At 40.4% G+C, this 102,787-nt stretch overlaps 1 protein-coding gene across 2 annotated transcripts; it reads left to right on the top strand.

Annotated features, from left to right (window-relative positions):
- Positions 1–19,548: 19,548 nt before the first annotated feature.
- Positions 19,549–73,213, top strand: LOC121862265 (leucine-rich repeat protein 1-like). Of its 2 annotated transcripts, XM_042360376.1 has the most exons (7): positions 19,559–19,875; positions 22,989–23,121; positions 24,514–24,677; positions 26,720–26,950; positions 32,089–32,201; positions 71,693–71,872; positions 72,557–73,213. In XM_042360376.1, the coding sequence occupies exons 1-7, from the start codon at positions 19,693–19,695 to the stop codon at positions 72,786–72,788; spliced, it is 1,236 nt and encodes a 411-aa protein (XP_042216310.1). In that variant the 5' UTR covers positions 19,559–19,692; the 3' UTR covers positions 72,789–73,213. The 2 variants fall into 2 exon arrangements, with proteins under 2 accessions (XP_042216311.1, XP_042216310.1); XM_042360377.1 differs by lacking the exon at positions 26,720–26,950 and having other exon boundaries at positions 19,549–19,875.
- Positions 73,214–102,787: the final 29,574 nt, after the last annotated feature.

Below are 102,787 nucleotides of genomic sequence, written 5' to 3'. Positions count from 1 at the left end.
GCGTATACACCTCCTTTTAGAACGGAAGTAGGTATAAAGGTTGTACTATGGGGTATGCTATAACGAACGAATTGGTTCCAGAACCTCGTCTATAGCATTCGCTCTCAAGTAGGATTAATCCGCTTCCAGGCCCTCAAATACAACCACTTAACACTGGAAAATTCTGTGGAAAATGTAAAAAATACGGTACTTTATCTTACCCTAGTGTTATTCAGCATGCAGGTATCCCTAAACACTGGCACATCACTATCACTTCCACTGGGAGTCTTGGCTTAAGGTCCTCAAACAATTGTCTGGCCTTTCTCACAAATTATAGCTTCACTAATGTTACCACCTGCCATTTCTTTCTCCTTTATCCACACTAAGAGTAAATTTTCCATCTCTTCAAACACATTACACTTTGCTTTGCTAAGTCTAAAGATTCCTTAGCCACTTGCACAGTTTTTAACTCCTTTATTCTTCAAAATCGTCATATAGTTATTTAGCCATCCCATACTCATCACTAAGTTTCGCAATGCTTTTCCATTCTCACATTTCTTTATAATTTTTTCTTAGTTTCAAGGTTATTAGCCACCCTTGGATCACCACTTGTTACATTGGATACTTGTATAACAAAATAGTTATACAAATAACGTGAATTTCCACATCAAAAGACGAAATTTCAACAATAACAGTGGTGCAATTGCTAACAATGAGACAAAGATGCTGACGCCTTGTTGGGGTCGCGGTACAACAATATTCATGCGCCTAGGCGAATAGTCCCGGATTCATCCGCTGCCGCTAGGAGTTTGCTCGTTATAGCATTCGCAATTTTATAAGTAAAACCGTCTTGTGAATATTCGTAGTAGGATCCGCAGCATACCCCGCTGTAGTTAGAGACTTGAAAAGGTTTGGGTGAAGCTACTTTGGCTGGAAGTTCGGAGAGTAGTAAGAGATCGGGGAAGAGGTTAATAGATGGTGTTAAGCGAAGAAAAATTGGATTCCAAATCCGTTGAAAATGAAGTGTGAAAAAGCCATCCTCTAGCAACCGAGGTGGGCGTCAGTTGAGGCCCAGTAGCTTGATGATGATCAGGTCGCCCTGGGGTCCACAACCTTCTCCACTCAGTGGGGACCCATCCGAAGGCCCCGCTTGTAGCTAATATCAACTGACATAGGAGAATAAAAGAATGAATAAAAACAGATCAAGAATGAGTAAGGTTTTAGTTGTGGTGTTGTCAATAGTAAGAGACAGTTGAGACCCCTGCAATTGTGTGTAAATGAGGCAGAAAGACAGATCAGCAACCTGGGACTTGGTCACAATTTCGTGATGCCATATAGCAGCAGGGTCTACCATTAGACATCACATTATGCTTCCAATATCTTCCCAGGCGGTAGTACTCTCCTGGTTTGGTGAGGCTCATGAGAAATCCACCATATGCAGGAAGGAATTGAATAAGATAAAAATTTAGAATGTCGGGATATGCTGATGACCTTGATATAGTAAGCAACAACATCCAAGCAGTAGATACGATGGCCACAACCTTTAGGAAATACCAAATTCAACAGGACTCGAGATAAATGTGATAAGACCAAACAATGATCATGGAAAGAAACCAAAGGCAAAACCCACAACATATCGGGTATAAGTGAATGGGTCAATATTCAGAAATTCATACCAGGACCTGGAGTATTGAGTCATACAGTATATGGGGAGATAGAGAAAAATTAATAAATATAACTTATTCTATAACGCTTCCGCCGGAAATGTACAGTTTTCAATAAAGGCCCCCTCAAAAGTATATTATTTGGCCAATCAGCGGGAGTGTTGGATGGATTGACGAGGCGCCAATCAGCGGAGCGCTGATGACGTATTACTGCGGCGCTAATGAGCGCTTCGCGCCAGTTGGAAGATGGCGCCTGTGCAAGATGGATGTACATTGGCTGGCTGCCGGATTATTCAGCACATTTTGACAATGAAGCAGCAGCCGCTTCATTTTTAGGGCTCACGGTTTTGTTCATCTAAAGTGTCCGAGATGTAATTCAGAGTGTCAGTACCGTAGATTGTCATGCATGGTACAGTAAGTCCTCGCTAAAGGACAACATTGTTTGGGAATAAAGTGATACCTTTAGATGCCTGAGTGATTCCAAAAACATCCTGACCGATTCATTATAACGCTTTCACCAACAAGGACTACTTCAGATGACACATCACCCTCTCTCATCTTGGTGCCACGCTTTCTCACGGAGCGCCACATCGCCCCAAGTGTCCCCGGTCTTTGTTAGGGCTTCCAAGGTGTACGTGTGGCTATGCATACAGTGGTCCTCGGTTAACGAGCACAAGCGCTTCTAGAAGGTTGCTCGTTAACCGAAAACTGTTAACTGAAACCATTGTTTCAATGGGTTTTGGGGTAATTTGGTTCCAGCTCACCAAAAATTGCCTAAATTCAACAAAAAGGTAGAAAAGTCACTTACTTTGGAGGTGTGTATGTAGAAGGCTCCTGGATGATGATGATGATAATGATGATGAGTGATGATGATGATGGGAATTAGAATGGGGGTGGAGGAGAAGAGAAGGCATTGGGTGGGAAGAGAAGTCACTTCATGGTGCCATTTCACCCATAAAATTTTAGTTCTCTTGGGTAATTCAAGATTATGTTCTTTAAATCAACACTGCACTGCATTATATATTGTCAATATGTAAAATAAATTTCAAATGAATTTATCAATTTGCTTACAAACACAGAAAAAAGCATTTAGTTGAAGAGAGTCTCACAAGATGTTACCTCCACTGAAAAGACACTAAAGACTGATGCCTGTATGGTGTGTTGCAGGCTGGATGGCATGTCTAATAATTGTTAAAATTACTAAAAATTTATTATTAAACTTTTCAAATTATTGAATAGTATAAACTTTGATATTTACTAAAATGGTATGAATTTAAACCCTAGAACCGATATTGTACTGGCGGACTAATACTACAGCTGGTGGACTGCCAAATGCAAGCTTAAACTATGTTCAGTCAGCTCGTAGTGAACTCGCTAATGTAATGTGGATTGCTCGTTAACCGGTTAAGAATCTATGAAGGTAACTCGCTAATCAAATCTCGCTAACCAGGGACCACTGTATGCTATAAATACTGTACTGTAACTATTTGAAATGGGTTCCAAGCACCATCAAGTTTTAGTGAAGCTAGTGTTGCAAGAAGCAAGGTCAAGACCATTAGCCTTGCTACAAAAACGGAGGGGGAACCTCAGTCAGAGGGGAAGGGGAGCCCGGTCTCTCAGTGGGACTCACCACCTCCTCCTCTAATTACCCATCACATTGGAATTTCTGCCCGTCTGTTCGAGTACAATACAAATGATTTAGTTTATTATCTTTTGGATGTATAATATATTTATAAAATTCTATTGAATTTATGTGTGTGATATGTAATGTATTTATGGGCATAGAGGTTGGGGAACGAATCTAGCTTATTTTATCTATTTCTTTTTGGGGAAAATTGATTCCGGCTAAAGTTGTGTTTTTCAAGAACATAATCCACGACGTTAAGCGAGGACTTAATTGTATGTGGTAAGAGACGGACACTGACGGCCACTTCTTTCATTCAAGTCGAATACTTATCCTCCTGTATTCTTACTTACAAATTCTTATGCACTAGGGGTTTGTTAGGTAGGTTGTTATGTGTTTTAGCTTGTTTTTTTACTTTGTTTGATCTGCCAATTTTAACAATATTCACTATGCCCCATTCGACCCAAGTAATGGAGGTTATATTTGTATTTAACACAATGAGTTTCACACTAGAAACCCTATTTAGGTCCCTGGTGACACTATTTTAATACTGATCTGAATTGAATATTTAAAAATTGAGTCCTTTAAATACCTTGGATCACTTTATGACAAAAGAAAACAAGATTGAAGAAGAAACTGTGTAAAACCAATGTAAATTATAGCCAGGATTGGAGCCGGGTTAGTCTTCAAGACTAAATGAAGATCAGTATCAAGAACAACAAAGCTGAGAATTTACAACACAATAATACGCCCAGTTCTTACTTACAGTTGTTAATCATGGATACATTTCTGTAAATTTGTGAGCCTTATTTGATGTCATCATTAACCATTTGGCAGCATTCTATCACTACTATGAACCGACTGTGTATATTCATATATACAACCTTTCTAGCTGCAGCCCTCATTATATATTACATTCTGGGAGAAGTGTTGTCAGCAACATGCCGCTGGTGGTTGAATTGTGGTTACTGAGTATTCTTCAGTACAGTACTACATAAAGTCTGGGCTGTTCCATCTAAAAAATCGAAGAGTTTGGTGTGGTTATCTTAGGTACGAGTGGCGGGTAAGGTTAACTATTTTGAGTACGATTTATCTGAGTATGAGTTGTCTTTGGGTTGAGATGATCCTAGCCCAGTTATGTTAGGGTGGTTTCGCCTTGTTGTTTTCATTTCTTTTTCTTACCATCATCCAATCACATTGAAAAATTTGGTAATTCAAACTCTTTTTGGTGCTAATTGTCTGCTCCATCAGTACCACCCCAGTGCATTGAGGCTCAGATACACCTTCCACTGATCACTGTGGACTGTCGTGCAGGCAAGAATGTAGCTACTTTCGCACAGTGGTTTTAATGTGTTGCATCTCTAGTCAACCCAGAGCCCTCCAAGTGACTATTCCCAAGGTATTTTTGTTGGTAAAATTTTAGGTAATATTTTGTAGGTAGTAGGCAGCTCCAAACAGGGAGGGGTATCACTGCCTGGGAAGATATTGGAAGCATAATGTTGTTTATCGGTAGATCCTGTGCTATGGGATTTGTAAATTTGACCAAGTCCCAGGTTGCTGGATCTGACTTTTCTGTCATTTTGACACAATTGCAGGGTCTCAATTGTTTAATTTACTATTGTTAACACAACATACATATATTGTTTCTAATTTTATATTTTTTCACCTTTTGTATTTCTTTATGGTTCTTCATTATTATTATTATATTTTAGCGCCGAGGTCCTGATGGGTCAGTGACTCAGTCTGGTGTTAATCCCCATTAAAAAAACCTCATATACTTTTTGAAAATGGGTTTATACTGTAAATCATCATGTTAAATATATCTTGGACACTTAACAGATGAAACAACATGAGTCTAAGTGTCGATGGTTGCTGCTTCATTGTTCAAAACATGGTGACTAAAACACCATTGCCAATGTTCACCCTCACACAGACGATCTTCCAAATTGACTGCTAATCGATTTGCAGTGATTGATGCTCATATTAAATCAATCGCAATCACGCTGATTAGCCAAATATTATAAAAATAAAGTTAAATTTGAAACTATACCTTCCGACGGAAATGTTATGGAATAATTTTTAAATTTGTTCTTATCCCCGCCTATATATTCCAATAGGTTTTTAAATTAGACAGTTAGATTTAGGGTATGAAATAGGTATTTAGTTTGGAAATAGAGAAGTGGGATGAATGGAACAAGTTAAAAACAGCATCATTAACTGAACCTCTATAGATAGCTTCTAAATATGGATATATATATGGCGATAGGGGTTGGGGTGTAAATGGGACTGCCAGTATGGGTCAATAGGCCGCTGCAGTTTCCCTCCATTCTTATGTTCAGTTAGGTGGTGACAACTAGTAAATATTAACCAATTTTGGTCTAGTCATCCTGTATTTAGATATCAGCTAACCTATACCTTCAAAACACACTTCACCAGCAAAATGTTTCCAGTATGTAATTGTTCGACGAGCTGAGCAAGGTAAATATTGAGTATTATTTCACTTGTTGCTACTTCGTGAAGCTCAGGAATTTATAGTTGCAATCAGTAGTTTTACCAATCTGGACACCCCTTTTCAATGGCATTTGGCGTAAATTACATATAAGCGAAATATTCAACATTTTACTAAGTATGTTGAGATGCGGGCAGTACCGAAACACCTGATCGACTGTGGAACCCTTCGTTAGGCTAGGCTAGGAAGATTACTAGACACCAAATACCAGTCGAAAGTGATTGGCAGTCCGATTTATTCATGCAGGACCATTATTTGACTTCATTGCGGCTACATTTGGGTAATTAGTCGGACCCTAGTGACGTGTAACCATCATCACAATACCTGTGTATAACTGAACGACTTTCTTTGTCCATATCAACGGCAACAACTTACCCTTAGTATACCTGTAGTGCCTATATAGTTCTTGGAGTAATGTGAGCTTGTGTGAGGGCATAGAATCCTCGGTTTTACTGAAGAACTGTGTCTGTCTGTAGCTGTGGTCTCCTCACCTGCGGGCTGTGTATGTATGACGTCATTCCTGGCTTATCTACAGTAATAAGTCAACAGAACATAAGATCTTTTATATACTTCTACCTTTAATAGCAATAAAAGTGGTGGCCTTTACTATACTGCTTCACGGTAAACCTGTTAAATATCTGTTCTTATTCAAATAATTGTAAAATACTGTTAAGAATTTCTTGGTCTTATTTCTGTTTTAAATATGTTACAGGTTGTGAACTGTATACTGTATAAATAATGAATTTATTAGTTTACGGAATAAAGTTTATGATATTTGACCATGATTAAGAAAGACATGATGTATTGAAGATAATTAAGTTTACATTTACTGTAGTTTTTAAATACTGTTCCATTATAACATTAGTCCGAGAAAGAATACGGTTTATTTTTAAGATAAAATTACTACCATATTTGAAAATATAAAGTAAATATTCAATTTTTAAAGAAGTATTTGAGAGATATTAAATATAATGTTATAATATTTTATTTTATGATAGATGTATTTCATTAATTCTTGATAAAATGAAAATTATAATTGAATTGCAACACGTATTTAATACTGTGTGTTTCAGCTGTTGGCGAGACTCAGGTAACACAACACAACATAATTAATTTTTACTCATTTTATTCGGAATAATTTATCTTTATAATAAAATTCATTATAGATATGAACAAAATTGCATATTTATCATACAGTACATTTAATACTAATGCGAGGATAAGACAAAGAATCATACTGACTGATGGAATAAAATTTTTCAATATATCGTCATACAAGTTTATCATGTGTATAGATAATGTAGGTATAGTTTAGCATATGTATAGGTAGTGCAGGTATACAGCTTAGCATGTATATAGACAATGTAGGGTCCATCGCCACTCGGCCCATCACTAACTCTGACCATCACATACCAACTCGACCTATTTCAGATAACCAACTTGGCCCATCTCGGATAACCAACTCGACCACTTAGGTTAGCGAACTTGGACTGGAAATTTAAAGTTTACACATTTTTGCATGAATGATAAAAGTACAATGATAAAAAGCAGGGTGAAATTTCAACCGGTCTTTTCTCTGTTATTAATATTTTTTTGTAATGTTTGGATAATTCTAAGACCTTTTCTTCTGTGATATTCCCTCCGTAAATTAAGGATAACCGAGATATTAATTTTTCAATATTATTAGATTTGGTCAGTCACAAGTGTCGCTATTTGTTGCTTACGTCTTACAGAGAAAGTCTGACCAGCCATCACGCAGTGCCCCTTTACCTCCGTGCAGGGGTTGTGTGGGAGTTTTTATTGGCTATAGCGATAGGAGACATAATTGGTTAAGAGTGTTTTGTCTTAGCCAAGGAACAATATGGGCGTGGGGATGGAGAGATTTGATTTCAGTACCAGAATAACCAGATATGGCTGAACAGGTGGAAAGAGCTGCTGACATTGTGGATCGAGATTATTTTACGTCAATTGCAGTTTCATCAGAAAAAAGTGTTAGGTCAGGTTAGGCTTTGGTTTGTTGGTTTCTTGGTTTTATATTTGTGATTTACTCGAGAAAAAAAATCGTTAAGGTTGATGGGTGGGGGAGTGGATCTCAAAAACTATTGCTTCCTGCTGAAATGAATATCAGATTCGTTCAAACTCATCAAATAACATTGGAAAATATATTTTTAATATCCAAACAAAGACCAGTGCATTCGTGAAAATTGACCAAAAGGAGCATAGACTGTATGGGGACGGGTTGATTGGTGAATTAAAAATTTTATACCGTCTTTCTTTTTCACTGTTATTAATACTGTATGTATTTCATAATATTTTGACAAATCTAAGACATTTTTCTTCTATGATATTTCCACGATATTAAGGGTAACCGAGATACAGTCTCTTCCGACTTACGACGGGTTCTGCCTCGATTTCCACCAAGTCGTAAGTCAAATTGGTCGAAGTTGAAAAGTTAAAAATAATACATAGAAATTCTAAAATAGGTGTCTTTTTCTTCTCAGCCCCATGAGAACTCTCACTTTTACACTTGCCAGCCATTTTAAAGGAATTACAAACGAAAATTTTGTCAGTACACAGCGCTATCACTAACGCCTGGACTTGAAAACGAATGTAAAATTATTTTATACAACCATGGCTGTCGAATGTCAGGGTTGTCAAGTCGAGGAGAGATCATTAATTTTTCAAGATATTTACTTTCGCTCAGTCACAGGTGTCGTATATCTTGTTTACATCTGGTGGAGGAGGTCTGACACTGGCCACACATTGCTCCAGACTCCGTGTTCCGCTTTTGAGCTCTTCAGAGAGTATGCGGGGGTGAAGTGGGAGTTTTTATTGGCTATAGCGAGAGGATTATTTTTATTGGGCAAGTTTTTTTGTTTTAGCTCCAATGAACAATGAGTTGGTGGGTCGGGAGCGGAGATTTGAGTTGGAAGAGCTGTGCCGACATTGTGAGAATTATTATTTTGTGCCAATTGCAGAGTTACACCAGAAAAATAGTGAGGCAATATGTTTTTTAAGAAAACGTGTATTACTGAGTATAGTACTTTGTCCACAGTGTAATAACCAGTGTACACCGCGTGAAGAACAGCATATTTGGCGGTGTGACGATAGTTTTACAGATTAAGTTAAGATGTGGAGGCGAAGAATGGGGGTTAGGTTAGGTGTTGTTGGTTGGTTAGTATTTTATTTAATTGATTTACAGTGGTCCTCGGTTAACTAACACAATTGCTCCAGAAGGTCGTTTCGTTAACCGAAACCATTGTTTCAATGGATTTTGGTATTTGGTTCCAGCTCACCGAAAATTATATACAAACTAAAAAATAAATGCAGTAAAGTACACTTACTTTGAGGTGTGCATGTAGAAGGCTCCTGGTTGATGATGATGATGATGATGATGGGAAGTAGAATGGGGTGAGGAGAAGGGAGAAGAGAAGGCATTGGGGTGGAAGAGAAGTCACCCCATGCCGCCATTTCACCCACAAAATTTTTGTTCTCTTGGTGTATCCAGATTTTTTAAATCAACACTGCACTGTATTATATATTGTCAATATGTAAAATAAACTTCAGAATGACCAATAATTGTACTGTAAAAACGTAAAAATAGTTTATGTTCAAGAGAGTCTCGCAAGAAGCTTCTCCACTGAGCAGGGACACACTGGTGCCATTTTGGATGTGTTGAGTGGCTGTTTGGCGTGCTAAAACTAGTTCCCGTACGCCAATTGTTAAATAATTGTTAAAATGACTAAAAACTTTAATATAAGACTTGGAAAATTATTGAATAGTACAACCTTCTTGATATTTACTCAAATAGTAACGAATTTAGCCTCTAAAACCGATTAAGTAACCCTCGTTAATTCGGACTAATGGGGGGGGGTACTGCTTTTAGCTGATTGTCTGAATTAACCGATTTAGGTTAGGTTAGAAAATATAGCATCGTATATACAAAGTGCTGAACATGATACACAGAAACAAAAATACAGGAAATACTGGACTGTAAACATCATATTACTAGCTATATAAAACATTACAATATGTTAATTTCATTTACATTTGGTAGATGACATTCCATGGCGATTTCTAAATCGCCATAACCACCAATACTAGCTTCGAAATTTCGATGCCCATATGACTTGCTAGCTTAACAGCAGCAGCTTGTATTTCTACACCACGGACGACATTACTACAGGATCGTTGCTGCACAAACCACTTAGTCACTGCCTCCTCAAGATTTGTATCTTTTGCCACTCATATGCTTCCTTGCACCAACAGATGATGGTTTAGAAGTTGCATCAACATTATATTTCAAAGAGAATGCAATGAGTTTGTCCTTAGCCTTGTGTATGTCAAAACTGTTTGCTTTTTAACACCATACTCATCATAAACTCTAGACACTCAAGCACCAGCCTCTAACTTCCTTATAAGTTCCAGTTTCTGGTTCACAGAAAGGGTCACATATCTTCGCATTTTACTCCCCTTGAAGACATGATAAAATACAAGGCTGAAAGATGCCTAATCACTGAAATATCAACGAAAATTGCAGGGCATCACAACACTGATACTCGAATATGGCGCCTAGGTCAATGACTGGAGGTGACTCACGCCAGCAAAGGCTACCGCTGACTCATCTATCGGACAATCCCAGAACCATAAATTTGATATGGACTGCCTATAACTCTCCCTCGTTTATAGGTCGAATTCTGATTTTTTTACCCCAAAATCGTTAATTTATGATATTCCTTGTTTATAGGTCGCAAGTTTTTAAGGGTATTGGAACAACAAAACTTTCAGTAAAACACTCTACGCCTCTATAATCTGAGGCTCAGGCTCAAAACACGAAAAGTCAAGGCAAATTGTTTACCATTTATTATTACTAACACTTTACACTGAAACGCAGGTAGTATTTATTCAAGTCCATTAGGAGGAATATTATTGTATACAACAGTTTTTAACTGAAAACCATTCGAGCGATTACGGTAAAATCTTTTGAACAACGAAAAGAAAGCGTCATTGTTTTGCATATGATTTTATCCCACTTTCCACTGTAATACGACGTAATTTCAGCAAAAAATATTACATTTCCATGTTTATTTCTGAGAATATATTCATTCAGTCACTGTTAAGGTAAAATATACTTGTGATGTAATATTTTAATGAAAATACCTGGTACAGTATCTCTCGTTAACGAGCACAATCTGTAGAAGGTTGTTTCGTTAACCAAACCATTGTTTTATGGGTTTTGGGGTAATGGTGTTCCAGCTCCTGAAAATTGCCTAAATTCAACAAAAAAGGTAGAAAAGTACACTTACTTTGAGGTGTGTATGTGAAGGCTCCTGGATGATGATGGGAATTAGAATGGGGGTGGAGGAGAAGAGGAGGCATTGGGGTGAAGAGAAGTCACCCCATGGCTCATTTCACCCATAAAATTTTAGTTCTTGGTGTAATTCAAGATTATGTTCTTAAATCAACACTGCACTGCATTATATATTGTCAGTATGTAAAATAAATTTAAATGACCAATAATTTGCTTGCAAACACAAAAAAAAGCATTTAGTTGAAGAGAGTCTCAAGCAAGATGTTACCTCCACTGAAAAGACACAAAGACTGACGCCTGTATGGTGTGTTGGCAGGCTGGATGGCATGTTCAATAATTGTTAAAATTACTAAAAAATTTAATGTTAAACTTTTAAAATTATTGATTAGTATAAACTTCTTGATATTTACTAAAATTGCAAGAATTTAAACCTTGAACTGGCATTGTCCTGGCGGACTAATACTACAGCTGGTGGACCGCCAAAATGCAAGCGAAAACATGTTCAGGTCAGCTCGTAAGAAACTCATTAATTGAGGGATTGCTCGTTAACCAAGTTAAGAATCTTATGGAAGGTAACTCGTTAACCAAATCTCATTAACCGAGGCGCTGTTAATCGAGGACCACTGTATTTAGAAATACAGTATCGTAGTTTTCTTTTGTTTCAAATTTAATTAACAAAGATTGATGTTTCAAATGTATGTATCTATAAATAAAATTTAAAAATGAATACCCTGTACAGGTTGTACCTCTAGTCCGCAACCTCGACCTGACCGTGCTGGACCATGGAAATTCACCTTTTCCTGGATAGATAGTGACTTGTGCTTATGCCTGGAAGCACTAGCACCACTTTCTCTGTGTCATGGTCTCTTTGAAGACATATTGAAGGGTTAAATGTCGATAGTAGTTCTCAAATTTTGCAAGTTTTAATTCTAACGATTTTATTGAACACTTGAAAAAATAAATAAATAAAAATTTTGACGGCGAAACTTGAATTTCGACGGTTTGAACGGCCCGCCAACGCAGACGACGGCATATCGGGTAAACAGCGCTATTTCTCTTATGTACAAAAGATTCATTATTGTTTATTACTGAAGTCTATTGAATTAATGTTTATGTGTGCAAATGAGCAATACAATTCATTAATAATACGAGAATATTAAAACACACGAGGAAATGACACAGCATTGTTTTCATGATTACAAAACCACTGACTGACTGGTTCTACATATAAAACTGAAGAAAATAAGACCTTGGTTGTAGCTGTAGTAAAATTAATATGGTTGTTTTTAAATTATTTTAATGTTAATAAATGGAACAATAGAAGTAGCTAACGATAATGGTAAAGAAAAAGAGATCACGATATGTAAGTCAAGAGCATTACGTGAAAACATATCTTCATATTTACATAAGAATATAAAGCAACACTTATTTACTGTTCATATATTTTAATTAATGTTTCTGAATTTGTTATTGAATTAATGTAAGTGTGTGCAAAATTACAATACAATTTATTAATAATACGTGAATATTAGAGAGGAGACGGACGCCGCATTGTTTATGTTAAAGCTACTAAACCAGTGACTGATTGGTTCTACATATAAAACAGAAAATAAGACCCTGAGTTTAGCTGTAGTAAAATTAATGTAAAAATGAATATGGTGTTTGAAGACCTGTAATTAATGTAATAAATGGAACAATATAAGTAGTAACCATTAATGGTAAAAAAGTGAGACTTCGTATGTAAAGCACATGAAATATATACATACTTCATAAAGAATATGAAAGCAACACTTATTTACTGCTCATATATATTGAAGGGTTAAATGTTGTACTTGTATAGACAAGCAGAGAGAGAGAGCAGCCTAACTGCGGATGTAAACAAACCTTAACTCCCCGCGGCTTTTTTTTTTTTTTTTAAGGGTTGCCACCCGGCATAGGTCACTGACCCACATTGGGCCTGAGGGGCAAAAATTTATTACTCCTGTAATAATAATAATAATTCAGATAAAAACAAACTGCCTATCTACCAATTGGACAAACTAAAATCGTTCACCATAGATGTCGGTGAGGTACAACCTGTACTTTGTTTTACATCGTCCTGTGCTACCATACCATACATTTGGCTACTTTGGGCTTGCTATGATGACTTGAAGAGATCTGTCTCTGGAAACTGTACCGCCTCTCCAGCTGGTGGGCCGTTACATTGTTTACTGGTAGTTACTGGTAAATATTTTTCAACCTAGCGTAAACTATTACCCGTTGAGATCACCCAATTTTTGCCAAAATTTGGGGTCCTCATGTCATAATGTATGTATATGTTTATTTGAGTGCCCATGTCTCTCTTAATCTTAGTGCACGAGACTTTGTTTATCATTAGTGATGACACAGAATTTAATCAACCCCAATTACAACTGGGACAATCCCAGAACCAGAAATTTCATATGGACAGTTCGATTGATTTATCTAGATAGGTCTGAATTAACGAGGATCGACTTGTCGAACCTCGTAGACCACTTAATTCGGATTTCGATAATTCGAAAAATCTGATTTTTTTTTTAAGATTTAGAATATTACCTACGGGACCTTAAGCTAAAAGCTGGTCCACCCACTGCTGGGATAAAACATAGACATCACCACTAGTGTGTGGTGGGGGATGCAACTTTTAGCTTTAGACATGAAAAATATTTACCATTTACTGCCAGTAAACAATGGAAACGTAAATATGTACCAATTAGTAATGAAAAGCTAAAAGTCAATACACAATGTGTTCAGTCTATGTTGAAGTTCTTAGCACAGGCTAACTTATCATATCATATGGTATCACGTCTCATGATCTACAAAAATCAAAAACCTTTTCATTAATTTAATATAATGCCGGTACCTTCAACCTCCACATTGTTACACGATTTTTGCCCACCAGCTGTTGAGTATAAGCTAGACGGTACACGTGTTTTGAATCGTTTTCAATTAAAAACTGTTACATCACATGTATATTTTACCTTAACTGTGCCTGAATGAATATATTCTAAATAAATAGTAGTTTTTGTGTATTTTTTATGTAAAATGGATAAAATATATATCAAAAACAAAAGACTTTTCCTAACCTTCCATGTTCAAGAGAAGTTACTCGTTTTTAATAGTTTTTGCCTAAAATACTGTTATATTACAATGGTATTCTATTCAATGCTGATATAATGCACCACGGAAATGTAATATTTTTGCTGAAATGACATACTAGTGGAAAGTTGATAAAACCGTGGGAAAACAATGACTTCGCGATGTTACCGTAATCGCCGATTGGTTTTCAGTTTTGAATTACAATAATGTTCTATCTAAATTGACTTGAATAAATACTACGATACCATATTTCTGAATACCGGGTATTTTCATTAAATCCTCCAATCATTTTTCCTTGTCATCGTCTGCAGCACCAAACAGCTTCTCCCAGTCCTTTCCTAGACAGGCCTAGAGGTGCTTGTTTTTAATCGTTTTCAGTTAAAAACTGTTACATCACACGTATATTTTACCTAAACTGCGGCTTAATGAATATATTCTCGGAGATAAATAGCAGTTTGTAAGCGTGATGTATTTTAATGTAAAATGGATAAAATACATAGCGAAAACAAAAGATTTTACCTAACCTTCCGATGTTCAAGAACTTACTCGTTTTTTAATAGTTTTCTGTTAAAATACTGTTATATTACAATGATATTCTATTCATACTGTGCTTGATATAATACATTCACGGAAATGTAATATTTTTGCTCGGAAATTACGTACGTATTACAGTGGAAAGTGGGATGAAATCATTGGACGAAAACAATGACTTTGAAATATAATGCAATATTAACTATTAAATCGGTTAATTCGGACAATCGGCAACGGACACCTTCCCTATTAGTCGAATTAGCGAGGGTCAACTGTACTGTATTGGCGGACTAATACTACAGCTGGAGGAGCAGGCGAAACATGTTGGGAAAAATTAAAGGAATTCATTAACGAAGTGAAGAATCTTATGTAAGGTGATTCGTTAACTGAATTTCGATTAACGAGGATCACTGTATTCGAAAAGAAAAAATCAACGTTTTCCGTTATGATTGTTGGATGGGGATCTTTAAAAAAAAGAAGTGATTTCCAAAGACAATGCATATCAAATTTGTTCAAAAGCTCATTAAAAACCATAGGAAAAATCTATTTTTATTATAAAAATAAAGACGGTGTGATACTAAAATTGACCGATTGATTTGTAATTACAGTGGTCCCTAGGTTAACGAGCGCCTCGGTTAACGAGATTTCGGTTAACGATTTACCTTCCATAAGATTCTTAACTTCGGTTAACAAGCAATCCCTCGATTAACGAGTTTTTTACGAGCCGACTTCAACATGTTTTCGCTTGCATTTGGCTGTCCACCAGCTGTAGTATGTCCGCCAATACAGTAATCGGTTCTAGGGCTTAAATTCCTTACTATTTTAGTAATTATCAAGAAGTTTATACTATTCAATAATTTTAAAAGTTTAATATTAACTTTTTTAGTCATTTTAACAAATTATTGAACATAATTGAAGGTAAAGAAACTAGTTTCTGGCGTGCCATCCAGCCTCTTAACACAGCAAACAGGAGTTAGTCTCTCTCTGTTTTTAGTGGAGGTAACATCTTGCTTGAGACTCTCTTCAACTAAACTCTTTTTTTCTGTGTTCCAAGCAAATTATTGGTCATTTTGAAATATATTTTACATACAGGTGGCCTATCAAAAATCCGGCAACCTCGGGACCTGAGGAGTGCCAGATTTTCGAAAATGCCGGAAAACTGATGGTTATATTTGCTGTATAAGTTTAACAGAAAATGACAACCTGTACAGTCCTTTAAACAAAGAAAATTAAACACTTAAGTTAGGATAATATAATTGACATTGCTGGATTCCTTGTAAGACCAGGAATATTTTGAATATAAATGTCATATATGTTGCACAAAAGATAACATATTTATTCAGAGTGAACATTGTATCTAAAATTTGTATGTCTAATGCAAAATCTTGATGTTTGTATTCAAGATGATCATCATATTGTAAGAATTCCAGCAATGTAAATTATATTCTGGCCGGGTAATTTGTATGAATTTTATGAGCTAAAACAAATATTTTCAGTTAATAAAAAAAAAATATTCTTCACACAGTGCCAGATGGTCGGACGGTCCCTCCCTCCCCCCCACCCCCCACCAACCCTCCTTACCAAATAAATGTGTGGGAAAACCAGACTATTTACCTTTTAAGTAATAAATAATACCTCAGACTGAAGTTAGGATAATATAATTGACATTGCTAGATTCCTTGTAAGACCAGGAATATTTTGAATATAAATTTCATATATTTTGCACAAAAGATAACATATTTACTCAGAGTAAACATTATATCTAAAATTTGTATGTCTAATGCAAAATCAAAATTCAAAATGATCATCAAATTGATAAGAATTCCAGCAATGTAAATTATATTCTGGCCGGGTAATTTGTATGAATTTTATGAGCTTAAACATATATCTTCATTAAATAAACAAAGAAATATTTGAAAATGCGCTCTGAAATCCATGCGGAAAAGCTGAAGGTTCGGTTTTTATCGATTGCGGATTTTTGATGGTCAACCTGTATTGACAATATATAATGCAGTGCAGTGTTGATTTAAAAAGTAATCTTGAATTCCACCAAGAGAACTAAAATTTTATGGGTGAAATGGCGCCATGGGGTGACTTCTCTTCCACCCCAATGCCTTCTCTTCTCCCTTCTCCACCCCCATTCTAATTCCCATCATCATCATCCAGGAGCCTTCTACATACACACCTCAAAGTAAGTGTACTTTTCTACCTTTTTTGTTGAATTTAGGCAATTTTCGGTGAGCTGGAACCAATTACCCAAAAACCCATTGAAACAATGGTTTCGGTTAACGAGTTTTTCGGTTAACGAGCAACCTGCTGGAACGGATTGTGCTCGTTAACCGAGGGACCACTGTATTTATTTATTCATTCTATCTTATTTCTATATAAACGGTCATATGTGGTAGAGGTGATCTTTTTGCTTTTATATCTGATATTATATTTAGTTCACAATTAAGATCACTTGCATAGAAAAAATAATAATACAGTAATACTGTATACATACTGTACACAAACAAAATGGTGACTTTTTCTTTATGCACCGGTCTTTCTCTTGCTGTTATTAATGTGTTTCGTAATGTTTAGACAATTCTAAGACATTTTTCTATGATATTTCAGCCGGAAATTAAGGATAACTTGGATATTAATTTTTCATATTATTAAATTCTCTCAGTCACAAGTGCCGTCATGTCTTATTTACCTTGAGGAGATTTTATCTGCGCATAACGCATGAGCAGTAGTAACTGATGTCATCCAGTCGTGACCAATGATGTATCGATATCATCGCGCAATTTTTTTCGACCTATCACATTTGAGTTTTTTCCAAGTAAGCAGCCTGGGTAATTATATCGATCAGAAAAGTGTTAATTGCATATCAGTGTAATTTTTATTTTGTGCCGATCAGTTGTGAATAGGATAAAGGTAAAGTAAAAGTAAATACATTGATATTTAGAGATGGTGAGTGGGCAGTGAACGTCAGCCGTGTTAAGAGTGTTGGGGACAGTGGTTCACTTCTGAGTGTCACCATAATGTACCAAGGTTATGTAGTTTAATGTTTTATTTTGGACAATACCATTTATTTGAGTTATTTGTTGTGTGAATTCAATAGAAAACACTCAAGTTCTTACTTGATGCCAATTTTTTTACTATTTAATTTACTGATATAACACGAGTTGAGTGTTATATATTTTTTGTGTATGTACAGTAGTACCCCAATTTACGCGGTCAATTGAACCCACAGGTACCGCGTAAAGTGAACAACAGAACATATGGGATTAATTCCAACAGAGACTGGTCCGACCCCCAAACTCCACTTTTTCCGACACAATACCTATGTTGTAGTAAAAATAACATCTAAATTTTATGATGGTATGCTCACACAATTAATATTTAAGAGAAATACAGTCGCCAGGTTAATGTCCATTCAAATAATGGACTCAAATCCCCCCCCCCCCTCTTCCCAGCTCACTGGCCCCTACCTCTCTGAGAAATGATTGGGTGAAACACTAGATTTTAACGTTTAGTAATAAATAATACCTCAGACTAAAGTTAGGATAATATAATTGACATTTCTGGATTCCTTGCAGGTCAGGGAATATTTTGAATGTAAACTTCATATATTTTGCACAAAAGATAAAATACTTGCTTTGTGTAAACCAAATTATTACATTAGATCTAAAATTTGTATGTCTAATGCAAAATCCATGATGTTTATATTCAAAATGATCATCATATTGTAAGAATTCCAGCAATGTAAATTATATTCTGGTCCAGTAATTTGTATGAATTTTATGAGCTAAAACAAATATCTTCAGTTCATAAAAAAAAAAATATTCTTCACGACACTATCTGTCAATCAAAGTACCCCAACTTGCCTCCCCCCTCTTCCAACCGCGCCAGATGGTCGGTCGATCCCAACCCTCACCCCCACCCCCCACCTTCCCTCCCTACCAGAGAAATGTTGGGTGAAAAACTAGATTTTAACTTTTAGTAATAAATAATACCTCAGACTAAAGTTAGGATAATATAATTGACATTTCTGGATTCCTTGCAGGTCAGGGAATATTTTGAATGTAAACTTCATATATTTTGCACAAAAGATAAAATATTTGCTTTGTGTAAACCAAATTATTACATTAGATCTAAAATTTGTATGTCTAATGCAAAATCCATGATGTTTATATTCAAAATGATCATCATATTGTAAGAATTCCAGCAATGTAAATTATATTCTGGCCGGGTAATTTGTATGAATTTTATGAGCTAAAACATATATCTTCAGTAAATAAACAAAGAAATATTCTTCAAGGACACTATCTGTCAATCAAAATACTCGCCCTAGCTGGGTCGGTCCCTCCCTCCCTACCAGAGAAGCTTTGGGAGAAAATAGTATATTTACATTTTTAGTAATAAATAATAACTCAGACTAAAGTTAGGATAATATAATTGACATTTCTGGATTCCTTGCAGGTCAGGGAATATTTTGAATGTAAACTTCATATATTTTGCACAAAAGATAAAATACTTGCTTTGTGTAAACCAAATTATTACATTAGATCTAAAATTTGTATGTCTAATGCAAAATCCATGATGTTTATATTCAAAATGATCATCATATTGTAAGAATTCCAGCAATGTAAATTATATTCTGGCCGGGTAATTTGTATGAATTTTATGAGCTAAATAAAAAAAAAAATTATACTTCACCGCGTATATGAGTAGATGCACCGCGGAAAGTGAAAGTCCGGTTCTGGCAAGGTACCGCGTAAATGAGAAATCGCGGAAAGTGAAACCGTGTAAAGCGGGGTAATACTGTATATTATTATTTCTTTGCAAATGATTTTAATTGTGAACTATAGTGGTCCGAGATGGGCCGAGTTGGAGGTGCACCATATTTATGATGTGTTTCCACTCATTATGACAAGGATCAAATGTCTGCAGGTAATATTTCGGTACGAAAATGAGGATTAATTGTGAAGTTCAGGTAAACAATCGTAAGTTACCATCCCTGAACATCAGCAATAAGAGAGGTGGGACGCGATCTTCACTAGGCATTGGTCGCCACCCTGGGTCCAAGGCGGATGTGTCGAGTCTCTTCATTCATTTATGTACAGCACAACACAAGCTAGGCACAAAATATAAGGTAATCACAGTTCTAATTTCTTTTTCTCTATATTTTTATAAAAAAAATTTAATTATTGACGACTGACCCTCCGGCGATTTAGCATAGTAAACAATTATAAAAAGGCCGCAATTTAACTGTGTTCTATAGAGTACATTGTCGTAGTTTGTGCATTTTTTTTTTTTTTTTACAAACCCAACCTTAACCCTAACCTAACATTAACTTAAAACCTACCAAACCTAACTTTAACCTAACCTGACCTTAACATAAAACCGCATCAATTACCCCCAAGAAGACAAAGAAATGCGAACTTTAGGCGCCTAAATATCTACCAAACAAAGTATTTGCACAAGAGATGATTATCATGTCAGTTCTCACTGATGAAAATAGAGAAAGAAAATAGACGCCCAAACAAATAACTCGTTGGCAGGTCAGTCGTCAATATTAATCAAATTTTATCTCATTATTGTGACAGTTACCTGACTAAAGAATTCCATACTACCATAATGTCCCATCTATCATTACTTTGATGAATTGAGTACAGTAAAAGTCCAAAAATCTGGATGCCAGAAATCCGGACCACCCGAGAATCCGGACTTTTCGAAAACTTTCAAACTTTTTAAATTTAGCGGGCTTTTGTGGGTTATGTGAATGAATGGAGTAGCTTTAAAAAAATTAATTTACATTATTCTAATAATAAAAGTAATTGTAAACTATAGGTAGCTAATTTTGTTAGTTTTGTAATTAGCTTGTCCTGAAATGTAAAATTTGAGGCACTATAAATCTTTTGTGTGTATGTGTGCATGCGTGAACGCCACAGCTACACAGCGACAACAAGCTACCACGCGATCGCCACTTTAAAACAAGCAATCAAACTGTGACAATGTATGTAATTTTGAGTCCTACTCTTCCCATTTACAGAGTACAAGCCCATAATAATGGCTCCTAAAGTAGATAAACTTCGTTGTGTGAAGGGAAAGAAGAACACATTGAAATTGAGTGACAAACTTGAAATAATTAAGAAACTAGAACGTGGTATGAGCAATGCTGTTCTAATGGACCATACGACATTGGAAAGTCAACAATTTATGATATAAAAAAGGCAAAGAATAAAATTCTAGAATTCACAATAAAATTGCTGAAAGAAAAAGTTTACATCGGCTCAAATTAAAAAATCTTTATAAAGTGTTGCACGAATGGTTTTTGTTAAAACGATCAGAAGGTATGGCAATTTCTGGGCCGATGCTTATTGCCAAAGCAAAGTCTTTTAAGGAGCAAATGAACATTGAATCAGAGTGCGCATTTAGTGATGGATGGCTTAGGAATTTCAAGACTCGTCGTGGTATTAGACAGTTAGATATTGCTGGAGAAAGACAATCGGCTGATACACAAGCAGCAACAAAATACAGTGCTACATTTGAACAAATTGTAAATGACTATGATCTCACAGCCGATCAAGTTTATAATGCTGATGAAACAGGAGTTTACTGGAAGTGTTTGGACCACAAAAACTTTGGCTGGAAACCAAGAACGAAATGCAACAGAGTTTAAGCTTAATAAGGAAATATTAACCGTTTTTGTATGTGCTAATGCTTCAGGTCAGCATAAAATTAAGCTTTTGGTGATTGGCAAATTTAAGCGCCCACGGGCCTTTAAAGGAACTGTGCACTTGCCTGTGACCTATGCAGCCCAACAGAGTGCTTGATGGACAAAGACATATTTCGTGATTGGTTTGTTCACGATTTTGTTCCATCAGTTGGTCAGAACTTAAGGAAATTGGGGAAGCCTGCAAATACAAAGTGCCTGCTGCTTCTCGACAACTGTAGGGCCCACCCGCATGAATCAAAATTAGTGTCTGATTGCGGGAATATTTCTGCATGTTACTTGCCACCAAACGTAACATCATTGATTCAACCCATGGATCAAGGAGACATTAGGAACTTTAAATGTCACTATAAAAATGATTTTATGACGAAAATGATGAATAAGAATGTCAACCCTACAGAATTTCAAAGAAGTTTTACGATCAAGGATGCAATATTTTCACTCGTGAATGCATGGAATGCAGTCAAGCCTGAAACACTTTTAAGAGCGTGGCGAAAGTTGTGGCCGAAAGTGATGTTTGCAGATCTAGAGTGTGATCAAGACAAAGATTTTGAAGGATTCCACATAAAGCAGAGGGCATCTGAAGTGCAAGAACTGATGGAGACTGTTAAATTATCTCTGGAAGACAACCCTCTACGCAAGCTTAATGCTGCTGACATAGAAGAGTGGATACACATTGACGATGATATTGAAGTTGCAGCCACTTTCACTGATTAAGAAATCATTCAAAGCATTTCAACTTCTGAGAAGATAGAAGAGAATTGTTCAGAAGAATCTGGTGAAGAAGACGATAAAGTTGAATAAAAGATATCTTGGGCTACTGCAGAAAAGTGCATTGAAACGATTATTAAATTTGTGGAACAGAACCATAGCTTCAGTCTTCAAGACGTCATGCATGCACACATGGTGCAGAATAATCTTATCACAAAGAAATTACAAAGTCGTAAACAAGGTGATATCCGAAAGTGTTTAAAGAAAGCAGTGTCAAGCAGTGCAGCAGATGCAGCACGTGTTCCATCCACAAGCAGTGCAGCAGACGATACAGAAGTCGTGGAAATGAACGAATAAATATTTATTTGTTGTTTTGTACTTTGTATTTATAGGAAAATGCTTCGTTAATATACTACAAATAAATAATCAATTTGTATAAAATAAATTCTGCTTTCATTTGTTTACTGTATTTTTATTTTACAATGTTCATTTTTAAACATGATTTCAAGCATTACACGCCCCCTTTTTCGTAGTGAAAAATGTTTGTTTACATTTTTGTCAAGTGTTGACTTTATTTTTCTTTAAAACTGCTCGTTTTGATAAATGAAGCATGCTGTATTTGATAATGAATAAACTATCAAAATGTACCTGTTCATCTCTTCTTTATTCCTCCTTAAATTTGAATTTTAAAAGTACTGCCTGAGAATCCAGAAAATCCGAAAATCCGGACCGACCCAATCCCCCGAGCAGTCTGGATTTTTGGACTTCTACTGTATTTATTTAAATTGTTATATTTTGTATTGTGTTTCATATTTCAGGTTGGTGGGAATATTGAGGCTGTGTTTACAAAATTTGTCGCAGAAGGTAAATTTACAATTCGTTTCAAGGAACCATCGCATGACCTCTGTGTGAAAGCTGACCCAGTGTTGGCTAAAACATTCTTACAAACATGTGAGTTATATAGTTACCAGTACCTATGATGTGACTAAACTACTTGCTGGCAACATGTGCATTCATTTTACATCAGTTACATTATGCCCTAACCTATACTATCCTATAAACAGGCATTAATTTATTTGTGTTACACTTAGAGCAACAGACGAGATCTTTTAGCTTGTCTCACTGCTGCTGAGATACAAACTGTGTTGAACAGTGATCATGTAAGCTGTCTTTCTTAAAGTACTCTACTGAGGTGAGGTGTGTGTAGGTATGTAGAGATAAGCCCCTGACTGGTGGGAGGTGATTCGGGTATTATTTTAGTTTCGGTCATCTGGGGAATTGGTTAGGGTACATTAGGTTAGGTTATGTTGGTTTGTTTGGATATCTAAATACAGGGATGACTGAAACTAAAATTTTACTGTGATTAGAATTCTTCTCTTTTTGAAGAATATATTGTGTGTATGTGAGGATAATGAAGATGACCTCCGTCACTATACTGTACAGTACTATGCAGTACTTTTGTACTGTACTGTACAGGTGCTTCCATTTACTACTTTTGCACATTAATATGGGATGACTGATTAATGGCTTGTGGGGGAACTTTTTTGCTTAACTTTTGCTCACCTGTGATTTGTGGGGTAAACAAGTCTCATTTATCTAATAAAAAAATGATTGATATTACCACATTAGCACACTTGATTTTTATGAAAAGTAACGTATCTTGTGAAAAATGGTGTAAAGGCGGCAGTACACTGGGCTCTTTTCCTCCCAACATGTTTGGCAAACACGGTTCGGTCAGCAAAACAAAGAGATGTTTGCGTCAGACTGGGATGTTTTGTTGGCGCGCCTGCCCAATGCAATGAATACAACAAAAAAGCATCTAGACGCGGTTCGCCATAGGTCCTGTTACTACAGTTGAGGCTTTGCAGGATTGTGCTATAGTTCTTCTATTGCTGAAGCAAGTGAGGCATCTGCAAAAGCTAAAGAAAATACAATGGGTGTGTCGTGAATTTTCTTTAAAAGTGGGGTCGGCTGCCTGGTTAAAGAAGACCCTGAATAATGATTTATAAAACTAAAGAAGTTTGAAAGTGACGAATAAATAGAAACATGTCACCATTTTATGTGTTATATTTTAAATTATTATTGTTTCATGATTTATTTCAATTTTTACTTGAATATTCAACACCTAATATGAAGCTCATTTGTGCACTAACCCAGCAAGCAAAGCTCGCTGCCAAACCGCTGTCCATTTCTCGCAACAGCCAAAATCCTCCTGCTTGCTGGGCCATCAGGCCAGCGACCAGCAAAACGGGCAACATGCTTGGAGGAAAGTGCCCAGTGTGCCGCCTTAATTCAGATTTATGAATGATGGCTAAAGGAATATTGACACATTTTTCCTCTCAGTAAAGCAAGGAATCCAGAATAAAGATATTGAGAAGCTACGACTCTCCAACCTTAATCCGGTGAAGCAAAGCCAAGTTGAAAAACCGATGACAAAACTGATCATTAGAAGTAAACAAGAATATCCAATTACAACGGCTTTCCCCTACTCTCTGGAAATACTCAAGGTAAGATACTGCTCTCACTGACTCACCTTTATCTTATGAAGGCTAGATTATTATGGGACATTTCAAATACTGTAACTTCTTTTTCTTATATCTTGTCTCCATTGATACTCCTTCAGTGTTTTATCTGCCTCTTTAATGTATTATACTGTACCTGTACTGTATTATGAGGGTTGGGTGGACAGTACCAGTGGAGGAGAGTTATGTCACGTGAAATATTTTGGGTGTTTGTTTTGAACTATGTTGAAATGATTTTACGGTGTAGTGTGTGTGTGTGTGCAGTAGGAGAGAGACATGTAAGAAAGACAGTGCCTTCTTTTTGTCTTTCCTTTATTAGGTTAACATACAGTACAGTACAGTGTAGCTTTAGCGTGATGAGATCTCGCACTAAGGATGGAGGTGAGAAGGGAAACTCTCAATGGCCTTTTCTATAAAATATATTATATGTACAATGCAGTGCTAGGGAGTTGCTGTGTGGTGAGGAGCTTGTTGAGAGGAGGTCTTGTCTGTTTGAGAGCGTTGAGTAAAATCCTCTTCACGGCGAGGCTGGGGGTATTTATACGATTCTGTCGGAAGTGAGCGGCGCTGCTGGCCAATCACCGCGCAGTCCGAAAGCTAGGCTTGGGCTGAGAAATTTGCCGCTGGGTCGGCTGGTCAGCGACAAAACGGCAGTTGGCAGTTGTAGGGGAGAGTGTCCACAACAACAGTATATATATATATATATATATATATATATATATATATATATATATATATATATATATATATATATATATATATATATATATATATATATATATATATATATATATATATATATATATATATATATATATATATATATATATATATATATATATATATATATATATATATATATATATATATATATATATATATATATATATGACCTCGGTTAACGTAATTTCGATTAACGAACTGCCTTCCATAAGGATCTTCAATTCGGTTAACGAAAAAAAATTCGCTTAACGAACTTCTTACGAACCGACCTCAACATGTTTTCGCTTGCACTGACCGGGCAACCAGCTTTAGTATCAGTCCGCCAATACATTAATCGGTTCTAGGGCTTAAATTCCTTACTATTTTTGTAAATATCAAGAAGTTTATACTATTCAATAATTTTAAAAGTTTAATATTCAATTTTTTAGTCATTTTAACAATTATTGAACGAAATTGAAGGTAAAGTGACTAGTTTAATGCGCGGCATCCAGCCTCTTAACACAGCAAACAGGCGTCAGTCTCTCTCTGTTTTCACTGGAGGTAACATCTTGCTTGAGACTCTCTTCAACTAAATGCTTTTTTTCTGTGTTTCCAAGCAAATTATTGGTCATTTTGAAATATATTTTATATATTGACAATATATAATGCAGTGCAGCATTGATTTAAAGAAAATAATCTTGAATTAAACCAGAGAGCTAAAATTTTATGGGTGAAATGGCACCATGGGGTGACTTCTCTTCCACCCCAATGCCTTCTCTTCTTCCTTCTCCTCCACCCCCATTCCCATTCTATCCATCATCATCATCATCATCATCCAGGAGCCTTCTACATACACACCTCAAAGTAAGTGAACTTTTCTACCATTTTTGTTGAATTTTGGAAATTTTCGGTGAGCTGGAACCAATTTCCCAAAGACCCATTGATTCGGTTAACGAACTTTTCGGTTAACGAACGACCTTCTGGAACGGATTGAGTTCGTTAACCGAAACTACTATATATATAGATATATATATATAGATATATATATAGATATATATATAGATATATATATAGATATATATATAGATATATATATAGATATATATATATATATATATATATATAGATATATATATAGATATATATATATAGATATAGATATAGATATAGATATAGATATATATATATATATATATATATATATATATATATATATATATATATATATATATATATATATATATATATATATATATATATATAAGTGAAAGATGATTTTCTAGAGCTTATGTAATAAATTACTGTTTTATTTTCTGTTGTTTCAGGTAAATAATGTCGAGTTAAACAGAGTAGAGAAGCGCATCATTAAACTGAAGAAACTGAAGAGCCTCGATTTAAGTCATAACACTATTAAGGAGTTGCCAGCGACCATAAGTGTGATGTGTTGTCTGACTGAGCTTCACCTTTCCTTCAACCACATCCCTAACATCAGTCCCCAGGTGTTTACAGGCAGACTCTCCCACACCCTTCACCTGCTTGATTTATCTTACAATGGTGTAAGTTTTCTCAGTTTAATTATTTACACCTGTCTTGGTTACTGGGCTGTGTTGTTGTTTGCTCGTGAAGACCTTCCATTTCGTTGGTTACCTGCATGAAAGTCTCCTTATACTGTATCAGGGCCGCTTTCTCCACTGGGTAAAAGGGGCAGGTGTCTAGAGGCTCACTGTGGTGTCCATGTGGGGTATAATATGTCCTAAGCTTCCTAAAATAACAATGAACAGCAGTATTTAAACATAAAAATATCCATTTTCACTTCAGAATATTATTATTATTATTATTATTATTATTATTATTATTATTATAATTATATTATTATTTTTAATTATTATTATTATTATTGTTATTATTATTATATCATGTCCACAGAACAATGACTAAAAGAACATTTTCATGGAATAACAAAACCATGATTCAAAGTTTTGGCAGAGGACTGTGTCAGGTAGGTGCCCACCCGGGCACAGGTCATCGACCTGCAAGGAGGCCTAGGGGGTGAAAAAATACGAGAAAAAAAAGATTATATTAATCTATGCCACAAAGATGCCAGAAAACCAGCTTTTTGAAGTAAGACAGATTGTATGAGTAGGGAAACATGGAAGAAGGCAAAGCATTCCACAGTTTGGCTGTGTGAGGAAAGAAGGATGTACTATAACGGGCTATTCTAGTTGTGACCGACATCCACAGAGAAATGGTGGGCACCGCGGGCAAGACAAGTGTTACGAGCCCACGGCCTTGCCGGTGGTACACAGGATCCCAAATCCACCAAACATTGCCCGTTAAAGTACGTGTAAAAGAGAGAGGGTCAAGCAACATTGCAGCGAAGAGAAAGGGAAGGGAGATTATCAACTAAAGGAGGAGAGTCAATAAGACGAAATGTCTTTGATTCCACCCTATCTAACAGTTGGACAGAAGAAGAGCCATGTTAGGATGAATGAATCCCTTATAAACTTGAAGCAACTGTTCAAGAGTGAATTAGCTACGGCATTTGTACAGCATTCCCAGCTTTCGGGAGGCAGCTTTAACATTGTTATGGATGTGTTGCTTCCATGACATATTAGAGGAAATGGTGAGGCCTAGCCTATCTATTTTAGAATTTGACAGAATGATTGCATCCTGAAATGTGATTAGTGGGAGGTCATCTAATTTGGAAATTGTAATTGGTAAATACTGAGTTTTTTTTACTAATGAATTTAACCAAGTTTCTATCGGCTCTAGAGACAGATCTAGTTTGACAATTAGGGGAAAGGGAAAAATGTGAAGGAGAGTGAAGAGTTGAATCATCAGCGTGAGAGATCGATCCCTCGACAACAACTGCCATGGATCGGTTGTTAATGTAGCGGGAAATTAGAGAACAAAGTGGGGGAGAAACCATAAGAGGGAAATTTAGAAAACAAAGACTTGAGACTTACCCTGTCAAATGCTTTGGAGATGTCGAGAGCCACAACGAAATTTTTCCCATAATCCATAAGAGAGGATGACCAAAGATGGGTGCAGTAGGAGAGCAGATCACCAGTAGATCTCGGGTGAAAGCCATACTGGTGATCCAACAAAAGAGAAAGGCGTTCACGGTGACAGAAAATTATAGTTTAAGATAGTTTTAAAACTCTTAGAGAGGGATGAAGTTAGGGCAATGGGGCAATAGTTAGAGGGATTGGAATGGTCATCCTTCTCTGGGATGAGCTGAACCGAGGCATGCTTCCAAGAAGAAGGAAAAGTTTGGGTTTTGAGGTAAAGGCGAAAGAGGCTAGCAAGCACAGGGGCTAGAATTTGAGCAACCTCCCTAAGAACACAAGGGGGTATTCTGTCCAGTCCATGTGCCTTACTCACATCCAACCTGGATAGCACACAAGCAACCCTGCAAGTGGAGATTATAGGAAAGTGCATAGGTTCAGTAGGGGGAGCAGGGGTAGGAGGGATAGAGTTGAAAATTGTCTAAGGTGGAATTAGAGGAGAATAAGGTGCCAAAGAGATTGGCTTTGTCAGGGGGGGGAGTTGGCCATAGAGTTATCAGGTCAGAAGAGAGGAGGAAAAGAAGGAATGCAGACGTTATTACAGATGTTTTTGGTTCAGGACCAGAAGGATTTACTGGAAGAAGAGTTAATCAGGACAATGGTCTTTCTTTTTATTAAATTCCGCTTGGCCCTACGAAGAATAGCCTTACAACGATTCCTAGAAGTAATGAAAGAGGAATGGGTAATAGGAGAAAGAGATAGTTTCATAGCTCGATATGCTCTATCTCACCGTACAAGCAAAAGAACAGGAACGATCAAACCATGATTGTAAAGTGAAAGTTTTGGTAGAAGATGGGATAAATGCACTCATAACACCCTGTATAACCCCCCAATGCTGTCAGCACATGCCGAGGCATTCTGAGTGGAAAAGCAACATTCATCCCAAGGAAAGTCGGTGAAGAATTCTCGCAAGGATTGCCAGCTTGCCCTCCGATAGTGCCATAGTTGATGTTTAGTGGGGGGGGTGGGGGGGGTGGGGGAGGTGGTGGTGCCCAGATCCATTTAATAGATATAAGATTGTGATCAGAAGACCCTAAGGGGACAGAAATTGAGTATGAATAGTGTAAGGTAGATGCTGAACAGTACCAGGTAGATGCTGTACAGTATCAGGTAGATACTGTACAGTACCAGGTAGATACTCTACAGTACCAGGTAGATGCTGTACAGTACCAGGTAGATGCTGAACAGTACCAGGTAGATGCTGTACAGTATCAGGTAGATACTGTACAGTACCAGGTAGATACTGTACAGTACCAGGTAGATACTGTACAGTGCAGGGTAGATGCTGTGCAGTACCAGGTAGATACTGTACAGTACGAGGTACATACTGTACAGTACCAGGTACATACTGTACAGTACCAAGTAGATATTGTACAGTGCAGGTTAGATACTGTACAGTGCAGGGTAGATGCTGTACAGTACCAGGTAGATACTGTACAGTACCAGGTAGATACTGTACAGTGCAGGATAGATACTGTACAATAGGGGGCAGTGAAATTTTGCTCAAAGCTGCACTCTTCAGGCATTGTTCCTTATACATATCTAAGACTCCATGCCAAATTTGAAGCTGATATGTCGAGGTTTAGTCTGCCGCATTTTCTACTGAAATTTTTAAATTTACTTACAGTACTAGCCAAACAGCCGCTGTGGCGGTGCAATGTTCTGTTCAGTGTTTATCAACTTTTTTTTCATATCTCTGGCAATGAATATCTCACACATGTGACTCCCAAGACTGGACACGGAAAGCAGATTGCCAAAACTATTCACGAGTTTCTGGTGGAGAAAAATCTAACCCAGCAGCCCATGGTGTGTGTTGGTTGTGATGGAACCAATGTAAATGTAGGATCAGAAAATGGAGTCATTCATCATCTTGAAATGTTACTTGGTCACCCGCTCCATTATTTCATATGTCAGCTTCACGGAAATGAGCTGCCTTTCCGCGCAGTTTTTTATCACTATGATGGTAAACCAAGTGGTCCTGAGCATTGGCGTGGTCCCATTGGAAAGCAGATCAAGGAGTCTTTGTCTGAGCTTCCAGTTGTCGCCTTCCAGCCAGTCAGTTTCCCTGATTTCCCTGTGTTTAATGATGAAGTGGAGAAAGATCTGTCCTGGGATCAGAAATACCTGTATAGGATTTGTAAAGGAGTTATCACAGGTATTGTTGAAGATGACTTGGCTGCTATTGAGCCAGGTCCTCCCTGTGTGTCAAGGTGGAACACCTTATGGAGTAGAATCCTCAGGCTGTATGTAGCAACATCAAGACCCAGCCATGAGTTGAAAAGAATTGTCATTACAATAATAAAGTTCAGTGCTCCAATGTGGTTTTACATCAAGATACACCCTTACGTAACACACGGCTCAAGGAACGTATTCCAGTCCCTGCTATATATGAAACACCTGAATAGTGAGGAGGAGACGATAGTGAAGAAGGCTGTCCAGAGAAATGCATACTTCGCCCACACAGATCAACTTCTTCTTGGTATGTGTGCAGATGAGGACATGACTGTTAGAGAAAAAGCTGTCTCAATGATAAGAAAAATTAGAGAGGAGAATCAGCAAAAGGAAGAATGCACTGGCAGATCTGAAGAGGAGGAGGAAGATTCTGATGCTGCTGTTGACGAGAATTTGTTAAACTATACTGATGAGGAGGGTAAAGATGGAGATGGGAATGAGGATGTGCCTCCTGTAGTCAACATGAGAAAGGTGGTGACTCCGAAACTAAAGTGGCAAGCAAAAAACTATCATTCCATGATTAACTGGAGGAATGAACTCAAGACTGAGCCTCCTTACATTGCTTCTCTGTCAAATCTACAGGTTAATGACATTCTTGAGACACCATTAGTGGTGCCCAAGTGGCCAAACAGCACTCAGGCGGTCGAGAGAGGCATAAAAGTGATGACTGAAGCTTGCACTGAAGTGACGGGATACGAATCGAGAGATGGATATATTAGGCAAAGATTATTGTCTAGGAAAATGATGCCAAGGTTCCGCACAAAAAAGAATTTCAATATGAACTTGTAATGATTTTCTATACGGTGTACCTGTAAAATAACATGTGAATTAAATCGATGTCACCCATGTAAAATTTATCATTATCCTGGAAAACATTAAATGACACCTAATTTTTGGTATACACTAAAAGTTGACAAAAAGTCGTTCGCGATGCGGCAGGGTAAGTATGCATGAAATGGCATGAAATTTTGCACAGGTGTTTGTTACAGCCATACAAACGATGCCTGAAAAGTGCAGCCTGCAGCTCAAATAAAAGTGTTTTTCCCTGCCCCCTACTGTACAGTACCAGGTAGATACTGTACAGTACCAGGCAGATACTGTACAGTACCAGGCAGATACTGTACAGTGCTGTACATCAGTTCCTTGGTTCAAGAAGAGCCATAAAAGGTTGTGAGGACAACTCTTCTGTTTTTAATCATTAAAGTACACAAAGGTTAAAGAGTACTACTGTTGAAGAGGAGATAATTCTTTGTTTTATAAGACAAGATAACTTGATTTAAAGGAATAATGTATTGTTCTATTGTGGACTTGTGACTTACACAGATCACCCCTGGGTTGACTTAGTTCAGGGTAGAGTACAGTATTCTATGTTGTTGTCTTCTCCTTGTGTATAGATGGAGTACCTGCCACACACCTTGGGGCGCTTGTGTAATCTTGTCAGCCTAAAAATTGATGGGAATAAGCTACGCAAACTTCCCGCATCCTTAGGAAAACTCACCCGGATGAAGTAAGGAACTCGAACTTTGTTGAACATTTTATTGTTTTAAGTATATTGAACCAGCTGTCAAGTCCTCACCATAAAGCTCCATCCAAGTGACTCACTTGTATAGTTTAATGTATGAGTGTTGTGTCTCCCTAATGTTCTTCCTTGTGAGAGAAGTATAGTACTATACACTATTTCTTATGTGATTATTAATGATATTATGTACGGTATGTAATATGTAAATAAATTTTGTTGCTGCAGTGAAGCCGTAGAATCTTTCTAATTATTGGTGTCATTAGCTTCAACATTTTTATTTTGAGAGCTGTTGGTGGGAAGAGTCACTGTCCAAGGCTGAACTGACCTTGACAACTTGTATGCCTTCCAAGAATGATTTATTTATAAGCTTGATAAGCTTTCAGGCTTTAAAACCTAGAGAAGTCCAAGACTTAAACAGCTTCTGTTAACCTGACTCAGTGAGAGGAGGTAGTGGATCATCTGTACACACACACACATAAACACACACACACATAAACACACACACACACACACACACACTCACACACACTCACACACTCTTCAGCCTTTATAGGGTAAGGACGTGTGTAGTCACCGCTGACTCGGCCGTGGTCTCTTGACCATGGAGACAGCTGCCAGCCTGGTCTGTCGGGGCTTCCCCTTCCCCATCTCCTCCTCCCCATCTGGATTTATCAACATCCTCCCACCAACAATACAGTGCAAAGATTAACGATCAACCCACAAGTGATAAACAAAAGTGACAATTTCAACTCGAAAGAAAGAAACTACTGTTAAGAGTGACAATCGTGCTTAGCGGTCAATATTGACCTGACGTGGAACTGACACACCCAGGGTCTGCCGTACACTCACCACCACCAACACTGGATGAGAAGCCAAGAAAGACTCAAAACTACATCAGGAGAGAAATGAGGACTCCTTACTCCACCCAGGTGAGGAACTGTGAATTCCTAACTACGTCATACGAGGAACAAAAACTATCTCCAACACCCTGTGTGAGCTGGTGGACCTACCCAGACCACGAGGTGCATCGGCAGCTGTAGTGTGATAGCGGCTTAGCTGTCAGGTACAACGGCCATGAAGACAGTGGGAAGGACTTTGTTGGCGCCGACATCAGGTCACAAGAATGTCTACTGACCAGCTCTGTGTTTCTTATGTTTTGTATTGAAAGCTTAATCAATCAAGTGACCCACTCCCTAATTTCACCATATGTAACCTATCACCTCTGTTCATTGTATATTTTCAGCCTTCGGGCTGCCATGTTATCTTAATAAACCGTTAATTATTATTATTTATTTTTTATGCACACACACACACACACACACACTTTCTCACACACACACACACACACACACACACACACACACACACACACACTATCAAGGCAGCCTCGTACCGATTCTACATACTATAACGACTCAGTTCACTTGGGGCACCCACGCCAGAGCTGAGGACTATCTACAACGCATTTATTCTCCCTAAATAAATGTATGCGTCACCAGCCTAGTCGTCTTCTCTCGACTCTACCCAACGACATCAGCTAGAGAAAGTACAGAAGAGGGCCTGCAGAATCATACTTAGCGCAGACTACTCCACCTACAACAATGCTCTCTCCACCCTGGAAATGCCATCCCTCAGTGACCTCCACCACCACGCACTAGCAGGGTTTGATAGTGGACTATTGCACCATCCTCGTCATCGCCACTTCCTGCCACCGGCAGTCCCCTGCCCACCTCGCGCAGTCCGCCACTGCAACAAAATTCAGCCCATAAGAGCCTGCACTGATAGATATAAGAATAGCACCATCCCATCTATTGTTTATATACTGTACAGCCCTGTAAATGTATTGAGCGTATATTATTATGTCTAAATCGCATGTAAGTTTGTATATCTTCAGCCACCGGCTGCAACTTTATTAATAAACCGTTTAATACAGTCGGCCCTTAACATACGCGGGTTTAGCATACACGGATTTGCAAATACGCGGATTGCCCCGCCGGAGGAATATTCTGTGCATTGAAGTAATTGAAGTACATTCAAATCACGCGCCATTCAACCTGCGCGCGGCACCGAACACAGGACACCGCCCGTTCCCGCAACCTCACACACACACGCATAGCTCTCCCTCACTCAGTCAGTCTCGCTGTAACCATGCTTGTGTTGACATCAGCATTATAGTTGCAAAAATATTACATTTCTGTGAATGTATTATATCAAGCACAGTATGAATATCACTAGTATAACAGTGTTTTAACCGAAAACTATTAAATAAACGAGTAACATATCTTGAACATCGGAAGGTTAGGTAAAGTCTTTTGTTTTCGTCATGTATTTTATCCTATTTTACATTGAAATACAGTCGACCCTCGTTAAAACGGACTAATAGGGGGGGAAGGGTGTCCGTTTTAGCCGATTGTCCGAATTAACCGATTTAGGGGTTAATATTGCATTATACAGCTATGTGTATGTTTATTTGAGTGCCCCGTCATAGGAGTCTGTTTTCTCTCACTTCAGCACTCCTGAGTCGTCCGTTTTCTCTTAATCTTAGAGTGCACCAGAGACTGTTATATCTTAGTAGTGACACAGAATTTGATATTGCAACTGGGGTTGCAATTGTTGAGGCAACTTAGGTATGTCTGATTACAGTTGGAATATTCAAGATCCATTGTGAGTGATGTTTAAAGCTTCAACTGTCTTTATGGTTGGTAAAACTTGTCAAGTCTGTCAGTCTGAATGGCATGTGTGAGGCCTTGTATTTGTACAACCGCTAAATATATAAATATATAATGATATGGTAATTATCAGAAACACATAGGCATAACGAGGTTTGTTACAAAGTGATGAAAAGGATACTGTACAGTGGCTAGTCCACAAAACATGTAGCCATGTCTCTGTTTGAATGCCCCGTCATAGGAGTCCGTTTTTTCTCACTTCAGCACTCCTGAGTCGTCCATTTTCTCTTAATCTTAGAGTGCACCAGGGACTTTGTTATTTTTTAGTAGTGACACAGAATTTGAAATTGCAACCCCAATAGCAACTGGGACAATCCCAGAACCAGAAATTTGATATGGACAGTTCAGATTTCGTCCGATTTATCCGAAATCCGGATTAAAGGGGTCCGAATTAACGAGGGTCGACTGTACAATACGTTTCAGCAAAACTACTATTTATTTCTGAGAATATGGAAATGTAATATTTTTGCTGAAATGACGTAGGTATTACAGTGGAAAGTGACGAAAGCAATGACTTTCGCTTTCTTTCGTTCAAAAGATGTTACCGTAATCGCTTTTCGAATGGTTTTCAGTTAAAAAACTTTTGTATTACAATAATATTCTATCCTAATTCACTTGTGATGCAACAGTTTTTTAACTGAAAATCATTCGAAAAGCGATAACGGTAACATCTTTTGAACGAAAGAAAGCAAGTCATTGTTTTCGTCACGATTTTATCCCACTTTCCACTGGAATACGTACGTCATTTCAGCAAAGATATTACATTTCCGTGAATGCATTATATCAAGCACAGTATGAATAGAATACCATTGTAATATAACAGTATTTTAACCGAAAACTATTATAAAAACGAGTAACATCTCTTGAACATCGGAAGGTGAGGTAAAGTCTTTTGTTTTCGTCATGTATTTTATCCTATTTTACATTGAAATACATCACGTTTCAGCAAAACTACTATTTAGTACTGAGAATATATGCATTCGGGTGCAGTTTAGGTAAAATATACATGTGATGTAACATTTTTTTAACTGGAAATGATTCGAAAAACACGTACCCTCCAGCCACTGTTCAAGTAGAAGACTGGGAGGAGCTGTTTGGTGCTTAAGACGATGACAAGGAAAATGATTTTGATGGATTTTAATGAAAATATTCAGAAATATGGTATAGTAGTATTTATTCAAGTGAATTAGGATAGAATATTATTGTAATACAACAGTAGTGACGATGTGAAGGAGGCGGAGGGATAGAACAGGGAGGAGGCGGAGGGATAGAGCGGGGAGGAGGTGACTGGCAGGAGCAGGGACGAGGTGTATTAATTTTTTTTATAGCTATTTTTGCATTTTAATATTAAATACTGTACATTATGTTTCAACAAAACTACCATTCATTTCTGAGAACATGGAAATGTAATATTTTTGCTGAAATGTTGTACGTATTACAGTGGAAAGTGGGATAAAATTGTGACGAAAGCAATGACTTTCTCTTTCTTTCGTTCAAAAGATGTTACCGTAATCGCTTTTCGAATGGTTTTCAGTTGTGGGATTATAAGGCTAATGATAGGATAGAATATTATTGTAATACAGTACGAGTACAACAGTTTTTTAACTGAAAACCATTCGAAAAGCGATTACGGTAAAATCTTTTGAACAACGAAAGAAAGCGAAAGTCATTGTTTTCGTCATGATTTTATCCCACTTTCCACTGAAATATGTGCGTCATTCCAGCAAAAATATTACATTTCCATATTTATTTCCGAGAATGTATTCATTCAGTCACAGTTAAGGTAAAATATACTTGTGATGTAATATTTTAATAAAAATACAGTATCGTAGTTTTCTTTTGTTTCAAATTTAATTAACAAAGATTGATGTTTCAAATGTAATGAACAAAAATTTATGTCCAGTATCTATAAATACACTTTAATAAATGAATACTTTATGTTTTACATCGTCCTGTGCTACCATACCATGGATTTGGCTACTTTGGGCTTGCTATGATGACGCAAGAGATCTGCCCTGGCAACTGTACCGACACTCACAGCTGGTGGTGCGTTGGTGCATCGTTTCCATTGTTTACTGGTAGTTACTGGTAAATATTTTTCAACCTAACGAAACTATTACCCGTTTAGAGGTCGACCCCCAATTTTTTGCCAAATAATTTGGTCTTAAAAACTCGAACTACACACAGGTATATAAGGTAAATAAGGACATGGGGGGGGCCAGGATTTTTTTTTGGGGGGGCAGCAAAAATATGCGGATTTTTAACATCCACGGGTATCTCTGTTATGTAACCCCCGCGTATGTTAAGAGCCGACTGTATATTATTATTATTATTATTATTTTACATACACGTGTGTGTACCTTATATCTCGGCCTATAAGACGGAATTTGAACCTTAAAAGAATCAGCCCAAAATTAGGGGTCGTCTTAAATACCGTATATAAAATCCTTACCTCTTACATATTGTTTTTTAGCGTGTTAGGAGTGGTGATGGAGAACAGCGTAAACCACTCACACGGTCCTACCACTCATTATTTTATACTGAAACTTACGTTTGGGAAGCTGGATTAAAAATAAGATTACCGGTATATTAAAATAATAAAAATGTATTTTAAACCTGTCTAACATGCCATAAAATAACATCATACCCCTGTAATAAACACAGCTATCATCATGTACTGCCCGCCATTTACCAGCGACGAGACAAAAAAGGGAAAGTGACCGTTGTAAGAGGGGGGAGATAGGGCTAATTTTAGCCCATCTTTGTGTCCGAAGTGGCCAGTAATGCATACCGGTATATTTACTGATCATAATACAGTCGACCCTCGTTAATTCGGACCCCTTTAATCCGGATTTCGGATAATTCGAACAAAATCTGAACTTTTTTTTTTTTAGATTTGTAGGAATATTACCTACGCAGACCTTAAGCTAAAATGCTGGTCCACCCACTGCTGGGATAAAACACCGGCATCTTTTTGGTTAAATGTAACATCTCCACCACTAGTGTGGGGGAGGGATGCAACTTTTAGCTTCAGACAGTAAACAATGGAAACGTAAAATATGTAGCAATTAGTAATGAAAAGTTGTGCAGTTCCTTCAGCAAATGAAGCTCACCGACTTACAATAGGCTAAATTACCTTACAACGTGTTTTCAGTAGTCTATGTTGAAATTCTTAGCACAGGCTAACTTATCATATCATATACGGTATCACAGTTCTCATTCATCTACAAAAAATACCGGCACTAAAAACCTTTTCAATATTTCACGCTTAATATAATACCCAGTAATCTACTTCAACCTCCTATTGTTTACAACGACGCATGACGCACCACCAGCTGTTGAGTATCAGCTAGACGGTACACGTGTTTTTCGAATCGTTTTCAGTTAAAAAACTGTTATATCACATGTATATTTTACCTTAACTGTGCCTGAATGAACATATTCTCTGAAATAAATAGTAGTTTTGCTGAAACGTGATGTATTTTAATGTAAAATAGGATAAAATACATGACGAAAACAAAAGATTTTACCTAACCTTCCGAAGTTCAAGAGAAGTTACTCGTTTTTTTAATAGTTTTTGGTTAAAATCCTGTTATATTACAATGGTATTCTATTCATACTGTGCTTGATATAATGCATTCACGGAAATGTAATATTTTTGCTGAAATGACGTACGTATTACAGTGGAAAGTGGGATAAAATTGTGACGAAAACAATGACTTTGAAATATAATGCAATATTAACCCCTAAATTGGTTAATTCGGACAATCAGCTAAAACGGACACCCTTCCCCCCCCTATTAGTCCGAATTAACGAGGGTCGACTGTACTTATCTCCTATAAATAATTCATTTAAAATTTATTTTTTTTACAAAGAATATTCAGTAAATGACTGCGATAATTCTTGGAACTACCGACAGTGGTAGTTTTCTTCATGCTAAATTTAGGATGAGAATGAAGAAGCCGAAGTCACGTCATCTGATTTAGAATTTGATCCTTAATGATGATGCAACCATAAATGTATCAGGTAAACTTCACCTACCGGGTATAGCCTTCCTTTGTCGCGAAGCAAGTTTATAAATTAAAGAAAATACTTGCAGTGTGTTTAATATATTACAGTATACAGCTAGACCCCGACTTACGACGGGGTTAGGGACCCAAATCCAGGTCGTACGTCCGACATAGATAATTTTTTTTTTTTTAAATAAAAAATCTACAGTGAAATACAGTACAGCAAAAGTAATAAATAATGAGGAATGGATACAATACTGTGAAAGTAATAAATAATGAGGAATGGATACAGTGTGACTGAGCACTTACCTTTAATGTAGTCAGCTGAATGCACATGGGGCCCCCATAATTTTCTAATTATACATGGAGACTACATTAACTGGAAACGTTTCTGTATAGAAAATGCGTGTGTCATTTTGAAAAAAAAAAAATGGTCACAACTGCGGCGGTCGTAAGTCCCGACGGTCGTAAGTTGAAGCAGTCGTAAGTCGGGGTCTAGCTGTATTATAAATAAATAAATAAACAGTTTTCCACGACCCCCTGATGGAGACACGATGATCCCCCCCATACTGGCCAGATATTTTGTAAATAACATTGATTATGTGTTAAAGGAATATCCTTCCTTCCTTAGGCTTTAGTAAGCCCCTTTATAATATTTATACTGTATATACTTGTCACGCTTGCCAGATGCTTCTGGTGTCATTGTACAGGGGTACCTAGTGACAGCACTAGGATCCCACTTCCTCTATCAAGGAATAAACAATTGAAATTGAAATTGAAAAATTGAATAAACAAATAAATCGATAAATCCATTTCAAGTAAATGGAAAATTTTTACTCGACACCGACTAGTTCCAGTTAAACAACAGACGCTTAAGTGACGTCACAAATGTTTACACTACACCAACCGGTAACATTTGATGCCATTACTTGAAGTGAATTGGCCTTATTTTAAAAACCAAGAATGTGTAAACAGCACTGGTCAATGGGATGGTTGGTAAAGGACTACTAGGTCAGTAAGCTCCCAATGTTAAGTGCCACATTTGAGGTAGTCTTATATTGTATAGTGAATAGAGCTCAAAACCTACTTTTTAAATGGAAATTTTGGGGGTCATCTTATACACTCCGTCGCCTTGTACGCCGAGATATACGGTATGTGTTACCATAATTCTGAGACTGTACTGTATTATTTAGGTTCATTTGGTGTCTGGTTAATAAAACATTATCGAAACATAATTAATTTTCTCCCCAAATCCCACACTTAGTCCCATATGAGCTTTTGTGCTGAAGTATAGAACAGTATCAGTCTCTTGTTTACAGAGGTAACAGCTAATGTTTCCACTCACACAGCTCTCCCCAATACAGTACAGCAAAGTTGCCAGCACTCGCCATCTTGTATGCAATATTTCGTGATTTTTCTATACATTTCATAGTATTTAGTATTTTATATCAATCATTCAATAAAGGCTAGTGACAGGGGGGGAAGGAGGTTCAGTGGAAGTTTAAGGGGGATGATGGAAGGGAATTTTAGTGAGAGAAAAAAGGTGCCATAGCTAAACACAGCTTGCGTGTGGGCGATGAGGCAGTGCCGTGATTGGTGGAGAGAGCTACGCCGTGCTCTGACTTGGCGGCAACGGACTGTATCACTGTTTGGAAGACTGTCATCGCCGCGGATGTAGCGCGGACCCCAAAAACAAACAGGGGGGCGCACACAACCAGAAGAAAACTATACATATAGCTCGGAAAAACAAAGGGTAGGTTAGTTGTAGGGTTGTTTGGGGGAAAGGTGAAGGTAAAGTCTTTGAGCTTTGTCTAAGTTGGAGGAAAAGTTTTGAGACTTTGATCTTGATACAGTGAGTTCTGCTATAACGTGTTTTGATACGGAATTTGCTCTAGCGATTTATGAGATTGAACAATATTTGTATATCGCGATAAGCGTTTGCTATATTTTTGCTTACTATTTCTCCAATTTTGTGGTATTAACTGTGAATATGGTAAATATCAAAAGCATTCTGATGATAGAATTCGGTGATTATCGTAAAAGAAAGGATATAACACTTGAAGAGAAGCTTGATGTTATCAACCTCAAAATCACCCTTCTCCCCATCAAGTTAATTCATATTTTTCAAGGTAAAGTGTTAAATTTACTGTATGATTTCATTATTAGATATGAATGTAACATTTATTTAGACTGTGCTATCCTTTGTGTTAGGCTAACTACTAAATTTTTTCGATTTCGAGTAAACTGCACCTAACCCTATTTTCTCCATAAGCCCTGTTATTTCTATTACGCGATTTTCTATAACACGATATTTTACAAGAACACAATTATCGCGTTATAGCAGAACTACCTGTCGAAGTACAGCTGCTCTCCGACTTACGACGGGGTTAGGGACCCAAATCCAGGTCGTAAGTTGAATTGGTCTTAGGTCGAAAATGCGAAAATAATACAGTGGTCCCTTGATTAACAAACACAATTGGTTCCAATTTACAGAAAAAGCACATACAAAGTAAAGCCAAAAAATGCATAAAATTAGAAACACTCTTAAAAATCCCCGAAATCACCCTGTATATTTAAGCCTCTCTGTGTCCATGTAATCCAGTTGCCTCTGAAGATGTCTTGAATAAAGGCAAGCTAAGGTTCTCCATTGTTTCCCTTTTCCCGTGTGATTTTATCAAGATTTATCTTATCCACGTTTGCATTGTGGATCTACATGAAATATATATATATACAGTAGTACCCCGATTTCTGCGGTCAATTGAACCCACGGGAATTATCGCAGAAAGTGAAAACCACGTAAAGTGAACAACAGAATACTATATGGGATTAATTCCAAAAGAGACTGGCCGACCCCAAACCACTTTTCCAACACAATACCTATGTAGTAAAAATAACATCTTAATCTTATGATGGTATGCATACACAATTAATATTTAAAAGAAATACAGTCGCCAAGTTAATGTCCATTCAAATAATGGACTCAACTCCCCTCTCTCTCTCTGAGAAATGTTTGGGTGAAAACACTAGATTTTAAGGTATAGTAATAAATAATCCCTCAGACTAAAGTTAAGATAATGTAATTGACATTTCTAGACTCGTTCCAGGTCAGGGAATATTTTTAATGTAAACTTCATATATTTTGCACAAAAGATAAAATATTTGCTTTGTGTAAACCAAATTATTACATTAGATATAAAATTTGTATGTCTAATGCAAAATCCATGATGTTTATATTCAAAATGATCATCATATTGTAAGAATTCCAGCAATGTAAATTATATTCTGCGGGTAATTTGTATGAATTTTATGAGCTAAAACAAATATCTTCAGTTAATACAAAAATATATTCTTCACACCCAAATCCAGGTAGTAAGTCCGACAGATAATTTTTTTTTTTTTTTTTAAATAAATAATCTACAATGAAATACAGTACAGTAAAAGTAATGAATAATGAGGAATGGATACAGTACAGTGAAAGTACTAAATAATAAGGAATGGTTACAGTGTGACTGAGCACTTACCTTTAATGTAGTCAGCTGAATGCATGGGGCCCCATAATTTTCTAATTATACATGGAGACTACATTAACTGGAAACGTTTCGGTATAGAAAATCGTGTCATTTGAAAAAAAAAAAAAAAAATTAATAAAAATCTGCGGCGGTCGTGAAGTCTGACCCGATTAGAGTAAGGCGTAGCAGTCGTAGTCGGGTCTGTCTGTCTATATATATATATACAGTAGTACCCATACTTGTGATCAATAAAACCCACAGGGTACCGTGTTAAGTAAAAGCAGCTAAGTGAACAACAGAACATATGGGATTAATTCCAATAGAAACTGGCCCGACCCCCAAACTCCACTTTTTCGACACAATACCTATGTTCTAGTAAAAATAACATCTTAATTTTATGATGGTACATGCACACAATTAATACTTAAGAGAAATAAGAAATACAATTCGCCAAGTTAATGTCCATTCAAATAATGGACTCAACTCCCTCCCCTCTTCTCACACTACACTGCTGGCTCTTCCCTCTCTGAAATTTTTTGGAAACCACTAAATTTTAATAAATAATACCTCAAACTAAAGTTAGGATAATACAATTGACATTGCTGGATTCCTTGTAAGACCAGGAATATTTTGAATATAAATGCCATATATTTTGCACAAAAGATAACATATTTACTCAGAGTAAACATTATATCTAAAATTTGTATGTCTAATGCAAAATCTATGATGTTTATATTCAAAATGATCACCAAATTGTATGAATTCAGCAATGTAAATTATATTCTGGCGGGTAATTTGTATGAATTTTATGAGCTAAAACAAATATCTTCAGTTAATAAAAAAATATTCTTCACAACCTGCTCTGTCAATCAATGTACCCCACCTTGCCTCCCCCTCTTCCAACCCATGAGTCCGTCCCAACCCTCCCCCACCCCCACCAATCCTCCCTTCAAAAGATGTTGGGTGAAAAAACTAAATTTTAACATTAGTATTAAATAATACCTCAGATTAAAGTTAGGATAATATAATTGACATTGCTGGATTCCTTGTAAGACCAGGAATATTTTGAATATATATGTCATATTTTTGCAAAAAGATAACATATTTACTCAGAGTAAACATTACATCTAAAATTTGTATGTCTAGTAAAATCTATGATGTTTATATTCAAAATGATCATCAAATTATAAAATTCCAGCAATGTAAATTATATTCTGGCGAGTAATTTGTATGAATTTTATGAGCTAAAAGAAATATCTTCAGTTAATAAAAAATATTCTTCACAAATGTAACAGATGGTGGATTAGGTCCTCTACCAGATGTGTGGGAAAACCAGAATATTTACCTTTTTAGTAATAAATAATACCTCAAACTACAGTTAGGATAATATAGTTGACATTGCTGGATTCCTTGTAAGACCAGGAATATTTTGAATATATATATATATATATATATATATATATATATATATATATATATATATATATATATATATATATATATATATATATATATATATATATATATATATATATATATATATATATATATATATATATATATATATATATATATATATATATATATATATATATATATATATATATATATATATACAGTGACCCCTCGGTTACTTGAACTTAATCCGTTCAGAAGTTGGATTCGTTAACGAAGTTATTAGCAAACATTGTTTCAATGGGTTTTGGGTAATTGGTTCCAGCTCACCGAAAATTTCCTAAATTCAACAAAAATGGTAGAAAAGTTCACTTACTTTGAGGTGTGTATGTAGAGAGCTCCTGGATGATGATGATGATGGGAATTAGAATGGGGGTGGAGGAGAAGGGAGAAAGAAGGCATTGGGGTGGAAGAGAAGTCACCCCATGGTGCCATTACATAAAAATTTTGTTCTCTTGGTGTATTTCAAGATTATTTTCTTTAAATCAACACTGCACTGCATTAAATATTGTCAATATGTAAAATATATTTCAAAATGACCAATAATTTGCTTGGAAACACAGAAAAAAAGCGTTTAGTTGAAGAGAGTCTCAAGCAAGATGTTACCTCCAGTGAAAACAGAGAGAGACTAACAGCCTGTTTGCTGTGTTAGAGAGCTGGATGCTGCGCTTTAAACTAGTCACTTTACCTTCAATTATGTTCAATAATTGTTAAAATGACTAAAAATTGAATATTAAACTTTTAAATTATTGAATAGTATAAACTTCTTGATGTTTACTAAAATAGTTAGAATTTAAGCCCTAGAACCGATTAATGTATTGGCGGACTGATACTAAAGCTGGTTGCCCGGCCAGTGCAAGCTAAACATGTTGAGGTCGATTAAGTAGAAAATTAAATGAAGCAATTTTGTTCGTTAACCGAATTGAATCCTTATGGAAGCAGTTGTTAACGAAATTTAGATTAACAGAGGTTAAGTTAAGCGAGGGGTCACTGTATATATATATATATATATATATATATATATATATTGCATTGACTGGGATAATGCCTCCTCAATATTACCATGTAATTCAATTGATAGTAGGAACATCATAGAATCTAGTCTTATTAAACATACCGAAGCATTCAACATGAATTTGGTAATGGCATGTACAAGCTGGACAATTTTGTAATTAAGAAGATTTGTAACCAGGTGAGAAGGCCGGGTCACCTGACCATCTGACCTGACCTCCAACCGTTGTGTGCTATTTAAAGATTAGTAGGGTCATTACCTAATACCTGACCATTGTGGACCTGGTCTCACCCTCCTCTGTATATATACACCTTGATTTGTATTTCTCTCTAGTCTGTACTCACCCCTGAAGATATGAATTACACGAAAGCGCTTGGGAACTTCGTGTTTTCTTCTTTCCTTGTGGTTATCAGCATATATATATATATATATATATATATATATATATATATATATATATATATATATATATATATATATATATATATATATATATATATATATATATATATATACACACACAGTAATACCCCGCTTAACGCGGTTTTGCTTAACGTGATTTCGCATATACGCGGTGCCTCGCCAGAACCGAACTTTCACTTAACGCGGTTCATCTACCCATATACGCTCAGAGTGTCCGGCTCGAGGCGCTATTTTTAGATTTGCCCCACCCGCTACCCGCTGCTCCCGCCTGCCACCTGCCTCCTGCCTCGCGCCTCCTCCTCCTCCCTCCCTCCCTCCCCTCCCGCCTCCGCCTCCTTCCGCCTGGGCAAGCCGCGCTGTAAGGTTGCGCAGTGTGTGTCTTTGTTGCGTTATCACTGACGTGATATGACATATCTGACTGTGATTGGCCATGCATCCCTACCCCCCTCTGCTGCTAGCTGTAATTGGTTTAAAGTAATATGACGTGTCCACCCGGGGAGGAAGGGAGGAAAGAGGACGCTGCCGCGGTAGTTTCATCCCTCCAGGCCACCCAGTGTATACGTGCATCCATTGTTCTGTGAAATGGCTTCCGCTGGACCACCACCGCCACCAGAAAGAAACCTTTCCTTACCTGGACCCAGCCGCCCTAAGCCCAAGAAGACACGCCGTGGCCTAAGCTACGAAGTGAAATACCAGATCATTCAAGAATTGGAGAAAGGAACACGTCAAGTTGATCTCGCGCGCCGGCATGGCGTCAACGAATCTACGATTCGCACTATTAAGAAGGATTCAGCCAAGATTAAAGAACACATGAAAATCACAAAGTCTGCAGGTGCTTCAATGATCAAGTATTGCCAGAACAGGGTGCTGGTAAAGGTGGAAAATTTGCTGGTGAATTATTTGATTCTTCAGGCGCGACGCAACATGGCGGTGGGCACGCGTTCAGTGCAGGAGTACGCACGTGAACTGTACACAGCAGTGTCACGTAAGCTGGGAATTGCAGAGCCCAAACCCTTCAATGCTTCCTCTGGTTGGCTGCATAGGTTTAAGAAGAGGAACAAGATCACCAACATCAACATTGGTGGTGAGGAAGCGAGTGCTGACCGTGTGGCGGCTAGAGATTTTCCTCCGTTCTTACGTGAGGTTATGGAGGAAGGACAGTACACTGACGACCAGGTGTTTATCATGGACGAATCTGGTCTTTTCTGGAAAAAGCTACCTTCCAAGACCTTCGTTGTCCAGTCTGCCAGCAAGGTAAGGGGTCGGAAGTTGCAGAAGGAACGCATCACCGTCCTCTTTACCACCAATGCCTCCGGTACCTGTAAACCAAAGTTATCGGTGATTCACACAGCCCGCAAGCTGCACGCCTACAAGAATATGGACATGAACAAGCTTAATGTCCACTGGCTAACCGCACGTAAGGCGTGGATGTCCTCTTCTGTGTCCCTCTTCTGGTTTGACAACTGTTTTGTTCCCCACGTGAAGAAATTCTGCGAGCAACAGAATGTTCCATTTAACATTTTGTTGCTCCTTGACAACGCACCTGGACACTCGCCCCTACTTATGGATCGTCACCCCAACGTAAAAGTGGTCTTCCTTCCTCCCAACACTGCGTCATTAATCCAGCCCATGGACCAGGAGTTGATCTGCAATGTGAAAGCTGCATACTCTGCAAAGAAGTTCAAGCTCCTGAACGACTCTACCAACACCAAGGATGAGTTGCGTAAGCTGGATGACACCGACAGCGAGAGTAGAAGCGACAAGAGGTGGCGACTCAAGAAGTTCTCGTCAAACAGTTTTGGAAGAAGTTTAACGTCAAACAAGCTGTAGACTTCTTGGTGGAGGCATGGGGTCAGCTGTCTATTGCTACGATTCGTCACGCATGGAGATATGTGTTGCATGGCACACCAGCTGAGAGGAGGAGTCAACCTGTGACTGTTGAAGTTCAGACTGTTGCAGTAGCAGTGGACCTTGCCAGAGAAGCTGCGCTCAACATTACAGCTGAAGGCTTCTCCGAGACCAACGAAGACATCGTGGAGGTGATCAGAGATCCTGAAGTGACTGCCGACGAGATGTTGGAAGATGAGCATGTCAGTGAAGAGGAAGAAGGTGCGTCATTCTCCGAAGAACACAAGTTAAGTCATAGTGATATTAAGGGTGCCATGGAGTGTGCAGAGAAAATGTAGTCCTTCCTTTCCCGTGACAATGACGATGAACGCTATGAAGTCTTCCATACCCGGCTGGTGCAGGCTATGGAGCCGTACAACACGGTGTATCAAGACAACATTAACACTAGCCGTCAAAAAAGCATTACCGAGTTCTTCGCCCGCAACCCACCACAGCCAGCCAGAGCCAGTGATAGTGACAGTGAAGGTGAAGGTGACTGAGGGATTTGTCAGGGAGGCCCTGACATCTATAACGGATAGTGATGGTGATTCACCTGGTGATGTTGATTCACCTGAGGGCCAGTAATCTGCCCTCTGCCTCGGAACCAGCCTCCATCTCCATATGCCGACCCATCTCTTCTACTAACGTAAGTGTTCAACATAACTTTTAGTTTTCCTAACCTAACCTTTATTTTTCCTAACTTAACCTTTATTTTTCCTCACCTAACCTCTTCTATATACTTGTTTGTGTATACCATCATAAAGTTAAGATAAAAATTTTACTACAACATAGTTGTGTGTCGTCAAAAAGTGGAGTTTGGGGGTCCGGCCAGTCTCTATTGGAATTAATCCCATATGTTCTGTTGTTCCATTTACGCGGATTTCACTTTTCGCGGTACCCTTAGGGTTCAATTGACCGCATAAATTGGGGTACTACTGTACTGTATATATATATATATATATATATATATATATATATATATATATATATATATATATATATATATATATATATATATATATATATATATATATATATATATATATATATATATATATAACAATATTTTAGAATCGCAGTCATGTACTGAATAGTCTATGTAAAAAATATAAATTTTAAATGAATTATTTCTATTGTGGTCGACTTCCTACACAAAGACAGGCTATAAATAGCCGTCTTATCTCCCCTCCCCCTCCATCCCTCTGTTCTCAGAGAGGTCTTGGTAAATAACTTTTGTTTGTTTATTTTCATTGTTTGTCTAATTTATCATGTTGTATCAAAGTAATACAGTACTCCCTCTTTATCGACGGATTTTTTATCGACGGTTTCGATTATCGACGGATTATTTAGCCGGATTTTTATTTTGGCACCAAACAGCTTCTCCCAGTCCTCTCCTTGAACAGGGCTAGAGGGTACGTGTTTTTCGAATCGTTTTCAGTTAAAAAATTATTACATCACACGTATATTTTACCTAAACTGCGCCTGAATGAATATATTCTCGGAAATAAATAGTAGTTTTGCTGAAACGTGATGTATTTCAATGTAAAATAGGATAAAATACATGACGGAAACAAAAGACTTTACCTAAGCTTCCGATGTTCTTGAGATGTTACTCGTCTTTTTAATAGTTTTCGGTTAAAATTCTGTTATATTACAATGATATTCTATTCATACTGTGCTTGATATAATACATTCACGGAAATGTAATATTTTTGCTAAAATGACGTACGTATTACAGTGGAAAGTGGGATCAAATCGTGACGAAAACAATGACTTGCGCTTTCTTTCGGTCAAAAGATGTTACCGTAATCACTTTTCGAATGGTTTAGTTAAAAAACTATTGTATTACAATAATATCCTAATTGACTTGAATAAATATTACGATACCATATTTCTGAATATTTTCATTAAAATCCATCAAAATCATTTTCCTTGTCATCGTCTGCAGCACCAAACAGCTTCTCCCAGTCCTCTCCTTGAACAGGGCTAGAGGGCACGTGTTTTTCGAATCGTTTTCAGTTAAAAAATTATTACATCACACGTATATTTTACCTAAACTGCGCCTGAATGAATATATTCTCGGAAATAAATAGTAGTTTTGCTGAAACGTGATGTATTTCAATGTAAAATAAGATAAAATACATGACGAAAACAAAAGACTTTACCTAAGCTTCCGATGTTCTTGAGATGTTATTCGTTTTTTTAATAGTTTTCGGTTAAAATTCTGTTATATTACAATGATATTCTATTCATACTGTGCTTGATATAATACATTCACGGAAATGTAATATTTTTGTTGAAATGACGTACGTATTAAAGTGGAAAGTGGGATCAAATCGTGACGAAAACAATGACTCACTTTCTTTCGTTCAAAAGATGTTACCGTAATCACTTTTCGAATGGTTTAGTTAAAAAACTGTTGTATTACAATAATATTCCCTCCTAATTGACTTGAATAAATACTTGAATGGAAATATACAATATTTTTGTTGAAACTACCCGCGTTTCAGTGTAAAGTGTTGTAATAATAAATGGTAAACAATTTGCCTTGGGCAGCCGGATTTTTGGACTTTTACTGTACTGTACACTGTTTTGTTTACTGTAAGGACCGATGTTCACTTCAATAAATGAAATCGTAAGTTTGCTAGTATTTTTGTCCACTTATTATATTATTATTTATACACTATTATTTAAGGTTATGTGTAAAGGAAACGCATTAATGCTTAAAGGTACATTTATTCAACATATGCTAATAATTGTTAGAAAAATTACGTAACCATCACGGTATCGACGGTTTCTTTATCGACGGCCGTTTACAGAACGTAACCCCCGTCGATAAAGAGGGAGTACTGTATTACTAAAAGTTTTAGGCAGCTACCAAACAGGGAGATTCTACTGCCTGGGAAGATATTGGAAGCATAATGTACAGTATTGTCTAATGGTAGACCCTACTTCCATATGGCACACGAAAATTGTGACCAAGTCTTAGGTTGCTGATTTATCTTTCTGCCTCATTTACACACAATTGCAGAGTTTCAATTGTTTCTCTTCCTTTGACAACACAACATACATACAATATAATGTTTCTCACCTTTGATCTTTTTTCCATTTATTTATGGTTGGTTATTTAAAATACTGCCAATTCATTTCAAGTATTGGCATCAAATTTTACCGGCTGGTGTACACTAGTGACTCACTTAAGCGTCAGTTATTTAACTGGAACTAATGTTGGTGTGAGTAAAATATTTCCATTTACTTGAAATAGATTTGCCGATTTATTTGTTTATTTATTTATTTATAATATACTGTAATACATTAAACACACTGCTACTATTTTCTTTAATTTATATACTTGTTTCGCGAAAAAGGGAGGCTACCATTATACCTGGTAGGTGAAGTTAACCAGACATTTATGGTGATCATTAAGGACCAAACTCCGAATCCATGACGTGACTTCTGTTAATCATTCTCATCCTAAATTTACCACTGTCGGTAGTTTCAAGAATTAACGCAGTCATTTACTGAATATTCTTTGTAAAAAATAAATTTTAAATGAATTATTTATAGGAGATAAGTATTATGATCAGTAAATATACAGATATGCATTACTGACCACCTCCGAACACAAGGACTGCTAAAAATAGCCACAGGCGGTCACAGTCAAGGTCACTTCCCTTTCTCGTCACTGGCAAATGGTTGGGGGGGGGGGAGGGGGTGATGATAGCAGCTGTGTTTATTACCGGGGTATATTGTTCTTTTACGGTATGTTAGACTGGTTTATAATACATTTTTATTATTTTAATATACAGGTAATCTTCATTTTAATCCAGCTTCCCAGATGTAAGTTTCAGTATAAAATAATTAGTGGTAGGACCTTGTGAGTGGTTTACCATGTTTCCATCACCACTCTTGACAGCTAAACCGCAATATTTAAGAGGTAAGAATTTTATCTCTGGTGCTTAAGACGACCCGAACTTTGTATACTGTATATATACAGTTTTACCCCTGCACGGTCAATAGAACCCAGAGGGTCCCGTGTTAAGTGAAATCCGCGTTAAGTGAACAACAGAACATATGGGATTAATTCCAATAGAAACCGGCCCGACCCCCAAACTCCACTTTTTGAAGACACATAACTATGTTGTAGTAAAAATAACATCTTAATTTTATGATGGTACATGCACACAATTAATACTTAAGAGAAATAGAGAAATACAGTCGCCAAGTTTATGTCCATTCAAATAATGGACTCAACTCCTCCCCTCTCACACTACACTGCGGCTCTTCCCTCTGAGACATTTTTTTGGGGAAAAACACTAGAATTTTTAATAAATATACCTCAAACTAAAGTTAGGATAATACAATTGGCATTGCTGGATTCCTTGTAAGACCAGGAATATTTTGAATATAAATGTCATATATTTTACAAAAAGATAACATAGTAACCCAGAGAAAAATTTTATCTAAAATTTGTATGTCTAATACAAAATATATGATGTTTATATTCAAAATGATCACCAAATTATAAGAATTCCAGCAATGTAAATTATATTCTGACTGGGTAATTTGTATGAATTTTATGAGCTAAAACAAATATCTTCAGTTAATAAAAAAATAATCTTCCGACACTATCTCTGTCAATCAAAATTTACCCCCTCTTCCAATGTAGGTCAGTCCCAGCCACTCCCCCACCCCCTGGAATACGTCCCTTCAGAGATGTGGGGTGAAAAACTCAAATTTTAACATTTTGTATTAAATAATACCTCCAGATTAAAGTTAGGATAATATAATTGACATTTGCTTAGTTCCTTGTAAGACCAGGAATATTTTGAATATAAATGTCATGTATTTTGCACAAAGATAACATATTTACTCAGAGATAAACATTTTATCTAAAATTTGTATATCCACAATGCAAAAGGAAATATATGATGTTTATATTCAAAATGATCACTTAAAATTATAAAATTCCAACTTGTCATGAGTATATTTATTCTGGCGAGTAATTTGTATGAATTTATGAGCCTAAAACAGGCAGTCAGGCAGGGAATTGGCGGGAGAGCAAATCTAAGAAAATAGCGTCTCGAGCGGACACTCACGCGTATATGTGGAAAAATCGTGTTAAGTGAAAGTTCGCTCTGGCGAGGCACATTATGATAAAAGCGTTAAGTGGGGAAACAGCGTTAGGGGAGTAGCCTGTACGGTTAAGATTCTCACATTCGCGGTTAATGCCAACCGGAGGGGGTACGGCGTAAAGTGAAAAAACATAACATATGGGATTAATTGAAATGGAGTCAGGCGATCCCCAAAACTCCACTTTTGGCTGACACACAACTATGTTTGTAGTAAAATATTATCTTAACTTTTATGATGGCATGCACACACAATTAATAGGTAAAGAAATATCAATAATATTAGGTTTTAACACTTACATTTAGTAGAAAAGATGAAAGCTTTGAGCTGCGGGGATGAAGCGGTTGGTTCCGAGGCAGAGGCAGATTATTGGCCCTCACTATCACTGTATCAATTGTATCACTATCCACACTAGCAGAGGCTTTACAGGGCCTCTTTATCCAGAAAACCCCAAAGTTCATATAAAGTCCATATCTCACTATAATTATCACTATCACTGACTTGGGCGGCTATAGTGGGTGGCCGGGTCGAAGGAGGCGCTGGTAATGTCTTGATGACTGAAGGCAATGGCACCATTTCCCGGCGCCTCTTACACAACATGGCGGACAGGCGGGAGGTTTGGATCAAAAATGGCGGCGGCTTGCCAGCGGCTCTCAGCATCAATAAGGGTTCCGCGACGTGAGCGTGAGCATGTTAGGTTCGGCAGGGCACACGCGTGCTTGGTTTCCGGCGGAATCTTGAGGACGGCGTAATGTGAGTTGACTGTGTATATATATATACAGTTGTACTCCACTTATAGCCGGTCGAGGTGAACCCAGAGGGGTCAGCGCTAAAGTGAAATCGCGTTAAAGTGAACAACAAGAACATATGGGATTAATTCCAATAGAACCCAGCCCGACCCCCAAACTCCACTTTTGGCCCGACACATAACTATGTTTGTAGTAAAAATTCTATCTTAACTTTTATGATGGTATGAAAAACAAGTAATATATAGAAGAGGTTAGGTTAGGAAAAGATAAAGGTTAACATAGGAGAAAAATAAAGTATAGGTTAAAACGAAAAATTTTTGTGGAACACTACGGTGAAAGTAGAAAGAGATGGGTAGGCATCTGAGGGGATGGAGGAGGCTGGTTCGAGGCAGAGGGCAGATTACTGGCCCTCAGGTGAATCACCATTACTAGGTGAGATCAACATCACTGTCATACAGTTGTCAGGGCTTCTCCTGACAAATCCCTCAAGTCCAGCACTTTCACTATCACTGGCTTGGGCTGGCTGTGGTGGGTTCGAGGCGAAGAACTTCGGTTATGCTTTGCTGGCTGGTGTTGATGTTGTCGTGATGCACGCAGTATACTTGGCTCCTGGCCTGCACCAGTGTTCGGGTATGGAAGACTTCATAGCGTTCATCGTCATTGTCGGCGGGAAAGGGCCGGACTTAATTTTTCTGGTAAATATGGCACACTTAATATCACTAGGCTTAAGCAGGTTCTTGAGGAGAATGGCAGCACCTTCTTCCTCCTCTTCACTGGTACGTGTTCTTCTTCCAACATCATAAATTAGGCAGTCACTTCAGGATCTTTGATCACCTCCAGTATGTCGCCGTTGGTGGTCTGGAGAAGCCTTCAGCTGTAATAGTATTGGCGCAGCTTCTCACAGCCAAGGTCCACTGCTACTGCAACAGTCTGAACCTCACCAGTCACAGGTTCACTCCTCCTCTCACCTGGTATGCCATGCAACACATGTCTCCATGCGTGGCGAATGCGTAGCAATAGTCAGCAGATCCCATGCCTCCACCAAAGTCTACAGCTTGTTCGCGATTAAACTTCTTCCAAAATTGTTTGGCGGACTGTGATGCGCCGCCTCTTCTTCCCTTGTCATAAGTAAACTTTTGCTCGCTGTGGTGTCACCCAGCTTACATAACTCATCCTTGGTGTTGGTAAGTGGATTCAGGAGCTTGAACTTCTTTGCAGATGCAGCAGCTTTCACGTACAGATCAACTCCTGGTCCATGGGCTGGATTAGCCAGCGTAGTGTTGGGAGGAAAAGAAAGAACCACTACGTTGGGGTGACGATCTATAGGTAAGGCGAGTGTCAGGTCGTTGTCAAGGAGCAACAAAATATTGAATGGAACATTCTGTTGCTTCCATAGAATTTCTACTGCACGTCAGGAACAAAACAGTTGTCAAACCAGAAGAGGACACAGAAGAGGACGTCCGCCTTCGTCGCGGTTAGCCAGTGGACATTAAAGCTTGTTCATACAATGCATATTATTCTTGTAAGCGCGGCTTGCGGGCTTTGTGAATCACCGATAACTTTGGTTTTACAGGTACGGAGGCATTGGTGGTAAACAGGGCGGTGATCGTTCCTTCTGCAACTTCCGACCCCTTACCTTGCTGGCAGACTGGACGAAGGTCTTGGAAGGTAACTTTTCAAGAAAAGACCAGATTCGTCCATGTTAAACACCTGAGTCGTCACTGTACTGTCAACTTCCTCCATAATCTCCACGCGTAAAGCGGAGGAAAATCTCTAGCCGCCCTACGGTCAGCACTACGCTTCCTCACCACCAATGGCGATGTTGGTGATCTTGTTCCTCTTCTTAAACCTATGCAGCCAACCAGAGGAAGCATTGAAGGTTTAAGGCTCTGCAATTCCCAGTTTCACGTGTCACTGCTGCGTATAGCTCGCGTCGCGTACTCCTGCACTGGCGGTGTCCACACCGCCATGTTAGCGTCGGCGCCCTGGCGCGCAAATAACTCACCAGCAAAATTTTCCACTTTTGCCAGCACCCTGTTCACCAGCAATGCCTGATAGATAAGAGAAGCACCTGCGAACTGTGATTTACATGTGCTCTTTGATCTTGGCTGCATCGCTTCTTGATGCCGTGCGAATCGTAGATTCGTTGGCATATGCTGGCCTTGAGATCAACTTGCGTCTTCCCTTTCTCCAAATCTTGAACAATTTTGGTACTTCACCTCGTATTAACCCAATGAGCGTCGTGTCTTCTTTGGCTTAGTGCCGCTGGGTCAGGTAAGGAAAGGTCTCTCTGGGGGTTGGTGGTGTTGAGAGGAGAAACCATTTGCGGAGCAATGGATGCTTGGCGTTAACGGGGAGGTGTGGCCTTGAGGGAGTAAACTGCAGCGGCTAGGTCAGCGTCGTCTCTCCTCCTCCCTCCCTCCCTCCCTCCCTCCCGGGGTGGTCGCGTCATAATACTTTTAAACCAGTACAGCCTAGCAGCAGAGGGGGTAGGGATGCATGTCCAATCACAGTCGATCGTCATATGACGTCAGTGATACTTACTTAACAAAGACGCACGCACTGCGCAACACTTACGCTTGCTAAGCGGGAGGGGAGGAGGAGGGAGAGGCAGGCAGCCGGGGCGAGGCCGGTGGCGGCGTGGCGGCGTGAGCCATCCTAAAAATAGCATCTGAGGCGGACACTCACCCCGTATATGTGGAAAAATAAAATTGTTAAGTGAAGGTTCAGCTCTGGCAAGGCACGGCGTATATCTTGCTTGGCTAAGTGAAACACATTTGGGAGGTAATACTGTGTATATATAATATATGCTTATATATATATATATATATATATATACTTCTTTATACTTCTTAACTGCCATATATATATATATATATATATATATATATATATATATATACTGCTATACACTGCTACTATATACCCTTATATATGCCTGCCTCCCTTATACATATACTGCTGCCTGCCACTCCCACTTATATACTGCTATACACTACTACTGCTACTATATATATATATATATATATATATATATATATATATATATATATATATATATATATATATATATATACATATATATATATATATATATATATATATATATATATATATATATATATATATATATATATATATATATATATATATATGCTGATAACCACAAGGAAAGAAGAAAACACGAAGTTCCCAAGCGCTTTCGTGTCATTCACATCTTCAGGGGTGAGTACAGACCAAATCCGGCTTCGAAGCCGGATTTGGTAAAACGTTACTCTGACCACCTACGTGATACGGGTGGTCCCCATTAGAGGTTCACGGCGCCATAAGCTCGTTGAACAGGCTTTGTGTGAAATATAACAAAGTCTAGGACTGCTTTTGTATCCTGGTGGTCCAGCGGTTAGCTGCCTCGGGTCACAGTCATAGCCTAGGCCGTGGGGTTCGAATCCTGGCGGCTGGAGGTGTTGATTGTATGCGTAGAAGTCCGCCAAGGTTTTATTGGGCTAATGAAATATATATGTATATATGTATATATATATATATATATATATATATATATATATATATATATATATATATATATATATATATATATATATATATATATATATATATATATATATATATATATATATATATATATATATATATATATATATATATATATATACTAGAACTCTTAAATTACTACAATTGATTAATTATATTCTCCTAACTTTAGTCTGTGATATTATACAGTGGTCCCTCGGTTAACGAACACAATTCGTTCCAGAAGGTCATTCATTAACTGAAAATTTCGTTAACCGAAACCTTTGTTTCAATGGGATTTTGGGTAATTGGTTCCAGCTCACCGAAAATTACATACAAAGTAAAAATAAATGCAATAAAGTACACTTACTTTGAGGTGTGTATGTAGAAGGCTCCTGGTTGATGATGATGTTGGGAATTAGAAGTGGGGGTGGAGGAGAAGGGAGAAGAGAAGGAAGTGGGGGTGGAAGAGAAATCACCCCATGCTTCATGCTCTCATTTCACCCATAAAATTTTAAATTCACTAGGTGTAATTCATGATTATTTTCTTTAAATCACTGCACTGCACTATATATTGTCAATATGTAAAATAAATTTCAGAATGACCAATAATTGTACTGTAAAAATGTAAAAATAGTTTATGTTCAAGAGAGCCACAAGCAAGATGTTACCTCCACTGACCAGAGATACAAACTGACGCCTTTGTGGGTGAGTCAAGTGGCTGATTGGCGCACCAAAAACTAGTTTCCTGTACTGCAATTATGTTAAATAAGTGTTAAAATGACTAAAAATTTTAATATAAAACTTGGAAAATTGTTGAATAGCACAACCTTCTTGATATTTACTCAAATGGGAACGAATTTAAGCCCTAGAACCGATTACTGTATTGGCAGACTAATATTCCAGCTGGTGAGCAAGCGAAAACATGTTGACATGATTTCGTAAAAATTTCATAAACCCAATTTTTTTTCGTTAACTGAATTGAAGATTCTTATGGAAGGTAATTCGTTAACCGAAATTTCGTTAACCGAGGGATCACTGTATAAGATAAAAATTTAAAGCCTACTGTATAACCACCAAACCCTTGCTGGGAGGGGGGGAGGGAGGGGTGACAGTGACATGGTTGACAGCACCGAAGGTCTAGTGAAGTATTTATTTGTTTATTTATGTCCTTTAGATTGAGTTTTTGTTTTTTGCTTGTAAATTGTCATAGAAGTGACCGGGGAAAATATAATTTATATTGCTGGAATTCTTATAAGATAGTGATTAATTTGAATATAAATGTCATATATTTTGCACAAGAGATAAAAATTTTAGTACATAGTACATTTTAATAATGATTTTTTTTTCAACTGTATCTTTGGGTAGATTTACATAAATTTCTGGGTGTCTTTTTCTTCTCAGCACCACGAGAACTTTCACTTTTAAGCTTGCCAACCATTTTAAAGGGAATTACAAACGAAAATTTTGTCTGTGTACTGACATTGGGACTTGAAAATACGCAATTTGTCAAAATTTTGGTACGACTGAGGCAGGTCGTAAGTGCGGGTGGTCGTAAGTCGAGTAGGTCGTAAGTCGGGGAGGGGCTGTACTCATAGCATGGAAGGATGAACGTATCGTAGGAGAGGTTTTTGGTGATAGTAGGAGAAAGATTTTGGGCTTTTTGTCAAATTTAGAGTGAAGGTTAAGAGGAGAGTTAGGATTTTATTTTCTATTTATTTAATTTTTATTTTTTTTTTTCAGTTGTTGAGGTGGGTTGTTTGTCTATTTGGAGAAGATTGTTGGGTTTGGTCGTGTATGTTGGGTTTTGTTTGGGGGGGGAGAATGTTAGGTTTGGGATCTTGGTTAAGGTTGGGTATGTTAGGTTTTTATTGTTTTGGTAGGAGTTGTTATGTATGGTCAGTTATTTTATTGGGTGGGGGATGTTAGTAACGGTTGTTAGTATTTTTAATTATTTTTTTTTCCTGCCTGTGTCGCACACGAATGTTAAATCAGTCCCCCCCCCCTTTTTGTGGGCTTTTTAACAGGCACTCTGCACCCCTCTCCACTTCTTCGGCAAGAGAGGCGTCCATGTCATCTGTTGGCTCCATAACACGGCATTGTGCACCCCTCCCCACTTCATCAGCAAGGGAGGCGTCCATGTCATCTTTAAGTTCCGCCTCGTCTCCTTGGGGGAACGAGGGCCGGGGACAAACAACGCCCCGCCCACGACCGCAGCAGCCACCGGTATGCATCCTGACAACGTAAATGGTTTTTTTTTTGGGGGGGGGGTGCATAGTTTGGTCGGGTATGTTAGGTTTTGCTTTTGGGAGGAAGATTGTTAGTACGGTTGGGTGTGTTAGGTTTTGTGTTTGGGGGGATGGTAGTCTTGGTTAGGTGTGTTGTGTGTTATTTGTTTATTTATTTATTCTTTTATTTATTCGTTTATGGTTGTGGTTGGCTCTCCTTCGGTGGGTGCTGCTTACTTGTGTTGCCTCGTCCTTTGTGGAGGTGCCTGGCAGATCCCCGTCGTTCCTCTCTTTCTTGGGGGTCATCAGGTTACTATCTGGCTATATTGCTAGTATCGGGAGGGGGGGGGGAAGGTAAGGTGTGTTTGGTCTGTTTAGTATGGAGGGGTTCCTATTTCTGAGTGCATGGGAGTATGATACTGTCAAACTATTCCTGCCATTGAGGGTAAGTGGTGAGGAGGGTTTCTATTTGCCTGTTGCCTAATTGTCTCCAGTAAATGTTCAGTGGTGGGATGGAGCTAAGTTCATGTAGGTGTCTGTTTGAGGTGAAGGATGACCAGTGTGTGTTGTGTATGAACCAAAGTGCTTTATTTTCTGTGACTTGTAGTTTCTTGGCGTTTGTTGGTGCAGCTAGCTGTAGTGTGTTGGGTGTGTATGTCAGTAGTGCTCGTATGAGTGCTTTGTATAGGTATGTTTTGGTTTGGGTTGATACGGTTGTGAATCTGCGGATGTTTCCGAGTGTTTTGTTTGCGATTGCTGCCTTCGTCGTGATGTGAAAGGCCATGATGAGGGTGCGATCAAAGGTGACTCCTAGGATTTTGCTTGTACGTTTGATAGGCATGGGTGTTCAGTTGTCGATGTAAGGTACATGTGGCGGGGTTATTGTCTGGTGCCAAAGTAAGTGATTTGTGATTTGTTGGGGTTTGTTTGAATTCTCCATAGCAACTCCCATTCTATGACTGTGTGCTTTGTCTGTGAGGTGGTCTAGTCCTTGTTTGTGTCTGACTAGTTGGGTTACGTCCTCTGCATATTGTATAGTCAGGGAGTCGATGTTTATGGGTCAGGCAGGTCATTTGTGTAGAGAATGTATAGTGTTGGGGACAGGACAGATTCTTATGGGACTCCTGCGTGCAGTGAGAAGTATTCCGAGTGTGCGAGGTTAAACTTTATCCTCATTTGTCTGTCTGTTAGGAAGTTGCATAGGAGTTGCTGTGACTTTTGGGGGAGTTTGAAGTTGGTACATATTTTGTATTTTAGTCCGTTGTGCCACACTGTGTCAAATGCTTTCTGTACGTCTTTTGTGATGAGTGCTGTCTTGTATGTTCCTTTGTTCATGTAGAGGTAGTTGGTCATTAAGTTGAGTGCGCCTTGGGTTGAGTGGTGTGTTCTGAATCCGAACTGCTTGTAGGACAGTAGTTCTTCATCTTCAAGGTGATACCTTTGTCGTTTGTTATATAGTCTTTCGAATGTTTTGACTAAGACCTCAAGTATGCTGATCAGCCTATGTAGTTTTGTGGGTTTGTTGGGTTTTTGGATCATGGTAGCTGTGGCTGTTTTGAAGAGTTTGGGGAAGTATCCAGTGGCAAATTGGGTGTTGTAGAGGTATGTAATGGCTGTGACTGTTTCTGGGGGTAGGTGCTTGAGGATTGAGTGTCCTATGTTGCTGTCGCCTGGTGTTTTCTTTTTGGTTCTGTCCAGTACCTGTTTTATTTCTGTTGGGGTGAAAAGTGCAGTGAGGATGTGTTCCTGTGAGAGTGTGGTGGTGTCTATTATGTTATCTGGTGAGGTTCTTTCGTGTAGTGTTCGTGTTTGTGTGATGATGTTATTATTGTGGTCTAAGATGTGTCTTTGTTGGGTAGGGGGTGTGGGTGGAAGATGGGTTCCCAGTGTTGTTTTAGAGTTTGTGCTACTTCTGCTGGTTCTCTGATTCGTCTACCGTTGACTAGTAGATAATCGAAGGGAGGCCTAACCATCCCCCTCAGCTTGGGGATCCTTCGCCAGAACTCGTGGGTTGTGTGTTCTGTGCTCCTGGGCGGCCTCTACGAGTTTAGTCCAGTGAACCTCATGGTCGTGAAGGAGGCTGTGGGTGATGTGTGTTCTTAGTGTGGTAATGTCTGCTTGTACTGGTGTGAGGTACTGTTTGTTTTGTTCAAATCGTCACCTGGAGCAGTGTAGTAGGCGTTCGGTTCTTATGGAGGGTATGAAGGAATGTTTCTTCTTGTACTGGTGTTTTGGTATGTGTGAGTCTGCTGTGGCAGTGATTGTGTTAAAGAGTTGTGACCAGGTTTCCTCTATCTTCCTTGTGGGTTGGTGTTTGAGGTTGAGTGTATTGCTGTTCAGAGAGTGTGGTTTGAAAGGCATCCCAGTCTGCTCGTTGGTATTGTGGTTTGGGTGTTGGGAGGATGATGGGGTTATTGGAGAGGTGAAGTGTGATGAGTATGTGGTCTGAGCCTGACGGGGCCGGGAGAGATGTAGTGTTGGAATTGGAGGGCCAGTGTGTTTGTGATGACGATGTCGGGAGTGCCTCTGCCGCGAGCCGTGTAACATGTAGGGAAGAAAGGACCAATGTGGTGAAAGTTTTTGTGTGTAACCAGTGTGTGTAGTTGTTGGCCGTAGTGGTCACTGCAGTTGTGTTGAAAGCAGTGTAATGTGCATTGAGATCGGCCATTAGTATTACAGGAATTTGTTAGTTGTTAAAGATGGTGTTCAGGTCTGCGAAGGGCATGTATGTGTGTGTGTGTGTGTGTGTGTGTGTTTGGACTTGAGTACATTGTGCAAACGATTATCTGTCTAAGTTCAGTGTTAATCTTGGCGACCATAAAGTGTTTGAAGGTAAATTCGGTGATAAAATCATGTTTGATGGAGGATCTGATGAGGATGGCTACGCCCTCGTGTAGTTCGTGGGATGATTGTCTGCATGTGTAGCCGAAGTGTTTGATCTTGGTGTTTGTGTATGTTGAGTTGAGGAGGAGAATGTCTGGGTTGTGTTCTTGGAGGAGGAGAGAGATAATGTGGTTGTTTGCAAGGTACTGTATGATATGTAGGTGAATTGCATTATGGAGATGATGTTTGTGCTTGTGTGTTTTGTTTGTTTCTTAGATGTGGTTCTGGGGTGAGGGGGTGTTGTGTGTGGTGTCGATTGAGTGAGAGCGTGTTCTGTGTGAGGTGTATGTAGGTGAGGGTTGGGTGCGGGGAGTGTGGTCGGGGTTGTTTGGGTCAGGGTATAGCAGTTTCCTGAATATCACTTTGGCTGTCGATTTTTTGTGGTTGGGGGGCGAGTGGGTCCAGGAGTTCTTCCTCTTTGTTTGGCTTTGTGTTAGGTTTGTTGGGGTTGAGCTGCCATTTTGTTTTGAGGTGTTTGTGGTGCAGGGGCAGGTGAGTGGTTGGTCTAATAATAATAATAATAATAATAATTAACGGTTTATTGAAAGAGCTTGGCAGCCAGAAGGCTGAAAATATACACTACAGTGCATTTCAACATAGTGACAGTGTAAGAAGTAGTATTTACTGGGAGTGAATACACTGGTTTATTACAAGTTATTGATAATTTTTACAATGGTTGGGACTGGGCTGTTCTTATAGCGATCAGTTCGTGCACGTATGGGCTGGATGCGGTTGTGGTGTCGAACAGCAATTCTCGGGCTAGGGATCTCAGGTGGTAGTAGGAGCCGGTGTCGAGGAAGGTGTAGAAGCTTCTTACCAAATTTGCAGATGAGGTCGTGGTGATGGTCAGTGAGAGTCGAAAGGGTTAGTGTGTTGAGCGCTTCTTGATATGTGGAGTAAGAAGGGGAGAGAATAATCTTGCATGCCCTCTTTTGCACTTTTTCTAGGTGTTTACATTGTGTGGCATTTAGGGAGGAAGACCAGGTAGGGGAGGCATAGGTGAGCTTGGGAAGTATGAATGTTGTGTAAACACTGAGGAGCTCGGGTGCAGGAACTCCGAGGGACTTGAGTCGGCGGAGGAGGTGGAGATGGAAACTAGAGGATTTGACAACTTCACTGACGTGTGGTTTCCAATTTAGTTTGTTGTCTATGGTGACGCCGAGGAGCTTCGTGGAATCTATAACCTGGAGTGTGTTCGGACCTAAAGTAATGGAAGGAGGTGGGACAATATCGGAGGAGAGGTTGATGTGCATAACCATGGTCTTGGTATGGTTGATGGTGACATGGTTGTTGGTGGCCCAGTTTTGGAGACTGTTCAATAAATCCTGAAGGGCGGTATAGTCGGGAGCAGAATTGTTGATGCTGATCCCAATGGTGGAGTCGTCGACATATTTCCAGCGAGCTGGGGTTTCTCTTAGGGCATCATTGATGAGCATAGGGAAGCAGAGTGGTCCCATCTTGGTGCCTTGGGGGACACCACAGGTGAGTGACTGAAAGGTGGAAACAGCCCCTCAGAAGTGTACAGCTTGGCGTCGGTCACTGAGGAAGTCTGTAAGCCATGGTATAAGACCTCTCCGAAGCCCGAGGTCAATAGCTTTGTTGATGATTATATTGTGGTCGACTAGGTCGAATGCTTTAGTGAAATCAATGAAGGCGACAGCTACAGACGTTTTTCGTTTCTCGAGATGGCGGTATATGAAATCGAGAAAGCTGACAAGACAGTGAGTGGTGGAGGAAGTTTTCATATTGCCAAATTGCTGAGGGTCTACTACTCCTGCAATATCAGCTTAAGCCCAGTCGAACACAAAACTTTCACAGATTAGGCTGGGTATTGGGGTGATTGCAATAGGTCGTAGCTGATTTAAGGATTGTGGGCTGGTTGACTTGGGCACTGGTGATACATAAGAGGTCTTCCAGTCAGCTGGGCATCTGGCTTGACTAAGAGAAGCATTGATGATGGAGCATAGGGGTTTAGCAAGCTCCGGGGAGAACTCCTTGAAGAGTTTCATTGGTAAGTCAATGGGGGTAGTAGAGCATTTTAATTTTAGTTTGTCCAGGCGTTTTGCTACTTCAAATTCTTCTACTAAGTCAGTGGGAAGGGGGGCTGGTAGGTAAGCAGGGAGAGTGGTTGTGTCAAGCCGGGGGAGCGTCTGGCATATAGTAGCGAAATGGTTATTTGATTGCTCAGCTGCGTCAACATTAGTGAGATGGCTAAGGAAGGGGAGGGGGTGTGTCTTATTGTTTAGTCCACAGAGTTCTTTAAGCTTACCATACCATTGACTGATGTTGGTCTGCTTCAGGTGTTGTAATTTGGTTGGGTAGTGGGACTTCTTTGCAGTGCGTATTTCGCGGATGACTCGGTTGCGAAGGGACCTGTAGCGGATGTGGTCATTGAGATGAAAGGCTCTGTCTCTCTGTTGCATAAGTCTTTAGATCCGAGGTGTGATCCAAGGCAAGTCAGCTGGGTGAGATCTGACGGACTTCTCAGGGAAGAAGTGGTGGTGGTGTTGGTATAATTTATCCATTTGGTTTCCACGTCATCCACGCTAAGTACTTCAGTCCAGGGATGGTGAACTATCCACTGCCCGAAGAGGCGCACTGCAGAGTCAGTAATCGGCCTGTAGGTCTTGATGTAGGGTCTCTGTACTTGAGTGGGAGTGGCAGCTGGGGACCAGAGCACTGATAAGTGTGTGCTACACCCGATAGGAGGCATTGGTTGAGGTGGTTGGTACTGGTCCGCTAAGTCAGTTAAGATAAGGTCAAGGGTATTTTGACCGTGTGTGGGGAAGTTCACAACTTGTGATAGTGATAGCTGGTCCTGGATATCAGTGGTGTCAATTTCATTATAATCCCCACATAATACTAACTTGGCACATGGGTACCTAACTCTGAGGTGGTCTGAGGTGGTAATGAGATGATTGATAAGAGTGTCTCTGGTGGGTGAGCGAGGCGGATGGTATGCCACACAGATTATGATGGAAGCAGTGTGGCGCGGGTGGGCCCGTGGCACAACACGTACCCATAATGCTTCCACATCTGCTGGGACTTGAACATCCAGGCGTGACGGGCGTAGGTCATCTTGACAGAAGAGGGCAACGCCCCCTCCGCGTCTATGTGAACGAAGGTGATGAAAGAGTTGATATCCCTCAATATGACACGTTTCAGGCACAATTTGCCAAGCCTCACATATTGCAACGACGCTCGCAGTGGCTGACCTGACTGTAGTTGCCAGCTCGTCAAACTTGTTAGCTAGGGTAGTGACGTTGGATAGCAGTAGAGACGGGAGATCATACCATATCCGTGGAACTTCAGTGTAGTGGTACGGTCTGTCAGGGGTGGGTTTCTCCGGTTTCCTAGTGGAGGTTACAGTCCTAATGGGCTTATGTGTATGACAGCCCTGTCTACGGCTACGCGCGTGGAATATGTTCAGTGACTTGAGTCGCGCGATAACACTGCCATCAGGATAACCGTTCCCACGCTTTAGATGGTACAGAGTGCGTCGGGAGTAAGTGATTGGTGGCCATCTGTTGATATCTGTTGTGGGCGGACGGAAGTGTTTGTCTCCGGTGGCCATAAAGTCACTGACGGCACTTTGAGGGACACTGACACTGGTAGACATCTGCTAATATTTGTCAGTCGTAAAGACCGTGGGTCTTTGTCCCTGGTGCTTGGGGTCGCCGACACAGTTTTCACGATATATGTAAACACCGCGGTGGTCCTTGTCACTGGCACTTTGAAGGCGACCAATAAAGTGCCCACTGTCTGACTTTTCCTCGGGGTGCACGATCGGAGCACTGTATGATATTCACTTATTGCACTGATGACTTGAATGTTTTGCTGAGAAAGTCTCGGTCAGGTTAGGTCGGGTCCAGTCACACTCAGTATTACACTGCTGTGCTTTTGTGCTTTTCCTTAAGTGCACTATAGGAACACTGCTCGGTAATCAATCGTTCACTAATCACTAGAATGTTTTGCTGAATAGATCCCGGTGTAGTAAGGCTGGTAGGGTGTTGGGATATAGCAGGGGGAGGGGGCAGGGCCAAACAGACTCGGCCTGGCTGCTAAAAACCGGGAGTGCCTTCGGGGCACGTCTTGTCTCACCGACGGTTGACAAGTGTGTGACGGTAGCGGTAGGAGCAGTGGTGTCTCTTGTCCGGGTGGCGGAGGGTGTGGTAATGGTGGTCAGGTGACAGAGGTCAGGTGTGGGCCTGGCTGAGTTGGAGGGGCGTGGGTTATTAACTGTTACCTTGTGGGGTGAAGGGGGCAAGGTGGTCGATGGGTGGGGGTTTATGGGAGCCATGGGGAAGGTGAGAGCGGGTCCGGCTTTGTAAGTACTGTATCAGGTATGTGTATGGTCGGTAGGCCGTTGGCCTTTAGTCCCTCAGTCACAAGGTTTAGGAATTGCATCCTGTTCCCTTTGCTTAGGGTGTGTGATAGTAGTATGATGGTAGTGATTTTAGCGTCATTGTCCGGGGAGGGTGAAGGGGCAGTCAGGTTGTTGGTCCAGCATGTGCTGGTGGGGTGGGTCGTGGGTGTAGGCAGTGAGTGATGGGGAGGTGGTGGTGGTGCTGTGGGGAGTGAGGGTCGGCGGGGAGGGAGTGATGTTGTGCTGTTATCCAATCTGATTTGACATTTATTGCTGATGGCAGTGTGAAGGCCTTCACAGTGTCCGCATTTTTTCTGCATGGCCGTGCAGTTTCGGTAGGAGTGACCTTTGTTGGCACTCTTTGAGTGTGTTTGTGTGTTTTTGCACTGGTTGGTGTTGTGTGTAAATTGGTAACAGTTGTAGCATTGGTGAACCTTGATGAAGTGTTGGAATTCAATGCACGTGTGGGGATGATGATGATGTTCATTTTTATGTCAAGGGACTTTAGTGCAATGGCATCTGTTTGTGTTGCTGTGGTGATTTTGAGCCGATGTTATTTTGTTGTTGTGTGAGTTTAGTTCAGCCAGGAGATTAGTGTTTTCTAAGATATGAGGAATGATTTTCCGGCATATCAGGGTGCATTTTGCACGGTACTCGGTCGAGCTGAGGACTGTGAAGCCATTGTTTTGGAGTTTTTTACTTACCTTTGGGGAGTGGAATCTGTCTGCATCTTCTTCAGTCTGGAGGAAGATTTTTATCATGTTTTCATTGATGAAGGTTCTAGTCTGAAAAATTCGGGTCAGCTTGAAGATCAGTGAGGCCAGGTCTGAGGATTGCTGGCGGGTGTGATCCACTTTAATTTTTATGGAGGGCATGTTCCCTAAGTCCTAAGTGGAGATTTATTGGAGATCTCCCCGAACAGGTGTCCCCAAATTCCTGCGCCCCTCACTTAGGGGATACTTTGTACGATCACAGAGGTCCCCGGTGAATCGGCAGGCTCTGCTGACCTTTTTCCTGCACACAAGCACGTTCTGAGCGAGGTGTGGGGACAAAGGGCACTTCTAGACGAATACTCCCCTGTGCATCAACTGACAGAGGAGTAGGTCCTTTCACGGCAGCAGAAGAGAAAAAAAGAGTGGTAGGGAAAGGTCTGATAACTCATGAATGGTCTCTCATCACACCAGGTCCCTCAGCAGTATTCGGGGTTCCTAAGGGAGGTCCGATACCGTGGGAGAGATCAAGAATGTCAATTGAGCCAAACGATTTGTCGGTGTGTCTTTTCTCTGGGATGTAGGTGTTTTGCAAGGCACAGCAAGCTGGGGGGACTGGGACAGTGGAGGAGACGCCACTACTGCTGCGGTCTTTGGGGTCCCTGGAGTGGCTGCTTGTGCTCGGCTGCATCCCTGGAGCGGCTGCTTGTGCTCGGCTGCATCCCTGGAGCGGCTGCTTGTACTTCTTCTTCGGCTGGCGGCTATGTGTAGTGTGTGATTTTATATTATCAATGATAAAACATACACCATAAGTGGCTGATCATACGAGAATATATAATAATAAATGTTAAGGTGTGTGTATCGCTGTATCGGTATTAATAGCTAGGGCCCTTTTCTCGAAATTTATAAAATACGTTAATGAAAATGAATGGAAATTTGAATTAATAGATTTATAAATTGCAAAAAGTTGGCTGGTCCATCATTATTTAAATTTTTTTGTAAATACAGTGAACCCTCGCTTTACGCGGTTTTTTCGCGTTCCTACATTTACGTGGCACCCTGCCAGAACCGGAATTCCCACTTTACGCGGTGCATCTACTCATATACGCGGTGCATCTACGCGGGTGAAGTATAATTTTTTTATTTAGCTCATAAAATTCATACAAATTACCCGGCCAGAATATAATTTACATTGCTGGAATTCTTACAATTTGATGATCATTTTGAATATAAGCATCATAGATTTTGCATTAGACATACAAATTTTAGATCTAATGCAAGTATTTTGTTTACTCAGAGCAAATATGTTATCTTTTGTGCAAAATATATGACATGTATATTCAAAATATTCCTGGTCTTGCAAGGAACCCAGCAATGTGAACTATATTATCCTAACTTTAGTCTGAGGTATTATTTATTACTAAAAAGGTAAATATTCTGGTTTCTCCCAAACATTTCTCTGGTAGGGAGGGAAGGTGGGGGGTGGGGGGAGGGAGGGACCGACCGACCCAGCTGGCGTGGTGGGAAGAGGGGGGGAGGCAAGGTGGGGTACTTTGATTGACAGATAGTGTCGTGAAGAATATTTTTTTTTTTTTATTAACTGAAGATATTTGTTTTAGCTCATAAAATTCATACAAATTACCCGGCCAGAATATAATTTACATTGCTGGAATTCTTACAATTTGATGATCATTTTGAATATAAACATCATAGATTTTGCATTAGACATACAAATTTTAGATCTAATGTAAGTATTTTGTTTACTCTGAGTAAATATGTTATCTTTTGTGCAAAATATATGACATTTATATTCAAAATATTCCTGGTCTTACAAGGAATCCAGCAATGTCAATTATATTATCCTAACTTTAGTTTGAGGTTTTATTTATTACTATACCTTAAAATCTAGTGTTTTCCCCCAAACATTTCTCAGAGAGGGAAGAGCCAGCGAGTGTGAGAAGAGGGGGAGGGAGTTGAGTCCATTATTTGAATGGACATTAACTTGGCGACTGTATTTCTCTATTTCTCTTAAATATTAATTGTGTGTGTGTGTGTACCATCATAAAATCAAGATGTTATTTTTACTAGAACATAGGTTTTGTGTCGGGAAAAAGTGGAGTTTGGGGGTCAGCCCGGTCTCTATTTCAATTAATCCCATATGTTATGTTGTTCACTTTACGCGTTTCTCTAAACACTTTACTTGGGCCTCAGTGGGTTCAATTGACCACGTAAAGTGAGGGTTCACTGTACTGTATAGACATATATTAAAAAAATCCCTTGAAATCTCTTGATTTTATACCATATTACTCGTTAATGATCATCCATCATGCCACAAGTTGACTTGTGTTTCATGAACTACACACATGTGTGTAGTGATCTCTTGGTGAGGGTGGGGGGGGGTTGCAGTCGGTATCTCCTACCATATGGACATGACTGATTCCCGTCAGCTTACAGTTGCCATTTAGGGATTGTTTCAAAGCAATTATCCAATAGTATTTGGGATGAAATGAGTGGGTATTAGAGCTTATTGTATTGATTTTGTGTACATTAAAGCCTCGACTAATGGTGGTTGTAGCTGTAGTAAAATTAATGGAAAAAGTTATTATATATGTTATAATTAATGTTATATAATGTAAATAAATGGGACAACAATAGGAGTTAACCACTAATAAGTAGTTAATGGATCCACTTCAGAAAATATGTTCATTGCTAGCTCCATTTAAGCAAATGCTTCTGCCAAACACTTAGCCGTAAATACGTGAGAAGGTGGGGTAGGGGTAATCTGTTGGTGTGTGTGTGTTCTGCTCGTGCTCTTGTTCAAGTTGCATCAGTTCTTCATTAGTTAGGTCTTCTCTGTGACTGTTTAATTGCTCCTAAACATTCTCTTCCTCAACTTCTTCAAATCCTACAATGTGCTTGGCAAGCTCAACAATATTTATTTGAATGTTTGACACACACACACACACACAAATGCACACACGGGAATTAAAACAAGCATCTGTTGAGGGTCTGGTTGTGTGACTGCATGGAGGTAAATCAAAAGATCAACTGTTGAGGAGCCTATCACTTGGCAACACTGGTGCATGTTACACACCTTTCCACATCATCTCTCCAATCACCCACATCTTTCTGCTCTTTCACTTCATATTTTAAAGTGTTATGCAATGTAATGATGAAGGGATACAACTTTGATCATTTATACTGTTATGCCGAGGTATAATTTCGTATTATAATTTTTTTACACTAGGTGTTTTGATTGTTTTCTGTCTCATGCAGCAGTTATTTTCATGTATATATTGATGTATTAATTATGTTAAGAATATTCTAGAATGTATTGCATCATTTTTTTTATGATTTACTTCTTATGGTAAGCCTAGATCATTCTAGAATTCTCCAGGTGCGTCTCGAGCCAACCTCCCGCGTCTGGACGTCACTAGAATGCTTTAGGAATCTGACAAGACATATACATGTGGCAGCGAGCGGCCTTGAGTCTGTCGATCGCTTTCATTCAGGGTGTAAAGAATAAGCCTAGTAGAACAACTGAAGATAATGGTTGTGCAAGTATTGTGGAATTGTTGTGAACAATATAAAGTGAAAAACTAAGGAATTGTACACTGGTAGTGTGCCGATTACAGTAATACTATATATTCGAAGTGAAAAGTCCAGCTGTAATGACATAACCCTGTTGTGAAGAATGAGTGTTCATTAAAGAAGACTACAGTGCACAAGTGTGTTTCTGTGACGTGGTGGAAATCTACCTGCCTGTTGTTTGTCTGTACACTGATACCAATTGTCTGGAAATTACCGGAGACTGGCGGGACAGCCAGTGGTAATTCGACAACACTTGTGAGGTATCCACTGCTTCTGTACATACGACTCTGGCCGCTGGTAACTAGTGGTGGAGGCTGGGTAAGCGGTGAAAAGGGAGGGTCGTAATAATACTTATACTTGACACAATCTCCCTAAAAATATTTTAGGTTTGTGTTTATTCAAGACATCTTCAGGTCATGAGACCCACTAATCCTCCACCCAAGAAAGGGTGACCTGACATTCCATCAGAAGGTCATTAATATGATACCACTAATCCCCCACCCTACCTCCACCTGACATTGAGTCGGGTAAGGTCCCCCAAAATATTTGAGCGTTTATCTTTATTCAAGATATTTTCAGAAAAAGTTCTTGATTTTCCGAGCAAATTTCAATTCTGGCTATCAAAGAGTTCCCGGTTTGAGGGATTCCGGCTAACGGAGATATTACTGGACAGTACAATATATGGAATATCAGCACAAAGGGCATGTTGGGTCCTCCCTGATGCCCTAATAAGTTGGCGATGGTGGTACTGTACAGTTTTGAGTGTACAGTACTGGAGTTCATCAAAAACCGTGGTCATGGAAGTGTCTGCCGTGACATCTCTCAGACTTTGACAATTTACTACAACTTTGCTAACAGGATCAAGCAGCCGTCGAGTGGATACGGCACTCACCTTCTGTTCCATGAGCCAGTGGTTTGATCCCTGGCCACTCCTAGCTCACCCAGCTGTGAATGGGTATCTAAGTTTACAGCATGGGGAAGTGTAGGTGGTGGAGTGCAGTACCGGCCACACTGCCTCCTTGTGCATTGAAGGTTTAGTATATAGTGTGCTGTATCCACACTGTCCCTAATGGGCAGTCATGCCTATGAGACCTACTTTCACTGTTCACAGTACAGTACACCAGTGATGGCATAAATGTTTCATAAATTTAGTGGTTATTATTAGTATATACTGAGATTATAAATACTGTATTGTACTTTACAGTATGGGTGAGTTACATTGTGGTAAATAGTTTGGTTAATTGTGTACTTTCTCACTTTTATTAGGTACCTCACTGCCAGCAACAATAACCTTGTAGAACTACCAGGTTCACTCATGCACCTGAGGATGGACACCGTAGATGTGTTTGGCAACCCCCTCTCCAGTCCCCTTGGCCTGGTCACGAACAACATCACAGGAGTGCCACGCTTAAAAGAAATTACCTCTGCTTACTGTGTTCAAAGAGGGTACAGTACAGTAACATATTTATCTGTGTTGACTTGTACTGTACCTGTCATACATGGCCACTATTACCCATACACTTATGTCTTTTAATTTTAATTAGCAATTAATGTCTTAAATTATTGTTAGTAATTACTGTACTGTCTTTACACTTAAAGAAATACTCAGCCTTACAAATATTCACGTACATTTGTGACATAGTACAGTACAAGTACTTCATTGTTAGTCTCAGTTATATTCTGGGACCTTTTCATGTGACTGACGCCAGGTACCGTACATGGGAACTTACGTGTCTTATGGTTACGGACTCAGTAGTTAATATCATTGATTAATTTATGAAGATAGAACATCCATAGTGAGCAATAATAATGTTTTATGGCTAATACCATCTGCCAGACTTCTTACAACACACACTGCCTGTTATGGTCATTTATATGACCTCAGGCCAGTGTATTGGTCTTAAGATTTGTAAGTAAATCGTTGATTTTATGTTAGTGTGTGTGTGAACTTGAGTAAATTATCTTTAATTTTGGTAGAGATACTTTTCCATTCAGTAATACATTGAGTTTGTTGTATCTCACCAGATTCAGAACACTGTGATTGTCAGCAGTACTGTACAGGTGTGATTTACATTATCCTCATTCCTGTAAACTTCTCCAAGTATCTGAATGTATTTTGTTATATTTCAGGTTACGTCCCACAGCTGCAGATATCCCGGCAACTTTAGTGGATTATCTTCAGGCTTGGTGTAAATGTGGTTGTGGCAGAATATGTTATGAGACTCACATCCTTGCCTGCATATCTCTCAACCTTAAGCTAGTAGCGTCTGCACTTGCCATCGACACTGCTTTCCAGACATCAGCCCCGGCTCTTGCAGTTCTCTGTTCTCAAAAATGCTTTGACAAATGTTTTAAAAGATGATGTGAACAGAATTTATACTGCTCCATCTCTGAGTGTTGTTTTACTTTGAGAGATCATAATTTGCTTCTGTTATTCTGTAATTCTTCTCTTAATTTTTATTCCTGTTTATGTGTTGATCATTTATGGTAAACACGCTCCAGAAAATATCTCTATGATTTTGTGCGAGATAATATGATAACAGACGAAGGATTTTGTAAACCCTAGTGAGACAACAGAAATTGTGGTGCTCATTTTGAAATTTGTCAGACTCCTCCATAAAAATACTCTTTAGAGAGAGTGTACAATACAGTACAGTATTGCATAAGATGTACAGTACAGTATATCACTTCATCTGTAAATATCACCATCATATTATGATACCTGTATGTGGCTTTTTCACATTTTGTTTCTAATGTTTCTTTGGAATAAACTTATTTTATGTTTTATACAGACAAGTTTTATTTTTTCTCATGTACAATGTTTTTATGCACCACACACACACTATAATTTTGATACAAAATCCTCATAGGATCGGACTTTTATAATCTGGTACACAGTATTTAATTTCTCTTAATTATTGTCTTTCTTTTCCTGAGATTTTGTAGTAATTTTGACTACAGGATTTGACATAAGTGCAACTCAGGTTTTTAGAGACGGCCATCACATAAAGGTAGAATGTTGTCTGAGAATACTGATGCATTGCTTTAAGAGACAAGACCAAGAATCATATGAGTGTTGTAATCATATTTTCAAGGATCACCTCCACCCCCTTTACCTGCAGCTTATTTTTCTTGATTAAATCTACCCCAATGTAACCTAGGCGTGGTTAGTGTTTTAGCATAAGGGTGAAATAAGCTGGGGACAAATCTTTAGGTAATCTGTTGTCAATATTTTAGTTTATATCCTGAGAGTATGATGGGTGTTCTGGGTGGGGTAGGTGATCAGTTTGTGTGTGTATGCATGATAGGTGGTCAGTTTGTGTGTGTATGTGTAGTAGGTGGTCAGTTTGTGTGTGTATGTGTAGTAGGTGGTCAGTTTGTGTGTGTATGTGTAGTAGGTGGTCAGTTTGTGTGTATATGCATGATAGGTGGTCAGTTTGTGTGTGTATGTGTGATAGGTGGTCAGTTTGTGTGTGGTATTCATGATCGGTAGTCAGTCGTCAGTTTGTGTGTGATAGGTGGTCAGTGTGTGATAGGTGGTCAGTTTGTGTGTGATAGGTGGTCAGTTTGTGTGTGATAGGTGGTCAGTTTGTGTGTGATAGGTGGTCAGTTTGTGTGTGATAGGTGGTCAGTTTGTGTGTGTATTCATGATAGGTGGTCAGTTTGTGTGTATATGCATGATAGGTGGTCAGTTTGTGTGTATGTGCATGATAGGTGGTCAGTTTGTGTGTGTATGTGTGATAGGTGGTTTGTGTGTGTATGTGTGATAGGTGGTCAGTTTGTGTGTGTATACATGATAGGTGGTCAGTTTGTGTGTGTATGTGTGATAGGTGGTCAGTTTGTGTGTGTATGTGTGATAGGTGGTGTTTGTGTGTGTATACATGATAGGTGGTCAGTTTGTGTGTGTATGTGTGATAGGTTTGTGTGTATACATGATAGGTGGTCAGTTTGTGTGTGTATACATGATAGGTGGTCAGTTTGTGTGTGTATTCATGATAGGTGGTCAGTTTGTGTGTGTATGTGTGATAGGTGGTAAGTTTGTGTGTATGATAGGTGGTATTGTGTGTGTATTCATGATAGGTGGTCGGTTGTGTGTGTATGTGTGATAGGTGGTCAGTTTGTGTGTATGTGTGGTAGGTGGTCAGTTTGTGTGTGTATGTGTGATAGGTGGTCAGTTTGTGTGTATATGATAGGTGGTCAGTTTGTGTGTGTATTCATGATAGGTGATCAGTTTGTGTGTGTATTCATGATAGGTGGTCAGTTGTGTGTATATGCATGATAGGTGGTCAGTGTGTGTGTATTCATGATAGGTGGTCAGTTTGTGTGTGTATTCATGATAGGTGGTCAGTTTGTGTGTGTATGCATGATAGGTGGTCAGTTTGTGTGTGTATGCATGATAGGTGGTCAGTTTGTGTGTATATGCATGATAGGTGGTCAGTTTGTGTGTGTATTCATGATAGGTGGTCAGTTTGTGTGTGTATTCATGATAGGTGGTCAGTTTGTGTGTATATGCATGATAGGTGGTCAGTATTCAGGTGGTTGTGTGTATTCATGATGGGTGGTCAGTTTGTGTGTATATGCATGATAGGTGGTCAGTTTGTGTGTATGTGCATGATAGGTGGTCAGTTTGTGTGTGTATGTGTGATAGGTGGTCAGTTTGTGTGTGGATGCATGATAGGTGGTCAGTTTGTGTGTGTATGTGTGATAGGTGGTCAGTTTGTGTGTATGTGTGGTAGGTGGTCAGTTTGTGTGTGTATGCATGATAGGTGGTCAGTTTGTGTGTGTGATAGGTGGTCAGTTTGTGTGTATGTGTGGTAGGTGGTCAGTTTGTGTGTGTATGCATGATAGGTGGTCAGTTTGTGTGTGTGTGTGAAGAACGATCTAAGTCACACCCATTACTAAATCCTGTTACTTATTTACTCAGCGTCATAATGAACTTTTTTCCAGGTTGAACACAGCACTACACTGTCACCACATGTACTGTTGAGGGTATATTACACTTGGCCTCTTTAATATTCCATCATTCACACATTTTACTCAAATTTATAAAGAAAAAAATTATTGAACTTCGGACTGTTTGATGCTAAGTTACATAAATTATAAGTACAGAATACATACAAATGAACAAAAACTTTAATAGCTTAAACTTTACTTGTGCAGCACAGTAAATACAATATAAATGATATTCACATTATTTCAAGTTATATTTACATTCTTCTTCAATTTCCTTTAGACCTGAGTGTTGTATGATTTGTTATCTTCACCACCTGTATAAGATAATGAACAGCATCTCGGTTACAGTGACGTAGTTGAGACACAGACGAGACCATTCACTACTTTAACCATCGTGGCTCACCATAACATTAAACCTTCAAGATAAATTCGGGGTGGTAAAACTTCAGCCTGGTTAAATCTTAGGGGCTGGAATTTCAGGTAAGCACTTTAGGGGAGGAGGAGGGGGGGGTAATCACGAGGTAATTGACAGAGGCTGAGAGAGGTAAGAGTCTCATTTGTTGTCTCGTTTAAAACCATTGCCCCAGTGACCGCCACATTCAGTTGTAATAGTCGTAATATTCGTAATTATCCGGATCAAAGTTAAAAATCTCGGACAGTTCGGAGTGGCTAAAATCTCCGTTGTCGTAGAAGGCTTTCAGGCGGTCGTGTACCTCGATGTCACTAAATACGTCGGGGAATGGCGGGGGCTCGTACACCTCCTCTCTTGTTGCGTCCGGGTCATCGTGGTCTGTGATAACTCTCTCGTCATCAGCTGTAATGCTTGTGTGTCTTACTGTTGTTACTGATATTGTAGGTGGGAGTGAAGATGTAGTTGTGGGTGGAGCTGTGGTTGTTGTGGGTGGAGCTGTGGTTGTTGTTTTGGGTGGAGCTGTGGTTGTTGTTTTGGGTGGAGCTGTGGTTGTTGTGGGTGGTGCTGTGGTTGTTGTGGGTGGAGCTGTGGTTGTTGTTTTGGGTGGAGCTGTGGTTGCTGTGGTTGTTGTTTGGGTGGAGCTGTGGTTGTTGGGGTGGTGCTGTGGTTGTTGTGGGTGGCGCTGTGGTTGTGGGTGGAGTGGTGGTGGTTGTGGGTGGAGTGGTGGTGGTTGTGGGTGGAGTTGTGGTGGTTGTTTTGGGTGGAGTTGTGGTTGTTTTGGGTGGAGCTGTGGTTGTTGTGGTGGTTGTGGGTGGAGTGGTGGTTGTGGGTGGAGTGGTGGTGGGTGTGGGTGGAGTTGTGGTGGTTGTTGTGGGTGGAGTGGTGGTGGTTATGTGTTGATCCATGGTTGTGGGTGGAGTTGTGGTGGTTGTTGTGGGTGGAGTGGTGGTGGTTGTGAGTGGAGTGGTGGTGGCTGCATGTTGATCCAGGGTTGTGGGTGGAGTGGTGGTTGTGGGTGGAGCAGTGGTTGTGGGTGGAGTGATGGTGGTTGTGAGTGGATCCATGATTGTGGGTGGAGTGGTGGTGGTTGTGTGTTGATCCATGGTTGTGGGTGGAGTGGTGGTGGTGGTTGTGAGTGGATCCATGGTTGTGGGTGGAGTGATGGTGGTTGTGAGTGATCCATGATTGTGGGTGGAGTGGTGGTGGTTGTGGGTGGAGTGGTGGTGGTGGTTGTGAGTGGATCCATGGTTGTGGGTGGAGCAGTGGTTGTGAGTGGATCCATGATTGTGGGTGGAGCTGTGGTTGTGGGTGGAGTGGTGGTGGTTGTGTGTTGATCCATGGTTGTGGGTGGAGCAGTGGTTGTGGGTGGAGTGGTGGTTGTGGGTGAAGTGGTGGTGGTTGTGTGTTGATCCATGGTTGTGGGTGGAGCAGTGGTTGTGGGTGGAGTGGTGGTGGTGGTTGTGGGTGAAGTGGTGGTGGTTGTGTGTTGATCCATGGTTGTGGGTGGAGCAGTGGTTGTGGGTGGAGTGGTGGTGGTGGTTGTGGGTGAAGTGGTGGTGGTTGTGTGTTGATCCATGGTTGTGGGTGGAGCAGTGGTTATGGGTGGAGCAGTGGTGGTGGTTGTGGGTGAAGTTGTGGTTGTTGTAGGTGGAGGTGTGGTTTTTGTGGGTGGAGCTGTGGTGGTTGTGAGTGGAGTTGTGAATGTTGTAGGTGATAGAGTTGTAGTGGGTGGAGTAGTGCTAGGGTCAGGGGATGGATCGGTTGTGAGAGACGGGTCACTACTGGTGCTGTACATCGCTGAACGCTCACCTTCACCAGCGTTAACAGCCGTGTCTGGACTAAGATCCTCAGCTGAATGGAAAGTGTCATAATCCTCAGCTGAATGGAACACCTCCTCTGTAACTATCTTGCTCTCTTCTCCTAGGTCCTCGGACTTCTCATTCTCCGTCATCTCCTCATTCTCCACCAAGGTGTGATACGACGCAGAATTGTTGGCTAGAAGGCCTTCGTTTTTTAGTACCTCAGTTACAGGCAAGGAATTATTGTTAACAGAAGACCCCATTATGTTGTTACCCATGAAGCTGATGTTGATTCCCAATTTTTTCATAAGTGCCAAGGCCTTCTCGTCACCTGCCTCTAATTTTTCCTTCAGACGGTGGGCTACGATGCGGAATTTTTCCCCAGACCCAGAAAACTTCAAGCGTATTTTCCTAACTCCAGCCTTGACAGCAGAACCAAACCGCTGAGCCCCCTGTTTCATGGCGCGACCTGCGTGTAGAATTCCATGTTTTGTGGCATTCCCCCCGGCCACGACGACTCTCCCAACAGCAGCCAGACTTGATCTATGTACGTTGTTTATTTCCGACAACTTATCCTTTACTTTACTTGCAACTTTTTTCATCTTATTTCCTGCAGATGAAAACCATGACCTCCATCTACTGGATTTCTTAGTTGGTGAAGTAGGAACTGTAGTCGTGGTGGCTGGCTCTGTGGTAATGTCTTCTTCACTCTGAAATACCATCAGTGTACAGTACTTACTCTGTATGTAAAACAGCAAGGACGGGTCCAGGAAAGAGTGAGGAAGAGGTGGGTAAGATTTTGATGGCTGTATATCACTAAAGGGAAGATGTACGAAGGAGTTACACTCTCCCATAGGTACATTTTGAACTAAAAAAATTTCAGTACAGGGTATTATAAATTATAGGCTTGTTAGGATTAATATTTTCCTCAGTCAAATCTGTCTCAACTTTGTTAGTAATTCAGATAAAGTACCTTCTTGTTGTCAGAGATCCACCATCTCCACCTACTGCGTCTCCTGTCGGTGGTGATCGTGGGTGGTGTAGCAGTGGAAGCTTCCTTGGGGTGACTGGTAGTCTGCTGGTTCATCCCTTCCTTCACTTTTTCATCTTTTCCCTGAATGACCATCAATACTGTACACAAGGTCTGTCACTCAGCACTGGAGACAACTTCTCAATCAATTGTATTCTCTCTCCAACTAAATAAGGTGAGAGGAATATTTCACATGAGGCAGAAATGAGTTTTAGTACTGGACTGTACTGTATTAAGGAAAGATAAAAGTCAGTCTTTAGCAGTACTGTCTATCTATCAGCTTCACATTGAGTGAAACAAAGGTGGTGAAAATGGCTGACTTAGGAATGAAAAAATATTCAGATGTGGTAAAAGGAATAACATTATGTCAGAGGAAGAGATGGTTAAAAAGAGTGTAAGACATCTGTAGGTGACTTAAGGTGTCATCCACTTTTTTGAGAGTTGATCAAGGAAGGTAATACAGTACTGAACTACACCAGTTGATATATACTGTACTGTACTCACCCACCACCAGACAAGGTGACGTTCTCCAACATGGCCTCTTTGCAAATGAGAATCTACTTTGGAGTAGAATGTAAGGTGGACCTCAGGTGAAGGATGAGCCTGGAGTGGGGCAGTAAGGAAAATTACCACCATCCATGACCACACGGTTCCCTGCATCTGAAAAAATATCATGAATGATTGTACAGTAGTTGTGGCAACTGTGGTCAGGAAGGTTGAGTACAGTGTAGTTCACCAAGTTGACATAGAGGAATCATTGTTGTTGGAAGCATTTCAAGTACAGTGTAGCTTAAATTATACGTACAAGTACAGTACAGTGATTATCTACAAGATCATTGCTATACAGTGTAATTTACTGTACAGTACTTTACACACCAATATGAATTTTCTAAAACAAAAAAGAATGCTGTATCAGTGTAAAATATTACCATGTTATAAGCTCAAGCTACACTATATAACTTGATAAAGCTTTGCTTTATCTCGGCACAAATTTTGTCATGTGTCAAATTCAAACTAATTTAGAGTATACTGTATTGAGAACTTGCAGTCTTAATCATCCACTGATGTGTTTTTTTTTTGTTCAAGCTCTGAATGCGACATCAGCAAATGCTACCTAGGTATGTTAATTCCTAGTCAATTCGCCAGGCCAACATACAGGCAATTAAAACATATAATAATTACTTAATAAGTAATATTAGGGGGGCACGTCGCTACCTGGCATTTAATTGCAATTCTCAAACCCCCTCGTTTACCCCCCACTATGCGTTTCACAAATCTCATCTCTTGCCTGGCGATTCAGCTATAATACACACAAAGGAAAGCTCCGCGAATTTGTGTTCTTATTGCTGAAATACTCACCTCCGCAAGGATATTATATATGATATTTGTACTTAATAGCACAGTGATGAAGTAGAGTGACTTTTATTTTGTTATGTCTCATTTATTGTATTTGGGACATTTTCTTACACGACTTTGGGTCAGCATGGCGACCAAAACAAATTTTCTCTGTGAGTCGTTTAGATCGTTGTGACTATCCCTTGCCTTTAAGTCACTCAGTGAATGTCGCTGCGCCCTCCCGGGCTCGTCTTCACTAAAAGAGAATATGTGAATATAGCTACAAGGACTAGAAAGTTCAGCTCAGGCACTACATTCAAGGAATTGTCTGTCAGTAGAGAATTTGAATTCAGTAGTAGTAGTTTCACCCAAGACCCAAGGGGGCTATACTACATGTAATTATAAAAAATGTAAAGTGACTTGGATTACTAAGATAGATCCTCATGTGGCTTGCATAATTCATGGCAGCTGTGTCTCAAATAACCTATTTTCACCAATGGATTGTGCAGTTTGTTATGATCAAATTTGTCAATTTCATCAAGCTACAGGTGATAAGAAAGATTTATTGCAATTACAAATTAAAAATAGGTGGAATAAGGCCTTGAAGAGGAAATTTTTTAATGTACAACAATGGAAAGATTTCAAGTTGGCAGAAAGTTTAGGTTTATTGGTGTTAGGTAAAAGACTTAATCCCCACTTAGACAAGACTGCTTCTGCTAAGAAAAATAAGTAGGAAGTCTACAAAAACCTCTATCTACTCAATCTGATTTCAGTGGATTCCCGGATCAGGACGATGAGCCTGGTTCTAATCATAGTATCCAGTCTCTTGAGCAGGAAGAACCTGTTGAGACTGACTTCATCCTATCCACATCTTGGTAACCACTTCCACCTGGGGCATAAGTGTTGGTTACTGCGAGTGGAAACAGGCTGCTGTCGACTACTACGCAGCTGCTGGAAAATATTGAGTGTAAGGTTGAGTCTAACAGGCCATGGATAACATTGGTAAGAGCTAAATCTTCTTTGTTCACTAATCCATCTGAATCTGTGGATTCCTTATTCAAAATATTTTATGAAAATGTCTCTAAGCTTCCTGATATCTCAGCAACTACAAAGAGAGAGGAAGGACATGCAACTTTGGGTCATCATTCTTTGTTTTTGGAGGGTGATACTACACTTTTTTGGCCTGATATTTGCCCAAAGATGATCTCTGAAATAGACAAAGTCTGGGCTAATTTATTGAAAGACTTAACACTCATTCCCACAGACAGGAATGCTCACAAGTTTAGTTTTTTTGAAGTTCCAATTTAATGATGAAAAGAGTTCCTTATATGAATTTTCCCAATATTTGTCAGCTTCAAAATATGTTGATATAAGTATGAAAAAAAAAAATTGAAACCAGTTGCCCCTGCACTGCTGCTTGAAGAATTTAAAATTAGGAACTTGGCAGCAGATGTTTGGTCTGCAATTATGATGTGTCAGTAATTAACTAAGTTTGTGCTGGACTATGAAGAAAATTCAGAAGTGGACAAATGTTATGCTGCTGCTCTACAAGGAATCCCATATTCCCTGTACAACTCATTTTAAGATAATTTGTTGAAAGCCCTAAGACTGAAAGTCCAGCTAAGGAAACAAGCAACAAACAATGCTTCAAGTGGTAGTGCTTATTTGTTGATACGTTCTTCTCCTCTTTCTCCTGCTTTGTTTGGTGAGCAATCATTGATTAATTATAGATCATCTTTGGAGAATACTATTAATATTAATGTCCCCAGGAGTCCTCAGACCTTTCGGAAACCTAGGAGAGGAAGGTTTTACAGGGGAACAGGACCAGCTGCCTGGGTTAGTTATCAACCTAGGGAAAATTTTAGAGGAGAAAATAATCAAAGACGTAATAGAGGTGGCCGTTTGTTCAGAAACGGAAGGAGACCTTATTCCACCACCTCAGCAACTTCCCTCTTCCAAAGAAGCCAGACAGCTGGGTCGTCAAGGGGGTTGGGAAGACAGATGGACTTCTTCCATATGGGCTTACAAGACAATCAAAGGGGGTCTCACTTGGACTTGGTTGAGGCGACCACCCCTAGCATTCACAAAGAAGGGTAAAAAACAAACCCCATTACTTACAAAATTTGTAAGTCAACTACTAAACAGAGGTGTCATAGAACCGTTGCAGTTAGAGAAATGTTTCATGTCTCGCCTATTCCCAGTCCCCAAGAAAGGCAGCGACAAATTAAGGTGGATTTTGGATCTTTCAATACTAAACAAATTTATTCCCAAAACAAGTTTCAAGATGCTCATTTACGATCATCTGAGGCATCTACTTCTGCCAAATGCTTGGATCTCAAAAGTGGATCTCGAAGATGCTTATTATCACGTTCCTGTTGCTCCCAGGTGCAGAAAATTTCTGGTGTTCAAAGTAGGGGAATTAAGTTATCAATTCACAGTGATGCCATTCGGTCTGACAATTGCACCAAAAGTCTTTACAAAACTGGCAAATATTCCCAGAAAGATCCTTGCAAAGGAGGGCATAAGAACCTTTGCTTATCTAGACGATTGGCTGATAATGGGAAACTCTTTCGAAGATTGTCAAAGGGGGACCCAACGTACACTAGTACTATTTCAAAACCTTGGTTTAAAGATAAACCAGGTAAAATCAAATTTAATACCATATCAAAAGTTGGATTGGTTAGGCCTCCACTGGGATACAAATCAGCAGTCAGTCAGTTTACCAGGAACAAAAGTAACAGATTTGATAAACAAAGTAGAAGCCTTTTGTGTAAAGCACAAGGTTTCTTGGCACGATTGGGAAAAGCTTCTGGGTCTGTTGAATTTTGCCACAACAGTGGTTCCATTGTAACGACCACGGTCTTACACGTCAGTTAGCGCCAAAATCAAATGATTCATATTACGCTCAATAGCCCACAAAACATGTAACTCGGCTTTCGTTTGAGTCCTCCATCCGAGGAGTCCGTTTTCTCATCACTTCAAGACACCTCAGTCCTCCGTTATCCCATTTTCTCTGACTTACTGAAACCAACCTCTCTATAAATTGAATTTGAGTGTGAGAGAGAACACCCTTGTTTTGAGTCAACCTAGATATGTCTGTTTACAGTTGGAACATTCAAGATCCATTGTGAGTGGGGTAGAACGCTTCAACTGTCCTTATTGCTAGTAAAATGTGTCAAGTAAGTGAGTGTCGAGTTTGCCAGCTAGAGTGGCGTATTTCATGTCGTCCGTGGGGTTATCCAGGAGTTTCTGATCGCCCCTGAAGTTATATCATTTTGTCGCCCCGACATCAGAGAATCTGATGTTTATAGTTTAGTTAGTGTCAGTTGTCTATTTAAGAAAGTCATTAATCTCCTGAACTATTCTGTCAACTGGTATAATCTCCAAGATCTAGCACCTCCCCGTGAATAGCGCCTTGTTCGCCTCAGGCCTGAGCTTGCAGAATTAATGTTATCAACGTGTATACAGTTAACCCTCACTTTACGCGGTCCCGCATTCCGCGTTTCCACGTTAACGCGGTGCCTTGCCAGAACCTCACGTGCTCAAATTACGCGGTATGTGAACCCCATTACGCGGAGAGTGTCCGGCGCGACGCTATTTTTAGATTCGCCCCACCCGCCACCCGCCCGCCTGCCTGCCTGTGCTCCTCGCCTCCTCCCTCCGCTTGGGCAAGCGGCGCGGTAAGGTTGCGCAGTGTGTGTCTTTGTTGCGTTATCACTGACGTCATATGACGTATCAGACCTGTGATTGGCCATGCATCCCTACCCCCCTCTGCTGCTAGCTGTAATTGGCTTAAAGTATTATGACGTGTCCACCCGGGGGAGGGAGGGAGGGAGGAAAGACGACGCTTGACCTAGCCGCGGCAGTTTCATCCCTCAAGGCCACTCCGTGTAAACGCGCATCCATTGTTCCGTAAAATGGCTTCCGCCGGACCACCACCCCCAGAGAGAAACCTTTCCTTACCTGGACCCAGCGGCACTAAGCCAAAGAAGACACGACGTTCCTTAAGCTACGAGGTGAAGTATACCATCATCCAAGTGTTGGAGAAAGGAACAAGGCAGGTTGATTTGGCGCGCCAGCATGGTGTGAACAAATCTACGTTCCGGACTATAAAGAAGGATGCAGCCAAGATAAAGGAGCACATGAAGATCACAAAGTCTACAGGTGCTTCTATGATCAAGTATTTTCACAACCAGGTGCTTCTCAAGACAGAAAAATTACTTGTGAGGTACTTGGTGCGTCAGGCGCGACGGAACATGGCGGTCGACACGCGCTCTGTTAAGGACTACGCACGTGAACTGTACATGGCAGTGGCACGAAAGATGGGAACTACAGAGCCCAAACCCTTTAATGCTTCCTCTGGGTGGTTACAGAGGTTTAAGATCCGGAACAAGATCACCAATATAAACATTGGTGGTGAAGAAGCGAGTGCTGATCGTGCTGCGGCTCGGGAATTTCCTCCGTTTTTACGTGAGATTATGGAGGAAGGACAGTACAGTGACGACCAGGTGTTTAACATGGACGAATCTGGTCTTTTCTGGAAAAAGCTACCTTCCAAGTCCTTCGTTGTAAAGAATGCCAGCAGGATTCGGGGCCGGAAAATGCAGAAGGAACGCATCACCGTCCTGTTTACCACCAATGCCTCCGGTACCTGTAAGCTCAAGTTATCGGTGATCCACACAGCACGCAAGCCGCACGCCTACAAAACCATGGACATGACCAAGCTAAATGTCCACTGGCTGACCGCACGTAAGGCGTGGATGTTCTCTACACTGTCCCTCTCCTGGTTTGATGACTGTTTTGTTCCCGATGTAAAAAAATTCTGTGAGCGACAGAATGTGCCATTCAATATTTTGTTGCTGCTGGACAACGCACCAGGACACTCGCCCCTACTGTTAGATCGTCACCCCAACGTAAAAGTGGTCTTCCTTCCTCCCAACACTACGTCATTAATCCAGCCCATGGACCAGGAGTTAATCTGCAATGTAAAAGCTGCATTCTCAACAAAAAAATTCCAGCTCCTGAACGACTACACCAACACCAGGGAAGAGTTGCGTAACCTGAGTGACACCACCACCGATAGCAAGAGCGAAGAAGATGAGGATCAACAGTTGGAACAGCAAAAAATACTGTTCAAACTATTCTGGAGAGTATTTAACATCAAGAAAGCTGTGGACTTCTTGGTGGAGTCATGGGATCAGCTGTCTATTGCTACAATTCGTCACGCATGGAGACATGTGTTGCATGGAATACCAGGTGAGAGGAGGAGTCAATCTGTGACTGGTGAGGTTCAGAATGTTGCAGTAGCAGTGGACCTTGCCAGAGAAGCTGCGCAGACTGTTACAGTTCTTCTCCGAGACCACCAACGACGACATCCTGGAGGTGATCAGAGATCCTGAAGTGACTGCCGACGAGATGTTGGAAGAAGAACACGTCAGTGAAGAGGAGGAAGAAGGTGCGTCATTCTCCGAAGAACACAGTTTAAGTCATAGTGATATTAAGGGTGCCATGGAGTGTGCAGAGAAAATGAAGTCCTTCCTTTCCCGCGACAATGACGTTGACCGCTATGAAGTCTTCCATACCCGGCTGGTGCAGGCTATGGAGCCGTACATCAAGGTGTATCACGACAACATCAATGCCAGCCGTCAGCAAAGCATAACAGATTTCTTCGCCCGCAACCCACCACAGCCAGCCCAAGCCAGTGTGGCAGTGAAGATGACTGAGGGATTTGTCAGGGAAGCCCTGACAACTGTAAGTGACAGTGATGGTGATTCACCTAGTAATGGTGATTCACCTGAGGGCCAGTAATCTGCCCTCTGCCTCGGAACCAGCCTCCATCCCCGTATGCCGACCCATCTCTTCTACTACCGTAAGTGTTCCACCTAATTTTTAGTTTTCTAACTTAACCTTTATTTTTCCTATGTTAACCTTTATTTTTCCTAACCTAACCTCTTCTATATTACTTGTTTTTTCATACCATCATAAAGTTAAGATAAAATTTTTACTACAACATAGTTATGTGTCGTCAAAAAGTGGAGTTTGGGGATCGGCCTGGACTCCATTTCAATTAATCCCATATGTTATGTTATTCACTTTATGCGTTTCTCGCTTTCCGCGGTACCCTCCGGGTTACATTAACCGCGTAAAGTGAGGGTTAACTGTATTCCACCTTTTCCTGGCAAGCTCAACCTCTGATTAGATTATATGAATAGACATAGGAAATTACCCTGATCAAGAACACCGGAGTTCATAACTAAGTATACAGTGATCCAAAATGATAGAGAAGTTATGTTGTTGGTAAGATCGACCCTTCTGGTATGAATACGGAGGCCCAAGCTGCCCCGCGGGTGCACGTATATACCTCTACACGAGGGAGAATCACGCATTCGTGACTCTTCCTCAACGTCTCTCCAGGTATGTTAACGTGTGTTCCCCGCCGCCTATTAATTCCGTTTAACTTAGTCAATTTTGGTGAATATCAGTGTTCATGTGTTAACACAGTGAATTCTGTGCCAATGAAGTCGAGTAACGTAGAGATTTAGATATCGTCTGAACCGTTGCCAGGCGTATGTTTTGTATAGTTGAAGTTAGACCTTTAGGCATTCGTGACTCTTCCTCGACGTCTCTCCAGTGTGTTGAGCTGAATACTCATCGGCTAACGTGGGCGGTAACCGGGTTGGACGATGCCGTTAATTTGACAGGACTGAACTGGGAAGTCCGTTTCCTGCAAATCAGGCGCCAACTCCCTGAGCGTGTGTCGGTCTACAACTGACCCCTAACAGCGATCTTCATTTGTTGTAGAGACCAGCGTTACCCTGGGGCACTCCTCACAGTTACATAGGCCTAAGTATTATTGTATCTTGTTTGGGGGATAACTAGCAGAAATATAGTATCCCAGGTTAAGTATTGAACCACTGAATGAGAGTTAAAAGTGCCATGTCGTTCCTTGTGAATTAAGAGGAGGTATTGTATGTTGAGATGATTGTGGAGTTGTCCAGTGTGTTATGTATTCATTGGTAGTGACCATGAAATGATAATCTGAGAGTATAATGATATAACCAAGAAGTGAAGAGTTAATTTGCTACTTGGTAAGGTAAGACCTGAGGGTCCAGTGATATCTGGTGTATACCCATTACTGAGTATCATTTGGCAGAGTGACAATACCACAATTGTCGATTGAAGTAATAAGTATTTGGAGGTATTTAATGAGGTAATAAGTTCTTGAAGTGTTTGATGACTTAATAAATAAATTGCAGTTCTGTTTTGTCTGAGTGAATCTAAGATGCATCTTATCCAATCACTGTGTTAATAAATATTGAATTAGTAATCTACGAGTATCACCACTCTATCCTTTCCCACATTGGTTCTCAGAAAATAACTAACTCACGTGCCTAGAAGCTCGCTACCTAACAGTTAACTAAGATATGTTATATTCTAGAAAAATCCTGGGTGGTGGCAGGTCTACCGATGTAAGTATAATAAGTGTGGTAATAAGAAAGATATGGTTTCCCAGGTTAATCCATGGTTTAGAATATAACTAGAACAAAATATATGGAAGAAATCATAATATATGAAAGGAAATGAAAAGAAAGAACATTGACTTGGAAAACATAAGCAGAGAAGCATAAGAGTTACTTATATAAGAATATACAAGAATACAAGGTATATAGAGATAAAGAACATATAAGAATATAAGCAAGAATATATAAGAATAAGTATATATGTAAAGAATTGAAGAAGGATAAGTATATAAAACAGGATACTCATTGGAAAGAATGCTACAACGAACATATAAGTATATGAATAAATAGAATACTAACAGAAAAGAATATCTGGATGGTAAATTATTAAAAAGAGAAAACTCGGCCCGTTACACCATTGGGAAAGTTAAGGAAAAAGCAACTATCTCATCTGGGCTCGAAGTTGCTTCGCAGAAACAGAAAAGTTGCTTCTTCTCTCTCTATTCAGATAAAAAATCATCTGTTATGGTGGACAAACTGGGACAATCTAATCGATCCCTCTCCCTGGGTTCCACCTCAAACAGGTTTGGTCGTTTGTACGGATGCGTCCAAAATAGGATGGGGATACCATTCTTCAAAAGGGGAATTCAATCAAGGAAAGTGGAGCAACTTCCTTTGGGACAAACACATAAATATAAAAGAATTAGCAGTGGTCCTATTTTTTTTGTCCGCAAACCGAAATTTACAAAATACGACGATCCTGTTTGCCATGGACAACAAAATGGCAGTCTTTTGTCTCAATCATCAAGGGTCAACAAGGCCTTGGCCCCTTCTGCAACTATCAGAAAAAATTTTCAGTATTTGTGCAACACAAATACTTTACCTCAAAGCAACTTATATACCTGGAGTGCAAAACAATTGGGCAGATGCGCTGTCCCGTCTCCGGCCAGTATCGACAGAAACAGAATGGTCCTTAAAGGTATCGGAGTTCAAGAGTCTATTGAAGAAGTTTGGAACTCCACAGATAGATCTGTTTGCCTCCCTAACAAATCACAAGATGCCAATTTATGCATCTCTGGAAAGGTCAAATCTTTTAGGAAATGCCCTCCTCTTAGATTGGAACCTTTGTAATTCAATCTATCTATCCCCACCTGTGAAAATATTGCCCAAAGTGGTTCACAAACTCAGATCCTTCCGAGGCAAAGTCCTCTTGATTGCACCATATTGGATCCTACAACCTTGGTGCCTGGATCTACTGGACTGGTGCCCGAATCTTCTACAATTGCAACAAGGATGTCTAGACCAGGTACTACATTCTCAGTTCGAGATATCCTTGGCACTTCATGCTTGGAGTTTCTCAAAAAGAGTTTAAATAGGTTGTTGGGTAATTCCAATATAGCTAATCAAGTATTAGCAGGTCATAGACCCCAAACTTCTATTCAATATGAGAAAGCTTGGAATCTTTTTCAACAATTTATCAAGTTAACAACTCCAGATTCATTATCGGAAACAGTTGTGTTAGAATTTTTAGAATTTCTGTTCAGAGTTAAAGGCCTTCAAGGATCGACAATTGCATCTTATAAATCAGCATTGGTTGACCCTCTGGCTTGGGGTTTTAATATTACTTTGAACCCAAGGCTTTATCAAATGCTAAGATCGTCCTTTTTCATTCAGAGACCTTGTAGTGGAATTCTCCCCTACAAACGCTGTTTGTCGCTGCCTAGCCGACCCCACCAATTCCCCAGTGTATGCCTCGTGGTCTAGGTCAACCAGCGCCGCCATACACCACGGAGCGGGGGTCAACTGCTAAGCCACGCCTACCCCCGCTATTTAAGACCTGACCTCGTGGTGATCTGTCTCTCTTTCTACCTACAGCCGCAGCCAGCAACACCTCCTCCTCCGCCGCTGCCTGGCGGCCCTCGCTCCTCCTCCGCCTGCCTGGCGGTCCTCTCTCCCGCTGGCGAGCATGGCGACCCACAAGCTGTCCTTCTCTGAGCGTCCTCACCAACCAGCTCTCTCTACATCACGCTTGTAACCATGCTGCCTTCCCAGCACCAAGCTGCATTGTACATCCAATACAACATGTATATAGAGAGCACATTGTGAGTTTCCTTTCTCCATCCCATCCTGAGTGTGAACCAAACAATCTCATACCCCACAAATGGTGACTCCCGGAGATTCGCACTCACACAGGATGGAGGAGAAACTGATCACGCTCCCAGTCTTCAAGCAACATGGAAGACTGGCTTATCCACCCAGAAGCAGCTCTCATCGGCTCTACAGCTACTGTCTCTACACCGCAGGTTAGACACCCTAGAGCAGCACTGTTTCTCCTAGCAGACACCAGCTCCTTTTCCTGCCCCCAAGCACCACGTCCTACCGACCCCAGCACACCCGTCCTGCCTCAGACGCCGACCCCGGCCCAGCAGTAACCCCTGCCGCCCCTGATGCGGCCTCTGTTCCTGAGTGCGGACACACACACCCCTCTTTTCTCCCCCAGGTACTCCCTGCTAATGTCCTGCACCCTGCTGCTGTCGTGGACCCAGCTGCTGTCACGAGCCCTCATCCGTTTCTGCTGACGCAGCCCCTGCTCCTGACCCAGGCCCACACACCCCAGCAGGCGCATCTGACGACTCGGTACCTGCCGTGAGGGAAGCACAAAATTCATCGCCTCCACACACCCTTATTCTCCCTCTCTACTCCCACAGATATTGTGTATCTAGACAGTTGTATCCAGCGACCGGCTCATCCACGCCATCGCCGTTGTCTCACATGAGGCACGCACCGCCCGTTCTGCCTCACATGTGCTATGCAACTCTGCAGACAACAAGTCTCCTACACAGCCTGGAGGGAAGGGGGAGTATTGTAGTGGAATTCTCCCCTACAAACGCTGTTTGTCGCTGCCTAGCCGACCCCACCAATTCCCCAGTGTATGCCTCGTGGTCTAGGTCAACCAGCGCCGCCATACACCACGGAGCGGGGGTCAACTGCTAAGCCACGCCTACCCCCGCTATTTAAGACCTGACCTCGTGGTGATCTGTCTCTCTTTCTACCTACAGCCGCAGCCAGCAACACCTCCTCCTCCGCCGCTGCCTGGCGGCCCTCGCTCCTCCTCCGCCTGCCTGGCGGTCCTCGCTCCTCCTCCGCCTGCCTGGCGGTCCTCTCTCCTGCTGGCGAGCATGGCGACCCACAAGCTGTCCTTCTCTGAGCGTCCTCACCAACCAGCTCTCTCTACATCACGCTTGTAACCATGCTGCCTTCCCAGCACCAAGCTGCATTGTACATCCAATGCAACATGTATATAGAGAGCACATTGTGAGTTTCCTTTCTCCATCCCATCCTGAGTGTGAACCAAACATCTCATACCCCACAACCTCCTCGACCCAAGAGAATCCCGCCTTGGTCTCTGGAAAAATATACTAATCTTCTTATGGGGCCTAATTACAATATAAATCTGAACAGGGATAAATTACTCCAGAAGGCAGCTTTCCTTCTAGCAATAGCAATGGGTATGAGAATCAGTGAACTGATTTCAATTTCCAATAATCCATCACTATTGGTATTTTCTGACGAGGATGTTATCCTTTTTCTTACGGAGATCCTAAGAAAAAATGAAAAGGAAGATTTCCAAGCTCAACCTATTAGGATAAAACGTCTAATGGATGAAACTAGGGTTCCTCACATATTGTGTCCAGTTAAAAATCTTCAGGAATGGTTAACCAGATTCCCTAATAGAGGCCCTTATGTTTTCTCATCAAGGGATGGTAAGAAATTATCTCCTAGTCAATTGAAAAAATCCTTATCTCAATAAGTGAATCAAGCAGACCCTGGCAAAAAATTTTTGGCACATGACACTAGGAAATATGCAGGGTCTGTGGCCTTTCTGCGGCATATGAGTCTCAGTCAGATCAAGGAAATGGGCTTTTGAAAATTTTCAAAAACTTTCAAAGACAGCTATCTTCATCTATCTCTATGAGATGCTTCAAATGTGGTGGTGCTGGGTTCCCCTCCCCCATCTAGTCAATCTCCATTACCAGGACCTTCTTCCTCGTCAGAATAAACTGAGTATCCTTTTTGAGTAAATTAACATTTTACCTTCCGGTAAATGTTCCTAATTTTGGAAATGTTCAAAACGGTTTATAATATAATCTGGACCTCAGTCAGCGGAGCCTTGTATGCAAAGTCACCTCCCTCTCCACCTCCTGCTCGGGTATTCTTGCTGACGTCGCATTCAGAGCTTGAACAAAATGCCGTTTTTTTCTAAAAACCAGTTTTTGTGATATAGCTCAATGCGACGTCCATAACCCACCCATCTCCACCCCTCGAGAGTTGACTTTTAATTACTGCTCGCTCTGAGGCAAGAGATGAGGATCGTGATGCGTATCGTGGGGGGTGAAGGAGGGGGTTTTGAGAAATACAATTAAATGCCAGGTAGCGACGTGTCCTCCTAATATTACTTATTAAGTAATTATTAGATGTTTTAATTGCTTGTATGTTGGCCTGGCGAATTGGCTAGGAAATAACATACCTAGGTAGCATTTGTTGACGTCGCATTCAAGCTATATCACAAAAACTGGTTTTTAGAAAAAATGGCTTTTTTTTCGGGGATTAGACCACCCGGGCACAAGTCACTGACCTACATCAGGGCCGGGGAATATAATAATAATAATAACTATTATTATTATTATTATAACAATAATTAATACATTAATGACAAAATACTAAAAATAAAAATAATATACTAAAAATAATAATAACCATAAATAAATACAAAAACGAAAAAAATAAATCAAGAATGAGAAACGATATGCGTTATGTATGTTGTGTTGTCAAAGTAAGAGAAACAATTGAGACCCTGCAATTGTGTGTAAATGAGGCAGAAAGTCAGATTAGCAACCTGGGACTTTGTCACAATTTTCGTGATGCCAATATCTTCCCAAGCGGTAGTACCTCCCTGTTTGATAGCTGCCTGCTACCTACTACCGACTGTAAACTCACCATTTACCAAGACAAAGGTTCAATGTTATCCCATTGCTAGTTTGACATTTTTTAACTGTCGGCTAAACTCTTTAATATAAAAAACGAGTGTGGACAGAGAGGTGAATGTTAAAGAGAAACACAGGAGATAGAAAATGGTGGGCAGTGGAAAGGACGATGTGAAGAGAGTGAACCAAAGTTTGTATAAGAGGAGAAAAAGAGTAAAGTGAGCAGACAACTAGACAAGGTGAGATTGAGCTGAGCAAAAAGAAAATCTTACAGAAACTGAAATAACTTGAGAATAAACCTGGCAGAGTGAGATGAGGAGCGTAAACGTTTTAGAAAGTGAAGTAGAGTGTAAGGTAATTCAAGAGTGTAAGAAAAAGAGAGAGAGAGAGAGCTAATAAAGCGTGGAGATAGAAGAGAGAGAGTAACAAGGGAGAGGGGGCTGTGTGTGCCACCCCTGGCAGAGTATCAGGACCTGTGCACTGAATGACACACTGCACTACTACTCGCACTCATGTCTTCTGGATGTATGTCAGCTTGCAACAGTCAGTATAAATGAAGCAATTACTGTTTTATTTACTGTAAATGAGGTAATTTACAAGATAGGTTAGTAGTGCTGTTTGTAAATGAAGGGATATGAAGACATTAACATCTGCATTCTCTGTTGTGCTTTAGGAAAAAAAAAAATTATAATATGTTCAACTTTGACTAAATTATTACAGTATCTTGTTGGTGAATGATTACAACACCAGTTGTAGCAGACACATATTACACTTATTAAACTTTTTCTCAAGCACAACAGAAAATACAAGCAACACTACTAATCTATGTTGCAAATTACCCAATTTACATTAAACAACACAACAGTAAATGCTTCATTTATACTGAGTGCTGTTTGTTGGTGATTGGTGTATTTGCTGATCGTGATCTAGAATATAAACACTTAAACATCTTAACCGTTCAAGTGCAGTCATATACAGGGTGTTAGAAAAGTCCCTGTGTACCTGCAATAATTAACAATATAAAGTAGTTGTTCTTTGTTATACTGTACGTAGATTGTTCTACTTACGGTAAATATAAGGAATGGTATCCACTTCCAACATTTACTATAAGTAGAAAAAGATTTATACCTGTAACTATATTTTTAATTATTGCAGGTGCACAGGTGTGTACTTTTCTAACACCCATTATTATAACAATGAACACTATTTAGAGAACGAGGAAAGACCAATTCTACTCGCAGTACATGAGAACAATACCTAGGGAAGCTGTACAAAGGGTAACACGCATAATATTAACTTACATTACCATAAACATCAGAAATATAAAAGTAACTCAAATGTTTCACATCTGTTTTGGCATTTTTTCCAACTTAATAGATTAGGTAACAGATGGAGGAGGTCATTTAAAAGCAACAGAAATTGGATAAGAATGATGTGTGTCAATGTTGGTCCAGTGATAAGGAATGTTTGGTCATAAGTGAACAGTATTAAATCATTACAAAACATTCAAAACCTGCTTCTTGTAGACATCAGACAGATCAAGAGCCTAGAAGTAAACAACGATATTGTCTACGTTGTTTGATTTTTAAGAATAATTATTATATCGATATAATTTCTTTTACTCTTTTACTTTTATCTTCTTTACCACTGATCAGCTCGTTAGCCGCTTGGGCGATCGGTTATGTCTCTGTTACGCACTGTTGGCAAGTACTGGGCATGCACCGGCTCCTGAATGTATCTGAACCTGCTCCAGTGTTGGTCAAGTCTGGTCTTGAAACAGCTCACACTCGGTGTCGTTACAACACTCTCTGGTAGATTGTTTCAAGAGTTCACAACTCTTACTCCAAAAACATTTTGCCCTCACAGTTTTCTGGACTTGCAGTTTCTGCAACCTTTAGTTGTGACCCGCTTGTGGGGCGAGCGTCCGCCAGCTCCAGGTAAGGACACTCGACTAAGTAGTGCACTTTGAGATGTTTATACACCTCAATTATGTCTCCCTTTGCCCGTCTGTAGTATAAGCTAGGCAATTTCAGGCGCTCTAATCTCTCTGAGCCGAGGTACCAAGGTGCCATCACCAGTCTGGCGGCCCTCCTTTGGACATTTTCAATCAACTGACAGTCCCTAGCATATTGTGGGGTATGGGTTGTTTGGTTCACACTCAGGATGGGTTGGAGAAAGGAAACTCACAATGTGCTCTCTATATACATGTTGTATTGGATGTACAGTACAATGCAGCTTGGTGCTGGGTAGGCAGCATGGTTACAAGTGTGATGTAGAGAGAGCTGATTGGTGAGGATGCTCAGAGGAGGACAGCTTGTGGGTCGCCATGCTTGCCGGCGGGAGCAAGGACTGCCAGGCAGGCGGAGGAGGAGGAGGTGTTGCTGGCTGGTTGGTGTAGGTAGAAAGAGACCGGTCACCACGAGGTCAGGTCTTAAATAGCGGGGGGTAGGCGTGGCTTAGTAGTTGACCGCCGCTCCGTGATGTATGGCGGCGCTGGTTGACCTAGACCACGAGGCACACACTGTGGAATTCATGGGGTCGGCTACGCAGCGACAAACTGCGTTTGTAGGGGAGAAATCCACTACAATACTACTCCTTCCCTCCAGGCGGTGTAGGAGACTTGTTGTCTGCAGGGTTGCATAGCACATGTGAGGCAGAACGGGCGGTGCATGCCTCATGTGAGACAACTGCGATGGCGTGGATGAGCCGGTCGCTGGATACAACTGTCTAGATACACAATGTCCGTGGGAGTAAAGAGGGAGAAAAAGGGTGTGTGGAGGCGATGAATGTTGTGCTTCCCTCACGGCAGGTACAGAGTCGTCAGATGCGCCTGCTGGGGTGTGTGGGCCTGGGTCAGGAGCAGGGGCTGCGTCAGCAGAAGCGGATGAGGGCTCGTGACAGCAGCTGGGTCCACGACAGCAGCAGGGTGCAGGACATTAGCAGGGAGTACCTGAGGGAGAAAAGAGGGGTGTGTGGGTCCGCACTCAGGAACAGGGGCCGCGTCAGGAGAAGCGGCAGGGGGTACTGCTGGGCCGGGGTCGGCGTCTGAGGCAGGACGGGTGTGTTGGTCCGTGTCAGGAGCAGGGGCCGCATGAGGGGCGGCAGGGGTTACTGCTGGGCCGGGGTCGGCGTCTGAGGCAGGACGGGTGTGCTGGGGTCGGAAGAGGAGCGACTGTCTGCTTAGAGGAGCAGAGCTGCTCTAGGGTGTCTAACCTGCGGTGTAGAGACAGTAGCTGTAGAGCCGATGAGAGCTGCTTCTGGGTGGATAAGCCAGTCTTCCATGTTGCTTGAAGACTGGGAGTGTGATGAGTTTCTCCTCCATCCTGTGTGAGTGCGAATCTCCGGGAGTCACCATTTGTGGGGTTTTTGGGATGTTTGGTTCACACTCAGGATGGGGTGCAGAAAGGAAACTCACAATGTGCTCTCTATATACATGTTGTATTGGATGTACAATGCAGCTTGGTGCTGGGAAGGCAGCATGGTTACAAGTGTGATGTAGAGAGAGCTGATTGGTGAGGATGCTCAGAGGAGGACAGCTTGTGGGTCGCCATGCTCGCCAGCGGGAGCGAGGACCGCCAGGCAGGCGGAGGAGGAGGAGGTGTTGCTGGCTGGTTGGTGTAGGTAGAAAGAGACAGGTCACCACGAGGTCAGGTCTTAAATAGCGGGGGGTAGGCGTGGCTTAGTAGTTGACCACCACTCCGTGATGTATGGCGGCACTGGTTGACCTAGACCACGAGGCACACACTGTGGAATTTGTGGGGTCGGCTACGCAGCGACAAACTGCGTTTGTAGGGGAGAAATCCACTACAATATCTCCGGGACCAGATGGGGAAGCACTTCACTCTTGAAGATTGTTACAAGGGACGGACCGTCTAGAACGCTAGATATCTGAACGACCTTCTTTTAAGACTTAATTTAGTTGCTTGGTTCACCTTCTTCTCACAATGGCCCGAGAACTTCAGTTCATTGTCAACATACACACCAATGTCGTTTTCGCATTCAGTCTCAATTAATGCAGTTTCTTTGTCCCTTTGGGACATATGATACTCCTCCTTTCCGTTGGTACGTCCCAGGTGCATTATCTTACACTTCGTGATTTTTTAATCTTAGCAGTTATTTCTTCAACCATTCTTAAAGCTCACAAAGATCTTTCTGCAGCTCTTCACAGTCTGCTTGGTTCTTAATTTCCATAAATAGCTTGGCATAGTCCACAAACATTTGTATGGAGGAGTGTACAGCTTCTGGCAAACAAACAACAGCGGGCCCAATACAGTGCCCAGTGGTACCCCTTTTGTCACTGGTACACATGACGATTTCGTGCCTTTAATCACTACACACTGTTTGCAATCATAGAGAAAGTCTGATCCATGCTAGGACACTTCTCCGAATCCCGTATCCTTCAATTTAATTTTTAGCCTTTCATGGGGTACGCTGTCAAAAGCCTTGGCGAAATTTAGGTATATAATGTCGGTATTGCCACCCTGTTCCAGAATCCGGATCCAAACATCCAGTACAGTGTTGGCAATCCTTTACAAGGTTGTTTCGTAATAGATGTTCCATCATGGCATCTCTTATAATGCTCTCAAGTACTTTACATACTATGCTGGTCAGGCTCATTGATCTATAATTATTCATGGAGTGTAGATCGCCCTTCTTGAAGCTAGGACTCGCATAAGCCATTTTTCAATCACTGGGGACCTTTTGCTCATCCAGGCATTTACAGAACAGGATCTTCAGTGGCTCAGCAAGCTCGTCGCACAACTCTCTTAGCACTCAGGGATGCACCATGTCAGGGCTGGGACTAGTATGAACCTTTCGCTTTGACAATTTATTTCTTATAACCTCTTCTGAGAACACAATGTGGGTCAGCGCTGTGTCGAACCATCTGTCCTCAAACACAGGAAGATTGTTCACATCCTCCCTTGTGAACTCCAAGAAAAAGAAACTGTTCAACACCTCTGCTTTGTCTTGGTCAGAATCTGCATAACTACCATCTTCAAGCCTCAGGTCCGATACTCTGACTCGTGTTTTTAATTTGAACTTTGTGTCGCGATAAAACACCTTTGGGTTTGACTTGACCTCGCTTGCAATCAGCCTCTGGAACTCCTTCTCAACACTTCTACACTCTGACTTTGTTTGGTTCCTGGATCTGGCATACATCGTTTGTTTTTACCCACGTCTTGAATTTCTGGGTTTTCTTCTTAACTTTGTCGACCACCACATTGTTCATGTATAGTGGTCTTCTTGTATTCCTAGAGGCACTGGGTATACGGTATATTTCTCGACCAAATGGTTCACTTTACTGGTTATGTTATTCAGCGTACTGTCTGCGTTCTTATACCTTAGGGAGACAGGGCAGTAGATACCTCTCATCTCTTCCCTCAATCTGTAGTAATTTCCATTGTAATATTTGAACCTTGGCCTGGTTTTGTCATGAACTAAGTAACAGTTAAATCTGAATGACAACATTGCTTGGTGGCTAGTGCCAACTGGGGCTAGATGTTCCAGCTTTGCCATCATACCCTCCTCATTTGTTATGATGAGGTCCAGTGGCTTGGATGTTTGGTCCCCTCTGTAATGCATTGGGTCTTTAACATGTTGGAACATAAAATTATCTCTCGGAGTATCTACAAAAAGAGTAGCGGGGTTATTTAAGTCATTTGGCGTGAACTCATTTCTCCAGTCGATGTTGCCATAGTTAAAGTCCTTCATGATAAGAGGGTGGCTAGGGTTGAGCATTGCTGCTTTGTCTATTAAGGCTCTTAAGTTTCTTTGGTTTGGTAAGCTACAGTTTGGGCATCTGTAGATACACCCGACAATAAAGGCGTTTTAAGAAGCACGGAATAGCTAACTCGTTAGCTTTCCCGGACTGTCATTAAAAAATACGACATTGTACTGCGTCTTGGGAATAATGTACTGTACAACACAGTCTTCAGAAAACAATAAAATTAGGAGAACTGTTATTTGGACACAATACAGAAAGAAATAGTGAAGAAAATACAGTATATAGAAAATTATGGGAAGAAAGACGAAAAAGGAAAAGAAAAGTCAATCAGTCGATAATAAATAAGAATAACACAAAAAATCGAGTCCGTTGTAAAGGTAGGTGGGCTGGACTCCGGGGTGGGAGCTTTAAACCACACGAAAACGTACGCTCTAGTCTCGCTGCTACATTGTTTGCATCTGTTCGCATACATAAACACTCAATATGACGAATTTCAGGTTCGTTTTAAGTTTTATGTTTTTCATTTACAGAACTTTAATCAACTTGTTCACTCTTATTTAAATTATCTTATGAGTAATGATGTAGAAGTTTTAATCATATTTGAGTAATTAGCAATATTTACAAAAAATTCACCAATGACTAATGAATTCGGACAGCACCCACGTAAAAATGGGTGGAGCCAAAACTAGTTTTAACTAGGCGAAATCCTTTTCAATTCTTTCACGCCATACTCTTTGCTTTAAGTCCTATCCATGGGCGTCCGCAGGGAGGGGCAAGGGGGGGCATTTGCCCCCTCCTGGAAAATAAAAAATTTGAAAAAATTACATGGAAAATACAAAATGAATAAAATAACATAAACATTTCTCAACAGTTCATTCAGTTAGAGCAGGTTACTACTCTTGGAACAGGAATTGGAGCCGTCGGGGATCTCTTCCGAAATTGTCAATGATGTCTTCACACTTCACACGTCGAATTCAGGATAACATTGCCCCCCCTGCATTTTTTTCTGCGGACGCCCATGGTCCTATCCAATATACTACAGTACTGTATATACAATTATTTTTATTATAATATCACAGTTTTTTATTGTCTTACATGCCCACAAATCTTCAATACAGTACTAATCAAAATATTCTCCATAAGCGGCTATGATCCGCATATTTACACAGTGTGTACGTTGGAGAAACTCAATGATTGGTTGTTAGCTATTCAGACCACTTGGTCGCTGCTCAAGGCTAACGCCTCATCGAGGTGTTAGATTGTAGTGGATTCCTCCCCTACAAACGCTGTTTGTCGCTGAGTAGCCGACCCCTCGAATTCCCCAGTGTATGCCTCGTGGTCTAGGTCAACCAGCGCCGCCTTACATGACTGAGGTCAACTATTAAGCCACGCCTACCTCCGCTATATAAGATCTGACCTTGTGGTGACCTACCTCTCTCTTTCTACCTACAGCCAGTCTTCAAGCAACACCACCTCCTCCTCTCATGTCTGGCGGCCCTCACTCCCGCCGGCGAGCATGGCGACCCACAAGCTGGTCCTCCTCTGAGCACCCTCACCAACCAGCTCTCTCTAGTCAACGCTTGTAACCATGCTGCCTTCCCAGCACCAAGCTGCATTGCACATCCAATACAATATGTATACAGAGAGCACAATGTGAGTTTCCTTTCTCCATCCCATTCTGAGTGTGAACCAAACATCTCGTACCCCACAAATGGTGACCCCGGAGATTCCCACTCACACAGGATGGAGGAGAAACCGATCCCTCTCCCAATCTTCAAGCAACATGGAAGACTGGCTTATCCACACAGAGGCAACTCTCATCGGCTCTACAGCTACTGTCTACACCGCAGGTTAGACACCCTACAGCAGTACTGCTTCTCTAAGCAGACACCAGCTCCTCTTCCTGCCCCAAGCACCACGTCCTACCGACCCCAGCAGGCGCATCTGAGGACTCTGTACCTGCCGAGAGGGAAGCACAGCATTCATCGCCCCCACACACCGTTTTTTTTTCCCTCAGGCACTCCCTGCTACTGTCCTGCACCCTGCTGCCGTCGTGGACCCTGCTGCTGTTGTAGAACCTGCTCCTATCATAGACCCTCCTCCTGACGTCGGCCCTGACCCAGTCATCCCAGCCAGTGACCATGAGGACGCTGCCCCTGCAGCTACAGAAGCGGAACATTCATCGCCCCCACACACCCTTTTTCTCCCTATCTTCTCCCACAGATCTCGTGTGTCTAGACAGTTGTCTCCCCTAGCGGCCGGCTCATCCACGCCCTCGCCGTTATGTCTCACATGTGGCATGCACCGCCCATTCTGCCTCACATGTGCCATGCAACCCTGCAGACAACAAGTCTCCTACACCGCCTGGAGGGAAGGGGGAGTATTGTAGTGGATTCCTCCCCTACAAACGCTGTTTGTCGCTGAGTAGCCGACCCCGCGAATCCCCCAGTGTATGCCTCGTGGTCTAGGTCAACCAGCGCCGCCTTACATAACGGAAGTCAACTATTAAGCCACGCCTACCTCCGCTATATAAGACCTGACCTCGTGGTGACCTACCTCTCTCTTTCTACCTACAGCCAGTCTTCAAGTAACGCCACCTCCTCCGCTCATGCCTGGCGGCCCTCGCTCCCGCCGGCGAGCATGGCGACCCACAAGCTGGTCCTCCTCTGAGCACCCTCACCAACCAGCTCTCTCTGCTCAACGCTTGTAACCATGCTGCCTTCCCAGCACCAAGCTGCATTGTACATCCAATACAATATGTATACAGAGAGTACATTGTGAGTTTCTTTTCTCCATCCCATCCTGAGTGTGAACCAAATAACCCGTACCCCACAAGATCTTCCCTCTGAATGTTCCCTGCGCACAGCTCAAAAGCAGCGTCTGCCCATACAGAATAGCTAACACTTTAGCTATTCCGTAAATCGAAAACGCCTTACAATAAACACATTAAGTTTCTCCCCTTTAATTTAATTTTACACCACTTTGATTCTTCAAACATTGTAGTGGATACTCTCCCCTACAACTGCTGACTGGTCACTTGCCGTTCGCTTTCCAGCCAATCAGCAGCGAGTTCCACAGACCAGGCCTCACTTGCAGACCGGCATGTACAACTGCTGACTGATCTCTTGCTGTCCGCTTACCAGCCAATCAGCAGCGAATTCCACAGACCAGGCCGCACTTGCGGACTGCGCTGTGATTGGCGCCGCTCATTTCGCACCTCGCTTCTCTGATCCTGGAGAATCACATAAATACACCTCAGCCTAGCCGTGAACCTCAAGGGGCGCTTGTGGTAGAAGTGGTACCGTTCTTGCCTCGCAAGCATGATGTCACGGGTTCGATTCCCGGGCAAGCGGAAGTTGTTTGGACACTCTTCCTAGCCCCCTTGGTCCCTGTTCACCTAGCAGTAAAGTATGTACCTGTTGTAAATCGAAAGGTTGCGAATTGGTATTCAGGGAAAGTTATTGGAGCTTCTAAACTTGGAACTAACACAAACTTGGAACCGTGAACCTCACTGGAAAATTAATTGAAAACTCAGTAACGGCTAACGAAATAGTTTGGCAATACACAGACGAACAGTATGACAAAGAAACTGTATGAAACATGATTAAAAAAGACCAAATGAAATTCGGCACAAAAGATTTTATTGTAATCACGGCAGCTGAACTCAAAAGGAAATCATCTGGACTCAACCAAATGAGATCACCCCCTCAACTTCAACCTTCCAAGAAAAAGAAATAATGGACCATCTCCAACTGAAAACACTTAAAATCCTACAACACAATGTCCATGATTGGCATACATGCAAAACATCGCTTTGTAACATATATAATGAAAACAACACAGATATAATACTGATAAGTGCTCACGGCGAACTCGAGAACACCAAAATCAAAATATTTAACTACGACACTCACCAATCGAACAAAAGTGGAGAAAAAAATGACGGAGTTGCCGTTACTGTGAAAAAAGGTATCAAACACATACTAATAGACAACTTTAACAGCGAATTCCTTGCCATTAAAGTACAGACAACATAGGGCGAAATAATAATCGCAACAACATACCTACCCCCAAGAAGACCATGTAGTGGACGTTTCCCCTACAACTGCGTAGCCGCAGCCACCAGCTGCTACCATCTTCCCTAGCAACCAAACTAGCGGCCCAAGCGGGGGGGCGTCACCAGATGCCACCGTATCCTAGCAACTGAGTCAAAAGACCGGTTACTTCTCGGGTTTTCCCTACATGACTCACGGCTGACTCACGGTTGCTGGGTATATAAGCTCTGTCTCTCCATTGAGATTCATTCTGGCCTCTCTTCCTGAACAAGCAACACCTCCTCCTCCGCCACTGCCTGGCGGTCCTCGCTCCCGCCAGCGAGCATGGCGACCCACCAGCTGTCCTCTGAGCTTCCTCACCAACCAGCTCTCATTCTGCTCTCGGTTCCTGAACACGCAAAACCTCCTCCAGCAAGCTCCTCGCTCCCGCCAGCGAGCATGGCGACCCACCAGCTGTCCTTCTCTGAGCTTCCTCACCAACCAGCTCTCATTCTGGCCTCACTTCCTGAACACGCAACACCTCCTCCCAGCAAGCTCCTCGCTGTCCAGCTTTCATTCAACCAGGAGGCCAGCAACAGGCAACATCTTCTCTAACGAAGCTCCTGCA

The sequence above is a fragment of the Homarus americanus genome, unplaced genomic scaffold, assembly GCF_018991925.1.
Source record: "Homarus americanus isolate GMGI-L3 unplaced genomic scaffold, GMGI_Hamer_2.0 scaffold31037, whole genome shotgun sequence".
NCBI classification, from domain to species: Eukaryota; Metazoa; Arthropoda; class Malacostraca; order Decapoda; family Nephropidae; genus Homarus; species Homarus americanus.
This window is presented reverse-complemented; position numbering and strand designations above follow the sequence as displayed.

Bases quoted from the DNA above. Each gene is read 5' to 3' on its own strand.
- LOC121862265 (XM_042360376.1), top strand. From the start codon at position 19,693: ATGAGGATTAATTGTGAAGTTCAGGTAAACAATCGTAAGTTACCATCC. The intron at 24,678-26,719 runs GTAAGATACTGC...CTGTTGTTTCAG, and splicing joins ACTCTCTGGAAATACTCAAG to GTAAATAATGTCGAGTTAAA. The intron at 71,873-72,556 runs GTACAGTACAGT...GTTATATTTCAG, and splicing joins GCTTACTGTGTTCAAAGAGG to GTTACGTCCCACAGCTGCAG.